Source organism: Amblyomma maculatum, chromosome 3 (genome assembly GCF_055883805.1).
Source record: "Amblyomma maculatum isolate TAMU_Amacu chromosome 3, ASM5588380v1, whole genome shotgun sequence".
Lineage (NCBI taxonomy): Eukaryota > Metazoa > Arthropoda > Arachnida > Ixodida > Ixodidae > Amblyomma > Amblyomma maculatum.
Window position 1 is genome coordinate 213,742,302 of NC_139346.1, and position 129,893 is coordinate 213,872,194.

The 129,893-nt window shown below is 46.8% G+C and overlaps 1 protein-coding gene across 3 annotated transcripts; it reads left to right on the forward strand.

The window, feature by feature from the left end:
- The first annotated feature begins 29,713 nt into the window (after positions 1-29,713).
- On the forward strand, positions 29,714-121,146 carry SERCA (ATPase sarcoplasmic/endoplasmic reticulum Ca2+ transporting SERCA). Of its 3 annotated transcripts, none has more exons than XM_084599562.1 (19): positions 29,714-29,854; positions 91,337-91,569; positions 93,985-94,002; positions 94,464-94,546; positions 95,920-96,024; positions 97,071-97,209; positions 97,548-97,714; positions 99,074-99,140; positions 99,548-99,636; positions 100,030-100,329; positions 100,629-100,829; positions 101,234-101,500; positions 107,137-107,355; positions 109,502-109,837; positions 110,824-111,467; positions 112,986-113,103; positions 113,517-113,634; positions 117,569-117,640; positions 119,203-121,146. In XM_084599562.1, the coding sequence occupies exons 2-19, from the start codon at positions 91,452-91,454 to the stop codon at positions 119,232-119,234; spliced, it is 3,093 nt and encodes a 1,030-aa protein (XP_084455688.1). In that variant the 5' UTR covers positions 29,714-29,854; positions 91,337-91,451; the 3' UTR covers positions 119,235-121,146. The 3 variants fall into 3 exon arrangements, with proteins under 3 accessions (XP_084455688.1, XP_084455687.1, XP_084455689.1); XM_084599561.1 differs by lacking the exon at positions 29,714-29,854 and adding an exon at positions 87,783-87,941; XM_084599563.1 differs by lacking the exons at positions 29,714-29,854; positions 117,569-117,640 and adding an exon at positions 87,783-87,941.
- The last annotated feature ends 8,747 nt before the right edge of the window (positions 121,147-129,893 follow it).

Consider the following 129,893-nt stretch of genomic DNA (forward strand, 5'->3'; position numbering starts at 1 on the left):
GGCAGCTGTCGCACTTGTCTCCCCCCATAAGCGCCCGAGTAGAGTCTACAGGCACACCGAGAAGGGCATGGGGTTGCGAAAGTGCTGGCGGGCTTTGCCACAAAATATTCGTCACGTGGCCAGCCCTACTGGCTCCTCCCCCTTCTTTTGCCCTCAGAGCACAGGTGCTTTGCTTAATCTCTTCGTTGTTTACAAATTTCCGCACTGCTAGTTAGTTCTCGAGAAGCGGCAGAGCAATTCTTCTGGCACTACGGCAGAATGCTATTAATACACGCGCTTTAGCGGTACGAGGCGGTTACTGATTACAACATACCAGGAGAGGGGCATAGAGGAAGGCTTGCAGGATGAGGGGGAATGAGACAACGGTGTTTATTAACATCCTCTTCCTCAGCCCGTTTGTCGCGACCGTGATCGTAAGCGCGGTAATCGCTTTCGTGCTTAAATATTGCGATCCTAGAACAGTACTCACTCTGTCTGCTGTCTCTTTCACGAGGCACTAAGTGAATCTTTGTCTGTGGATTTTTTTCTTATTTGCTAGCGGGCACGATAATTTTGATAACGAAGTACAGATGCCTTTCTTGCCTTTTATTGATATAGATATTTTCCGGAATTAAACCAGCGGTCTCTCTACTCTCGTCAGACGGAGCATCGGCTAGGCGTTTGATCTCGCATATTAAAATTAAAAGCAATTAGCAAATCGAGGACGGGATAAGTAGACAGTACGGGCGCTCACGTTCAACAAAGCTGAGTTGAAAGCTGCGCAGGCTCATTGTACCTTATGCCGAAGGCAAGTAATGGATATGCGATACACTCAGTAAATAGCGTGAAAGTAAAAAGAAAAAGCTTTAACGGAATTACTTTATTTCATTAGCGGTACGGGAGCCTTGATAACAGACTGGTAACCAGTCATCATTTCGGCAGTCGATAGGACGATGCCGAGTGCCTGATAAACCCAATGAGCTGTTAGTGTGCGAAATTACCAAGGTTGCGGAAATTGCTAGCATGCGTGTGATAATCGTGTTAGTGCGACTTACTTCTCGCTGAAGAAAAACAACTCATTAGTTGAAGGCTTTTTTTTTTTTAGCATACCTTGCCCAAAACATGTCACGTAATTGTTATTTTACCTAGCTTCAAGCGTAATGTATAGAAGGCGTGAGTATCATTGAAATAAACGTTAATGGAAGTCAGCTTTTTTCTGTCCTCGTCAAAGCTTGGTGCGTTGTTCTATTCTATCTAGTTGCACCATGCGGTAAACTTGCATGCAAGAGTACAAAGTGCTGTTAGAGCGGTTGTTGTGGAAAAAAGAAAATTCTCAACAACATCTATTTGGCAACTTTTTTATTCCCATTCTCTTTGTAAGCCACCGAAACCTAAAAGGGAGTTTAGAAGAACTTCTTGTTGTTCTAGATAATTTATGTTGCAATAAAAAACCAACAGCGCAAACAAAACATCGTCAAGAAAAGACCAGCACACGACTAACCCTAACTTATCTTTATTCTCTGACAGACCAACGAACTTGCTGGTCAATGAATGAAGTTGGATAAGTTAATACTAGTCTTGTGTTGGTCTTTTCTTGTGATCGCCTTGTTAGGGCTATTAATTTTTTTTTTTTTTTTTTTTACTATAAGTAAAGCAGCCCCAAATGATATTTCCCCTAATGGCGCAATACCTTTTCTTTAATCCTCCAAACTTGATTTCCTACCCGAAGTAACCATAACGAAAAAGAAAATGGCGGATTATTTCACTTGTTCCCTGTCAGAGGGCGCTTTGTCGTTGCTAGTTCACTTACCTTGTGCGTTGTTTCTCGTCTTTCTCATGCCTCGTTTCATGCGCTCGTGAACGCAAGCCTTCCTTCAAGGAACTCACAAAACTTGCTGCTTTACGACTTGTTTTTTCTCGCGGTCCTTGGCGGTTTTCTTTGAGGCCCGTTTATATTCCAACCTTCTCACCCTCTATGCGTTCTAAGCCCAAAGACAACGCGAGTTCAGGTTTTACGCCACGAAAAAGAGAAACAAACTCGTACACAAAATCGTCACTGCATCTCCGCGGCCGCCCGATATTATTGCCGACCTTGCCTGGTTGGTTTCTCTCTCTGTCTTGCCTAGGTTGTGTGGTGTCTGCGCCTCTGCTGGGGCCTTTGCCGCATCGTTTTTCGAAAGTGACGTGCCTGCGCCCAGTGCAGCTGGGTCCCAAACACTCCACCTGCGACGTCTCAACCCCTCCCACATCTTCTTCCCTCTCCCTATCTGACACAGTAGGAGGATGGATCCAGCTTTGCCTCTTCCTGTTGGGCAGATGGCCTGGCTGCCGGAGCGCCCCTAATGCCTGGGCAGGCGGCCAGGAACAGCCTTGGTCCGCTTGCTCAATGCACACCATAGATGGCGCTGCAGAATGCGGAACATATTCGATGGAAAAGAAACGGAGGGTGGAGCTATACCGAAAGTGGAAAAGGCAGATCAGGAAGGAAGCTTCCTTTGATAACTCAAGAGGCAGTACCCTACCTTTTGAAGCTAGATCAGGGTGCCTTAGAATACGCAGCTACAAAAAGAAATTTAACAATGAAGATGACGCATGAGTAGTATGTGGTAACTCCACTGAAACAATTGACCATATTTTATTTGAATGTAATGGTATCCATCCGGAACTCGATGCAGGTGCCGTCACTCTTCCTGAAGCTCTGGGGTTTCGAGATATCAGTGGCCGGTTGAATGAACCTGCGATGGAAGCTAGCAAAAAACGATTGGAAGATTGGTGGCTTAAAAGCAGAAAAATTGCATAATGTTAGTAATGTAGAAACAAAAATTCAATAAATAGAATAATGGTATGGATAACCAATCAAACAATAATTAAGATATAGGGCAGGGGGGGGGGGGGGGGGGGGGGGAATGAGCATGATAGCAGCTGCAACCACTCCGTTTCAAAGGGGACGCTCCTATATTCCATCCATCCGTCCATGTATTAAAACAGGTATAGTCATTACTATTGCGCATCAAGAACACTCGGTGACGCATGCAATGTCAGCGAAAAAATATTAACAAAAAAAAAAGAAAGCGACCATGCACTATTTGAAGTTTCATCTGTATATCTGTGCGAATTCAACAGCGACATCAATTCAATTTTAATGCAAATATGCCTCTATTTTCGCAGTGACCGCATGAAGCTTTTAATGTTCAGCCTCTCATTGCCACCGTACTTAGTGTAAATGTGAAATAACTGTAAAATGGCCTAAACTTGCCGGCAGATAAAATGAAGGGGAAACGAGGGTACTCGTTATAATACATGAAGGAAAGAAGCCAACAGTCGGCGAGGCCAAGGAAAGCATTGGGGATTGTACTTTGTCGTTTTTTTTATTTATTTTCGCTTCGATAATCGCATAAATTAGTTAAGTAATCTGTTTACGGGAAAGATAAATAAACACGACGTAGAATAAAAAAAACAACGTGCCGATGGTGGCAGTCTTGAAGCCATAGGTACTGTGTGCGTGCGCGCGCGCGCGCGCGTGTGTGTGTGTGTGTGTGTGTGTGTGTGTGTGTGTGTGTGTGTGTGTGTGTGTGTGTGTGTGTGTGTGCGTGTGCGTGTGCGTGTGCGTGTGCGCGTGCGCGTGCGCGTGCGCGTGCGCGTGCGCGTGCGCGTGCGCGTGCGCGTGTGCGTGTGCGTGTGTGTGTGCGTGTGTGTGTGTGTGTGTGTGTGTGTGTGTGTGTGTGTGTGTGTGTGTGTGTGTGTGTGTGTGTGTGTGTGTGTGTGTGTGTGTGTGTGTGTGTGTGTGTGTGTGTGTGTGTGTGTGTGTGTGTGTGTGTGTGTGTGTGTGTGTGTGGAATTCAACGTCCCAAATGGATCAGGATATGAGTGACGCCATAGTAGAGGGCTCCGGAGATTTCGACCCCTTAGGCTTCCTTAACTTGCACTGATATCGCATGGCACACGGCCGCCTCGTTTTTCACCTCCATCAAAAGGTTGCCGCCACGGCCGGGATGCGATCCTGCTTCCTTGGGCGCAGCAGTCGAGCACCTAACCACTGGTGGTGGTGGTAAAAACTTTAATTTCCAACAGATACAGGGTAGGCGTCAACCTACCCGCCTACACGACGACCTGGAGCTCTTGGACCCGGGCGGTGTGTTCGGCCAGTCGGATTAAACCTAGCGGAGTCTGAGGGTGCGAGCTCAACAGCAGTCTCCCAAAATTCTTCCGTTTTTGTCTGTTCATTAATATTTTTTTTTTATTTCTGGACATGTTCATATCATATGTATTAGATCCGCCTTATCCTGGCATTGTTTGCACCTATCTGAGAATTGCTCCGGGTACCACTCCGGGTACCTAACCACTGCACCACCACGAGGGTGCTCGGGCTACAGTGCACTTAACTATGTAGGTACTCGTCCGCAATAATGCGTGCGTACCAAGTAAGCTACCAGGCTCAAATGAAAAATTAAAGTGCAGTACATCATCCTATCTGCCGTATTTCCTTTCGTTCGTTTTTACTAGTGTAAATATTTCTCACTCCACCGTCTCACCTTTTTGCGAGAAATACTGCATAAAATCTCCTTTCGTAGAAATTTTGGACAAAAAGCAAGCTGTGCGAGTGCGCATTTTAATCACCCTCTTACGGCGCTTCTTACAACGACCTACACCCGGACGAAAAGCCGAGAAAAGCAAACTTAGCGCGTCTGCAATCACAGCCTTCATAAGCCCGACGTAGTCATACATTTGACTATGTGTCGTTTTTGTTCTACACTGGCCGTCATCTTAGTCTTCTCTTTTGGCCTTGTAATCGCCGTCGGCCAATTATTGTCTGATTCTCCTTTCCGCCCAGTTATTTGCGTAGTTGCCCTTTATTTTTTTTCATGTGGACACTGACTTTTATTCAGGCTTTGCCGAGGTATGAAGGGAATAATAATAATAATAATAATAATAATAATAATAATAATAATAATAATAATAATAATAATAATAATAATAATAATAATAATAATAATAATAATAATAATAATAATAATAATAATAATAATGATGATAATGATAATGATAATGATAATAATAATAATAATATAATAATAATAATAATAATAATAATAATAATAATAATATAATAATAATAATAATAATAATAATAATAATAATAATAATAATAATAATAATAATAATAATAATTGGTTCATAGGAAGGAAAAGGCGCAGTATCTGTCACACTTGTTTCTGTGGACACCTAAATCGTGCTCTAAGGGAAGGGAGGAATGTGGGAGTTAAAGTAGAAACAGAGAAAGAGGAGCCGTAGTGGAGGGCTACAGAGTAAAATTTCAACCGCCTGGGGATCTTTAACGTGCGCTGACATCGAACAGCACACGGACGCATCTTCGTTTCGCCTCCATCGAAACGCAGCTGCCGCGCTCGGGATCGAGACCGAGTAATCCGGCACAAGAGTTGGGCGTCTTACCACTCCACCATCCCGGCGGGGCTGAAAGGAAAACCTTAATGACAAAAATAACAAAATTACTCCTGCGCTTAACTCACCATGAAGTGCAGATAAAAAACAAGCTTCAGTTCAGTTCAGTTCAGTCGTTCAGTCGTGTCCGACTCTTCGTGACCTTATGGACCATATCACGCCACGCTTCCCGGTCTCTCACTATCTTCCTAACATCACACAACTTCATCTGCAGCGCCTCGAGGATGCCATCTAACCATCGCGTTCGCTGCCTACCCCTTCTCCGGCGACCCTCAACCTTTCCCAACATCAAATCTTTCTCCAGCGACTCCTCTCTTCTCATCAGATGACCAAAGTAGCTGAGCTTTAACTTTAAAATTTGACCCTCCAATGAGCAGTCAGAGTTTAGGGTCGACAATATCGACTGATTTGATCTTCTGGAAGTCCAAGGAACTCTCAAGGGCCTTCGCCAGCACCACAATTCAAACGCGTCAATTCTTCGGCGGTCAGCCTTTTTCACAGTCCAACTCTCGTATCCATACATCACAACTGGAAAGACCATAGCACGAGTTATACGGATCTTGGTTGGCAGACTAATGTCTCTGCTCTTTACTAGGCGGTCAAGGCTAACCATTGCTCTCTTTCCCAGAAGCAGGCGTCTCCTAATTTTATGGCTGCAGTCTCCTTCCGGGGTAATCTTGGAGCCCAAGAAGAGAATATCTGTAACAGCTTCCACTTCTTGTCCTTTGAAGCTCCAGGACTTGATAGGGCAAGATGTCATGATCTTTGTCTTTTTAATGTTCAGTTTAAGCCCAAACTTCTCACTCTCTTCTTGTACGCGCATCAGAAGTCTCTTGAGTTCCACTTCACTCTCTGCCATTAAAGTGGTATCATCCGCATATCTAAGGTTGTTGATACGTTTTCGAGCAATCTTCATCCCAGCTGAAGACTCGTCCTGACCGGCCTTCCTCATGATGCACTCAGCATATAGGTTAAATAGGCAGGGCGACAGTATGCGGCCTTGTCTCACTCCTTTCTCAATCGGAAACCAATCAGCAAGACCATGGCCAGTTCTGACTGTGGCCTCTTGCCCTTCATACAGGTTCCTGAGGAGACAGATGAGGTGAATTGCAACTCCCTTCTCTTGGAGAGCTTGCCACAATCTGCTGTGATCTACGCAGTCAAACGCTTTCGCCTAATCAATAAAGCAGAAGTAGATGGCTTTCTGCAACTCTCTTGCTCTTTCCACGATACAGCGAAGATTGGCAATCTGGTCTTTAGTTCCTCTGCCCTTGCGAAACCCAGCTTGCACTTCCGGAAGCTCCCGATTCACATACTGCTGCAGCCTACCTTGGAGGATTTTAAAACACCTTGCTAGCATGCGAAATAAGCGTGATCGTACGGTAGTTGGAACAATCTTTGGCACTGCCTTTCTTTGGAATGGGGATGTAAACTGACCTTCTTCAATCCTGTGGCCACTGCAGGGTTGTCCAAATTTTCTGACATAATGTATACAGAACGTCAACAGCGTCTTCATGGTTGAGGTTTTGAAGCAACTCAGCTGGAATGCCATCAAGTCCACTAGCTTTGTTCTTAGCAAGGCTGGCTAAGGCCCATTCAACTTCACTCTTCAGGATGCCCGGCTCGAGATCAGTACTCACAACCGTCTTATGTTGAGTTTGCACATCCGGGTCCTTCTTGCACAGTTCTTCTGTGTATTCCTGCCACCTCTTCTTTATCTCTGAGGCTTCAATGAGGTCCCTGCCTCGTTTGTCCTTTATCACGCCCAGCTTAGCACAGAAGCTTCCTTTGATATATTTGATTGTCTTATACAGAGCTCTTGTATTCCTCAATTGGCTGTTCTCCTCAACTGCTTGGCACTGTATGTTCAGGAAGGCATTCTTATCTATTCTTGCTATTTTCTGAAAATCTGCATTGAGAACAAGCTTAATTGAGGCTTATGCATAGCCCGCACACTTATTGTTCCTTGGAGCTCTTTCTGTTTCTAAACCTTTTGAAAGTATGAAAAATCTTAACTCGTCGAAAGCCCTCCACTACGATGTCCCTCATATCCTGACTTGCATTGTAACAATAAACCCTATAAACCAAACAAAAACTGCTAAATTACAGAATATCACTTCGTCTTCCTCAAAGCAACACGGTTTTTAATATGTAAAGAAGCATCATTCCGAGTTGAAACTCACTCGCATGTGTCCACAACAGCAGCGATAACGAAGATGACCTGGTGAAATAAATATCGTTACAAAAATAAATATTAAGGCGGTCACGTTCAGACACTCCGTCACCACTAATATTTTGCGCGTTCTTTAGTTGCCCCCGACTTGTTCTTATCGATTTGCTTCTTTGCTAGCAAACCTGCGGTTAGCTATACGGAAAATATAAATTGTAAGTTGTGCCCATGCAGTTTTTCTCAAAGGTTAACGGCCTATGCAAGTAGCACGGGAAATGCAATGGCGATTTTCAATACGACTTTTGTGAACCTGACTGCGTGCTTCACTTTCTAGGCAGCAACAAAGCGCCTCTTCATTGCTATTCTTAATGAACCTGAAAGACGAAAAATGTGCCGGTGCCCGCCTTGGTGACCGCTTCTGCCACAAGGAAGGTGACTCTACGAATTTTTAGCTCCTTTTCAGCATTAAATAAGGATCGCGAAAGCGCCATATCGAAAAGCGGAAGTGCGTGCGGCCTCGTTCCCATCCGGGTGGCGGCCTCGAGGTTGCAGCAGCGGGCGACGTGCAACCCACGCCGCTGTGTCGTCTACTCGCGCACTTCGCTCGGGCCGCGGCCGGGCCGTTCCAGCAGACGACATGTGTGTGTGCTGTGGCTGGGTGAACTTTGTGTGCAGCTGCCAGCGGTGGCGAGTGGCTCGAAGGAGCTTTTTTTGGAGCACGGAGCCCATTTGTGCGGGGCATCGGGGAGGGGCCAAAATAGCCGCCCATTGCCTCTACGGCGGCGCCCTGGCTACCTGCGGGGCTGCCTTCTCGAGTGGCAGGCGCCGCCATCTTAGGACTGTCTTTTGTCCCCCAGGAACAACCCTGGCCATCGTCAATGCTTGCCGGCCGCTGTTACAGAGCAAAATGAGGAAGGTTTATGACGTCACTGTCCAGAGGCCGGTGTAATGTCCTGAGTTGAATGCACCAATTCATGTTGAGGTTTGAAAGCAGCCGGTCAACGCAGCAGGCGAAAGCATAGAATCAAGTGAGGGATTGAAAAATCTAGCGGGTTTATATGTCTAAAGCTCTGCATTTCTTTTCCTAGTCGGGCCTAACCGTCTGAAGACTGTAAACACTGTACTAAGGCAAAAACTGTATCAAACAGTTTATATGTGACGGATTGGTATTGTCTATGAACTAACAGATCGCAACACTGCAAAAAAATCACATCATTGTAGAAAAGGTCTTCCTATTTCTTCCTGCCTATATATTTACATAATGTAAAACCCGAATTCACTCAGTGCTAATTGCAGTATCCGCTTTCTCGTGTACTATGAAAAATATTGCTCTTCTTAAGGATGAAGTTACACATATTTTTTTATTTTTTTTACCACCTTTCTTACGAAAACTATCGAAAATAAATATTATCGAATTTTCTTCTACTCTCAGCCTGCAATGTCCTGCAATGACAATTCAGTGGGAGGGTCTACGCATACGCGATTATTCTAAAGTAGCTTTTTGGCTCTTTTGAGGAAATGGTTTCTAAACTCCTCCTGTCGAGCCAAAATACACGTCGCAGTACAACAAGCAGCGACATATCACTCTTAGTGAGAGAAAGAATGTACAAAGGCCAATTACTAGATAGCTTTCCTTCTGACCGCCAGAAATATTTCCAACTTTAGCTGCTTCGTGTTCTCGGTCCATAATGTCGGCGTTTGGCAGTATTCTATGTGATTAATGTCATGCCGTTAAGTTGGACACATTACTGTAAAGCGTGCTTGCCAGTACGATTGTAGTGTACTGAGACAAAGCCAACATGCAAAAATACAAGCACGCTCGCACAAAAACTCGAAAGGTAGTTTTAAAATAATCTAGAGCATTTCACAAAATCTTCGCTGCTCTTATAGATAGCACAAAAAAAAAAAAGGAAAGTCCAAGGAAAATAGAGAAGGGCAGGCGAGCGTCGGTGATAATTTATATATAGTATAAATTGCTGTGCTTAGTATTACATCAAGGAAACATTTCTGACAGAAAACGTCTCTACAACGGTATATCCACAACTAGACCAGTGGCAGACATGGCAGTAATTGAATTACAGTAATGAAATTAGTGTAATTAATTACTTTTTCCGTCATTTGTAATGTCAATGAATTACTTTTTCAGACGGGTAATTTAGTAATGTAATGAATTACTTTTTGGTAGTAATTTCGCAGCAAAGTAATTAATTCCTTCGAAATTACTTTTACTAAAGTGCGCCATCACTCCTTCAATAGACAACAAAGTAGAGTGCGCGAAAGCAGGAACGACGTGCTGCAATCCGAAGCCAGCGTAACGGATTGGCAAAAGGAGACAGAATTGAGCAGAGCTATAGTCAACTAGAATACTCTGGAGAACAAGTTGTTGTTTTGTTTAATAGCTTTACTTAGTTTTTACATTTATGGAAACTAGAAAGTAATTTCAATGTAATTGAATTACTCAGTAGAAGTAATTGTAATGTAATTTCATTACTTTTGGGGAGCAGTAATGAGTAATGTAATTTAATTACTTTTCTGCGATTTTCAAAAAGTAATTAGTAATGTAATTTAATTCCTTTTCAAAAGTAATTTTGCAATGTATGGCCAGTGGCACTGCATTATTGCCGTGGTCTATTACAGTTGTTAATTTTTTTATAAAGAACTTTGCGTGCGTGTGTGTGTGTGTGTGTGTGTGTGTGTGTGTGTGTGTGTGTGTGTGTGTGTGTGTGTGTGTGTGTGTGTGTGTGTGTGTGTGTGTGTGTGTGTGTGTGTGTGTGTGTGTGTGTGTGTGTGTGTGTGTGTGTGTGTGTGTGTGTGTGTGTGTGTGTGTGTGTGTGTGTGTGTGTGTGTGTGTGTGTGTGTGTGTGTGTGTGTGTGTGTGTGTGTGTGTGTGTGTGTGTGTGTGTGTGTGTGTGTGTGTGTGTGTGTGTGTGTGTGTGTGTGTGTGTGTGTGTGTGTGTGTGTGTGTGTGTGTGTGTGTGTGTGTGTGTGTGTGTGTGTGTGTGTGTGTGTGTGTGTGTGTGTGTGTGTGTGTGTGTGCGTGTGTGTGTGTTAAAACCATGAATCCTCAAGACGTACAAAAGGATAAGAATGTAGGTTTTACAAAAATCTCAACTTAAAGGTGAGCTTCTTTATCCATCATCTTTGTTTCTTTCAAATAATAACTTCTGAAGATGCTGCGAGTAGGAGCAAAATATCTTCCCTACGGGCATCAGCCTATCACCCTTCACTGTTCACCTGTTTTGTACTCGCCGAGTTTTATTTAGTTTTTTGTCAAACCGCCTGTGAATAGAATCGGGTGGTGCACTCCAGGACTGAAGAACAAAAATTAAAGCGACCAAGCGAACCCATTAAATCGGGACACAGAATTTGGGCAGAGGTAGGAAGAAAAAGTGAATATTACCAGCATATTTCCGGGATACTGTCAAAATATCTCAGTGGGACCTCCAACTTTTTTTTGTTTGTCAAGTTCTGGCAGAAACGAACAAAAGATGCTGTTTTAAGTATTAAGAATTTCACAATACTTTCAGTTGGAAGCCAAAGCATACTACGTAAAAGGCACAGGATATGAGCGCCTGTGAAGGTGGGAGGAAAACATTTAATATTTGTACTGTAATTGTAATCTGCGCCGCTTCAATTTATACAGTGCATTCAGTGCCTCTTAAGCCCGGCATCAATGGCAGACTACCAAGGCATTACATCTGTGTCAACAAAACTAGAAACAACACCGAACGCTTTGTAGCCGGACGCTCATACCGAGAAATGCAGAGAAGGCAGTATTCATATGTCAAATAGTTGGATCTTTTTTGTTATTTACTGCCTCTTTCGGGTGAAAAAGAAAGGAAAAAAAAAGCGGAATAACAAACTTCTGAGGTAAAAACGTAATCAAGGCTATTCCAGGCATCCTGAAGGTTTTTTTGCGATGAAAATAAGGAAATTAGCCTTCATAGTTTTATCCTATGGTGGGATGCAATTAGCATAGTCATATGCATGCATTAGCGTAATGACTCGGTGTTCAACGTTGGCCTCGTACTCATCGGCTGGGTTGGAACGATGAGCGGGATCTCCGGCAATTAAAATATATTTTGCATTTTTGCACTGTCTCAAGGCCCTCGCATAATTACGAGCGCTCGAACCCAGAATAACTTTCAATCGGAATTTGATGACGGATCTATAAGTCATCGAGAAGACAAAATATAAGCGCTTTAATGACTGAGGACCAAAATCACGCAATGTAAGTGTACAGTGTACCATAGAGACGCATTTTAATTATGACAAAAGGGGATTTTTCAACCATTTTAACCACTTTGAGTTATATCCTGCAATAGGTTCGAATTAACTTTAGTTTCTTATGTTTTCTAAATACGTTTATTTGAATTTAAAAAAAAAAAAAGAAAAAAGAAAACTGGCCGACGATGACGATACTCACTGTTGCAAAATCTAGGCGCAGGTCGGCATGTGTTTTGATTCTCTGCTGTATCGAGGAAAATAACTTAAGAGTTATGAGCTACACAGCACACTCTATTTTATACATTTGATCGTTCTTCAAGTTACAGTCCTTTCCCAATTGTTGGCTGTCATGAAGGAAACATTGTGGTCGCAAAATAGTGAGAAATATGTTCTACCTTTTGCACTAATGGCCATTTCTGAAAAAGTTGGTCTGTGCAAGTATTAGGCGCAAGTGTTTGGTGAGGTCTAACAGCAGTGTGAAGTCATATATATAGTGGTGTGGCGGGAAATATGATGTCCTTGGTAAGCGCGCTAGACAAGAAACGTTCACAGTCACTCCTAAAACTAAAACTGTCGCTCATCAAACTCTCCAATACGGCAGTGTTTCGTATTGTCACGTAGTGGTGACGAGGTCGACAACACAAATGAGGGGTCGATGACTGCACTAAAGAAACTCTTTATTTGGGCTGACTTGCGCCCGCAAAAGAACTAAGCAACTCGGCGGCGGCGATAGAAACAAACGTGCTCGTCGATCGTCGAACAAAGAACGCTCGTCACACTCGGCAACCCTCAATTTAAAGGCTGCACAGAAGAATCTAGATAACGTCGCAAACAGCTACCAGCACGAGCTGGAACATTGTGGAAAGACAAGCGAGTGGCCGGAACCTTCGAGACAGATCTCGGTGCGTCTTGCGCTACAACAAAACTGATAAAGGTGTGACTCGCGACATCGAGCAGTAACAAACAAAAATTGCGGAACTGATACGCGGTCCGGAATCAGAGTGATAAGCCTGTATGCCGGCGGCTGTTAAAAAACAACAAATACTGTTTTGAAGGTTTCGCGGCATTACTGAATTCCAACCGGTGCTGTAGGCTGGGCCATTGTCAGCGTCGATGCCTTCCGAGATCGAATGGGGTCAGGCAGCAGACCGTGCTCGGGTTGTAGGCCTTGAAGTCGGCGGCTGGCTCGGTGACCTGTAGGCTGGTCTTCCAGGGCGTCAGGAACACGGCTTGGGTCTTCGCTTGAAGGATCAAAGGCAGCACCTCCACCAGATGTCACGTAGTGGTGACGAGGTCGACAACACAAATGAGGGGTCGATGACTGCACTAAAGAAACTCTTTATTTGGGCTGACTTGCGCCCGCAAAAGAACTAAGCAACTCGGCGGCGGCGATAGAAACAAACGTGCTCGTCGATCGTCGAACAAAGAACGCTCGTCACACTCGGCAACCCTCAATTTAAAGGCTGCACAGAAGAATCTAGATAACGTCGCAAACAGCTACCAGCACGAGCTGGAACATTGTGGAAAGACAAGCGAGTGGCCGGAACCTTCGAGACAGATCTCGGTGCGTCTTGCGCTACAACAAAACTGATAAAGGTGTGACTCGCGACATCGAGCAGTAACAAACAAAAATTGCGGAACTGATACGCGGTCCGGAATCAGAGTGATAAGCCTGTATGCCGGCGGCTGTTAAAAAACAACAAATACTGTTTTGAAGGTTTCGCGGCAGTATAATCATCGCAGGCTAGCTGCCAGAGTTCGAGCAGAATATTGCACCCAAGGTTTACCTTTGCCACCAGGGGTGGAGAAGGTAACCAAGGGGTGAAGGTAAAGATAAGGGGTGGCAAGTAGGGTGGCCACCCGGGGCCTCCTATTCCGGGTGCCCCTAAGCTTCATCTTCAAGTGTAGGGCGCGGCAGCGTTAAGGGGTCCCTTAGGATCCCAGCACAGCCATTCACCAGACTGTTCGAGACGTCTTAGTTCCGGATGACTACGACAGGTTGCGGGAAGCCGAGAAGAATCTGGCACCTATGTTTTTATGACTTTTTTATAAGCGATTTTTTTCCCAATCAACTGCAATGCACCCTTTGCTATCGTATCGTCGATTCCGGTACCCATCGTGAGCTATCGCTCCCGAGTCTTCTCGGAGACGCCTTCGATGAGCGCATCATATTTGCCATTGTGCAGCGGTACGGGGCCTCCTCTACGGAGCCCCGTCACCCATGGAGACACACACAAAGCCACTGTCCCCCCTTCTGGCTGTGTGCCCGCCACGGGCATGCTGCGCGAAGGCCAGGCGCCGTGTCGGTGGTCCCCGTTCGTTCAATCTCTCTCCCTTCCTCTCCTGGTTCACTTTTCCTTCCTTAACGTCCTCGAGTAAATGCGGCCTGCTTGACGCCTTGCTCCTCAACTCTTTCATCGCGGCCTGTGAGACCGCGACTCTTCAGTTGATGCGTGTTTGTTCCCTCCTGGCGATCTCCGATTTGTACCGAATTCCGCCTTCGTATACTCTGTAACTGCGGCTGGTTGACACAATAATTGGACTGGTCAAAAATAAAGGGAGAAAAACCACAATTTTTTGCACTAATGGACGCTCCTAGCAGTGCTTTTTCCGTACTGCTTCAGTATTTTTTTTTTCGAATGAGCGCGATACGAGCGAGACATTACTGCTTTGCTTCAATGTCCGATCCACTGAAAGGACGCTCCAGAAAGCAGAAGTGCCAGAGGCAGTGAGAAGGGCCGTACGAGTGGATTTTGTAGGCCACTCAGTTGCGACACGCTACCTAGGAGACATGGCCCCTCTGCACATCACCCCGCCTAAAGAGTGAGAACATACACTGTCGCCGAGGATTCAGTACCCGACCGGACTTGCTCGGACACGAGGCAAAGCGAACCGCTGGAAACGCTGTCCTTCAAGAGCCACGGAGAATTCCGTGGGTTCTTGCAACACCTAGATTGGTCCCTCGAAGTTCTGGATTCTTTATCTCTCTTCCCCTCCGTCTCTTTTTCGAGGCCGTTTGTATGCAGCGGTCGCGAGCTTTTCGGATCGGGAATAGCGCTTCCCTCCGCACTCGCGAGGCATGCGACTTGGACGGGTGCACATTGTTCGCCAGTGGCTAGATTTAAACGCGCTCCCCATCAACCTTCTCTGCTCTCCCCTTTCCTTCGCTGCTTGCCATCCTTTCCGCCTAGCACCCAAACCCGCTTATTTCTTCTGGCACTACGTGTGCGACTCTGTTTCAGCCGCATGCGATGGAGTGGGTTCAGGCCCCGAGACCACTCTACCTACTAAACGAGAGCACAAACGAACCACTTATCTTCTTTTTTTTTTTTTGTATGCGTTAGTGTCGTCGTCTCGCTCTTTTCTTCAGCATCAGCGCTGCCAAGATGCTTTTAAATCGTTCGCTCGAAATTTGTGTCCTATCTAAAACCGTCCCTACCGGTTCTTCCGCGTTCTTAATTTACCCACTGTCTTTATGGACTACTGAGAAGAAACATGGCGTCACCACGAATGTGTACGACTGAATTTTCAGCCGTCTACTTCGTCAGCGAACGTCTCCTGAATCTACCTCTGGTGCAGCACGTACGCAGACGAGCCAGGAGAACAAGAAGTCCGGAGGCAGTAAACAGTGCCTCATCCGAGGATTCCTTGCTTTATGACGGGACGAAAGGAAGGCAGTTCCGCAAGACACATTCTGAATAGAGAGAACTACCTAAGACAATGAACGCATTAAAAAAAAAAACAGCAAAATGGGAAAAGAATCACAACGTCTGTTTATAATAAAGCGAAGCAACTTTGGCAACGAAGAACACCAAGAACAAAGCGTGCAGAATAGGGTCAAATATTTTACTCAATAATCCGAAAATATTAGACTATACAGACAAAAGACTAACGTACACCTGAATTCAGCCGCATTTTATACAACAATTTTGCTTGGCAATACTTCAAGCAATATTATTCCATGTGTGCGTCTACCGAAAAGCATTTTCAAGGCATATATTTCGATCTCATTGGTTAGAGTCTCTGTTAAACGGACAATGACGGTAATTCGAAGTTTGCCTATATTATTAAACTGCGACATTTCACCGACATAGGAGCCACGCTCGTAGATATGAGGTTCCATGCTCGCTTCTCGCGGTGTTTCAGTCAGCTCCAACATATTAGCTTTTCTCTGAAAGTCGGCAGAGACTTCACACAAATATCAGCCGAATCCCTCCTGCTAGCATAGTAGTCGTTTCGCACTTGAAAATCTTTACAGTTTAGTGAATGCACAATCGGGAATATGTGCCCCAAAAATTGCACGTCCTTTCTGAGCCCATTTGCTTAATTTTATCGAACTACACTGTATCGAAACATATTGAACGCTTTTAAGCAGCACACTATCTGTTTGGTGAAGTCAGGCAACAGTTATTTCCTTCCCTGAGCTACTTACGGCTAGGAAGCAGAGCGTATTCGTTTTTCGCGCGTAGCAAAAAAGACATATATGTAAAAACATATATAAAGCGAAAACATACACAATGAGTCCCATCGCCGGGCGGCTTTCGTCCCACGGCCACCCGGAGTATTTATTATTTATTTTGAAAACAAGTAAGGGCAGTGGATGCGAAGTACTTGCTGAAAAGTGCTTGAGCGCACGCATACAGGAATAGAGCTTTATAGGAGGGCACCCAACGGTGCTGACAAGGGCCACAGACCGTGAAGACAGGCTGTTGGGAAAAGGGGGCTCTGAGAGTGTGCGCTCGTTCTCGCCTGCAGTTCCTGGATTGATATGCTGGTTTCCTGAGAAGGGAGAACCGGATAGTAGCGAAGACGACTGTACGGACTTCTACACATTCACAAGCCTCGGAGAAGACATGACGAAAGAGGAATGTGAAAAAAGTGTGATGTAAATGTTAGGCATAAGTGTGGGAAAGCAAGTCATTCGGCTCGTTCTATGCAGTTCATAGTCCCCAGTTCTCTAGCAAGACGCAGTTGAAGCACTGGGGAATCGCTCATTGTAGGAGAAGTTCCGTGACGATGATAACGCGAGTCAACCTTTAACAATCGGTTTGGTTCGGTTTATAGGGGTCTAAGGTCTCAAATCAACTTTGCTTTTGAGGTGCTCCGAGTGGAACACTCTAAATTTGGCCACCAATGGTTCTTTAACGCTCGCTGGCATGCCACAGTACACGGCCGTATTCCATTTCGCCTCCAGTAAGATTGGCCACCACGGTCGGGATTGAACAATCGTCCAATTGGGATCAGCAAACCAGCGCCTTAATCACTGAGCCAACAAGGTGGTACTCCTTATGATGGGGATAAGTACAGAAATCTCCCAACGCCTCCGGAAATGATGGAAATGCTCCAGCAAGAAAAACAGGCACAGCTTTATTTGACTGTTGACCCTGACCAGCCTGAAGCACCGCTTCCTGCATGGCCATCAAGCCCATGGACTCCATGCTCCGTGAGCTCCTTCCTTTTTATCGCCCTTTCTAAGGGAAGCTTGGCTTCCCAATGGCGCAATTAGCCCTTGTGTCTACCCCGCTGTTCTGCGTGCCCTTCCTTTCGCAGATGAAGCAAATATGGGGCTGCTGTCGCCGCGGCTACGCGCCGCTTTTCACTGACGGCCTCGTTAATCGCATGCTGAAGGCACAAAAGGCATCGTGTGGAATTCATCTCTTACACAACGAAGTCTCCGATCCGAACATGGGGGCAACCCGAGTTAGAAAAATTGTCCCCCTCTCCCTCCGCATTACGCCGAGTTGGTGCATGAAATGCGGTGGAGGGCACATGTGCGCATAAAAGAGACATGAAGCTAAAGAATGTATGCAGTGAAGTTGGACTTAAGTGGTGTACAACATAACTGGAGGGCTAGTTGGTCTGACATCTTCAAGTGGTGCAGCGCAATGGCACGAAGCCCAGACAAGAGAATGGGGCAGACACAGACACAGACACAGTGTTGATGTGGTGTTTGCAGTCCCTGTCAGATTAAGTTCCATGTGCTCGCGTGAGAATAGATCTGATAAGAGGATAAAATAAGATGTTAACAATTGCAAGAAAAATCATCTCAGAAAATGTGTCTGGCATGAATAATGTTGTTTACTCGATCCCCCTGTCCTGCGGTTCTTCGTACATCGGCCAAGCAGGCCGTTGTCTGAATGACAGACTTGGGGAACATCGCACTAATGTTATGAATGCTGTTCGCCACATAGGAAATCACTGTCGTGACTGCTCGTGTTATCCATTATTGAACAAAAGCCAGATTGTCACCACCCACAAAGATAAGCTAACAAGAGAGATTATTGAGGCATCGGAAATTAAGCAGCTTGGTGCGAAATGTGTCAGCACACCATTCTTTGCCATACCAGAGAAAGAGCTGAACTATCTGCTATCTTGTAATTGCCGGACTTGATGAAAATATCTGCATGCCAGAGTGATACGGGTTGACTGGGCTGTCACATGTTTCTATCTCATGTTCTCTGCGAGGCCAGGGTATATATAGCGTTGGCACCCTGAATAAACTTATGTTGCCAGTTCAGCGCTATGTCTGTCCCATTCTCTTATCTAGGCTTCGTGCCGTTGCGCTGCACCACTTGAAGATTAAGTGGTGTGTCATTGCCCAATGAACGACAAACCGCACCCCTAAGTAGAGCTGTCCTGTCGCACTTTGTAAGTAATGGAGGCTTGCACCCCCAAGTAGAAGGGTCAAATGATCAGCGCAAGAAATGCTTATAACTGTTTAAAATATTTAGCTGAGACATCCATTTTATTTTCCGACACAATGAGACAGGTGCAAACAATGTGCGTGAGTGCGAGCGTGTGAGCGTGTGAGCGAGTGCGCGAGTGAGAGAGAGAGAGAGAGAGAGAGTGTGAGTGTGAGTGAGAGTGAGAGTGAGAATGAGAGTGAGAGAGTGAGGTGCGTGTGTGTGTGTGTGTGTGTGTTGGTTGGTTGGTTGGTTTGTGGGGTTTAACGTCCCAAAGCAACTCAGGCTATGAGAGACGCCGTAGTGGAGGACTCCGGAAATTTCGACCACCTGGGGTTCTTTAACGTGCACTGACATCGCACAGCACACGGGCGCCTTGCTTTTCGCCTCCATCGAAAAGCTGCCGCCGAGGCCGGGATTCGATCCCGCGTCCTTGGGAACAGTAGTCGAGCGCCGTAACCACTGCGCCACCCCGGCGGGGTGTGTGTGTGTGTGTGTGTGTGTGTGTGTGTGTGTGTGTGTGTGTGTGTGTGTGTGTGTGTGTGTGTGTGTGTGTGTGTGTGTGTGTGTGTGTGTGTGTGTGTGTGTGTGTGTGTGTGTGTGTGTGTGTGTGTGTGTGTGTGTGTGTGTGTGTGTGTGTGTGTGTGTGTGTGTGTGTGTGTGTGTGTGTGTGTGTGTGTGTGTGTGTGTGTGTGTGTGTGTGCGTGCGTGCGTGCGTGCGTGCGTGCGTGCGTGCGTGCGTGCGTGCGTCCAAGTTTGGAGATGTTTCCAGCGATATGACGCAAAACGGTGTATCAGCCTCCCGGAAAGCAGCATGTAGGTGTGTAGTCAGGATTTCTGATTCCAAAAATAAATGGAAGACAGCTCTGGTTGAACCGCATGAAACTGGCCGCTTAACGGTATACGTGCTGCCTACTGAAGGCGACTTCTGCACTATGGTTGAAATGCCATCCTGTCTAATCGGTGTCAGAAGAGAAAATTATATTTATTAGTTCGGTTTTAGCATGTCAACCTGGCTTAGTTAAGTCAAAAGGGTATTATAGCCCTTTCGGTGTAAAAAAAACCAACAATGTAGTCACACAAGACTGGTCTGAGTCTTGTCAAGCTTTTCTCTCGATCTGTGGTGCTCCGATTACCGGACCTGGTGAGAAACTGGTTAACAAACGAGCTCCGCCTGCTCGTCAGTCACTCCTGTGCGCGTTGCAGTTACACACGGTTCAATCTAAACGAGTCGGTGCTCGGGGCCTGTTAAGTGAGGGCCCATCTGGTCGGCCTCTTTTAGCCTCCGACGTTTACACAACGAGGCAGATTGTTTTCCGCGGTTGCTTTTCTCCGCATCCTTAGTTTTAGCTTTTGGCTGTCACTCGACGGCCGTGTTCATCCGCATTTAGCCCTCCAACCGGAGGTATTCTGGGGATCAAAGAGCGGTAAAGAAAGGAACGGAGAGGAAATTGAATGAGGAGCTCGAAGGCATGTGCATACGTTGGCCCTCTCGCCGCTTGATGTGGCCTGTCTACATACTTGGCTAGAGCTTTAAGCCTTGTGCCTGGAAAAGATAGATAATTACTTGCGCGCAATAAGTGCATAACATGTGCCGCGCGGCAAAATTTGCGTGTGCTTGTAACGTCGCCGATCTGTCTTCCGAGAAGACTGAGGCGAGTGGACACAGCATGCCTAGTGTGACATCTACGTATGCTTAGAGCCAGAGATCTCAACTTCACCGAGAGGGCCCGAAAGAGTGGTCAGAGCTCTAGCGTTTGCGTAACACGGTGTGTCAGGAGGAATTCCGCGAAAGATAAATCCCTCTTTCATTTGCATTCTTAGAGCAAAGCAGAAGTGAAATCACAAGCAGCAACTGTAAAGAAAACGAATCGTGCAGTCCACGATTGTCTACATTTAGGCCGTGTAATTTTTATGACAGAATTATTCTAAGTCTTTTTCGTTGAACATCTTACTGAAGTGGAGTGGACGTAACGTAGAGTAGCGCAGTTTCGCTGCGGCACACAATCTAGGGTGGCACAAGTGGGGCGGTTACAAGAGCATCCCTATACTAACACCTGATTAGTGGAACAGCTGCGCACCATCTTAGCACATAGATACAAATACTGACCTGCGCCACTCAAAGAACTTCACTGTGACCTCAGCGACTCACTGCTGGGCTTACAATTCACGATCTCCTGATCTCGTCCAAGCAACAAAGATTAATTGTATCCGGAATACCTCGGTACACTCAGTCTTCCACTTACACGCGCTCTCACAACTCGGCGGTGAACAATGGCGGAAGACTCGCGCTCCGAGCCGAAAGCCGCGCCAGAACAATACGAAAAACAATATAGATGGACAGCTAAAAGTAAACCGAAGCAATGCTCTGTGATGTTTACTTTCTGACGTCCGACTCACCGCGAGGCGCCCGTCTAGCTCTCTTTCCTCCGCTGCTTTTATTTTAAGCTTTAGACGCGGAAACCTGGTTTCAAGCACTTCCGCTGAGGCTTGCTTTGTAACCCCTTCCTCTGTTCTCCGTTGTCCAGAACCACCTCCTTGCCCACCGAAAAGGACCCGCTCAGGATTCAGCGAGCCTCGGTAGGGTTCTCTTTTTTAGCGCCCACTATGCTTCTTTTAACCCTTGATTTTTCATCGCTACTCCTTAAAAGAAGCCAGATGAGAAGCCCCAGCTATGTGGAACTGAAGCCCAGAGGACAGACTCTCGTAAAGCAAGCCGGAAAAACGTGCCGGCGGCGAGGGTAGACGGACGAACGGAGTCCATGCCTGCCCCGCGGCGTCTTTTTATATCCTCGCAATGTTTTGGCGAGTTGCGAATAACCTCATCTTTCTTTCTTTCTTTCTTTTCTTCGTATTTCTAGTCCTCGGCCCGGTTGTTTATGCGTGCGCCGAGATCACTCAGTTTCATCCTTCTTACTTCTCGGGGAGGCTTCTGCTTACATAGTTTTTGCCCCTTGCAGCCACTGCCGTTCGTAATCCTTTTTGTTTGTTTGTTTGTTTGTTTGTTTTTGTTTTGTTTTTTAACAGCGCACGATTCTGATTTAATCTTTCTGTCTTCGCCTTTTTTTGTTCTTTTTTCTTTTCTTTCGTAGAGACTTATGCGTTTTACGCTATCTTTCTTATTTCTCATGTGTTTTTTTTTTTTTTTTCGCTCTTCCGCGTGGGAGCGTCCTTGGCAAAAAACTTTGAGACAGATGCGAGGCTATATATAGATTGCAAAGATTCGCAAAGATACGTGGAGGTGTGTTACAAAAGCAACAATAAATCGGCTAAACACAAAAATGTGACAAGAGTAATCGAATTGCGTAAGAGAATTGACAGGAGACAAGAAGGTGATGGGTTCAGCTCCCACTATAGCTTAAACTCCAGCATATCGAAGGATAAGGGCCGAAGTGGGCTTTGCAGCACAAGGTGGGTTTCGTTGCCTCGAGGGTAGACCGAGGGAGAGGTGAGGTTGGACAAAGGCCCTTTTCCAAGCATTTCACTTCTGATGAGCCGACCACAAGGCAGTGGGGAGATCTTCTACTCCTTAGAATTTCATTAAACACCTGAAGCCTCCCGAATGTGTGGCGAGTGCTCGCTCTACTGCACAGTCACCGCTCTACCACAAGCCTCTTTTTAGTGCCTCATTCGATAAATTTAGACCAACGTCACCGTTCCATTTGTGCGTCATTCTGTCATATCGAGTTTTCGCTCGCGTTCCACTCTGCAGGGCAGAATATTATGTCAGCGTGCTAAAATTCGCTTTCTCTATTTCTCATTTGTGTTACTGAGCAGATTCTAGAGGCAGTCAATCGAATTAGTGAATTACATATTCAAGAAAGACGCGAAAATTATGTCATTTACGCCACGTTTTTTTTTTTTATTGTCGAAAAAGATGGCATGCTAGATTTAAGAATCATTGCTCTTAAAGGCAACATGTCACCTTTAACATTTTCCTTGAAGGCAATGAACGGGGGCTTCGTCAGGTGTCTAAATTGCTTCTTCTGAATGCATTGAACAATATGCGTTACAGCCACAGTCAGTCGGAATTTTCGAGTATTTGAGAAAATGCATTTCCGTTAACTGAAACAATTGCATACTCGAGTTACAACGTTAAGACACTCAATGAAACTTCAATCGCTCTTTTTTCTTTCTCCATTTTTTTTCTTTTATCAGGGCTTAGACGCTTAGCAAAAGACGTCATAAATCCAAGAAAGACTATAATCAAAATCTGCAGGGTTTTCATCTTTTTTCGAATGTAAGAAACGCTAAGTGAGTATTCGGCAGCTATAGTATGTCTCATTATCTTCAAGCGGTATTCTTTACCAATGAAGATCAAGTTGTTTTCTAACCATGTGGATACAACTATATTTGCATACTATATTGCGCCTACTAAATGAACTTTATGGGTGGCTTCTTCCAGCGTCATGTTAGCTCTCAGCAAACCTGGCGGAGCTAAATATGCAAATCCAGTTCGAGCTCAGGTTTTCAATAGCTGCAGAGTTATAGCAGGGCGGCGAACTTGTCCTCTCCAAAAGTCTGTGGTCAGCCGTATAATGCGCCATTAAAAATTTCGCTAAGTACAGTCGTTAAACTTTTCCATCCTTATAATTTGTATCTCCGCGTCCGTGTAAGAAAAAAAAAATAATGTGGTAAAAGATAGTCACCGGCCACGAATAGCTCCTCCTTTCATCACACCGCTCCTTCAATCCTCAGTGCGCTTTTTTTTTCTGTAGTTTTTGCGACTTGGAAAAACGAGGAAAGTGAGACGTCTTTTTCCGACGGACCTCCTCGGTGAAGCGACAGCGCTGTTTTCAAACCGTTCCCTCGCCCACGGCCGGAGCCTCAGCCGAGTGCTCGGCGGGCGAGAGCCGCAATTTACCGCCGTCGCGAGCCATCAAGCGCGGTGGCATCACAGCACGAAGTCCGAAATACATCCCCCCCACTCCCCTCCTTGACCCTTTTCATCGATTCATAAAAGATGATTGCAGGGCGCAGACCGGTTGCGCGCTTCTACAAATCGAAGTTCCCGTGCAGGGACTGTGACTGCGACGCGTGACCCCGCATGCGTCGTCTGACGCATGCGTCAGATGACAAAAAGGCCCACGATGTGGCGTCGTCCCAGAAGAGCGTGAGAAACGCAACTCCTAATCGTGGGCCCATTCTTAAGCATACAGCTCCCGCTGCGAAATTCAAAGTGAAATCGGAGCAGTGAATTTAGAGGGGCGACTTTCGAGTTCTGAGAGGTAAAGCAACTGCCTCTGACTAAGGGTGAAACCCGCTTCGGTGCATGCGGTCGTTTGAATTCGCACAGTCCTCCGGCCAATCAGGGCCCCTCCATGTCCCCTGCCGATGTATACCACCTGCCGAAGGCATTCTGGTCATTGTTCGCAGACAACATGCACCGAAGCTGGGTCTTCTGCAGAACGGCTGTCGTAACGCTGTACAGTTGAAACAGAAAGAGATAATTACAGGGGGCACTTAAGATGCATCTTTAAGGGCATAACGCGTTAGCGTAGGCTATCAGCCCACATATAAAGCGCCGCTTTAACCAAGTCGTATGAAAATACCTGCTTGGTCTAGGGGTAACGTGAATGCAAGGACCCTGGCAGATTGATTCTGATACCACCCTACCATATGATAGGAGAGGCCCGAGTTGGCAGCTCCTGCAAACGTAAAGTCAGGCAGCCATATGTCAAGTTATTGCGCGGCCATGTCAGCTGCCAGAACCATGTTCCATGTTCCGGCGTTGGCGTTGCGAGCGAAAAAATATTTTTTCGCTCGTAACGCCAACGCCGGCGGACGGCCATCGACGCCTGCCGCCGATACCGGATTTTCGGCTAACGGGGCCTTTAACACTATCGCCTTAAAACGTTTAAGATCGCATCGTCTAGAAGTACGTACTACGTTAAAACAGGGCCCGCTTGCACAAAACAATCTTAAGACTGTCTTAGCTAAGTCCAGATTTAACTGGAGTCTAAAGAATAGGCCACTAGCATGGCCGCTTAAGACTGGAGTCAAAACTGGGCTTCAGTCCTGACCTGAATAAGTCGCTTGTATGATTACGACTCTAGTGCTGTCTTGGTTAAGACACAAGAACGCCAGGTGTCTAAGTCAAGAAATTAGGGAAATACAGGGATGCGCTGGCACTGTCCCTGCTGTAAGATGTACACATTCCGTCAATTTTGCGTTGTGTAAAATCCGTGTCATTGCTTTTTGCGGCTTAAGATTGTGTTACGAGGAAAAATGCCCCAAGCGGTTGCCGAGGCCGTTCTGAGAAGCCACTCTGGTGAACATGAACCCGAAGCGTTCGACGTTCGGAACACGAGCCGTCTTAAATAAGCTTGGTCTTTTAAGATCAGAGTTGTTTGTACCCGCGTTTTCGACCGTAACCTCGCTGTGCTCTGGCAACAGGGCGGCTGAGCTCTGAAACTATTTCCGGTTTGAAGCTGAGTGCACCAAGAGAGAATATCGGTGTCCTGCAAGTGAGGCGCTTGCTCTGCAAAAGAAACAGGTCTCTTGTGTGCACTTTTTAGCGCGATAGCATTAAAGTCTCCGTTCGTCGAAAATCCGGTGTCGGCGGCCGGCGTCGACGGCCGTCCACCAGCGTTGGCGTTGTGAGCGAAAAATCACGAGCATGGCACTGGCAGGCAACTGGAATAGCCGAGCACTTAAGTGGCCGTAGAGCTGCCTGACATTACTTTTGACAGGAGCTGCCAACTAGGACCTCTCCTTTCATATGGGAGGGGGTATATCAGAACCAGCCTACCAAAACCCTTGCATTCCCGTTACCCATTTGCCACGCAGGCTGTTTCATAGGCTCGATTAAAGCGGGTCTATATATCTCTGGTATTGTAGGCTACGCTATCTCGTCATATCCGTAAAGGCGGAGCTTAACTGTCCTTAATATTTTTTGCTTACAGGCCAGCTTAGAATATCCAGTGTATTTAGATCTTTCATTTGCTGGATCGGGAATGCGATTCCATACATTTCGCTGTCAGATGCGCAATCACACTAATGCAAATGGTGTGTTCTCCCGTGTGAAAAATAAAAACAGCATGTTACGCTGTTGTTTTTTGTCGCACTTCGTGTGGCCGGTAAGGCGCTGCATTTCCTGGCTACTGGACGCATTACCACTGGTAATCCAGAAGGTAATGCTCATAACGGTGCACGAGGACTAACTATTCGTCGTTCATGTTTACAAAGTAGCTCAAATGTCCCGGGCGAAGACGGAAAAGCACACTCTCGGTCCGGACTCGGCCCACCAACAACAACAAAAAAATAAAAAATAAAGCTGCAGAAAATGACCTCTGCTAGCAGAGCATTGGTGATGAGCAAGGCTGCAGTCGCGCCTTGTCTCCAGGAGAAATCGTGGAACCGGTTCTCCACTGTTATATGCAACTTGTTAACTGAGGTGAATTGTAAATGAAATATTCAGCCGCTGGGCACGCTCGCTCGACGTTTCAAGCAGGTAATGAACGCCGGAAAAACAGCTAGAGGATGCGCAGTCGCGTCTGTACTGACATCAATTCAACCTCCCCCCCCCCCCACCCACCCCCTCCGACGATTACGTTATTCCACAGGAGGCGTTTCGAGGTGCTCCTATCATCAGCATGTGCCAGGTTGGCTCTAAAACGAAAAACAAAATCACCGATGTGACTCAGGAGATGACCAAGCAAGAGGAAGGTCCGGAACACCCAGCGCGGGTGCTTACTGCATGCGAGCAGCAAAAAGGCGATGAACCCGACGGCAGCAGATGCAGACAAGTACGAGCTATAGGGGCACGACGGGGTGTTTTACAGTGTCCGTACTCATGCCTGTCTGAAATTATGTTCCCACATGCAGAAAAATGCACATTCTGTCAGTGTCACGGTAGTAGACTTCAGGGCCACAGTGCAAGTGGCGGTCTCAGTTCTTAAGAGAACAGCCGGTGTTCTGGGCTACAGCATCAATGGGATGACACCGGCACGGATATCGATGATTTTGTTACGTGGCGGCAAGCAAAGAGGACGGCACAACATGGCGACAGGATGAACGATGATTTTAATGACTGGCCTAGCGCGAGGGCTCCTCTCGCGCCACTGCCGATCTTGTTCTTCGTAACACTTCCCGGGGCCACCGAGCGATCGTCCCGATCGGTTCGATTGAAGTTGATGGTGACGTGACGGTGAGGATGTTCAAGGAAAGACAGGAGTGAATGACTTGCTTGCCACCACGATGTCTGATGCGTGGGTGACCCGCCTCCCCTAGAGCTCTTCAACCATCCGCCACCAAAGCATCCATGCGACCGATGCATCGAGGTCCCAGTCGGGCGGCTTGGGCGGGGGTTGCGTGTTCGTGTCCATCGGTTCCTTCGGGTCTTTCGGGTCCTTCGTCTCGGTTCTGGTTGGTCTGTCTGTTCTCCTTGTCTTCAGATCCGGGTTGGGGGCTGAGTGGTGGTAGTTGGTCGGATTCGGGCTGGAAGGACTGGGGCGAAGCTGCTCGGCGATGTCCCTGGGCCCTCGGTCGATGGTCCCGCCTTACAGATGGCGTCGATGCTCCAAGGCGAGGATGGGGATGACGTACGCTACACCTCCAACCAAAATGTTACGTGGCGGCAAGCAAAGAGGACGGCACAACATGGCGACAGGATGAACGATGACTTTAATGAATGGCCTAGCGCGAGGGCTCCTCTCGCGCCACTGCCGATCTTGTTCTTCGTAACAATATAGCACAAACAAGGCAAATCCTACCCCCACTCCCATTACCATTATCAACATCATCAGCTCAATCAAACACCCACTGCAAGACAGAAGCCTCCACCACCTACCTGCAGTTAACCCTGCCCTGCACCAGACAGGGCCACATCTGTATCCCCGCAAACTTCGATGACCGGTCTTTCTAAGCGTTTATCTGCATTTTAAGCCCAAAAAGACCATTACCACAGCCGTAGAAAGCTTAGTCAGCCATCCCAAAAGAAAATAGACGCAAAGCACCTCCAGGTACCCCCAAGGCCTCGCTGCCGCCATCTGTGGGAATGAGATGGCATCCTGCGCGCTGCTGCAACTCTGGTGCTCGACGAAGAGTCCGTCGCTGGAGCTCCGTTGCGCAACGCCACCGCTCTGGCTGGCCGCCGTGCGTCATCTCGAGTGTGCGTGCGTTTGTGCGCGCGCCTGCATCTAAGTATAGTCGAGCCTTCGAGATCCCCGCCGCATCTCGCATCTCCGAGCAGAGGCCCGGCCGCGGAGAAAGAAGGGGTGGGAGCTGGGTACCACAGTCCAATAATTCAAGGGGCCCTCTGGATCGAGCACTTCATCGGCAAAAAGAGCACAGAATATGCACGTGAAAGACCGTCATGAAATCATATAGTAAACACGGCAACAGCGAACCTGACCTTCCAGAAAGCCGGCGGCGTGAATACGGTGCATGCGCCGTACCGACTTCTGCACATGTGCGCATTCCTGGAAGGTGGTTTTGCAGACGGGCAATTCTGCAACACTGGCCGGGAGCTCTACCACAGCCAGGCGGGACTAAGTGACGAGCAGACGCGTAAATTCGCAGCATTTCTGACAATCGATGGCAATACTGAGTTTTAAAATGGGCATTTTGCATTGTTTTCAGTGCTGTAATATATCTTCTCCCTTTAGTTATTTCCTCTAAGTTCTTTCTACGGAAAGTACCTGGCTATGTTATTTCACCGTGAGACTAATTAAATAATATGAAGATGAATTATTAGCGTCTGCTTGGGCCCCAAGTGTTACGCGTCTATCCCGACTAAACAATAAAAGTGGACAGTTGTTAAGGGAAGGCTCACTTCATAGAAACGCAGAGAAAAGAAATAAAAGAAAAATCGTTGATTCTTGAGGCGACCTTGGAAGGAAACGAATGTCTTTTTGTTATCTTTTATCTATTGATATATGTAAAAGGTACTATATTCGTGGTTTACGGGGGATCGAGTCAGAAATCGCAAATCAGATCACTGCGAGCTACATGGTTTTGTGCAAGCGCAGAACTGTTGGAAGGGGATTTCGTCTCTCGTCACGTGGATTCTTCGCTGTCCGCCGACATATGTGCGTTGCCATAACGAGAAATAGCGGAGAAATATTTCACAACTAAGATGTTGATCGGTATGTACGGTGCTACAGCCTTCTTTTCAGCCATTTGAACAGTTTGCAGGCAGATCGCATGCACAACAAAAATAAGAACCTTAAATTTAAAAAACGCATGCTGCTAGCAACTTCGACTAACTTTATTAATTATGTCCTTTCTATCAGCAAATATGTAGTCTGTGCCTGAAAGCGGCAAGTCACAGCAGATGCAACGGTGAGCTCCCACAGAGAATGGCCTCGACAGCGACAGGGTACACTGAACGCTTATAGTTATAGTCCGCTGCAGCCAAGGTGAGCACAGCGGCACTTCTAGACCACGAGGGGTGTCAAAGCTACCGGCGCCCACGGTGCGCAGCGGGAATGCGTTGATTTTGTTTGCTTTGGACATTGCGCGGAGGGGGTTCCCAAATCTCTACTTCGAATCTCGCTCTCGGCGTTCTTAAAATACGACCCACAGTCGAGTTTAAGGAGCATCTACCGCAGCGTTCCCCTCAGCTCTAAAATAAAAACGACCCAGGCGACGGCGGCGTCTACTCCATTGCTGCCTCACCGTAAAGATGGCGCCACCAGTCTCGTCGAACCAGTGTCTAGGTGGATGACAAAGTTGCAAATACCTCCCGCCCCCTTCCCACCCGAGAACCCTCATTGCGCGTTCAGGTGCGACCGTCATTTGACGCATACGAATTTTTCAAACAATGCAATTAGAGCTGTTGTTCTGGAGCCCACCTTCAACCTTGAAAGCCGAAACGCATGAGAGACTGCTGTGTAACTTTGCTCGAACAAAGTGCGCCTACCCGCGGCTGCGCAAATGGGCTTGCCGCTGCCGCCGCCAGATGGCGCCACCACTGCGTCTATATATTGCGCTGGTGGCGGCCTTGCCGTCGCTGTGACCTCCCGCAGCAGGTATCTGAAAGACCTGTGGGGAAAAGGATCTCCGATCCTCGCACGGACAATGTCCCCAGCGTCCTCTCCGAAGTCGACTTCGATCTAGCAGGGCTTTGTGTTAGGTTGTGTGTGCTCATTTCGCAAGGATTTATACGACCCAGTTTTCAACTTTTGATCGTGTGGGGAAGCGAGACGACGGGGTAGATTTTTTTTTTTTTTCTTTTTCACCTGTGGTGCCTGCCCAAGGACCTGTTGCTCATCTTTTGCAATTTTTTGTTTCTTGGTTTGGCCACCACGACAAGATAGCCACCAGCTGTGTTGTGCACCTGAAAGCTCTGAAACGGATACGGAACCGGACTCCGCTGTCGTCTGCTTAAACGGTGAGCTTTCTCTTCAGTGTCGTCTGCTACGCGGCGATGGAGAGCGTTTATTCCGTGCTCTATTTCGCACTACTTTCCATCTGACCGAATCCCTACCGAGCCATAATTCACAGAATTTGAGGTGCGCTTGGAGGCTTCGGAGCTAAAGGAGCTTAAAATGGACAGGGAGGGTTATACAGAAAGTCTATGCAAAAAAGTGATCTGGTTTCTTACCGTTTTCAATAGCATATAGAACATTTTCTCAACACAAATCTATGACGCCCAACTCAGTACAAATTCCTAGCAACAGAACTCCGAGTCACTATGCCACATAATTAGGTGATGTACTCTCAATTTGTTCCTCTTTTCATTGTTTCATGCGCAAGCCTGTAGTTGTGGGAGCATACTGACAAGGCTCTAATGAATGAAGGCTGTGAACGCTGTCTGAAAGCTTTTAAATACTATTACTGACAAGGCTTTAGTGAATGGAGGCTGTGAATGGTGTCTGAAAACTTTTAAATACTATTAAGACGCTTTCTGCATGTACTTTTTAAAAACAATTGCTATTAGCCACGACAAAGCTCCGTTAATGCACGTGCCTGGCGTGAGAAGGAACCACCCCCTTCGAGAAGCGGCGATAGCCGACAGAACGGTGATGGAACGCTCGAAGCTTGCGCACCGTTATCTGCTGCAAAGACCTTCATTCAACGTCCGCGGGGGTAGAGAAGCCGCCAGGACAAGAATCGAATATGAATGCGTTACGCTTCTTGTAGCCGGATAATTGTCTACGGCTTTTGACACCGTTATCTCAGCTCGCATAAGCTCTTCGATGAAGCGAGCATTGCCATTGCCTCAAACCTATGATCGAAGCGCTGATTTAATTGATAAATCTGACCAGGTCTAGATGCAATTTCTGCTGCATTGAAATCGGAACAAACCATCCTTATGTGGGCAGACTAAACATCCAGGACCGAGTCGCTCAATAACGAATCGCTTCGAAAATAGACCATTCAAAGCATCCTGCATAACCTGCGTTAACAACCAAAACGGTTCATATCATACAGGCGTGCGAGTCATCAGATAATCATTACCAAAACTGCGTTAAAGTTTAATTGCCCCGCCACCTTGGGTCACCCTGAAAGTAGTCCCGGCCAGACGACAGCGAACCCTCAAGGTGGGGGCACTCCGCGCATGCGCGGGACCTTAGCGAGCGCCGGGCATTTTCGGGCTGGCCCAATAAAGAGCCTTCTCACAAGGACTGCGCACCTGCTAAATTTAGCCGACAGCCTGCCCAGGCTCCGGACAACGCGGGCCAAGTCTTAAAGACCCTTCCCAATGGCGCGCGCTCTATGGGATCCGGGTGGTGCTGAAAAAAGTCTTCCCTGCTGTGTGGTTTAAGCAATGGCCCCTTTGCGGCGAGACAAAGAGAAACACGAGTAAATACAAGGAGGGTGGTTTTCTAATGGTTTCCTCTTGTACCGGCTTCGTTGACGAAACGGTTATAGTTTGTTGTCACAATTCGCTAGCGGCCGTCTGGGCCCGCTTTGTTATACTACACGAGAGCAAGTTGAGGGCGGAGGAAGGTTTCTATATAGCTCTGCCGGGGTGGGGCCTCGTATCGATATAGCTTCTGCACCGAGTGATTTTACTACCGCGAACCGGAAACAGTTGAACACGAGCCTTTAAAACTATGCGGGCGCGCTGTTCAGTTAGACTAAAGCAGTAGTATATGTACACAAAACAACCAAAAATATATATGAGCGTTCGTTATCACGTCGAGGAAAATACTTACGCATTGAAATGTTCTGCTGACTAGGTACTTTTTTTTCTTTTGTTTGTCTCTTTATTTGCCGTGTTCAAGCCATTCTTCACTTACTATTCGTCTCTCTTGATTTCCCGGCGCTTTCTTTAAAAGATACCCAAGAATCCTCGAACCGTGACTCCGGCGACAAAGATACGCCCCGAATAAACTTGAATTATCGGACCGACTCAAATACCGAGGAACAAGCAACTCTGTGGGGAATCCGCCCATTAAAAGGCGCCTTGCGCATGCAGTTTGCGTCAATGTGTTCGCAGAGCATCCACGGCGAGACTTCTCTTCCGCACTGCAGTTCCGACAAAACGGGCCCGGCATTAGTGGACGCTGTAGACATACATTAGCCCATCCAGCTGGAAAATATCTGCTTCCTTCAGTCTAAGCTTATGATGCATTTTGCTATAACTGTGCAAGTGAGATGCAGATCACGCGGCCTGGTTACTTTTACGTAGTGCTCACACGTAAACTACACGTAATGTTTACACAGTAACTGGTTTTCGATTAACTTTATCCAGTCATGTACCAACAGAAGCCACTGATGGAAGCCGTTCGTGAGCATAATGTGATGCTCAAATCTTTTAATGCAGTTAAGCACTCCTGATCTGTATAAAGTTACCCAACTTAATAAATGTACACACATATATATATATATATATATATATATATACCGGGTTAAGTGGAGAGATATGGGAGAGGCCTTCGCCCTGCAGTGGGTATAATCAGGCTGGTGATGATGATGATGATATATATATATATATATATATATATATATATATATATATATATATATATATATATATATATATATATATATATATAAAAATAAAATCGACGCCACCCCCCACTGGCCTCCGTCCCACACGCACACAAGAATTGTTCCCTGATGTCTGCGTCATTATAAAGAGCCGTTAGGCATAATATGCTGTGCTGTGAGACCATGTCGTCTTAATGTCGTGCAGTTGGTAACTTCACATTAGGGAAGCCTTTGGTTTGCCGGTGATGCTCGCGATTAATTCAACTACAGGAAGGTGAAACTTAGTGCCGTCGCTGTTATAACTCAGCTTCGCCGTTCGGGTGACTCGCTGTTTCTTGAACTGACCTCTATTGCTGAGGTAGTTAAAGTACTGAATGCAAATTACGAACTTCCAGCCTCTTGTTGTAAAACTTTTAAAAATTGTTGCAATCAAGAACAGATATCCTATAATGCTTCCTGGGCATCTGAAAACAAAACGACTGCACACACTCAGGTGCATGCGGCCAATAAATAGCGATATTAAAATTTTCCACCATTTGTAGGTGCAGCTGCACGATCGCTGAACTTTTCGCGTTTTTTGGGAGTGTAACCATCTTTTCTGGAGGGTTATTTCTCCTGCATCGCTTACAGCTTGCACAAACAAAGGCTGTGCAGATTTTTCCAGTTTTTATCATGCTTTCCATGATGAATATTACAGGCTTCAGAGCAAAAACGAGAAAAGGGCGACGCAGCATCTCTCCCGCGTAACGAATTCTAATCCGCGGGAATATTGTAACAGTGGCGACTAGACAATCGAGAACAATACTTCAGACACACGACAGTGCAGTTTATGCAACACACTATGATATAAAATAGAATAAAGAGAAAACAGAGACTTGAAAGCACTAAATAAGGCCAGATTTTTCGTTCGCGGTGCCAAATTCGTCCATCCCCGCCAGCTTGCTTTCGCAATTTTTAAGGGTGAAGGTCGAGTGCAGATGTTATCGTCTGCTTGTGCCACTCAACTACACGCCACGCGAAAGGGTCACGAAGCTTGAGACAAAAGGGTATATGCTCGATAGAAGCGGGCGGTGCAGGAATCAGACGAGAAAAAACAAAGGAAGAAAACCTGCATCAACCTAACTGTTTCAAGATTACAAAACGCGCGTGCCCTCTTCAAGTCTGCTTAAGTGTAATTGCTTCGAAAACTGGCTGCGCCGTGGTCGAAGTTAGCGAGAAAAAGGCGTGGTTCAGCAGAAGACATGTTTTCAGGTTAAAGATAACAGCCATCATAGAAAACGGAAACAGAGTAATCCCATCCTGCAAAATGAGGTCTGTCGATTACCTTCTCAAACAGGGAGCACCAAGCGTCTTAAATAAGTACTGAGGCCCTCATATGTTCTTTCCTCGGGTTTTTCTTATCGAGGGAGTCTACAAGAAATGAGGGGGTGGAGGTGAGTTGTACTTGGTCGCTTTTAGATGGATAGCATCAACTTTTATTTATTTATTTAGACTACCCTCAGAGCCATAAAGCATTACTCAGCATACAACAAAACATAACAGGGGCGTAGTTTTACCAAATGTTGGTTCATACAATTGTAGCTAATGCATTCTTGAAATAAACGGTTGTCATTGATTACTGCTAGTGATGCAGGAAGGGGATTCCGTTCGTCGGATGTACAGGGAAAAATGAATGAAAGTAGGTTTTCGTTCTGCATAATGGTAGTGCAGCTTAGCGCGCATGATCCATCTATGGTGACTCCATCCACACAATTTTGGAATGAAATAAATTCTTCTCGTAGGTGACAATAATGAAAAATGTTTTGGAAGAGGCGAAGGTGGTGTATTCTGCGACGAGATGCGCGAAATGGCAGCATCTGCTGTACTCGAGCGCAACTCAAGAAAGAAGAGGCAAATGTCTCTCAATGGAGGCCTTCCAGCCAATGATGTCGACCGATTTCACATACGTTGGCGGCTAATCCGCGGATGATCCCCTTTCGCGCTACCATGATGCAGGGAATTTCCTTTGAGGGGCATCGGCCACTCCGTTCTCAAGCCTAATAGGACGTACGAACTCAGCAAAGAATATCACACCAGGTGATGCGCCAGGACGATCATCAGGTCACAGCCGGATCTAGAAGCAAGTTTCAAACCTTGCAGCCCTAGCTGCATCCACCGAGTGTCTTGCATGCGTGATTTCCCCTCATCCACAAGTTGACACACAGCCTTGCACTTCCGTCTAATTGCGTTTTATGGATGAGCTATGCTGCGATGGCTGCACATGCAGAAATCTCATGCCGGGGATGGCGGTAGCATATATAGTTTTCAACATGATGGCAAGTCCAAAAAAAAAAAAAAAAAAAACGCTAGAGCTTTACGCATTTATGGGTCCCATAGGATCCAGAAGAAGAAAATGTGTTGAAATATAACTTTTTCCATCCGAAAGAGGTTTTCTTTTTACAAATGCCACGCATGCAGCGTGTCTCTGCGTCGGCCTGCGGTACCTGTGGCAGAAAGCATACTTCGTTTCACAGCTTGTTCGCAACGCGGTATGACTGCTTGGACAGCTGCATATGCAATTGGTTTGCGAGCGCATTAGGAGAGCACACTCTTGGGAGCCATCGCACCGCACTTATATACTCCGCTCCAGTGCGCACAAGTTGCCAGGCGCACGCAGTCCGCGCTCTTCAGTGTGGCGGACTGCCTGTGCAGCGAAGTTCTTCTACCTGCACGTTTAATTTCTGTGTGTAAAAGCATATAGAATATTACAGGGGCGTGGCCACCGTCGTCTCAAGTATACGGCTCTATTAGTTGTAAATCCCAAATGAACCCGATTTTAAGCATAAATGTCTATTTTTTTTATTCAGTATCTCTTGTGGGACAACGCTTGATATTTTTTCCGCACGTATTCGCGACAAGATCAGGTCGGAAAATAAAGTTGTTCGTTCATGCATTCAGTTCATCATCCTTATCGGTCTTTAATCAAAGTGCAGAAAAAAAAAAAAAACGAACGAAGGCACAGCGCTGGGAGACAAAAAAAAATGGATGCCCTATTCGCCATGCGGGCAATTTAACTGGGCATCCGCCGTTTCTAACAAGTTGAAAAGTACAGCAAGAGCCTCTGAAGGCTAGCATTTCAAAAGTTCCATTGCATCAACTGCGCAGCGCTATCTGGCATCGGATGTAATTAACAGGGAAGCATCCCGACAGGTCAGCCCTGAGCCGCCCCGGTGCCCTACATGCACAGGCAGTGCAGGTGTGCGATTTTGCTGGGGAACTCTCGGTTATTCTATAAATACCACATGCCGATCTTCCATGTGGTTTCGTTGACGTCACTGCAGAAAAAACAGGTGGCAAGCGTACGCTAGTGCACGCGTGGAATCGAACGACGCTCTGCTATACCGTGCAGCGAAGGAAGAGAAAAGCCAGGGTAGATGGCTGGTCTAACCAGTTTGCTAAAGGCAGCATGGTGGGTTTTTATCACCTCATAGTCGTCGTAACCCTCCCTGCCCTCTTTAATCCCGTGGCGCATTTCTAACATTTCGCAAGTCGGGCCCATACGCACTGACAGTTTCGAAATTCTTGCAAACGTCACTATGCTGGCGTTCGCGGCATTGATAATCCATTCGGAGAATTCTCCATTCAAGAAAATCTAGAGGCATATTAAGCCAAAATAGTATTTTTATGAAGTTTCCAGCAATAGCCATTTTAGGGTCAAAATTCTCATTTCTTTTGTTTTTAATTCATCGTGTTTTCAAACTAGTGCGGACAGAAATTAACTCGAATATGGATTTCTGGATTTAAAGGAAGAATTGTCGGTTAAGGCATAGAACATTGCTGGTTCGCGCAAATCAGCCCCTTATAAAGGCGAGCGTCGCGGAAATTCAACCTTCCACATTAGTGCCAAAAAGCAGTGAACCTTAGCTGCTAGGCGCCTTGCTGATCAACATTGGGGCTCCTTTATTAGAATCGTTACACGAGGTCCTGAACAGCAGACAACCGCAGCTGCAAGGTCAAAGGGACCTTGAAGTTGAGGTTGTCTGCTGTTCAGCACCTCGTGCAAAGGTTACAGCAATGCAGTACTGAACAGCGCTGGGCCTCAGCTGCTAGGCTTTTTCCACACAGGGCTGAACACCAGTGCACCTCGGCTGCTTGGCCCCTTCCACATAGTGCTGAATAGCAGACATCAGCTACAAGGCCCTTTTTGTACAGCGCTGAACAGCAGTGGACCTCAGCTGTTGGGCTCCTTCCACGTAGTGCTGAATAGCAGATAATCTCAGCCCACATGCCTCTTTCGTGCAATGCTGAACAGCAGTAGACCTCAGCTGCTAGGTCCTTTCCACAAAGTGCTGAACAGCAGTACACCTTAGCTGCTAGGACCCTTCTACGTAGTGCTGAACAACAGCCAACCTCATGCATTTGCTAGGCATTCCAGTGCAGCAGAGCGTTCCGGGTGGCCGTTACCACTTTGCGCAATCTCCGTAACCAAGCTCCTTATTATTGACAACAGCGGCACCTCACAGGACTTCCTTCCCAGCTGATGCTGTAAAGAACGCTCTATGAGGGCAAAGCAGGGATTTTGCGGACTTTTTCGGCGAGTCGCGTGCCACCGGCAAGGTCACGAAGTGCGCTTTATCCAGTCGACGAATGCATCGGTTGCTAGCGTCGGAGATAAGCTCACCTCGAGCAACAGTGGTCCTCGATGCGCCTCCTGACCGACCAGAAGACAGCGCGAGATAAGCCATCTTTGTTTTTCCCGCGCGTATCGCTGCGTCTGGGGTTTCCGAGAAGTTGCAATGGGCTTTGTAGCCGCGTGTTTGCGATTGTGCTGCCCGCCTGTGTGCACTGCATTGGTCACGCCATGTGGACTCCAGCGAAATAGTCGATCTTCTTTCGTTTTGTCTTATGCCATTACAACACACGGCGGCTGAGTCGTTAGTCTGGTAGAATATTTCGCACGTATACAACTTCCGATTAGACATGGAAGCTAGGAAACAGTCGCGAAACACTCGTAAAATTTATCGTAATAATTTAAAATGAGAAGTAAAACTTTTTTCCCATCCCATCAACGTAAATCTCGCGGATATAATGTTGTCACTTTTTTGTGTGTGCAACGATTGTGCCGTAGCGTTAGCATATGGAATGAGCCCCTTTCTACTCGTCTGACATGACCTCTCGCATGGCGGTTTATGCAGCTACTTTTATGCTTTCGGCTTGGAATTTTTTCCTGTATCCAAAGGAATTTTTTCCTGTATCCTGTATCTAGAGAAGCACGTACACTTTGCTTTGACCCAAGCCACTAAAAATACCGAGCATAACAGGTTGAGTACACTCATGCCACTTTTCGATGGATCATACATCAGCATGTTTAAACAGCATCGATCGAGTACTGTTTTGCGCTGATGTAGATCGCGCAAGAAACAGCCCGCGTCTCAAATGTTGGCGCATGCATACGATCCCGTATGAATAGAATAATGCGGGTCTGCACCCTCACTGGTCATACAATGGAACCTGCGCCTCAAGCTTGCCGAAAGCTGCAAACGTTCACAAAACTACAAGATTTTTTCGAGCAGGTCGTGCTCAAATACACGCGGCAAGATGGAGAACGAACACAGTAACAAATTCCGCGAGTTGCTGTCCGCGTGGAAAAACGTCGATAGCGCACACAAACATGTTACTTAAATGATGTGGACATCCAATTCAAGGTAAGCACGGCAAGCACAGGAACACAAAATGCATAATGAGAAACTACGGGACGAACAATTAAAAAAAGACGCGACATCAATACATAAAACAGATGAACACGCCACAAAACTTTACGCAAAACAATGCGCAACAAAACAAGATAGTCCCACTCCATCACTCATTTCTTTCACACTTGTCAAAACTTCACGGAAATTAATATTAGACGTTGTATCAGCGCCAAAAACGGGTACCTGGCGACTGAACAGGGGTGCGAGGTAGGTCGTCTTCATCGACCTCGATCTAAACTTTATTGGTCAAAAATAAGACTGGACGTCTCGCATTAAGTAAATGAATAAGTGAAAAAAATATTAATAAATCCGTTCATGAATGATATCAAGTTATTCGTCTCTCTCTAAAATAAACTTAAGGCAGTGACAAGGTGATAAAAATAATGGTCATATGCACATATGCAGAGGTATCGCATACAATTTTTGTACAAGAACGACGCGGTTTCTTCACACAAACTACACGGCACTTCACAGTTTTCATGCTTTACTCCAACGTTTCGCTCAGTTCGCCTAACATTTTAAATCTAACGCTATATTTATACAGTGCTCGGTAAGCTAGGCAATTAAATCACGTGAAGGCATGATGTCGACCACAGATACATCACATTGCGTGAAAATTTCCTTCTGTTCAACGCGCACTTTAACAGCAGAACTATTTCCCCAGTAATGTTAAATTCATTCTTGTAAACCACATTTTTCGCGAAACTTTAGCCAACCTTCTACTTATAGTAACTTCTGCGTACCGATACGTCTTTCCGTTTCCTTTTCCACACATTTTCTTCCGAAAAGTTTGACCAAACCTGGATATAAAAGCAAATAAATAAATTACCCCTCATATAATGCCTCTCGTGGGACCTTGAGGTACTAATATATAAATAAATTAACTCCGATGAGAATAGCTTGCTGCATGGGCTGACGTTTCCATAAAATTGTCTGCCACAGCGTTTAAGAAGAATCATACTGAAACGTAGAAAAATCGCATTTCGTTCCAAACAAGAGTGAAGAAAGGGTCTTAAATCTCACGAATGTGTCAAGACGACGCGGGCCCACACCAGCATAAGACTCCGTTCCTTGTTCAGTAGCAGTTTGAGCTAATTCGGGCAGTAAACGAAGGCAAGCAGCGGACACGGATATAGCTTTTCTTCTCTGCCGTCGTCAACGCTTCCTTTGGCACCTGCGCGCACTGGAAGCAAGGACGCGACGCGCAACAAGATAGACAAGCGCCGAGCTGAGTAGCGGTAACAAGCACCAGCTCTGCCCGGGAGGCCCGAAAGCTCGGCGCTCTGCGCCACCTGGCAATGACGCGGTGGGGGCACATGACACATTTCAGCTCCAGGAGCGAATACTCGTAAGAGTTGGCGCTTCGTTCGCGCTGTTGTGTTCCTACCACTGCTTAGGTTTCCTCGGGTCTGTTGTTATTGTTACGTTTTATTTGCGCGGGTCGGCTTGCGACACCGCACGTGTCTCATAAGGGACCTAAATTTAGAAGAGTGCGGTGCGTCTTGCTCGCTGAAAAAAGAAAAAGAAAACGAAGTCAGCAGCAATTAGTGAGAAAGCAAGTCGTGAAGAAAATTAAAGCTGCTGCTGTACTGCACTCCCGGGTGAGAAAATTAATCTCTTCCTAACTGAACTTAATTACAGACCACTAGCGGGATCGACTCTTAACTTGAAACGAGATCAAAGGGCCCCTTCTTAGTTTTTAGCGCCAGCCTGCATGGAATATCAAGACGGTTCTTCATTCTAGTCATTAACACGAGTCAGAAGCTTGTGTAACACGAGCCAGAACCTCTAAACAAGGACGCTGCGGACGTCTAAACAGGGGCGCTAGATGCAGGGGCTGTGTTCGTTTGTTTTGCTTTGGTTTAGCTTGGTTTGGTTTGGTTTGGTTTGTGGGGTTTAACCTTCCAAAGAAACTCAGGCTATGAGAGACGCCGTAGTGGGGTTCTATGGAAATTTAGACCACACGAGTTTCTTTACCGTGCACTGACATCGCACAGCACACGAGAGCCTTGTTTTTCGCCATCATTGAAAAGGGGCCGCCGAGGCTGGTGTTCGATCCCGCATCCTTGGGCACAGCTGGTCGAGCGCCGTAACCACTCAGCCACCCCGGCTCAAGCAAAAACTCTGCGTCGACACCAATCTTCGGATCATGGAGCCTATGGTGCACGACCATTCACTTTAAACCGGTGGCAATCAATTCTTGCATGGCTTTCAAAGTCAATTTTATCGCACGTGTTTTGCTTCCGGACATTTGTCAACACTGCGAGAAAAAGCCGCAGGATCGATTTTTACTAAAAAGAATAATTTCCTGGAGCTCTCCTGAGCGCCTCCCTTAAGCAGTTCCTTTTATGCCCTACTGATATAACTTCAATTCTCCTCGTATCAGCAGTAAATCAGTAGTGAAAATAGACTGGCGCAATAAGATAGCAATTCAGGAGCAAATGTGTTTGTAAGAGTTAACGTGGGGAAATGTTCTGGATAGATGACGCACCTTACCTTCCTTGAAGGCACGTATGCAATATGGTCGGCTTCTCCTGCAGAAGCAAAGTGGTACAAAAAAGCGCGCTTTACACAGCAGCGCTTTACACAGCAGGTTACCCCGTGAGTCATGCTGTTCACTGTGCTTGTCCGGCCACGGATGAAATTAGGATCAGGTTTTTTCTGCTCTTACAGATAACACAAGTTGCACAAGTTGCTACTACTATCGTGTGTGTGTGTGTTCATATATTTCAGATTTTTTTTTTCGCAGCCGCTTGTGTCTTCACGGACATATTTACTAGCTGTCGATTTTGGTTAACCATTTGAAATATCTTTTAGCTATTAGTTCGTTCGTTACTAGGTGTGGTTTGCTCATTAAAAGTGGCGATGCAAGCTCAGGGATACGAAATTTAAAGACGATCGCCGGACCACTAGACTACCATGTTACGCATTTGAATAGCCAGTGGACACCCGGCTTGTCGTGGGAATCGGACCTACCACTTCCCGAAGTAGCAATTAGCGCATTCCCGGAACCATTTCTTTAGCTCAAGGCTTAAAATTAGACATTTAGATGTTGTATAGTATTCACCATCTTATATCCTCAGATAATTAATAACCGATGTTTACGCGTGCCAAGTCACATTAGGTGTTACGCAGAGGTAGTGGTCGGAGGCCGGCTTAATTTGGACCGCATGGGGTCTCTTTTCAGTACACGGGCGTTTTAACATTTGGTTTGTTTATTTCAGTACAGCAGCCGCGGCCGGGAATTGAATCCGTGGGCTTGGATTGATGTTCCATTTGAGAAAACTTGCCTATTCAGGAAACTACAGAATAAAATATGGTGAAATAATAGTTTAAGCGAACAAGATTTTCTCCTTTCTGAAAACCGCACCTAAAGAAGCCAAAAATGCGAGTTTTGGCTGCAGTTAAGGAAGTTTTGGGATCTGACACGGAATCGCCTCTTCTACTGTAGGCTCAGCCGAGCATCTTCATTGGGCTCCTGCCACGTCAGCGAGTTAATATGTCCTCAGGGGCACTATTCAACGAACGCGTTCTTTGTGTCGTGTCCTCTTTTGTGGTTGTCCTTTTCCGAACTGTCTTCATTCCAAGTATGAATAATGAACTAACCTAGCACTGTTTTATTGAAGAACAGCCGGGATAAAAAGTGGTACACTCTACGCATGGCGAAGAAACTGCCCGAAAGACTTTTTCGACAGAGAAGCACTTATTTCTGAGATATGCATATACCCTCCTTGATATACTTGCCATCTTGTCAAAGCATTTTTTTCTTGCACATCTTATTATACAAAAAAAAAAAAATGAAATCGTTGCGGTTCGCGTGGTGTATACCACTTTTGCTCGCGGGTGTACTATACCTTACAGTAAACTAGCGCGAAAAGACGGAACTCAGCAGAGAAAACAACGCAACACGTGTAGTGTTGTCTTCTCTGCTGAGTTCCGTCTTTTCGCGCTCATTTACCATGAATACTTACCAACTTGCCTAACTTCTTGTGCTAATACTATGCCTCACACGTGCAGCGTATGTATTTCACCTTGGCCGAAGCATGTCACTACCTCGTGGCAGGCAGGCACGTCCCTATGCGGGCCTTTCCGCTTAACCGCCGACGTGGAATGTGCGGCGCATGTCTGCCGCCATCTTTCGGGTGTAGTGCTCACTGCTCCGCTTATATTCTCACCATACTTTGAGACAGAGAGAAAACAATGGGTGTTCAACCTAGACTAGACTGGACGCAATATTTCACTTTGATAGCACACGTCGGGAAGCTGTAATTGTTTGACTGGCAATTGTGTAATTTTTTTTTTCATTGCAAACACCAAAACATACTGTGCGAATTTCCAAGCAAGCCCTGTACCATTTTTTATTTATTTATTTATTTACAAAGGCTGCGATTCTTAACGTGCATACGATATGCTAAAAAGAAAAGCAATCTCAAGGACTCGAATTTATGCACGATAGGACTTCGTTCTGATATTGTGAGATACAGGAGCCTCTTCGAATAGAATAGTAATTTCGAGAAACTTTACACGGCTACCCGGGAAAAACGTGGCTTGTCACGTTTTCTACGCGAGCCTTTTTCACCGAGCGCATTTAAAGCACACACACAAATAAAGGAAAAACTGAACAACTGCGAACTTCAGTGATGTGCCACTTGCGGCGACGTCACGCAACTGAATGAGGCGGATGCGTGCGTTTTGACAGAGCCGTACAGACAGGCCCATGTTTTCTCCGGGTCGCCCGGCTGACGCCAATGAGGCGAGCGCGCAGAGCTCGCAAAGAGCTTTGATCTTTCTTTTTTTTTTTTTTTTTTCAGCACGGAATTTCCACCCACGGCAGGGAGGAATTCGTGCTATCCGTTTGTAATTTTGTGAAAAACAAAGCTTAACTTCGCGCATCAAGCCTTCGGCATTTAATGAACAATTAAATGAAGAAAGCTCACCCCGTCAGCGCACGCGGCCTTTCATATTGGTTTTGTGACCATCCCTATAGATTCCTCTTTTCCAGCCTCAGGAGTCAAAACCGCCAACCCAGCTGTTCTGCCTTCAGCCGAGCTTCATCCTGCAATTACCATTGTGCTATTCTCTATCTTTTGCAACGTTGCATTTTAACAAATAAATTAGCCTGCGTTACTGTATGCAACATAAAACCTATTTTTAGCAATTTTCTTCCTCGTTCAATATGGAACACCAGTCATTGGTGAGCGACGGCTGTCCACGCGCAGCAGTCTGGAAGGGGAAGGTGTAAATTCTTCTTTAATTTTCTCCTTGCTATAACAACATTCCCTTTTGTATTTTTTTTTTACTTTATTTGATTTTATCCATCCCTCAATGTTTATTCCGCCAAAGGCAAATGTTTCAGCTGTTGCGAGTAACAGTTCAGTGGTCATTTTCTATCAACCGGGTTCATGGGAGATTCGCAAAGATTGCCCCTGTTGTAGCACCGGCAAGTATTCCCTGTAGACGCCCTCTCATTAGACGTAATGTTTCTGAATTGGCTTGATGATGGACTTCTGTGGGACAGTTTACCTGCCATTTCCTTCGTACTCTCGCCAGTGTTCGACGGACGTGACAGTGACTAACAGGTATGTAATGAATTGAGAGGAAGCAGGCGAAGAGGTTCCATTATTGGGCTGGCTGCGACTATCGCAACGTGGGGCTCGTTCTCTCCACCGGCGTCATATGCACGCCCACCTGTGCACAATCGCACGCAACCTGTCGCAGACGTACACAATATGCATCATCAAAAAATATGTATGAATGCAGGAAAAAATATTTTATCATTACCTTGGTTACTGAGAGCCCGGTTACTGAAGGACGGGGGGGGGGGGGGGGGGGGGGGGGGGCTCCGACGACCTCCGGCGCTGCATGGTTATACACAAAAACAATACACACGCGAGAGAATTAAACCAAGACGTTAACACAGATGAGTCGTATAGCCAACTAGCCCGCTCTCAAGTACTACTGGGGATATCGTGCTAGAAAAACTGGCCACCCTGTATACGCAGTGCCTGGTGTCATGGACGGTACCGGAACCATGGAAGAATGCAAACATAATCCTCATTTATAAGAAAGGCGACTCTAAGGACCTGGTTATACACAAAAACAATACACACGCAAGAGAATTAAACCAAGACGTTAACACAGATGAGTCGTATAGCCAACTAGCCCGCTCTCAAGTACTACTGGGGATATAGTGCTGGAAAAACTGGCCACCCTGTATACGCAGTGCCTGGTGTCATGGACGGTACCGGAACCATGGAAGGATCCAAACATTATCTTCATTTATAAGAAAGGGGACTCTAAGGACCTTAAAAATTACAGTTCAATCAGCTTACTGTCTGTTACGTATAAGATATTTACTAAGGTAATCGCTAATAGAATCAGGACAACCTTAGATTGAAATCAAGCAAAGGATCAAGCAAGTTTTCGGAAACGGTACTCTACTATCGATCATATCCATACATCAATCAGGTGATAGAAAAATGCTCGGAATATAACCAGCCCTTATACATAGCATTCATTGATTACGAAAAAGCATTTGACTCAGTTGAAACCTCAGCGGTGATGCAGGCATTGCGAAATCAGGGGGTAGGCGAGCGTTATGTGAAAGTGCTGGAAGATATATATAGTGGCTGCACAGCAACCATAATTCTGCATAAAGAAAGTAACAAAATTCTCATAAAGAAAGGAGTTAGGCCAGGAGACACAATCTCCCCAGTACTATTCACAGCTTGCTTAGATGAAGTATTCAGAGACTTGGAATGGGAGCAGTTAGGGATAAGGGTAGATGGAGAATACCTCAGTAATCTGCGATTTGCTGATGACATTGCCTTGCTTAGCAACTCGGGGGATGAACTGCAAATAATGATTGATGACATAGACAGGAAAAGTAGAAAGGTAGGCTTGAAAATCAATATGCAGAAGACTAAGGTAATGTTCAACAGCCTCGGGAAGGAACAGCAGTTTACATTAGGTAGCGAAATACTGGAAGTAGTAGGCGAATATGTCTACTTAGGATAGGTAGTAACCGCAGATCCGGACCATGAAAAGGAAATAACAAGAAGAATAAGGTTGGGATGGAGCGCATTTGGCAAGCACTCGCAGATTATGACTAGCAGCTTACCGGTATTGCTCAAGAGGAAAGTATACAACAGTTGCATCTTACCTGTACTAACCTATGGGGCTGAAACGTGGAGGCTAACCAAGAGGGTTCTACTTAAGTTGAGGACAACCCAGAGGGCTATGGAACGAAAAATGGTAGGGGTAACATTAAAAGATAAGAAGCGTGCAGAGTGGGTCACAGAAATAACTCAAGTTACCGACATTCTAGCGGAAATTAAGAAGTAGAAATGGACATGGGCAGGACATGTAGTGCGAAGATAGGATAACCGGTGGTCGCTTAGGGTAACAAACTGGATTCCAAGAGAAGGAAAGCGTAGCAGGGGACGGCAGAAAGTTAGGTGGGTGGATGAGGTTAAGAAGTTCGCAGGGGTCAAGTGGATGCAGCTAGCACAGAACCGGGTTAATTGGAGAAATATGGGAGAGGCCTTCGTCCTACATATGGACATATAATATGTTGAGGCGACCAAAAAGAGAATAAAATAATATGCCTCTGCCCGTACCACACTAGGTATAACAGGCTCAATCCAATCGAATATAAAAGATTTGGTCCCGAAGGACAAGCTTGGTCTGTGTTTTTGCACCCGTAGGCGAAAGAACCCGAAGGTTCCAAAAAAATGCGGGAATCCCTACACAGCGGCCCACAGCCGGGAGCGGGCCCGGGGAGATCCCCCGTGATCTCCCCTGGGACATAGAGGGATGGGATGGGACAAGGGAAAGGGAATTGGGATATAGGGAAAGGGTTATGGGACTATAGGAGGGAACGGGGCAGCTTGGGGAATTTCTTTAATGATCCTGATTCGATTCGAGCTCCAATTTCTTGGCCTCAGTTGAGGGCGAGCACTCGCTTTAGCCAATGCACGGCCCTCGGCCTTCAAGCGCATTCACATCCACATCACGTTCGCCGGGTCTCCGCCACATGAGACAGGCTGCTGGGCCACTTTGGGGTTCCCCGTCCCCCAAGTCAGGTTCCCTCGCCCCGACTGTACTAGGGCTACTGGAGGGGCGCATTTCGCCGTACTAGGATTCCTTCAGCCCTACTCCAAGGTACTAAGAGAGGTGCCCAGAGTCACCTTTTGTGGAAAACTCTCCATTCACCGTTTTCTCTCCAACATAGTATGTTGACGGCTAGTTTCTGGTTGGCAAATCCAGGTTCACCGTCTGATAGTGTCCGCAAAGATACTCGTGCACGCACCTACAGAGGTACGGCACTGAGGGGTCGCCACTCCCCTTTTGGCCCTGAGTCAGCGAGCCGCGGTTCCCTTAGTACTTCGCGAGCAGCGCCACCGGGGCCTTGGCAGCGGGCTGGGCTTTCCCTCGGCCAGCACTACCGCCCAGGACCAAGGGTCTCGAACCCCCCGCTTCTTCCGCGGTTAGCAAGCCGCGGTTCCTTGCGTACTACGCGGGCAAAGCCACCTTTAGGTGGCCGGCTGGGCTTGGGCATGGCCCGCCTACTAACCTCGGTTCTGCGGGGCGTTGCCCCCCGGAGGAAGTCCAAGTCAGCGAGCCGCGGTTCCTCTCGTACTACGCGAGCAGCGCCATTGTTCCCTTAATGGCCGGCTGAGCTTTCCCTCGGTCAGCCGTACCGACTCGGTTCCTCGCAAGGGGTCTTTACTTCCCCTTGAATGCAAGCATATGAACCAGCCAGCCGCGGTTCCTCTCGTACTACGCGGCTGAGCTGTTGTTCCCTGAACAGCCGACTGGGCTTTCCCTCGGCCAGCCAACTGACTCATATCATTGCGGGGTCTGACTCCCCTGAGTAGTTCTGCGTGTTCGTTGAAGATACTGACAGTGAGGGACACATGTGCTTTAGCACAATGTGCGACCACCTTCTTTTCCCGAGTTTCTGGCTTACTCGAAACCATGTAGGCTACTTTGACACCGTCTTTTTCGCCTTTTCGAGCCTAAAGGCAAGTTCCCCAGAACCTGGACTTGGTTCGCCCCAGCCGCGGCCCCGCGAGGACCCGCTCCCCCTGGCAGCGGAAACCAACGGTCTGCGGCTGGGAGATGCGCTCTCTCGCACCGAGGGGTAATTTTGATCCAACATACGGATTCAGCTAACTGCATTTTCATTAGTACTCTGCAGCTACGCCACCGTTCCCTAGGCGGCGGGTGGGGCTTTCCCTCGGCCTACCGACCGCCCCGTACATTGTAAATTTTGTTGCTTTTAAAACATACGGAGTCAGCTAACTGCATTTCCATTAGTACTCTGCAACTACGCCACCGTTCCCTAGGCGGCGGGTGGGGCTTTCCCTCGGCCTACCGACCGCTCCGTACATTTGAAATTTTGTTCTGCTTTTAACCGGATTCCACGTGCCCAGTCCGAACCCCTTCAGACTTGCCCCCGTGTTAGGCATCGGGCTACGTGGGCGCGGCACGCTCACAATGCCGCAGGGAGTAAGCTGACAACCTCCCCGGGGATTCGCAACCCCTCAGTATGGGTTCCGGCTGCACCCATACTGACCGCTGGCCGTTGCAACTGGACAAAGCCTAGCAGCCTTAACCGCTCTGGCCCATCCAGCTGGCGGGGGGGACCACGTGCAGGTCGCCAGATCGGATTTGCCCCCCCGCCTTCGTCCTACAGTGGATATAGTCAGGCTGATGATGATGATGATGGTAATGATGATGATGATTACTGAGAATGGCTACCCGCAGACAAGTATTTCATGCGGTTGATGAGAAAGTTCTTTTTTTTTTCTTTCGAAAATGCAAACAAGCAGTGAAGGCAACGGGACGAAACGAGCATATCAGAAAAATAATCAACAAGCAAGTGAAAGGCACCAGCATAATATCGAATAACAATAAGTCCATCTTGTATCTTTAAAAATGTGGCGGAATTCCTTCCCCCACGTGGCCTATACATCACTGCGATGACGGTATATCTGGTTCATTTCTAGTGGGTGGAGATTGGGTTGGTATTCCCGCTGGTACTGAGTGAGAACCGTTACTGGGCTATACGTGACGGGGATATAGGTGGGGCGATAGTCCGGTACTCCAGCGGCTGCCGCTGAAATCCTTGCTCGTGCAATGAAGGCCTTTTATGCCCTCAGTCATGAGCTGGATTGTATATATATATAGGGAAATGCTATAGAAATGCTGTGGGGGTTGCCAACATCTGTCCTCATCGCTTTCATACGCAACTGAGTGTACGTTGGGAGGGATAACGGTGGTGATCGGTAATCGGTGATCACCGATCGGTGATCAGGCTTCACATAATGCCTGAAACACGGCAACGCCTTTATGTGCATTTTCCGGACGATCGGGAGGGGTGCAGCGACTGCTGTTGCCAGAACAGGTTTAGAGGCTCAGAGTGCACTGCTTGCCGAACCAAACTTCCTTCTTAAAAAACGAAGGCTCTTCACTGAATGCTTGCACCAGCTTTGTCTTCGGCGTATAGAGCAAAAATCGGTATTTCAGTAGTGTACAAATGTGGTTCACAAGAATTTATATTTGTGTTACTCTGGCCTCGTTTGCTTGGTATAGGTATAATAACCGAAGGTACAGATTCCCAATAGGCTGGTAGTTTTATGCAGCGTTTATAGCTTCATCGCGCTGCAGTGAGCTCACAGCTTTCATTTCAGCAGCCTGCTATGTCTACAGCCTTGCAGTCTCACCAGCTGCTCTGCGTACTGCGGCCGCAAAACACAGCTGTGACACCGAATGCTGTGCGGAGCTTCGATTGCAGGCCTTTTCAGAAAAATGTGCATAAGTGCATTCTGTATTGCGTTGTGTAATGAATGAATTATTAATTAATGAGTACAAAGCGTGGAATTTGGTTACTAAAGCACTGTAAAAAGTGGCGTTACCGCCGAAGAGACCGCATGGAGTACACAGCCAAGTTTATAACTTGACCGACAAGACATCGGAACGCCGGAAATCGCCCTGCCTAGCTCGGGACAAGTCTCAAGTGCTAGACGTCGTCGCAGCGCATCGATAACTTCGGCGTCGCGAATTACGTGAAACCGCCCGCGCTGTAGACATCCACGCCATCGCGGTGATATGCACTGTGCCCCACCCATCCTTTGCTTCAATTTTCTCACGCCCACCTTCTTCAGTACCACTAGCTAAAGCATTTTAGGAAACGTAGCGCAAAAAAGACAAGGACAAAAAAGAAGGAAACACACACGTCCTTGTCTTCTTTGCGCTACGTTTCCTAAAATGCGAATGCACTAACTCGCCCAATTTAGCATTCTTGTCCACTAGCTAAACTCATGGGTTTGCGTCGCATTTAAGATAGTATACATACCTCCCGTAAACGTGGACGGTCTATGAACGAGCAGCAATGGCGGGTGGAAATAGACAATCCTGTTTGCATAAGGACTCAAAGCACAGAAATGTCCTTTGCCGCCGATCACCGACGGGGTCCTGGCTAAGTCGTATCTGCACAAGCAGCCACTGGAGTGCCGAAAAAAGACCGATTCTTCATATAGCCTCAAAACAAATTGGGCCCGTATTTCGAGTTTGTGTAGGTTCAGGAAGTGTCATTTTCGCCCTCATCTCACTGGCGGGAACGGCAAAACCGCAAGTGGTGGCAACATCCGGCGCCAGTGTTTCCACCAATCGGGCGACTCTAATTGAGGGCAAACAGAGTGCCCGTTGAAGACGCTAGAAAGTCAGCGCCTAAGAAAAAACATGCAGCACCACAATAAAAAAAAAAAAAAAAAAAGAGAAAGGAAATGGGGAGGGCGGAGGAAAGAAGCTAATGAAAAATGCGCAGTTTTTCATTATTTGTTTAGCTCATTATAGAGTAGAGCATTCTCGCTTGCACCGAAGGGCCTCTCCATCAGTCGATCAGTGACTTCTGAAATGCGGCACATTTCGGCCATGGAAGTAGGTGGTCGACTTGAGGTTCCCTGGTGGCAAAATTTTTAATCATTAACTGCGCTGCAGCCAAGCGTCAACTAGGTTCCCAGAAGTCCCTGCGGAGAGACACTGCGTGCGCTCTCTTCACGACTCGTACATAACGCGTAAGCAGAGCAGGGCGCGGGAGGAGAACGTACGGGCCGAGGTATGGAGAAGGGTGGCACGCAGCTTATCCGTGTCACCTCGTCGAGTGCCACTTGAGGCACCCAAGGGAGGACAAAAGGAGAGAAATGTGCTTGGCCCCGCGCCCACGTATCTATTGCGAAGACCGCGCAACTGTCGCTAGCTCCCTGACGTCAATGGGGACGGACGTCCCCATTGTTCGGCGCTTGTAGATTCCGAGTGCACCCTGTCTTTCTTTTGTCTCCGATAGGCTTGCGATCAAAGGTAACGCTGGAAAAGATGAAATCTGTAACTGCGTGATTTGTAGCTTCTGGCCCCTCAGAGCCGCGTGCGCCATTACTAATGCTGGTTTTCCAAAGGTTTTATTCAGTTGCCTCAATGGAATCTGGAACGTGTCTACAAAACTACTCAAGAAGGCGACTAAACTAAACGGCGCCCATTAAATGTATGCATGCGAACCGGTCATCTGCATTGTTTAAGTAAAACTGATTTCGTTTGCATGCTTTTTAATTTATTTATTTTTTTGTTCACTGTCAAATTCACAATGATATTCCTCAGAAACCGACTCAGAAACCAGATGAACGCATTTTCCTCAGGTCATCGCGGTACTCGGGATCAAGGTTCCAATCTCGAAAAGGCGATCGAGCAGCTAGCTATCCGTCGAGCCCGAGTGGCTTTATACGCCATTCATGGACTCTGTTCCGATCCAGCTTGAACTGACGAGGACTTCTATACACGTTCTAGCCGTTCACATTAATCTACTGGCCCGGGCGAGCTCGCTCTCTCTTGCATGGTGTATAAATGCATACTGCGTACAAAGAGGCACGCAGTATGCATCCCACGACAATGTGAATAAAATGACACAAGGCTTCTCTTTTGGTTGGGTGGCTTGAATCTATGACCACTAAAAAACAAACATTTCAAATCAGTTCTTCCCGAGGCTAGTGGCGGGAAAAGGAAGGGCACATTGTACGGAAATATGGTACTTGCAGAAAACAGAAGGGGCGCTTAACGACATAAGGGGGGGGGGGGGGGGGGGGATTTTCTTCACGCGCTTAACCTGTACAAACTGGACTAGAAACAGCTTCAACATCCACCCTGATATCAATTAAGTGTGGCATATATGTACATAATTACGCAATGCGGTCACTGGGAATGGATAAGGCAAGTCAATTAAAGTCCTTCAAAATTACATGGGCAGTATACAGAGGAGGTGGTTAGTGTGTGCGTCTATAGAGTCGAATTTCATCTCTTCACTAGCGGCCATCGTCTCACTTGCGAAAAGCCTTACTTCTAAACAAACAAGCAAAACTCTTCATAGGAGTACGCTGATCAGCGGCGACCTCTCACGCGTCCAGCGACAGTGTTTATCAGTGTGCAGCCTCTGCCTCTCTTGGAGGCAAAATTCTTACAACAGCGTCAACAGAACGATCGGTTCGTGCTGTTTTCTTCCTTGGTGTTGTACAAACGCGCAGCACTTCATGATCAATACAGAACTTCGTGCGCGCACGTCCAAATGGCAGGAGTGGTGTGTCACCTGCGTATCGCATCTCTGGGAGTCCGGTTGCATGTACGCTGCCCTACTGGCATCACAACGCGCTAAAAGAACATGTAACAAAATTGGCTGCACTCTTTAAACACACTTTGGCGCTCACGACTGCAACACTTATAGTGTGCCCCGACGCTTGTCCTGTGGGGCCAGAGAGAGCTAGCCGTTCTAATTGCCTGCCCCGAACAGGCGGAAATGAGAAAAACGAGCGGAATAACCCACTGGCCAACCGGGGAGAAACCGTGCACGAGCCTGCGTCCGAAGTCTGATAAAAATATCCAGGAAAGAGGAGGAGGGTAAAAATAGAGGAGGAGGGTTCAGAGGAGAGTAAACTAACCGCGCTTCGCGCATTTGCTACTGCTCTAGTGTGTACACTATATCGCGGAAGTTCGCAAGATTGCAGTCTTGCACTTGGCTGTCCGCCGCAGCGTGCGTCTTGACTTCTGGAGGAGATACCCTCCGATCGCAGTGTTTGGCCAGGAAGAGAAAACTCGGCGACAACCTTGGCGATAAGCAGTGCTCTTCTTACTCCCTCCGCTGCCTTTTATTCGGGGAAGAAAACGCGCCAGAGTGGATACAACTATTGTTTCGAGGGTGTCCCCGTGCGCCGAAAACAGCAGCGGCTCGATATAACTTCCATAGCTTGCTTGTTAAGCGGAGCATTACCACAGAGCGTGTATTTACGTCACCTGCATCGATATTTCTACTCTAAAACTGGCAGCAGAGTCGGATCTTGCTCGAAGTTCCGCCAAGACGGCAGGGGCGGGAGGAACCATGGGCAGTTACTTTTTGGAACATTGTTGCTGTTTCGGCACCCTACAAAAATGGTTGAATGAACGCACACGGACCCCTGTAAGCTGCAGTTTGAAAGATTGTGCAACATGACATTTCGAATGCCATGAAAGTAAATCAAAACTATCGGACGGTTGCCTTCCAAAAGACATTGGCTTACGGAGTGGTCCGCATTGCTCTGCTGAATAAACGGCTTTGCCGGCAGTAGCACGGCAGTATTTTTAGACCAGACAACGATGCATCTACGAATCTTCTTAGGAGCGCCTTGAGTGTTCGTTGTTCAGCCACCAGCAAGCTCGAGTGCACATCAACCCAACTTTAGAAGCGGCCAACGGGAGCGAGTCGACCCCGCTTCGTAATTACAAATCGATGTGGAGAGGGGGTCGACGTTACTGGTAACTTGATCACCCCCAACCTTGAAATATCTGTATGACATGCATATGTTCGTGGACCTCAGATGGATACCATTCCGATTCAAAGTTTCATGGTGTTAGCGCCTGTTTCATCTTTTCAATGTCCCGCCACAATTTCGTCGCGGTTCCTGGAGATTGATTGATTGATTGATTGATTGATTGATTGATTGATTGATTGATTGATTGATTGATTGATTGATTGATTGATTGATTGATTGATTGATTGATTGATTGATTGATTGATTGAAGGGGAGTGGGGCAATAGACATACATTCGATTACGATTTGTCTTTGTCACTTCCCAGTACCACCGCCTGACACAGCCCAAGCGCTTTCGTGTGGCGCTAAGCGATTACATCGCCGATATATCCGACTGTGCTATGTGTTAACGCGCGAACACCTTGGTCTGCATCGACGGCAAACAAGAAAGTTCCACAATGAGAGGATCTCATGAGAGCATGTAGCCTTTGTCCGTCGATAACTTTGGTATCCTCAGGCAACTGCGGTCGTTCACAACTTCCTTTACATTGTCAGTGATGCTTGTTTTCGCGTGGCGGGGAGGGGGAGAAGGTAGCTCCAACCAAACATGTATCTTTAGCAGCCAGAGCCGGAAGCGACACAGGAACGAATATGAGAAACTAAAGGCAAGACACGCAAGAGCTGGTCCATTATTTCCCGCTATCCCTCCCATCCTCTCTCTGCGCTTGCCAACCAAGTGCAGAAGGCGGTGTTCGCGCCACACGATGTCACCAACGCAGGGGGTAAACGTATGGTATACAAATGCGCGTAAAGACGAGAATTAGAGTCGAGATTGCGGGACCGTGTGGCAGCCGGCTTATTTATTGACACAGATAGGTATAGCGATTGCGTGCAGCGTAATGACGTCCGCCGGGAGCTCGCCAGCTGACGGAGTATCTTCTGCAGAGACACGGGAATAAAAGAAAAATATTGCGCGTGCGATGCATTTTTCATCACAATGGGCAGCGCTGACTGGGCGAAGAAATACAAAAGAGTGCTACTGCCGCGCGTTTTTCGGTACGAAGAGCAGGCCTATGATCTGCGCGCTTTTTCTTCCGGATGGAGTGTCCGCATGGGATCTCTCCCTCGACACTCACGTGATTGATCGCACGGCGCCGCGTTGCACCGCAAGTTCGAAGGATCAGCAGCTCAAGGTACGGGCGCCTTCTGTGTGTGCACGCTCTGTTTACAATCCGCACTCGGAGACGCGCTGTTTCTAGACCGCTGCGCGCGTGTTAGTGGTGCAGAGCTGGGATGGATGTAAAGGATTCATTCGCTGCTCCAGCGACTTAGGCATCGTGTTCGACTAGAGTTTGGTGCGATCATATTCTCGTAAAAAGTGCCCTTCTATATGTTGTACACGGGTTGCTGTTAACATTGTGTTCCCCCGTGTGTTTGCGCTGCACGTCTTACTATGGTTTTTATAGTTTTCATTCTGGCAGTTTTGTTCGTGTCTGCTGCCCCTACACAGCCGTTCAGCGTGATTCTAGGACACTTATACTCTAAGTATTCTACACCACTCGGCGCAGTATTTGCTCCATTAACTGCATCTACCTTAAAATAAATTTAACTAGTTAATATAACTGGTGTACGGTTGCATAAAAAAGTCACACTGGCCACATACACCGCAGTCTTGTCATACATCGCATAACTAAGCCTGCTTTCGCGGAGATCCAGACCATAGGGTAACGCGTGCCCATTGGCCGCGGACCAGTTGCCGAAGAAGCAGCGGAAGCAGTTGACATTGAATACTCAGTAGTACTTGCGTGCGGGCTATAGTTGGTTAGATGACCCTAAAGACCTCTGGAGCTGCATAGTTGCACACACACACACACACAAAAGATTACAGCAAGACGTTCACACCGATGATGGGCTCACAACCAACTGGCTGTTATTTGTGATACGAAGAAAAAGAAAGCATACCAAAAAGACGGAAGGGTACAATAAGAAGAAGAAAACAGAAGATTCTGGAAAAATGCGAAGAAAAAATTCTGAAGGAAACATTTCTGTAATTTGTCCCCAGAAAACTCATCCCTGCACCGCTTTTATTCCTTTCTGGCTCAGCACTTATGAGAACAAATAATTGGCCCAATTTCAGCAAAATACATAAAGGTATGGCTACCTCGCGCAGGTCTCGGACAAAACTGTAACATGTACGAGGAAAAATTTCGGAGCGATAACGATTTCCTGCGCCTAAGGCACCACTAACATCAAATGATGGCGTTATATACCAGCTATAGACCAGAGCCCCGAGATCCTGAAGTCTTTTTGTAATGCTTACTTCTTCTTCGTATCACAAATAACAGCCATTTGGTAGTGAACGCATCATCGGTGTGAACGTCTTGCTGTAATCTCTTGTGCGTGTGTTGTATTTGTGTGTAACTATACAGCGTCAGAGGTCATCAGAGACATTGGATACGCTCTACTCCATGCATATTGTACCTTACAGCAGGCACGCAATATTCCTTGATACAGAGTCTCAATGCAATGAAAATTCGCTTGCGACACCTGCGGCGCTCGTCCCAGCAACACGCAGCCTACTGAGATGTTAAAACGACTTATAGAATCCTTCTGAATAAAGGTACTACAGGATGTAGTACCATAACAGCCCAGAGCCGCCACGTGGTTCACAGTGCATGCAAAGGGGTGCTAACTGACCTTTCGTCGAGAAATGACCCTCCTTTTTTTTTTTTTTTTTTTTCCTCACGTGGTTGTAGAGAGTTGCATGCCGTCTCGCTGCCGTTGTTCTTCCAGCATCAGAGGGATCTCGGGGCTCCAGTGTATAACTGGTATATAACGCCATCATTTGATGTCAGTGGTGCCTTAAGCGCAGGAAATCGTTATCGCTCCAAAATTTCTCTTCGTACATATTACAGTTTTGTACGAGCTCTGCACGAGGTGGCCCTACCTGTATGTCTTTTGTTGATATTGGGCCGATTATTTGTTCTCATAAGTGCTGAGCCAGAAAGGACTAAATGAGGAGGAGGAGGGATGAGTTTTCTGGGGACAAACTGCATTGTCGAAACCAATTTTCCGTCAAAGGGTGACAATTACACCCAACACGTCACGGCATCGAGGGAGTCTCCCCTTTGATAACCGTTTGTCGCTGTGACTAATTATAGCCGCTGGTCCAATTTTACCCAATTTTTGTTTGTTTCACCTCTTCTAAATAATTACGATATCATTAATTGTCTCCTCATCGACCCCGACGTTCACAATACGCACTCAAACAAGAAAGTTTAGTTGATTCTTTGGTGCTTCGTAGTTTTCGCGTTTTTTAAACTCTATCAGTCATTCGGGCCGCCTCCCTGTTGCAGGACTATGTACTGGTTAACGTGTTCAGACAGAGGTAACTTTTTATTTTAATCCCTAAATCTATATCTCACAGGTCGGAGCTGACTAAAATTGGTCTGATTCGAATCCGTTTCAACGAAACTGCCATCCTTCTCAAAAGCTTGGATGCCACCACATTCGCTATTTTGTTGTCTTGCGAAATCCCCATAGCATTCGCGACAATTCAAAATCTTTATAAAAGCTTGATGCGGAAGGTTATTCTCATCCTTGCAAAAATGTGAAAAGCTAATGATGTCATTTCAGATTAATTTTAGAAACAAAACGTGGAAACTTGTGGCCCGATAACCATTAAAGTACAAGACCTGCCTGTAGTTGAGAAAACAGTAGAGAAAGAAGTCAGCCCGATGCGGCGGGCCTCTGGGGCGGCAGGAAGACGCCCAGGGATGTTTGGAGGCTAGGGTTCAAATCCTAACCTCGGCGAGGGTTCCTCTTTCACTCACATCGCTTTGTGTGCTTTATAATGTCACTCACTCGTGCACCTAAAAAAAAAAAACAGGAACCACCAAAAATTAGCACTTGCATCGCGCCAGTAGGTTTTGCTTTAAGTCTTTTATTCACCTCCCCCCTCCCCCTCTCCTTTTTTTTTTTCTAGTTCCTGCGGGCTGTACGCATAGTGCGAGTAGCGGAAAGAGCACGAACGGACAACCGCAGATAGCGCAGAGAGCATTGATCTATTTTTTTCTCTCGTAGCAGCTGTGCGCCCTAATCGGCTCCTATCTCGTTACAATGCCACGTGCTCCGAGTGTTCAGCGCCGGGTCAGTAGGCCGCCGACTGACTTCATTGTTGCTGCAGGTACTAAGGGCCTTGACCGATGAAGATCACTGCTGATGATGGCAGTTTGGCCTTCTATTGGCAAGAAGTCTCAACTCTGGATAATGAGCTTGACACTGGAGTTATTTCGAGCTGGAGTGGTAGCGAGAGAGGCAGCAAAGATCCAGGGGCTGCAGCGTCATGTTCCTAGTTTATTTATACAGCTTGTATACTTTTATGCGCGAGTCACATACTATGTGCTTTTGACCAGATAAACTAATCTTTCCTCAACCAGCGCTGAAACCATCGCTAAACCTCATTTCTAAGGATGGATCATATTCTTACTTTCCACAACCAGTGCAGCAGCTGAAAGGCGGGCCAAGTAGTGAAAAATTTCGAGCATACTTCAACACAAATAAGGTACTTTAAAGTGCGCCAATATTTCAGTTAACGTTTCTGCCTACATTCAAAGTAGGCCGTTGCAGCCGGAATCGAACCCACCACTTCATGTCTGAGCTGAGCCTCTGCTGAGCCTCTGTGCCAGTCTTTTATTTTTATTTTATTTTTCGTCTGAAATTTAGTTTTATACAGCCACAACAGCTTCGGTCGCCGCTTGAACGCTACGAACTTATATAAATTTCTTTTCACCCTCATTGCGAATACGAACCAATCCACTGAAACCGAACCGGGTAGCGGGCCGTCACGGCTCAGTGATCCCAGCGTAGTTAACGACGTTCCTAAATTAGCCTCGTCGCGCATGCGCACGTGACGTAAGCAGATCTAGTGAGAAAAACAAAACGGCGCTCACAGAGCCGGCACGTCGCACGTAAGACGCTGCATTTCACCTCGCGTTCCTTTCGCGCCTCCAATCACGCTATTAATAGACTCGCAGCGTCAAGCATCGTAGCGTGGCCTCGCCGTAGAGATCTCTCAGGACAGTACGTGGCATCGACGTCATTCTCTACGGTCGAGCCACCCGAACGCGTGCTTGCGCAACCGCGTCACGTGAGAACAAAGGCGCGAGACGACTGAGGGGTGCACGCGTCCCGCGGCTAGGCGTCTATCGATCCTTCTTATGGTTGCTCGACAGCGGTGATGCCTGCCGTGACCTGTGAATATTCATTAGCTCTCGAATTGCTCCCCGCTTCTCTAAGGATGACCGAGCAGTGCACATACAGCACAGTCCGCTCCGCCTACACACTGCAAGGTGGCTCGGACCCGTTTTACTTACTTAGTGAGTGCATTTTTCTTGTCGCGAAAATGGCATAGAAGTGCGGTGAGATTAAGTGCGCACTTTAGCAAAGTAATTCCAAGCTAGAGCAGCCAATTACGAAAACGTGCAACGAAAGTAATCTTAACAAAGCTGCAAGGCGGTAATGGTGGAGCACTCTAAATAGAGACGTCCAAATACATTTCTACGACGCGCGCGCTTAGATGTATATGTAGGCATGCAAAGCGTATATTTGAGGATCTCATTTTGCACCCTGAAGACCATATTTACTGTGTTCCACTACATGCCCTCTCTGTAGAAGTTATGTTTGAAAAAAACTTACATGTTTTTCGCTGCTGTCGTCGTGCTCGTTGTCTCTGCAGTAAATCGTCTAACGTATTTACTGCAGAGATGACATATAATAGGCACAGCACCGAGTGATTGCCAATTGCGGCTCTGGAGCCATAGCGCTCACAAACCTGAGATACGGTATTCATACTTTTCATCCTACTTAATCTCAGGTAGCAGCGCTTTCTCTCTAATTATCGAGCAGTTTAGGTGCGTCGCCTGTATAGTACAATTTGGCGGAATTTAAGGATTTATCCCCGAACTTAGTGGCACGTGTAATCTGACGCAGCGTGTGTGCTCGAAGTCTCACTCACAGGACATTACTTTCCTTCAGTGCGCTAGCTCATGCGGCAGACTGAAAGACAGACAGGTCGGCACCCTCATCCTTAAGCAACACATTTCACTGTAAAATGCGTATTTCATTTATTTATTTATTTGTTTGTCTACTGGTTCCCATTGTCGACTGCGATGATTCATGAAATGAATTGTGTAAATACGAAACACCCGAACTGTGGTACTCTGAGGGCCCCACTACCACGGGGCGGTGGCAGCATGCATGTGGTTCTTGGCGGGTGGCAACGAAACCGGGAATATTGCAGTCACATCGTAAAGTTCAATGTTTAATGTGTCCGGTAGAGCTGTATTTTAAAGATTGAACACTTCTTATGATGTTCGGAACAGGATCCGGCTTTGTTAAATGAAACGAGAAACACGATTTAAAAAGTAAATGCTATAAAATGAAGAACTACCATTTCAATTGTATAATCCCTAGCTCTGTGGTGGGAATATGTTGCAGCTCCGTAAGCGAGGCGCGAAAAGCGCGAGAATACGATGTGTCAAGTGCCATCATCGGTTTACGAGTTGCCTGTTGTTGTTTTTTTTTTTTTCTCTGTGGAAGTGAAATCGTAACGAAGCGAGACAGGAAGGCTCTTTTTTCACTGCGCCACCGCAACAGAGGAAGGACTATAGGACCCACTTAGAAAAAAAAAAGGACCGGAAGCCTTGAGAAGACGCAATCTAGGCGGGAAGCGTCCCACATTTAGACGGCGGGAAGTGCGCGAGACAGAAGGGGACAGCGTAGAACAGCACATGTTTACTACCCGTGATCGTCAGAGTGAAACAAACTCTTCTCGCAAGAGCTAGAAACGGGCTCTGCAAGCAAAGAATGATGGCATCTGCCTAGATTATGATTCAGACCAAACTGAAAATTAATCTGGTTCGCCAGCAGCTGAAAATAATGACGACGATGTATTTGATTCCAGAGAAGAACTCCTGTAACAACTGTCGTCGTGAGAAGAAACATCAAAAATACGAACGACAACATAACAGGAGGCGAGTTCTTCAGAAAGTAGTCAACGCGTCTTCGTTGTTCTGCGTGCACGTCTAAGGTTACAATTGGCTCAGGTTTTAGCTCCCAAATAGCGGCGTCACGCACGTTGAGTCGCCGGTAAAGCCCTACCTACCCCGATACCTCCTTGTATGGCACCTGTTGGCACGACTGCGTCTTTCGCCTCTCGGAGCACAAGCGCTATGGCAGTCGAACAGCCTGACCTCGTAATTAGCAGAGCCACCTGACAACACCTTGGAGAAAAACGCCACGAGGGAAGCCTAATCGGATTGAAGAATATTAACGAGATGGAACCTTTTCGCCAGTGAACCGAGAACAGTGCTCGCTGGATGGATGATGCAAGTCATTCACGGCGTATACATTTCGGCGTAATTAATTTCGACTGTTCAGGGTTCATTCTAATGACCGAACGCGGTGGGTGCACTAATTACTACCGGTGACGAACGCTCCCCTTATTTACATGGCCGACGCGCAGCAGTTGACGCCCGCCTGAGCCTGAATTTCGACGGCCACCATTTCGTTCGAGGTGCGCGAAGCTGAACGTCAAACAGCCTAAACTCTAGATCTAGGTCGAGTCAGCGAACAGAAACGCGCGTGAACTCAGATTTCGGGGCTTGCTCAGAGCTCCAGGTGGAAGTAGTTAACCGCAAGCTGTCCCTTACGGCTTACTGCCCGCGATGCTGCGTCGTCGCTCAAAATTCTCTTAACCATGGCCCGTGATAATAATTCATAGCCAATCCGCTCAGCAACTTTCATTCGGTGTTTAGACCTTATATGTATACTTGCAAGAGTCTAGCTCTCTTCTATGCTCGCCAAGACGCTATAGGCGACCCCTCACGAAGGGTGGCGTGACAGCCGCGAACACCGGCTGATCGCATTAGCGAGGACTGCTGTATATTCATGGCCGTCCCGTGCGCCGCTAACGGGCCCCTTGCTGCTTGCGCCAGAAACACTGCTTAGGGTTACGAGGCTAACAAAACAAGCTCCTCCATTTGTTGACATGGTATGCCCTTAAAAAGTTCTGATGCCAATCTTGGGCGGAGTTACTACAGCTAGTAACATTTTCGAAATACGGACTTGGCCTTCTGAGTCTAGATGCAATGAGAAAAGAACATAAGTGTTTTGGGATCAGCGCACGTCAAACGTATTTCAAGTTTTACAGCAGACTCCATCAGTCATCTTACCTCGGTTATAACTGGAGCACAATAACACGCGCCTCAACCTCACCAGCGTATTACAAGCGGTATATCTGTATACAATCGAATGCGCTTTTTATTTTGTACTCTCATCTCAACCTTGTCGGGCCTCTCGGCGTACTTATTATGACGCGAAAGCCTTGTATGGGGTGGAATAAATAAATCCGGGCATGGACACAGCAGCGGAATTACAAAGTGTCACTTGCGGCCGCAGCCATATTCTACTGAGAGTGACTGCAACAGACTTGCTGTAAACAATAATTTGGCACGCGTTGACCAGGAAAACAAAATTATAAAAAGCGAGAGGAAGTTGCAATCACTGCGGTGCCATCCGGTCTGTGGGGGCATCTGCGGCGCTCGCGGCCCGTTGGGCTGTGATTGTCGTCACCGGTTGCGTCAGCGAGTGATGCGGTTCCGGTAGAGGTAAGGCGTGGCGCTGCGATTTCCTGTCCGGCAAGGAGTTAGCTATTGCTGGCGTAAGCGCACGCGCGTTTTCTGTGGTCTCTTTACGTCTATACACATAGCATATGCCAAGCCCGTGACCGCGTTGGTCACCTGGACTCGGAGATATGATTTCTATCGTGCCAATGTTATCTCCACTGCTTATACCTTGTTTCTGCCAAACAAACAAACAAACAAATGAATGAGTGTGATTACTTCTAAGCGCCCATATCAACAAACACTGCTTAGAATAATACATTGGCACTCAAACTGTGTGATGCGACAGATATGTTTAAGCAGTATTATCAGCATACATTTCGATTTCACATTAATTGCCCTCCGATAGCGCCTTTAAATTTGATTTCGCCGCTGATCTCTCTCCTTCAGCCGCTACGTGGTTTTCTTTAGGATGGATGCGTTTTCGACGGGTGGACAACTTGAGTCTTGGAGGGTGGAGACAATTGATGACAGATACCGCTAACGCTGTAAAAAAAATAAAAAAAAAAAGCTAAACGACTCGACAACCAAACTTGTATAGACGCGGTCCATGGCTGACCTCTCGTGCATTCCGAAAGCAGTTTATGTTCCATTAGGTGTCAGTACTGTTCATTATCACTTCGCTTTTTCATTTTCCGCCCCGTACAGTAAAGTAACATACACCGTCCATTGTTGTGCTGCTTTCCACTGTTACGAGGCAGCGCCTTGTTTAGTACTGAATGCTAGCAGAGTACTAAAGGGACGGCGTGTGCTTGTTTAGTTATGGCCCAAGTCTGTCTCCTCGAGGGGCGCTGCTCAAGGTAGTTGAGTGATTATGTTGCGTCATGGTTCTATCGCATACATAAGATTCGTATTCAGCTGCAAATAAGGAGAATACCACCGCCATCAGAGTATAGTAAATGCATGGGCAGAAGAAACTAAAAAATCAGAACCATACACTCACTCCAATTTTGTTACTCTTAAGGACTTTGAGAATACTGTAACTACTATCAGTTTTTTTACAGTAGGCCGAAGTGTCACGAAGAGGGTTTCGAAAACGGCGCCGCGATACCCGTACTGGTCAGCAACCTCGTTGGATCTTGGAAGAAGCTTCTCTGAGGCTTTCCCTTATCGCGCACGTCCCCTCTTGCTAGAAATACTTAACACTTAAATGAATACTTAACAGAATCCCTCCCGATGTGGAAGGAGCCAGAACAATAACGGACTTGCCATCATGTACCTGTATACCTTTACAAACACATTTCTTGCCAGACAAGCCTTGGTTTTTTTTTTTTTTTTTTCGTTTACTTGTAATGTTCAAACTTCCGTTCGCAATTATTTGCCCTACTTTACCTGCTTTAATTTTCTCTGGTGGCTGGAAGACTGGGAGCAGTACTCGTAATGCCTGCGCAGCAGTTACTTTTCATTAGAATGGACGCACAGTATGTTCTCATTCTGCGTGCGCCGGTCATCATGCGACGTGCAGATGCTAGTTGAAGCCAAATACTTGTGTTCGTTTATCGGCCGAATACAGAAAGAAAAAAGCAGGACCCCGCCTCCCCAAAAAGACGTATTGCTATCTGCACCACGCGCTAGTTCCCGTCGCTCTTCCAAACGAGCTGCCCAACTATTTTTGTTTCGAAGGCGCTAAAGTTATGAAAGCCGGTTCCGGCGCTTATGGTGAATCCTTAGCGCTAACTGAAGACCTACTCGTAGGTCGCCTAACTTTCGATGGCCACGAGGCTTAGGCGAACGTTAAGTAACGCGTGAATTCCGATTAATCCCTCGTGTAGTCTGCACAGAGCGCAGCTTCCGCTATGGCCTGACATTCGCGTGGCTTACCATCTCCCTGCCCGAATCTCTTTCCCCCTTTAATAAGCATAACGACTCCCCAGTGAGCCGAGCGCCTGGCGTAGGCGAAAGCCGCTTCAAAAAGCAAATCTTGCTGCTACATTTTCTTCTTCCGAGAGGACCGATCGAAAGCATACTTTTTTTTTTTTTTTCAATCAATAACATCACAGTATAGCTAGAAAGATATAGAAGATATATATATATATATATATATATATATATATATATATATATATATAATGTCCAAAGTCATTTGGCCCAAATGAGCTGTGCTGCCCAGATACTAAATGTATACACAAACGCAGGGGAATGGTGTCTGAGATATGAAACTCGCGACCTGTCGCTGTTTGCTTGCTGGTTTCACAGAGTTATAGTTTTTCTGTTCTTTCTTTTATTTAAGCTTGCAACGCCGCCGTAGTTCCGACAAAATGCACGCGTCGGCTGCAGTTACTATTAATATCACTCTAGCAATGTTTATATATATATATATATATATATATATATATATATATATATATATATATATATATATATATATATATATATAATCCGCGCGTGCCAACCATCATATCTCGTCGTGCGCTTTGATGAAAAAAACTAAGGTAACTTGCCTACCCCTTCCCTTCCTCTTCCTTGCCTCCACGCGCATATCGTCGGGCGTTCGCAACGGCGATCCCATTTGCGCCGCTGCGAGATGGGAGAGATTTGGCCCGGGCCATTTGTTCCATGTCGCTCCAACGGCGGCCGCTGTTCGGCTTCGATCGCATTTCGGAACTGAGGGGAAGGGATCAGGCCACAAAGCCACCGCCGGAATCGGTCGTGATTGTGCCGGCCTGGCATTATTTGTTCGCTGCCGTGCGCTTTGTCTTTTGCGCGGGCCTCTCGCGGCGCCCTCGTGCTCTGAGCACTGCACGGAGTACCACGTTCGATGTCGTCAAGGTCAGGACCAAACGGATGCTGCTGTGATTGAAGACGGTCGTAGGGCGGGCTCCGCGCGAACATAAAGCTATAGAGATAGGGAATCCAAGAATGTGAAGCCAAACCGAAACAACGCAAAAACGAGCCCAACTTTTACTCAGAAACGTATTCATGGGATCGGTAGCAGGGACATGGAAATGGAGGAATTGTTAATCCTCCCTGTCTGCGGCTAGAACTTCAAGGTCACCGGGAGTTGGTCACTGAATAAGAACCAAAGTTCGTTAATGGATTTCTGCGTGCCTAGAGTGTCATTGAGGGCAGCGAGCCACTCCCTATTGTAAGAGATGAGGGGTTTATTTTGACCGCGTTGGGTTCATTAATGTCTCCTAAAGTCTTTGCGCTCGTAGAGAGCCCGAAGGCAAGACTCCTCGCACCTCCGCGCCGTTCGTCGGCCCTTTGAGACGCCTCGCACCTGCTCTCTTGCTGCGCAGTTCACGTTTTCATTTCTTCTCCTTCTTCGCTTATTCGCCCCTCTTCGTTCAACAAAAATTCGTGTAATCTTCCTTCTTCGGGTCTCTTGATTCTCGTCACTACCGTTGCCCCCTCTGGTTGCACTGGTCAGCAGGCCTACCGCTACAAACGATTTTGCCCCTTTCATTTTGAGATGCTTCACCGCAGCACTTTGTAGCTTTCCGCAGTGCGCCCTTGCCAAGCCAAGCCTCAATATCGACGGACCTAAATTATGTAGTCCGTACTAGTTAACTGTTCAAAGTATGAGTATGAGTGAGGCTTTTAAACTGAAAACTAATTTGGTAACCCCACGCTTACGTCAATCTCCATTACGGTGTCCTTATGTCAACAGAATTGAGGTCAAAAATTGTATTAACCCAGCTCATGATGCGTCCTTCCTTTTCTTTCGCTTTGCAACGCCACCTCAGTTGCGAATATATCAAGAGTTTAATTTGCAGAGCCAACTTACCTGCTGTGGCAAGAGGGCATTGCGTGACCGCTGGCCACTAGGACGTATGAAACATTGCAGGGCTCCCGTTTTAGCCGATAAGGACTAGCAGCCTGGACCCATTTTGTTAACTACGGCTTCTGTAGTAGCCAAGACGCACCTACGGAACATGAAAGCCCAGTATCTTCTGTGCTCACGCGATCTAGCTTGTCTAAAAGGCGGATATTTCGTCGCCGTCTCTTCTCTGCTCTGCCCCAGGCGAGGCTGAGAAGGCCAGAGACTCCCTCTCATTTTTGTCCGTCGCCCCTCACAGCAATGTGTCATCCGCATGCAAGGCTGCAGAAGCAAAATGATTTAACAACACAAAAATTAGTGGCGTTCAACACTGCTGAACCGGATGTGGAGCCAAAGCTTTCGGTGCGGGCAGCTCGCTGTTGTCGTTCGTCTCTACCAGGGTGGCAACTACAGAGTTATTATCACCAGCGGTTTCTTTTTTTTTTTTTCTCCTTCTTTCTCTTCTTCTTTTCCTTCTTTTTCTCCTACTTTTTCTTGGCTCAAGGTCATTCGTGGAGTCGGCGCCACGGCCACGCTGAAAGGCGAAGCGGCTGGTGTAGTGTTGCTTTCGCAACAAAAAGTAAGTGAATGCGGACGTCTAGTGTCGTGATTTTTTGCTCCTAATGAACAAACTCGGGCTCTCAATACGCTATACAAAAAAACTTAATAGCACTTGCGCACTAAAATGCTGGCGTCTGCATGAGACGACAACAATGCTAACGAATGAAAACACCGTAAGGGGAATTAAGGGCTTAGCAAATGATCTCATCTGACGGAGAATGAAATTGCGTAAGGAGGAATTTTACGATTTAGTCTACACCAAAGTGAATTAATTTCTTATACTACCCCTTCCGTCTCGCCGCTCGACTGCTGGACTGAAGGAAGGTGGTTCTATTTCAGCCGCTTTCATATGGAGGCGAAAAGCCTGTGAAACTGTGCTATGCCAGTGTACGTTACAAAAAGGCCAAGTGGTAGAAATTTCCGAAAACCTTCACTACTGCGTCACGTATAATTTGAGCCGCTTTTATGAAGGTAACCTCTTGTTCGATGAGGGCTTTCACATTTATTTATTGTACTTTTTTTATGTCGTGAGAGTTTTACAATAAAGGGAAGGTGAGCCCTATATGTAAACCAAACTAAATTTCTGAGCTCGTTATTTGCATTTTGTCAAAACTAAAGAAAGTGTGGTGTTGTGAAGTGTTCTGTTATATAATCTCGCTTATTTCCATCTCTTTCTTCTCCTACACGCGTGCCTGCAGAGAATAAAGTGGGCAAGGAAATCTCGAACTTGTAAATCGTCGCCTGCGGAGAGCGAAGCGAGGCGTGAGCGCAAACGACGTGCGTGCTCGCTTCTCGTCTCCTCCACTTCTTTTTTAACCGAGTCCGTTCGGCGTGCAAGCATAAATAGCGGAGGCAACTGTTTGTGCGAAAGGGACAGGCAGACAAAGAAAAAAGCAGACCTTCGAAATTATGTGGGAGAGAGAGTGCTTCTAAAAAAAAAACGAAAAGAAGAAGCAGGGAAACGAATAGGTCGGCGAGTTTTTTTCGGGAGTAGCAGTAAAACGGGCACAATCTACAGACGCGTTCCTCTCTCTCTCTCTCTCTCTCTCTCTCTCTCTCTCTCTCTCTCTCTCTCTCTCTCTCTCTGCACTGCGTTGGTGCTCTGCTTGCCTATATATGCCGACGAGTCCCGCGACGTTCGAGCGGACTCAAACGTCCAAACAACTTGGCGCGCGAGTCTTTCACAAATGTTGCGCTCCGTTGTTTACAACAGGCGAGAGAAAGAGATAGAAAAAGGGGGGGGGGGGGGGGGGGGGGGTGAGGCTTGCGCTAAACGGCATTTGAAATGCCAAGGCTGTTTCGGTCCAGCGGCGGCCGCTGCCGCCGCCGGACGTTTTTTGAGGCAGGCGTTTGAGCGCTTTCCCTTCATTCTGTGAGCCCGTATCGCTCGTCCCTACAAACATGTCTGCCGAACACAAGTGCGTACAAGGTCGTTATTGATTAGAAAGTCGCCTGAGGAGGGGCACTATAAACCTAAACAAACAGCTTGCTTCCAGCAATTGAACAGTCCCGTTTGGTCGAGATTAGTTGTACTACGATATAGGACTTTTCGCGCGAACTTGAAAAATAAAAAAACGAAACTTTCACGGCACTCCACCGTAATCCCATATATGTCAAGGAGAGTCACAGCGGAAAAAAATGTTACGTCATTTAGATTCAAAGCTTCCGCTGAACTTTGGGCGTTTGGATTTGCAGCTGTTTCTGAAGAATGCGTGGCGTGAATCTCACCTTTGGCGCACTTAGTGGTGTGAGCCGTTCCGGTATAGTGATGGTCCCAAGTTCGAGACCTTAACAAGAAGAATATTTTCCCCCTACTGGGGCATTTGTGACATGTAGATGAGGGTGAATTGTGACACCATTTTTTTTTCCCGGGCACATTCTAACTCGGCCCGCCCACGCGCAGTCGTGCGTGGCGTTCGGCTGGGTGGCAAGAAAAAAAAAAGGTGGGGGAGGGGAGGACCCTCGTGGTAGAGCCTGCGCCGAGTGTTTGGTCCTTTAAAGCCTTGAAGTATAACGAGCTCGCCAGAGGCATTTGCCAAACCCCATTTCCGACTGAGCCGTTCCTTTATGGTTACGAATTCAAGAATCTGAATCATCTATATACCTGGCAACTCGGCGTACGCTTCAGAGAAACCTTCGCGAAACAGATTTCCCACGCACTGTTAAAATTACGCGCACATCTTAGTTGCTTCACACACTATATTTAACGCGCGATTGCGTTAAAGGCCCCCGTTCTCCAGAAAATCCGATGTCGGGGTTGTGAACGAGAAATTACGACCATGGCTCCGGAAAGCGCCAGTTGGCACTGGTGGCCCTTGACTGATTAGTCGTCGGCTTGTATCACGTCACCAGACCGCATACAATGACTTCACCTTTTAGATATGAGATCGCAATCCAGTCCTCCAGGAGCCTAAGATCGCGAGTTAGACAGGCTACCAATATGCCACGCAAGCATGTAAGGACGGCTTCGTTAAGCGGGGATTTATACCTATGTCGGGAGGTCTTTGAGATAATGTGGTATCTTATACCTGTGTAAGTACATCCTGGCGTATAACAGTGACTCAGTTAGGGACAGTACCTTATTATGGACACGGGATATCGTTTCTAGACTTTCGACTGGGGCCCTCACACGTTAACTCTTCTGGCGTTTTTCTTTTAACTTGTCTGGTTGGAGTCACCGACGCTCTAATTGTTTCGCGAAGTGGTAGGGAAAAATTGTCGCCTATATCACCGGCAAAACAATGTGTAAGCGCGAAACGCATTGTCGTAAGGGACTGCGTGAGGGTAGATATAATACGGGCGCTGCGGCCGGGATTCGAGCCCACAACTCCATGCTCAGCCACAGGATGCCACGAACACTGAGCCATCGTAGCAGCTTTTGCGGCGAAAGAATCTGCTGCGCCATATGGTTGTCTCTGTTGTTGTAAAACACAATTCCCAAACGCATACAAGCATCGGGGAAAACTTTAGGATGAAGTCTGTCGATGACACGAAGTTAGTGGTCTCAGCGGACTAGCGCATGACGTGCTTAGACTATTGGTTGTCGAAGGAACTCGAATGCACCTCAAAACACGGAGCACAAACGCTTGTGCACCATCTAAGTCGCCACCTTCTTCTCTTTTGCCTACGTCTGCAGTGCCAGTCGAACCTCAGCTAAACAAATCTCCATTTTCAGGTACGGACCGCACAGTCGAAGTCCGATGCTATTTCGCAAATGAGATCAGCCTCCCGTTGAGCTCTGCAGAGAGTGCAAAAAAAAAAAAATAAAATAAAATAAACGTTGCTGACAGCATACATCCGCGGGAGCACAAAGCACTCGCACCAGGGTGACAACGAAAGCCTTTTTTCCGGAAGGTGTTTTCAGGAAAATAGATGAATAGATATATGCTAGAACAAGTAGAAAACAGCAAACACGCAGTGTGCGTTCTACGACCGCTTCTACTCTGCAGTCACGCGTTTTTCACCTTGACTTCCGGTACACGGCTCAAGCCAGACCAAAGCGCAAAACAGCCGCGGCGTGCGTTCGGCGGTTACTTGTTCTGTCCAACCTTCTCCTCCCTCTCTTCTGCTTACAGTTTCGTTTCCACTTATTTTTTGCCCGTTGCAGCCGCCCCACCAAAGTGCAAAACTTTGTCGCCCAGTTTCACACGGAGCGAAGTGTTCAACCTTGTGCAGCCGTGTCCACAAACTCGAGGAGGCTGTACACATGGGTAGAACATTCTCGTCAGCAGGTGCACGTGTACGCTCGAGCTTTCGGTCACTAGATCCCACGTCAATGCGTTTAAGCCACACAGAAACTCTCATACACGGCTGCCGCTGTAAAATGTTAGCCAGTGGCTTTGATGCGCTCCTGTTTTTTTATAGCTAGGAATTGCATGGCATCCATTATTGGGAGAAAATAAGAGATAAAAGACAGCACGCGGGGAAAAAAGCCAGTTTCGTGCAGATGTATCTAAAGTATACGGTAAATTTCCGAGGGGCACAAGCCCCGGCCGGCCTGTTCCTGCGTCTGAGCCAGCGTGGTTGGGCATGAACCTCAAGCTCAAAATCGGGCGCTGCGGTGGAAGGCGTCATAGCAGTTTGCATGCCGTGGTAATAGACTATAGTTTTATAAACCTATCATTGCTTTCGGACATGGAACCCAAGCCGTGAACGCATCGTCGACTTTTTTTCGGCGTAGACATTAAATATTCGTTTTATTGGCTATCACATAGATTTCTTTTATTTATATACATATACTACTCTCTTGAGGGACAAAGTATTAGAGTAGTGAGTTCATGTAGAAGCATTAAACTTACAAAAATCTCCGAGGTCAATATATGCGCAAAAGTTTACGCATAGTGGACAAGTCTCTGCACGCCATGTCACTGTCGGACCTACTCGAATGAAGGGTGTCTATTACGTGTGTCCGTAGCGTTTATCAATCAATCAATCAATCAGTCATCAAAGCGATCTTTATTTGTATGCAAATAAATACATAAAGAATATTTGGACTGATAGCGCGGGGCTAGTAGACGGTCCAGTACAGAATAAACTTGATCAGGCAGCCGTAATGAGCGCGCGCGCACACACACACACACACACACACACACACACACGCGCGCGCGCGCACGCACGCACGCACGCACGCACGCACACACACACACACACACACAGAAATGATGGAACAAACAAACAAAAAAATCAACACGCACGGAGGAAAATATATTTCAGCAAACAATGAATAGGCGAGTAATACAAAACGCAAGCGCACAACAACAAAAAAAATGGGGGGGGGGGGGGGGGGGGGATCATGACTCTTCTTGGCTGTTAATAAAGAACATTTTGCAATTCATCTTAAAGTTATTTTCAAGTTTCACATTAATAGGCAACGTATTGCAATGTTTTGCTCCAGAAAATTGCACTAAACGTTCTCCGCACACATTGTGGCAGGCAGCAGGTTGAAATTGCCATTTAATGCATGTCTTTAATGCATTGCGAGATGGTAACAAGAAAATACCAAATGGCAGCGGAATACTGGTATTAATGATGTTATTTATCAATACACATTTTTTGTAATTAAGCATGGATTCCAATGAAAGTACTCGATTTTCTAGAAATAAATTATTGTTGCTGCAGTTGGAAGATACGTGATATATTATACGAAATGCTCTCTTCTGCAGTCTCTGCAAGGGAAGTAAATATGTTTTATACCTTTGTCCCCAAGATTCGCAGCAGTAGCTAATGTGGCAGTGAAATAACGAAAAATACAGGGAACGTAGTATGGTGTATGGGAAATACCTTTTCGCCTTGGCAAGCGCGTAGCAACTGAGAGCTAGCTTTTTAGATAGCTTATTTATCTGCTCTTGCCAGTGCAAGTGTTGGTCAAAGATGATGCCAAGGTATTTGAAAGAAGAAATCTGCTGAACGCAATTGTTGCTTAGAGATATGTGAATCGTACTAGGGTCAATGTTTCTTCTCTTGGAGGGGAATACTACACATTTAGTTTTATCTACATTTATTGTCAGTTTATTAACACGAAACCATTCTGAAACATTAAACAGTTCGGACGTTATCGTGTTTTCTAGGCCCAAGAGTGAGTCAGATGTGAACAAAAGAACAGTGTCATCTGCATACATAAAGACCTTTGAAAATTGAAGGCCCTGCGGTAGGTCGTTCACGAAAATAGAAAACAAAACAGGACCCAATACAGATATTTGCGGGACCCCGCAAGTCACGGGTAGTAGTGTGGAGTGTCTGTCACTCAGCACTACTTTTTGTTTTCTGGCGGAAAGGTAGCTATCAAAAAAAACAGGAGAGAGGCATTAATACCACATGCTTTTAATTTTTTCAATAACTCTGAGTGACAGACGCACTGAAATGCCTTTTTTATGTCGAGGAATATTACTATTGCAATTTGATTTTTGTGAAGAGCAGTGCCAATATGGTAAGAAAGTGATGTGACAGCAGTGGTTGTTGATTTGGCTAAGATAAAGCCATGCTTCTCAACCCAGATTACATTATTATCAAGCAGAAACTTGTTAAATTGTAAGGATATTAATTTTTCAAAAACAGTACTGATTACACTAAGCACAGATATGGGTCTGTAACTATTGGGGTCATTGGAATCTCCTGTCTTGTGGACCGGCACAACTTTCGCAATCTTCAAGTTTATTGGATACTGGAAGCTAACCATCGCATGGTTAATTATGCTACATAAGGGGTTTCAAAGAATGTCGATGTTGTCTTTAAGCACATTCAATGGTATTTCGTCATAACCACATGCTTTGTTTTCTCGCAAAATTTTAATTACTGACCTCATTTCTTCTTCAGTTATCTCCCGGAAAGCGAAGGTATTATTTGTTGCTATAGGTCTTCCTAAGCGAGGCGTTGTTGAAAAGGCATTAACCAGTTTTTTTCCACGATCGACGAAATGGTTATTGAAGGTATCAGCCACCTACTCTGAGATTAAGTCCGGAAGGATATGTTCTTTTTTCCTTAATCCAACAACATCGCTCACAATCCCCCATATCTTTTTGGAATTTCCTTCCTGTCTCATAATTAGATTAGTGTAGTATTGTTTCTTTGAGTTCCTAATCATGGCGACCGATTTATTTCTGTAGCATCGAAACTGTTCCCGGTAATACCTATTAGTCCGATTGTTTTTTCACTTATGATAGTATGAATCTTTCTTTTTCAGGACTTCAAGTATAGCTTTTGTCATCCAAGGGCATATACCATGGTCGTAGTTACGCCTAGTGTATGTGTAAATGAATTGATCAATGACGTCTGTGATTTTTTCTTACCAGATACTGATATTCAATATCTATGTCGTCATCATGCACGCCTTCGAAATCGGTACACTGAAGCAGCGATCGCACTTGAGCGTAATCGATTCGGGTCATACGTTTTTTTAAACTGCTTGGAGGACAGCGCAAAGGGTCACAGGGATAAAGAACAAATACGGAATTGTGGTCTGAGATGGCAATATCGCAGACACCCGCAAACACATTTACGTCCTTGTTGCAAAGGACATGGTCAATCAGAGAGGCGGATTGGTTAGTGACTCTAGTTGGCTCATCTATAACATTTGTCAAGGGTAAGAACTGTATCAGCAAGAGGTAATCACGGCAATCATATTTCAACAAATCAATGTTGAAATCACCACAGACAATCAAAGACGATTTACCCGTCGCAAGTGATAATAGCGTAGTTTTCATTACGGAATAGAATTTGTTTAAACAAGCGCTAGGTGGGCGGTAAAAAACACCTATAATGATGCCACACTTCAGTTCAATGAACAGAGTTTCAACTATACCTGCTTCATAACTGGCATTGAATTTACAGCAGTAATCGATCCCTTTTCGAAAAAAAAAAGTGCAAGGCCCCCACCACGTGATACACTATCCCGCGGTCGCAAGAAGAAATTGTACCCAGGAATTTCAACAGTTTCACCTTGCTTGAGCCATGTCTCTGTCAGCGCAATAACATCAAAACGATACGAGTAATGTGACAGATAAGCAACCAAATGATCGAGGTTTTTCCTAGCACTCCGGATGTTGCAGTGTAACACAGATACCCGACCGCGTCCAAGCCATTTGTTTTCGATTTGAGCAGAAGTGTAAGTCATTCGGAGATGTAGCGATTGCAGGGTAGCTGTATTTATCACTGTACATGGGCCAGGTCAGCCATCCGCGTCACCTGCAGTACGTGCGAGTTGTCTGTCTTGCGCATCAAGATTTCACCTTCTATGACCCCAGGCATACTTCCAACCCTTCTCCTTTTTTTTCTTTTTTTTGCCTTCAAAGCGTGGCCCAGCAGAACTTTCTTTGCCGGGCACATATGCTCGTTTACATAGACTGGTGAACTCTTTTCTTTTGAACTGTTGAAACCCAGGTGAAATGTATTTAGTCTTTGTTTTTTGGCAGCTTCCAGCATTTTGTCTCTGGCGCTATGGGAATGAAATTTGACCACCACATTTGACTCTTTTTTTTGTTCATCGATGGCACTCGATGAACGACATCAATGTCACTCTCGCTGATTTCAGTTTCCAAATGGCGTGACATATCCGTCAAAGTAGCGACAAGGTTTTCACCCTAGACTACAGGAAGCCCCTTGATTTCCAGATTACTTCTCCTGCTGTACTGCTGCAAGTCAATCACCTCTTTCTTCATGTCTTCTAGTTCTTTCGAGAGGCGATCGTTGTCCTTCATTTGTACGCTTTCAGCTTTCACATTCTTCAGTTCTATTTTCATTTCAACTATTTCTGCCTTTAGCTCCTAAAAAATTGTGTTAACGAAATCCATGGATTTCCGCAGTGGATCAAGCTCATCTCCAATTACCTTTTTGAGGGCCTCTTTCAGCTCTACCTGATTGGTTTCAAAGTGTGCTGACAAATCAGCAAGTGCTTTCACGACTTCCCTTATAGTCGAAGGTGCCTTGTCTCCCATAATATCATGTACAGACGGACGGAGCAGTCCAAGAGCCGCTATATAGCAAGAAGCACCTTAAGTAAAAAAAAGGCTCACACACGTACCTGCACAGAATGAAGCAGGCAGTTAGTTGCAGCTCAACGTTACGGCGTCCTGGACTGCTCCAGAATGGTGCTGAGGGTGGGCTAGACAGCGGCTTTTATAGCCTTCCTGTGACGTCGATGCCCCTTCCAGCTGCGCAAGCGCAGCTGAATGCCGGACAATAAAGTATCACCGACGGCCTTCCAACAGCCCAGCAGCAAAGCGCAGGCACAGCTGGTATCTGGCAGATGCAGCACGTGGACGCTCGATGTAGGCAATAGGCAGGATTTCAGGCGATGGCTTGAGGATTTATTTTTTTTCGATGACAGGCTGCACAGAATGAAGCAGGCAGTTAGTTGCAGCTCAACGTTATGGCGTCCTAGACTGCTCCGGAATGGTGGACTGCTCCGACAACTTAGAGATTTTGCTAGTTTATGGACAACCATTCCACTGGGGGCTTTTTCTGGCGTTTGGGTATGATTTGTTGACTGCGCCTTTATTCGGGTTGCATTAACTTTAGCCATCTTGGCAGATCACTTCAAACGCAGCTAAGCGACATGGTTACAGAAATTTCTCGTTTTGTGGACGACCACATCTTTGTCATACCTGAAAACTATCTTTGGCAGAATGCTGTCATCGTTCTTAAATTGAGTGCTTTGGTTAAAGTCTGTGCTATTCAAAGTTTTCTGCCTGATCAGCAACTGTAGTACTTAGTCGTTTGCATGGTTTTTATATCTCCGCATATTGCTGGAAATATAGCCCCGTAAATGCTGAGCTACCGCCTCATTATGCACCTGAGACATCAAATTTTCAATCATGCTGCCACCTGTCCTATCTTTCGCTCAGCGCTGCAAAGATAGAATGGCGCAGTGTTTTATTCACTACGTCGATAAGTTAAAGTACTGGCTGGCTATTGCCGAAATATGCTTACGATGTGAAACGCTTGTCCATCGCCCTACTCCCAATTAAAGACGCAACGAGGCAGTATCAGAGTGGTCGCATAATAGTTATCATTGCAAGGCGCTTGTAAATTGTGACAAAGAGAGCACAGTAATGCTGACAAATAAGTGGTTGGGATGTTAAGCCATGCGTTTGAACTTGTGACTTGTGTGACCTCCAATTATTTTTTTTATTCTACATAGTTTGCTGACGACATTAAATTAATTGAAGACTTGTTTTAGATACGAATCCTGTTATGCTACACTTGTAACTAACATTTACAGAAATCAGTTCTTCGCTTTTTCTATGTGCATACCTCCCATGGATTGGGATCCCGCCGGGGGAATGCGCTTTTATATTCTTCCGTGTTCTGGCCTATCTCGCATCTAAAATAATCCATCATTTATTTCCGTCATCATCAAAAGCTTTAGTAAAGACTATACGCACTTATTTATTTTTTATTTTCCATCAAACTAATCATAGTGTCTCAGCTCTCTTTATCTAGGCTGCAGGCACGGTTATCTAGTCATTTTTTTTTTCGCAGTATATTCATTTTATTGAAGGACCACGAGAAGACAAGTGCGGTTAAGAAACGTTTAACAAAATTCGAATTAGGAATTCATGCTTGTCTTCCATCACTTGTTTTGAGCGAGAGAGATTTTTGAACTTGTCCAACACGTGTCACTCTCCGTAAATCATTAACGACTCGTGTCTTGGGGGGCTTGCGTCGTGTGACTCTCTTGTCTTTGTGTAATTAATTTTTCTCTAGTTTAAATAAAATTAGCTGGGGTTTAGGTTTAGTTAAACCTAGTAGGTTGCGTAAGCAAAGCCGACGTAGCTTCTCTTTCTGTGCTTTCTTCTTCTTCATCTTCGTCTTCATCATCTTCATCATCATCTTCTTCTGCAGCGCGGCGTGGCTACCGACCGGGTTAACCCGACGGCTTGAAGAGGGGCCCCATCTGCGGTCGCTCTAAAGGTCAAACGTGGCTACCGCCAGGGTTTACGCGATGGGCTGCAACCTGGAGTTTTTTTTTTTTTCTTTCTTTTTTTTTTTTTTTTATTGTTGTTCTTTCCGTCTCGTGGGACCATTGAGAGTATGTAATGCTTGTTTCTTCCTAGCAGCAATTGCTTTGCTCTGAGTTCAGAGCCGTCCTGAATTACTTGCTATTTCTTCGTCTGACTACTGCGTGCTGCATGCTTCCATAGTGTCAACAATGTCTATAGGAACTCGTAGAAACTTCTGTGCTGGCAATGATTACACATGACACTGTATCACGTGACAACTAGCAGGAGATTTGGGCATGCGCCTTCTGACATCAGGTAGCATATGTGAGAGAGCTTATGCGCCAAAATATAACCGAAGTAGCTGGTATAAGGGTACTTACTCATGATTAGCGCTAACAACATTGACAGTTGGCACTGCTCGATCAATTGGCGCGGTCCGAAATTCTTGCCAACTTCAGCGACACGCGCCTCATTACAATGGGAAAGCACGTGTTACCTTCTTTTACTGAAGACAGCAGTTGTGGGAACGACAGAAGGCGGGGACAGTGGCAGGCGTGGACGTCCGTCAGCAGCTGCAGATGAGAGGTATCACGTCGGAAGCGCTGTGCGTGGAAGGAAAGAAAGGAAGGCACGAACAATGAAAATACAAAAAAAAGAAGTATCTAGACGTAGGAAGAATACTGGCTTGTTGGGCTAGTTGCGGACACGAATACATTGGATATACATGCAGGCAGATGCATAGACACCAGACTAAGAGCACAACAAGAATGTAAAGAACGCTAACCAGGGCCATCTTAGCTTGCACATGCTGTGCATGCGTAAATGAGTCTGCAACTCGTCGAATGAAGACACGCGTGCCTCATTCAAAACAATAATGCGATTGTGGTTCAATACAAACATCAGTGCATTCGAGAGATAATCGAGGAGATCAAGATTGATCGTACAGGAAGGGTCTGTAAACGTGCCGTCACTTACACTGACCAAGAAAGAGCTTAGATTCTTACATGATTGGTTATTAGGAGCCTGTTTCGATCATGCGCCATCTGTGTTGGTTTCTTGCCTCCCCAAGTGTTTTACTTGTTTCGTACTTAAACGGAGCATCTTCAGCAAAATACACAGCTGGAAATCAGCGCTCTTTTCTCTGTCTTTGCCGTCGTCCTTTACGTACTCTGTTCGCGCTGCTACACTACTAAGATAGGCGTATAGGAAGTTGTCATCAGCAAGAAATGCACTGCTTTAAAGACGTGCCGCACATTCACGTGGTGGCCTCGGTCGCTGCACGTGCCGCCGCCTTCGCCCGCATCTGTCCTTCGGCAGCGCGCTTGTTCTCTGAGGCCGCTTTCGCAGCTTGAAGAGCTGGCGTCACCAGACACTTAAATAGCATGAAGGAGCCTGGTTGTAGGTCAGTTTGCCTGTAGTTTTACGGGGCCACTTACAGCTGGACACTGTGCTCGGCAGCCGTTGAACTGAAGAATAAAAGATGATCCACACGACAATTTAAAACACATGACGCGGGAGGCTACTGGTTAGAAACGTTCGGCAAGAGTTTGTGGTGATGGCCGAGTCACCTATTCACACCCTGCCAGTATCCGTCTTCACGCGGACGATTTCAACTGATATTCTAAAATTCAGAAGCGCTGTAGAAAAAGTGGAGGAAGCGTAACGAACCGGCGGAAAATAGTAGCGCGACGTCTGCTATTCGTAAATGCGAACGCGTTTTCAGGCATTTGGAAAAAAGTTATGCTTGTAGTGGACGATATATGTTTGAATCCCGCTCAGGACTGAAGTATTGGCAAGTTCTTTATTTTTTTATCTGTTGTACAGAATTTGCAAAAAATTTCGAAATGTTTCTGAAGCATTCGCCCTCAGATTCCACTTCTGAATCGGCTTCAGGACCACCGCAGACTCTTGATGATATTCGCCCAACTGGCTGGCTTAACTGGTTTACAGGAAAGGAGAGGCGCAATATCATTCACGATTGCTCCGAGAATAGGGTTTTTTTAAAGATCTTCATTGCTTAAAAATTGCGTATCGAAGGGCGCACGCTGAGGGGGTCCCTTCTCGTGCCGCCTGACCTCGTCTTGCGCCACCTTCGGCGTTATTGGCACAAGCCGCATACGATAGGCATCCCCACCGTCGGCGAGTGGAATAAAAGAAAAAAAAAACGAAGAGCTCCTCCGCCACGCTCCTGGCAGGCACACGGTGGAGGCGCATACATAATAGGAGGGATTAGATGTCGCAACTCGGAGGTGCGGTGGAGGTCGCTAGGGGTGAATACGGTCAGGAAAGGTGGGACAAGGAACGCCGGGGGTGTGATAGAATACGTCATAGAAGGTATCATGGGTAGTTGGAGGTTAAGTTGGCCTTTTATATCTCTGAAAGAACACGCTGAGCGACGACCGCTGTATTGATTTTGCCTTCTCTTTCACCGAACATCAACTTTGTGTTGTTGGGAACACTAGGTGCCAAACAATTGACAAAGTCGCATTACTTGCATTAGCCTCGCAAAATATCCTCTTAGAGAGTCGGATGCAACTCAAGTCTGCAGCGACCAGCGCACAGAATTCCTCCGTGACATATATAGTCCGCTGTTAAAACTGTTCCTGCCACCTGAACAAAAAGTCACCACCAGGTGAAATCAGAAGCTCACGAATTTTGATCCATCTGTCTTCTTTGATGTAGTTAAACGCAAAAAAGGCAGGTTTCTTCAACTGCTTTGGATGGCCAACGTGACAGGGCATCGTGAACCATAATTGTTCTTTTTTTTAGTCGTATCCGAATACACAGCGCTAAATCTTAGTTTCTTCACATACTCTTTGCTCCTCCGCCCACTGCCGGCTGACGTTCAGGTGTAAGCCTGAATTATTATGCGGCTTCCTTCCCGTCCAACAGCGAAACATTACAGCAATGTAACTTTCTTCTTTTGGTCAAATAGTAATTTATTGTTCGTAATATTCTATCTTCTTATGTTTCTGTAACATTACAAATAGGATTTGGAACAGCCTTCGTTGAGGTTACCTGTAGATGCACAACTAATCAAAGCTTTGCAAATTGCAACGACCAAGAACGACGGCGACTCTTGAGCTTCACAATGCAGCGCAACATGCGATTCATGCTCACCCTCTAGGATACCGTGGAGTGAGTCAAGCCTATATAGCCATTACTGAGAGGTGTCTCATGAATTATGGATAATAAGCAAAACTTGGGCTGTCTACGGCAGGCACAATCTAGGCGATTTAATTTAAGTGTACCGCGAGTTTAAGAGCTCCGTTACTTTAACAAATTTGGAGAAAGTTTCCAGACCCAGTGACTTTCAAGTCACTGGGTATGTTTGTAATGCCACAATATAGTTATGATTTAAAGGCTTTAATAGCGCGTCGGCGAATACAATAATACAATAATTATTTAGAATCTGATATTAAATTTAAGGATACAGCAATTAAAGCCTTTTTTCTTGTAATTTTAACATTATAACAACTTTAGAAGGTTATTATTAGAATCATGTTTACTTTGAATGTTCGAATGTTTTCCATACAACATATTGCTTTATTTGTTGGATTGTAACTCTAATGTAACGTCCCAATGCAACATGTAATGTAGCTGCAACTTGCATAAAAGAAATTCCTAACATTTATTTTTAGTGTTCAGTGGTACATGCGCTGCTTTCGTTTCTCCTTTATCTCATCATAAACAATACCGCAACCACCACGTGGATAGCGGCCCTCCTTGCCTCTTTCAATGGCGTTATTCATTCTCTGCTTCTACTGTACGGTCTTGTGTCGCTGCCCTTTGATCGCGTCGCTTCCTCTCAACAGACGACGCCGGGTTGCCGAAGTAGAATGAATGCTAGCATGAGAAGGTGGCGGCGTGGGAGTGTTTATACAGCCTGGCTAGCCTGGCTGTATTTCCTTTCCGGCAGCTTATAATTTTCTTCACCTTTTTTGTTTTAATTAACTCCAGTTCGTATTTGATTTGACGCTCGTGATACTACGTGTCGTGAGCACCATGAATGTCCAAGGACGGAGTCCGTTGATGGGCCTATCTCGACATCGTGGAGGGTCGATTAAGCCTTTCGGTGATATCCGGCGACTGGGCGCCAACGCCGGTGTTCCTAATGTCCGTCGGAGATGCATTGCAGCTGCGGAAATTGCGTCGCCATGTACGTCGCGTTCGGGGGCGCAAGCCGCACGCACAACGAAAAGGCGACAGTATTACTGTCTGCATATATACTGACACGATGAAAGTCATCAAGAGTAGCGTGGGAAGGGTGGCAGTTCCTGGCCCTACGGGGCTGGGACGGTAGGTCAGCGCCGCTTGCGGCAGAGGCTAGCCAGCCACCGAATTTTTATCTGTTGTAGGCCGCCATTGGTTGGTTGGTTGGTTGGTTGGTTGGTTGGTTGGTTGGTTGGTTGGTTGGTTGGTTGGTTGGTTGGTTGGTTGGTTGGTTGGTTGGTTGGTTGGTTGGTTGGTTGGTTGGTTGGTTGGTTGGTTGGTTGGTTGGTTGGTTGGTTGGTTGGTTGGTTGGTTGGTTGGTTGGTTGGTTGGTTGGTTGGTTGGTTGGTTGGTTGGTTGGTTGGTTGGTTGGTTGGTTGGTTGGTTGGTTGGTTGGTTGGTTGGTTGGTTGGTTGGTTGGTTGGTTGGTTGGTTGGTTGGTTGGTTGGTTGGTTGGTTGGTTGGTTGGTTGGTTGGTTGGTTGGTTGGTTGGTTGGTTGGTTGGTTGGTTGGTTGGTTGGTTGGTTGGTTGGTTGGTTGGTTGGTTGGTTGGTTGGTTGGTTGGTTGGTTGGTTGGTTGGTTGGTTGGTTGGTTGGTTGGTTGGTTGGTTGGTTGGTTGGTTGGTTGGTTGGTTGGTTGGTTGGTTGGTTGGTTGGTTGGTTGGTTGGTTGGTTGGTTGGTTGGTTGGTTGGTTGGTTGGTTGGTTGGTTGGTTGGTTGGTTGGTTGGTTGGTTGGTTGGTTGGTTGGTTGGTTGGTTGGTTGGTTGGTTGGTTGGTTGGTTGGTTGGTTGGTTGGTTGGTTGGTTGGTTGGTTGGTTGGTTGGTTGGTTGGTTGGTTGGTTGGTTGGTTGGTTGGTTGGTTGGTTGGTTGGTTGGTTGGTTGGTTGGTTGGTTGGTTGGTTGGTTGGTTGGTTGGTTGGTTGGTTGGTTGGTTGGTTGGTTGGTTGGTTGGTTGGTTGGTTGGTTGGTTGGTTGGTTGGTTGGTTGGTTGGTTGGTTGGTTGGTTGGTTGGTTGGTTGGTTGGTTGGTTGGTTGGTTGGTTGGTTGGTTGGTTGGTTGGTTGGTTGGTTGGTTGGTTGGTTGGTTGGTTGGTTGGTTGGTTGGTTGGTTGGTTGGTTGGTTGGTTGGTTGGTTGGTTGACAGGAAGGGAAAGGCGCAGTATCTGTCACACTTGTTTCAGTGGACACCTGAACCGCACCGTAAGGGAAGGGAGGAAGGTGGGAGTGAAAGTGGAAAGAGAGAAAGGGGAGTCGTAGTGGAGGGCTGCGGAGTAATTTCGACCACCTGGGGATCTTTAACGTGCGCTGACATCGCAAAGCACACGGACGCCACTTCGTTACGCCTCCATCGAAACGCAGCCGCCGTGGTCGGGTTCGAACCCGGGAACTCCGACACAGTAGTCGGGCGTCTTACCACTGCGCCAACCCGGCGGGGCTCCGCCGTTGCACCCGCTACCGATTAGGTGGTGGATGACGGCTTTTGCTGCGGCGCGCGTCTTCCTCTCCCGCTTCTTTTTCTTTCTTCTCTATTTTCTCTTCTGTCCGCACGAGGCAGCGGAGGTTGCCCTGCCGGGGTGGTGCAGTGGTAAGACGCCTGACTACTCTCCGGAGTTCCCGGGTTCGAACCCGACCACGGCGGCTGCGTTTCGCCTCCATCGAAACGCAGCCGCCGTTCTCTCTCGTCTCTCCTGTCCGCACGAGGCAGCGGAGGTGGCTCAGCTACAGAGCCAGTAGCAGGCTCATGCATTTTCTTTTCCTTCTTCCTACCGCCACAACAACAACAACGACAACAACAATGACAACAACAATTACAACGACGACGACGACAACGACGACGACGACAACAACGACGACAACAACAACATCGTGAGCGCCTTGTCGAACACACCAGCATTTCATTGAACGCATCAAAGTTCACCGGTGTTCTATAATTCGTTTACAGGAAAGAAAAAGCACAGTATCTGTCGCTCGCAGAATCCCGCTATCATCCTCACGGTAGACAATTAAGGGAAATTGGGAAGAGCGTTTCACGATTCGGGGCATAGCGCAGTTGGTAAAGCGCTGGGATCCAAGGGATCCAAGGGATGGAGGTTCGATTCTCGGTGGAGACAAGGTTTATTAATTTATTTTTAACTCTCGCTCTCGAAAGCCTGACACCTATGCTGACAATCTTCTGTCGACAACGATGAAGCATTAAAGTCTTTCGCCTTAAAAACAGATGATAATAATAATAATAATAATAATAATAATAATAATAATAATAATAATAATAATAATAATAATAATAATAATAATAATAATAATTGGTTCACAGGAAGGCAAAGGCGCAGTATCTGTCACACTTGCTCTGTGGACACCTGACCGCGCCGTAAGGAAAGAGAGGAGGGGGTAGAAAGTGGAAAGAGAGAAAGGGGAGCCGGAGTGTTACGGATTGGATTGGAAAACATTTATTTCGTCAAAATGCAGATGCAGACGGTACTAGCTCCCTAGATGGCCTCCAGTCGTAAAGCTGGCGGCGACCTTAGTGGCCCACTCAGTGGCCAAGGCTTGAATGCTCGGGTCCGAGCTGACTAGAACGGCCTCTCATCGCTCAAGAGAAGGAATTCGTACTAGATCTTCCGGTGGACGTTTACATTGCCATAGTACGTGATCATACGTGGCTGTTTCGCCACAGAGCCTGCACGCGGGGTTAAAGTCATCCGGCTACATTTTTGCTAATAGGTAAGGGCTAAGAAAGGATCTCGTCTGGAGTCTCCTCCAAGCGGTCTCCTGTGCCTTATCCAACGCTTTTTCAGGTGGTGGAAATGTGTGCCGTTCCAATCTGTAATGACTTGTGATATCGTGAAAAGATGCCAGCCCTTCCTTGGAGTAACCCATGGATACGAATGGCCCACTAACTCGGTTGACGAAACCTCGAGCCATGTTGTGGGCCGCCTCATTTCCCGGATTCCCCGAGTGAGCCGGCACCCATATCACCTCAATTTCTCTGCATGGTTGCCTGGTCAGTTTCAGTATTTTCTGCGCTGCAGTTGAGATTCTGCCCCCCGCAAAACTACGGACAGCAAATTTAGAATCGGAGAAGATTGTATCCGCGTCGGTGCTAGCTATGGCTATAGTGCCACAGCTGCCTCTTCCGCTGTTTCCGAAGATTTTGTCACTACCGACCCTGATGCCTGCAGCCGCCCGTGCACGTCCACCACCGCCAGTGCGAACGCTCCTCTTGTTGCGTATTCTGCCGTGTCAACATTGACAGCTCCTTCGCTCGTTGCGTATTTTTCATGTAGAGCTATTGCCCTAGCTTTCCTCCTTCCTTCGTGGTGAGAAGGGTGCATATTCTTTGGTAGTGGTTTGACCGTCAGTCGCTTGCCAAGAAGTTTGGGTAACTGTGTTTTCATGTCTTCGGGTGGAAGTTCCACGCCTATACCTAGGCGCTCCAGTATGGCTCTGCCTGCCTTAGTGCGCTTAAGCCGTTCTTTTTGCATTGTGAGGTGAGCCTCCTTGAGCTCCTTTAGTGTGTTATGTATTCCCAGTCCCATGAGTCTTTCTGTCGATGTGTAGTTCGGCAACCCCAGGGCTGCTTTGTATGATTGCCTAATTATGATCTCTGCTTTGCCTTTCTCCGCAGCATCTATAGTTTTAGGTATGGTAGCGCATACACCATCATGTTCAGGACAAATGCCTGCACTATATCCTACAGAGGTCTTTTTCTTTGACTCCTCTCCTTGGCCATTCTTCTGATTAGCCTAATTGACATATTAACTGATGTTTTCAGCTTTTGCAGGGTTTCTTTGTTTTTCCTGTTAGCTTGTAGATACAGCCCTAAGATCCTTATTGACTGCACCTCCTTGATTGGAAGTCCCCCCACGCACACGTTAAGCGGGGTTGGGGGCGCTTGGCTCCTGGAACCGGGACCCCTGGGTTTGAGTCTGATGGCCAGTAGCTCTGATTTTGGGTGTGAGCATGATAGGCCTGAATGACCTGCGAACTCTGCGATAGTGTCTACTACGCGTTGCAACGTTTCCTCTATCTGACCGTCATTCCCGTTGGTGGTCCAGAGTGTGATGTCATCTGCGTAGAATGTATGTCTCAGCCCAGGAATGGCTTCCAGTCGGGTTGGAAGCTTTATGAGGGAGAGATTGAACAGAAATGGTGACAGTACTGATCCTTGCGGTGTCCCTCTACCCCCTAGCCGAAAAGGTAATGACTCTATTTCGCCTATTTTAATTATCGCGGACCTATGGCTGAGAAATGAGCGAATGTATCGGAAGGTTTTTTCTCCTGGGTTAATGTCTGAGAGGTTCTCGAGAATGGCTTCGTGTGCCACGTTATCGAAGGCCTTGGTGAGGTCTAGCCCTAGCACTGCTTTGGTGCCCGTGCATTTCCCAGTATCTATGACGTCTGCTTGAAGCTGAATCATGGCATCCTGTGTAGATAAATTAGCTCTGAAGCCTAGCATAGTTGTTGGCAAGATCTCTTTATCCTCTGCGTACTCCTGCAGTCTGTTTAGGATCACATGCTCCATGAGCTTGCGTATACGCAGGAAGTGAGCGATATTGGGCGCAAATTGGGCGCAAATTGGCTATCGTGACGGCCAGCTACCCGATTCGGTTTCAGCGGATGGGATCGTATTCGCAATGAGGGTGAAAAGAAATTTATACAATTTCGTAGCGTTCACGCGGTGATCGAAGCTGTTGTGGCTGTATAAAACTAAATTTCAGACGAAAAATAAAATAAAAATAAGACTGGCACACTGGCTCAGCACAGGCCCAGCTCAGACATGAAGTGGTGGGTTCAATTCCGGCTGCAATGGCCTACTTTGAATGGAGGCGGAAACGTTAACTGAAATATCGGCGCACTTTAAAGCACCTTATTTGTGCTGAAGTATGTTCGAAAGTTTTCACTACTTGGCCCGCCTTTCAGGTGCTGCACTGGTTGTGGAAAGTAAGAATATGATCCATCCTTAGAAATGAGGTTTAGCGATGGTTTCAGCGCTGGTTGAGGAAAGATTGGCTTCTCTGGTCAAAAGTACATATGTGACTCGCGCATAAAAGTATACAAGCTGCATAAACAAACTAGGAACAAGACGCTGCTGCCCCTGGATCTTTTTTCTTCTTGAGGTAACAGCGCGGAATGTGGACGGGAGCACACGATTACACAACGAGCGCTACGGAGTAATTTCGACCCCCCGGGGGATCTTTAACGTGCGCTGACATCGCACAGCACACGGACGCCTCTTCGTTTCGCCTCCATCGAAACGCAGCCGCAGTGGTCGGGTTCGAACAGAAAGAATTACATACCAAAAAAAAAAAGTTTGCTACAAAGGTGTCAAAATGCTCAGAATGGCAAGCCAATGTTTGCTGATGCTAAGTATCGGTGTATAAAAAACTAAATATAAAATACTGAAGAAAACATTGTCCCTGTGCGGGCTGCACTACTGCGTCATTGCACCGAATGCAAATACGTTTCGCTGAACGTGCACCGAGACGCCAAGTTTCAAGAAGCGGCATCATTATCATCATCAATTTTTTTTTTTTACTTCCACCGAAATGAAACTCCTTTTTGGAGCCCCCGGAACGTAGGCCTAAGGGAGCCCTACTCAGGAGCCTCGCAAACTAAGATCTGGTGAAGATACATTAGTGCTTCACGGCCTCAGCAGCCAGGCTTGTTGCTGTTGAGTGGGGTTCTCGCTCCGCAGTAATGTCTCCCAGGCTTCTTTATCTTTTATACTTCGCTCGGCGCCCAGGCTGCCAGCACATTCCCAAATTACGTGGTCGAGAGTGTCCCTCTCCCTGCATGTTATGTAATACTGGTCTTTTTCCAGTAGTGGCGTCCAATCTTGCCGGTGACAATAAAAAATTATATAAAAATAAAAATGCAAATATGCATCTTCCATGAGCGCTTGCTATTGCGTCACCTCCAAAGAAAAGTGGCCAGGATTCAAACCCGCACCCTTGGGCACAGCATCAACCACTGCACCAACACGGCGGGTTGGTGCAAGTTCCCAGGTTCCCTGGAAAAAAAAAAAAAAAAAAAAAGAGGAAAATTCCACGAATGGAGCGTCACTGGCAGATAGCCGATATTTTCCCCGAATCGATTATCAGTTAACTCGGCGATGATTATACACACGAGTGCGTTGTCATATGCCTTTGCGGGAGACAGTTTCACGCTCGCAGGAAAGGTCTGGTTCCACAGTCACGTTTCCCGTACGGCATTTGGGTGTTGCAATAAATAACCTCGAACGTATCGCACGCGGGTGGACCACGCACTTCCACAAAGCTGGCCAGTTGTTGTTGTTGTAGTGGTTATTTATTGTATGTACAAAAGGAAAGAAAAGATGTTTGCCAGCCCCGGTATCTGCTATCTGAAGCACCTGAACTGGGGCGGTGGGAATTAAGGGATAGCGAGGAGAAGGTAGAGGAAATCAAAGAGGTGAGTGATAGGGAGAAAGAAAAGGGTAGGTAAAAATAAAAGAAATATATACACTATAGTAATTTTTTTTTTTTTCCGGCAAAAATATCTCGCCAACCATGCATGCAGGCACACGGCTCATAAACTGCCAAGAAAAAAAAAAGATAAAGAGAGAGAGAGATAAGAATTAAGGTGGAAGAAAGGAACGCAGATCTCCCATACCAAGTACTATGTGTGTGGTACCGCACGACACAACAACCGTCACTATTTCAGCCGCTGCATGCTTGCCTCACCAAAGCGGTACGTGCAACAGGCAATCAGTCAACGCGTGACACGCGCTGTAGGTCCGAGCGTCCATCTAGCTGGAAACGTGAGAAAAAGTGCAGCTCAAGGCTTCTCGTGCAGATGGACAGGGCTTTAGGCGCAAAATGTAGCGAAAAACAAAGCTATATTCAGAGAAAGAGAGAGGAGAAAAAGAAACAACGGAACACAACGCTGCCTGTCGCCTAAACAGCTGCGTTTTTTAGCGGATGTCCTCTGGCGTGGAGCACCAGCGGCTCCGATGGTGGAACGAATTATAACATAGGGGAGAATGCAATACCGTAAAGAAGAAAATGCGCAAAACAAAAACTCCAACGCCCTCTCTGTTTTGCTTGAGAGGGTGCTGGCTAGCGCGAGCAACGCAGCGCAGCAGCGCTCGTAGCCAGCGCAACGTGACCACGTGCCATAAATTCCCGGACGTGACGCGTTTTACGTCAGAATCCGCAGAGAGGAAGTTCCGGCGTCCACGTGGTGACGCCACGTCCAATGGCTGTAATCCACATGAACTTTGTTGAGTGTGTTCGCCTGTCATCTGCACCGCACCACGGGAACTTCTGTAGGATCTACCACCGAGTTTAAATGGTACTATGGTATGTACGACGATCCCTGCAACCCGCACGTTCATTTTAAGGGTGCTTTTGACAGTTTCGGGACGGTACGTTACCTCTGTTTGCTGAGCTTCGGTGTCGAAACTAGTCTCCGCGAGCCGGCACTTGCGGATGAATCGCCTAGGCCTAAATGCTCTGCACGAATTCGTCATCGGGAGATATTTTTTATTGCCAGCCCCTATCGCTTCTTGCCGCCCAAGTATCGTGTACCTGGGCGCTAGAAACTTTGTTGCGAGAGCGCCCGGCTGGCGGATATGGAGATAAAGGAAAAGTGACCCAGCGTGCAGTCAAGCTCGCTAGAGACGTCCGATTCCTTCAGGTCGATGTGCGTCGTACTGTAGAAATGTTCCGTTCGACTACGGACGGTCCGTTACCTTGCCTCCTTTTAAAGTGCACCTGACCTGCGTTCAGGCCACGGTGCTCATCGGGGTCTGACCCAGCGTTGTTTTTGGGCATGTTGTGATATCAGGTGGAGACGCGAGGTTTTCGATTGGAGAGTTTCGTTGCTGTTCGTTCGGGAGTGTGTTGCTGCTCATCAATATTTCGTCACTGTGTTCGTCGCGTGACTCGCGGGAAGTTTTTCTTGCCCATTTTCGTTCCGCACGAGCATGCGAGCTAACCGATCGACCTTTCGATTGTCGCGCTATGCCGCCCGCCGATTGCCGTGACAGGCACCGAAGTGCGCCGGCACGCTTTGTCAGCGCAGTGACGGTAGGCTGCGCGAGTGGTTTCGTAGGTCGCCGCGACCAACCGCGTGGTTGGAAATTTCTAGTCATACGTCGCTGGTCCGTCGAGGTAAAGCAGTTCGTTCACCCGAACCTGACCGGTAGGAGAGGCTCACTGGTGGTCGTCGGGTCGGTGTGAGACGATGAAAAAAGAGAAAGATAGTGGGAGAAACTAAAGAATAGATGCCCCTCGCATAACGCGACCTTCGTGACGCAAACGCTGACGTCGTCCGTACGAGGGACTTTTAATTAAAGGCTCTGCGCGTGCTACGCTGGTCATGCGCCAAAGAAACGGGAGAAGAAAAATAATAAATTAGGCGGATATTTTGAGGGGCGCTTTTCCCTCTGGCCCAGGAGGAGGAACCGCGATTGGACAATTGTTTACTTTCCCGAACGTCCTGATCGCGCCACATGGAAGGTAGTAGCGCACGGGAGAAAACAGCTCACGGCCGTTTTTATTTTTGTCGCCGTTTTGCCGCTTGCTGCCGTAGACAATGGTTCCTCGCGACGTCAATGAGGAAGTTGCCTAATGCGATCTGGTGGCCGTCGAGAGCGTAGTGTAGGCCAACGCCAGGCCTGCATTGCCGCATCTCCAATCTGCAGTCCCCCGCTCGTGACTGCCTAGTGAGCGTGCTCACGGATAAAAGTTCGGTAATTTGTGTTAGATTCACATTATACTACGAACATTTTTGGCATGCGTTGTTACTGTTACTTGGTCATTGAATAACCGCCTCAAAAGATTATTCTCATTTTGTCTATTTTTCTTTTTCTGTTTCATTGATTTGTTAATGCTCCTATTACTGCTGAATTTTGCAGTAAGGCAGGATTGTGAACACTCATTCTGTTAACATTTTCTCTCATGGCAAACGGGAATCTAAAGGAATGTTCACATGTACGAAACACATGCCAAAGGATTCATCTCTCATCACCACGATTAGCAAGGAATAGAGCATATACGAGTGGTATAGGTTGATTGCATCAGAGGAGCTGAATTAAGCTGTTTATTAGATCATTGCTTGCAGCTGGTGAAGCTGTACAGCTAATTACATATTACACTTCAACACACTATTGAAATGAGTCATGAGCTTTCGATCAAAATTGGTTCTTTAGTCAAGTATTGAATATGTACAAGACTAGGTGCTTTTAAACTGCACCAGCACTGGGCTGAGCTGCTACCAGCACCACATCTACTGTTGTGTGCTTGCCTCAGAGGGTGAAGTTTTATAATCAGGTATAGGTTCATTCATTGTAGTGATGGCAGCAGTAAATGGAAGCTTAAGCAAGGCTTCTCATAGCAGTTCACAAATTGTGTTATAATTTTCTGCCCCCTCCACCCCCTCTTCTACATTTCTGCCTTTGCTCCTACTACACTTTGTGCACTTGCTGCTATGGGGACATTACAGCCTTTGTCCTTCATGCAGAGCTAATCTGTGAAAGTCAAGGCCATCCACTTAATGTACAAGGGCGTGAACACTGACAAGTTACTGCATTTGGTGACAGTGTGCTATATTCACCCTTTCTAGAGAACGTAATCCTGCTATGGCACCAGCTTGGGCACCTGCAATCATTTACAAATTTGATAATATCGAGCTTAGAACTCTGGTCACTGCATGATTTGTGCAGGAAGTGCCACTCATTGCTACATCCAGCAGCCAGATGCATGCCACTTCATGCTCTTGGTGAAAGGCCTCTTGGTTATAAAATGAGCAGCTTCTGCCAGTACATGGTGCGAGATATATTAAGTCAGTGTCTGCTCAGTTTGCAAACCCATGTTGTGTGTGACGTTAACCCCTTAACCGTTCCGGACGAGCTGCGCTCGTCCTTGCCAAGCCGTCCCCAAACAGTTTTGGACGACTATAGCTCGTCCTTGCTGAATAGGTTCTTCCCTTCAGCGTTTCGGACGAGCAGCGCTCGTTTGTGGCTTAGATGGCATTTTGCTCGACAGATGGCAGCACTGACCTGGTAATTTCTTTTTTTTCTACCACATAAACGTCTTTTTCGTATGGCAACATGGGTTTTTAAAATGGCATCCGGCGGAGGCGACGCGTGCATTGCTGGCCCGTTTTCTCGGAAACTGCGCTTTTCTTCGTCGTCATCTTCTTCGGACGATCACCATAACTCAATGAAAGAGTTGAGAAATTATTGGCTGTGGTCATTTTTTTAATTTTTATTGCTCATTACCAGCAGGAAGTTCGTTTTCCGTATTGTGGGAAATAATAAAGTTCAATATGCTAATTTGACTTCGTGTTTGCTTCAAGTATTTTTTAAAGATCGAATGCATGCTTTTTATTGCAATAATAACCGAAATCAGGAATAAAAAAATAAGCAGTTTTGTTAAGAAATTCGTTGATATAACAAAACGGTGAAGGGGTTAAGGATTCTATCATCCAGCACAGTGTCACTTTTATGCAGACAAAACGAGCCACCTATGCACTTGCTGTGCTCCCAGTCAAATTGAAGAAAGTCTAGATTATTGCCATTCTTTAACACAGTCCGCAGGCAGAATGTGTATTACTCGGAGAAAGTAAATATTTTTTCTGAAGTCATTTCACATAATTACACCGCTGTATTTATACTGCGGTATGTCTTTCTCAAAAATGCATATCTCCCACATGTTGCAAGTCTGATGTGCTTTCCTCTCCTTGGTTGTAGCATTGACAGCAGAGGAAACCGCATTCAGGCGGGCAGCAGCAGCAACAGCAGCAGCAGCCACTAGAGGCCAGTAGCGGCGGCGGCGGGTCGGCCCGGCCGATCAGGAGCGGGCACCATGGAACTAGCTCACACCAAGACCGTCCAGGAGGTACTCGAGTACTTTGGCACAGACCCTGAGAGGGGCCTGAGCGAGTCTCAGGTCAAAAAGCTCCAGGACAAGTATGGTCCCAACGGTGAGCCCAGCTCTCTCTTTTTCTTCTTGGTCAGCCATTTTGTGTTATGGGTTATCAAGTGTGAAGATGTGTGATCAGTGTTAGTTCCTTTTGGTTGGGAGGTCAATGAAATCTTTTCTGGTCGAGTACCATAGTGGAAATGCCAGTCACTGGCCTGGTCAAAGGCAATGAAATTTCCTTTCAGAGCCCATATCAGTTCCTTGCAAACTGATATGAACTCAAGAAAACTGTACTGACTGAAGTGCTAATTTCGTCGTTTTTTACCTGATCAGTTACTTCATTTAGTCTTTTCTGATGGCTCTGCTTGTAGTACCGGTCTTGATAAGGAAGGAGTTAGTGAAATCTTATTTGGTGGTCTTTCGGCAGCTTGAGGTGCCTTACACGTGATTTCCAGTATTTCTCTGCTTTAGCTGGTAGTCTTAGTGGTGTTGGTTCTTCTATAACCCGTGGTTTTGAAGTTGTCTTATTCTTTCAGTAGACCAGCAAGGCATAAAGGCCAGGATGCAGTTCAGTATAAGCATAGCATAGTCTCATATCAGGTTTATCAGCTGTGGCACATCATAACTATTCTAGAGACCACCAGCATACTACTGATTACTGGTGTGTTCTGGCTACCTTGTCGTTTGCCACAGTGAGTGACACCTCTACACAAGGTTTAATGCTTCTAGGAGCCCATCACTACAGCCTTAGTTGCTTTGAGATGTTAAACCCCACATACCATACCATACCACACCGCATTTAAGCACCTTGTGGCTAGAAATGAAGTGGCTCAGTGCACCAGCCATGGCAGCTTGCCGTTTTTTTTTTTTTTAAACTAGAAAGTAAAGATGTCCTCTACCTTGGCAAACGTGTATCAGATCTGTAGTTCTGGTGGCTGCCGCATCACGTGATGGCACCATTTAGATGTTTCCACCTTGAAAGCTCCCTCTCAGACAGGGTACAGTGATGGTTTTTCGGTGCAATGAACCCATGACACCGGCATCGTGTAGAAAACGAGCATACTAGACCATAGGCTGCTTTCAAATATGTTGATGTTCACCACTTCACGCGGGTTTACAGCCAGCAGGTGCCCAAGGTGCCAAAAGTAATTATGAGAGCACTGTTAGAAGCGCCTCTTGCAACAGTTATGCACGTTTCAATATATTCAATGTTGTGTTGAACTGGACCTTGACAAATGCAAACGGTGCTATACTTTTGCATGAGATATTTTAGGGGATATTGTAACAGTTATTGATATGAGAAGTAATTCTATATATTCAGGATTGACTGTACCTGCACACCCTAAACAAAACTCTATTTTTGTCAGTGTAGTAGCAGAGATTGTGAGGGGCACATAATGTTCTAATTTCTTCCAATTGTTGCTGCTCCAGAGTAGAGCAGTATAGTAGTAGCTGTCCTTGTTGAATGAATAGGGGATGCTTGATAGACACTTGTATTCGTGTTTCGTTATGAGTGTAATTGATGGCTGCTGCCACTGGACATATCAATCTGTGGTATAGTTTTTAAACCCCTTCCCTTTCTCACATGAGCAGACTTCGGCATCATGCGGAGGTCGGCCATAGTGAGAGAGGAAACTACGTAAGTGTGACTATGAGCCTGACAGGCTGTGCACTGTTCCTGTGCACACATGCATGTGCACCTCTGACCACTTTGGTTGGGGCCATTATAAAACAAAAGGAAAGGAGAAAGAACACGCTTGTAGGTGGCTGAGGCACGTACACAAACACCTACATTCACTCGCTCATTGTAGAGCTTTGTTTGTATATTCTTCCCCAGGCTGGTATTAGTTTTCTTAATTCTAGGTTGCTGTCAAGTATTGTGTAGTGTGCGTGACGTGAGAAGTAGTCTCTAAAAAGGGTGAAGGCGACTGGCTTTGTTACCTCTTAATTTTAGGCATACTTATGTATTGTTTAAAGTTTGGCTGTACAGCTTTCAGTTTACAGCATTGAGATTTGTTGTGCATCTGCATTGCTATATGCAGATAAGTCACAGTAATGGGTAATTTTCAGCACCTGGCTGAGAGTAACGGGCGGTCCTTTTTCATTTCACTGTTTCAGAGATGTTGATGTTGGTTCTTGCTGTGTCATAGTTTAATGTGAAAATCCCCACTATATAACCCATTTTTTCCAAGAACAGTATGGTTCAGAAGTTACTTCGAGGTCTCTCTGTTTATCTCGCGATGCACGCTTTTCGAGCAGCCTACTTGCTTTAAATCCTTACCTGGGCGGGTCACCTCATTGGCAGATGAGGGCCTGGCGAGGTGCTGTTAGTGCAGCCACTTCACTTTGTGCTTGGCTGGCATAGTTTTGTGCACTTGCATCTCCCAGACCAGTTCTTACAAATCTGACTGCGTTGCCTTGTGTAACCATCTTCATCTGCTTCCCTTTTTTTTTCTCTCCCCTGTTCCTATTGCAGAACTACCTGCAGAAGAGGGTGAGTGCTTTTCTTTTTCCTTCTGCTTTTTTTTTATTTATTTTTATTTTTTTAGTGTAGTTAATGGTGCGGTGTGGGTGTACAGGGAGGGTAGTGAAAGTCAGTGATAGTGATAGTTATGGAATCATGTATGTAGTTGGTGTCATTTGCTCTACACAATGCAGCCATTTGACAGGTGCCACCTGAACCCTCTTTCTAGTGCTGCAGTTTTCAACGGAGTAACTAGGCAATCGCTTTTCAATAGCAATCATTTATTGTTCACTTCATTCAGCCCTTAAAATTATGGTTTTACCTTCTTTCAATTGCAAAATTGTAATGTGCTACAGTTAACTATTTAATGCTGCAGATTTAGTTTGGTGACATGCAGTAGTTTGCTTTTGAACTTATATTTAGTATACAATGTGCACTGACTAGCTATGATTGTTGAAGGAAGCTGTGTTTTTGTTTCCTTTTTCTTGCAGGAAAGCCTTTGTGGCAACTTATACTCGAACAGTTTGACGACCTTCTAGTGAAGATTTTATTATTAGCTGCTGTTATTTCATTTGTAAGTAGAGCATGCTTCTTCCCCAAAGGATGTTCTGCATGAAGACTTGTATGCAATAAGCATCAATGAGGGTTATTGCTAGCCTCATTTTGCAGCCTTATGTGAAGACTGCATTAGAGATAGCTTCGAGGAGCTGTTCTGTCTGCAAGCGAGCGTGTTACTTCACCTAACTTTGCCATATTAACAATAAATAAGAAAACATGAAACCATCACACGTCGCGACTGCTGGTACAGCAATCTATGATGAACATACAAGAGCGAAAATCTCTACAGTGCATGTTACAGTAAATTAAAATTTATTGAAAAGAAGCAGTGATAAAATAAAGGAAGTTATGAAGGGAAAGAAAAAAAAAAAGAATCATGTTAACTGATATGAATGCACAGTATATCATAGGATGTACCAAAACGTCATGCAGTCGGCAGTGCAATCACTTTTCTCTTTTGGATTTTTTTATTTTTACATTGGTACAAGAGGTCATGGATATTTCTGTTTTCATTTGAAACGGCAGTCATTTGATATCTAATCGTTTTAAACCTGTAATTCGTTTTTGCTTTTGATGCTCTTATTTCCATATGCCAAAGGTGATGTGGATTTTGAGGTACTTCTGGCGTTACAAAAAACTGAGGTTCAGAATGAGTTGTATTATACATTTCAAGTGCTAGCTGAAGAGTTTTTAACTGAAAAATGGTTAACAGCCCTAAGCTGTTCCACCACTGCTCTGTGCTTTCTAAGTAAGCTAGGTTAGCAGTTGCTCTAATGGCCTTTTTCTGTAGCAGAAACAAAGCATTTAAATTAGCCTGTGTTGTATCGCCCCATACCAGCAGACAATAGTGAAGATGCGATTGAATTAAACTGAAATAAAGTTGTTGTTTTTTTAATTTGTTTAGAAGGCCCACAGATCGCAAAATCTTTTTTCTTACTTGAATAATATGGTCAGTCCACAGCAGGTATTCATTAAATATAACTGCGAGAAATTTTATTGTCTGTACACGCTGTATAATGTTTGAATTGTATAGTATGGTTGGCTCATCTCCTATGACTTCATTTTTAGCTCTAAGTATTACATACTTCGTCTTTATGATGTTTAATTCTAACCTATTGTTCTTTTTCTTTGAAACTCTAGTTTAGTCTTGCTCTCCAGACATCAGTGATGTTAGTGTAGTGATTGTTGAAGTGTTAAAATATTTTGTTTAAAAATTGTATTAAATTTTTCCTTTGTTAATATCTAGCGGGAAGTGGTGTTTTTTGCTGACTTGTTGCATGACCGTCCATCCCCCCTTTTTTGTTGCAGGGATTCACTAGATGTATTGCAAAGCCTAAGATGTGTTATTTAGTGTAAGCTGCAGCCAATATTTTGTATGTATTTTTGCAGGTTTTGGCGCTATTTGAAGAACATGAAGACTCCATCACAGCCTTTGTTGAACCTTTTGTCATCTTGCTCATTCTGATTGCCAATGCCGTTGTTGGTGTGTGGCAGGTGAGTAAAACAAATATACTGATTCATGAAGACGGTGGGGAAACGAAAGCGAGTGTTCTTGAGTGCTGAAAACTTGTTCAGTTTCGGGCGGTTATACAGCTTGTGTTTCTTCAGTCTCTCACAGTGGAGATTGCCTAAGTATGTGCTGACCATTTCATTGTGCTGTTTGCAGGCTGCTGCAAATTTAAAGTGATTCACTACCTCAGCTAGATGCTGTTCAAGTGTTTGCCTGAGCTAATGATAATAAGAACTTTAAAATCAAAATGGCTTTTTTTTTTGTGTGTGTGTGTGTGTGTGCATTTGTGCACAGTGTGTTTCTTCTTTGCTTGCACGTTTGGATCTTGAAAGGGTAGCTGTGGCTTGACTTTTTGTTTTTAATGGTGGGCACTGTCACATTCGTTACTGGAGTAGTAAAGGAATACAGACCCCAAATTTTGGTTGAATTTTATTCTTGCTAATGTATGCATGAAATAAAGCAGTCATAGGAATTTGAAAAATAGTCACAGCCATTTTCTCATTTAAAGAGCAAGCAACAGTTACCTGATTGTGGAATTTACAGTAAGGCAAGAGGTGTTGAAATTTTTCGAGGCCATTTGGTAATGCAAAAATTTTTCCCGGTCCTGTCGAGCTTTTACTGTATTTTCATTATTACAAGCAATATAAATTTTGCAACCATGAATTAGGTGCCCGTGTTGGGGGCACAGTGGTTAGGACGCTCGACTGCTGTGCACAAGGATGTGGGATTGAATCCTGGCCGCAGTGGCCACTTTTCGGTGGAGGCGAGATGCTAGGCATCAGTACCACTATGTGCCTTCAGTATTCACAGTCTGTGCAATGCTTCGTAAGTACTGCATCGCTCTGCTGATGTAAACATGACACTGATAGCCCCATTTTTTATAACTGCTCTAATGGTTCAGCTTAGAAATGAAACCTGTGTCGTTTTTTTTTTTTTTGTGTGTGTGTGCTCATATTTCTCTTTTCTCTGTTTGGGTTTGTTGTATGCCTTGTACGTTTGTTGAGAGACTATCGTCCACTGTCTCCCACAGGAACGTAATGCAGAGAGTGCGATAGAAGCGCTCAAGGAATACGAGCCCGAGATGGGCAAAGTTATACGAGCCAACAAACAGGGTGTCCAAAAAATTCGTGCCAAGGAAATTGTCCCTGGTGACCTCGTGGAGGTGTCCGGTGAGTTGCTGTTCTTAACATGCTGGTTTCCAGTCTCACTTTTGAAGAAGGCTACTGCTGGGGCCATGGATGATTTTTTTCATATTAGATGTAATAATTTGATAAGCGCAAAATTGCTGCCTCGGCTTCTATAAGACTACAACCAGCAACAATGCTGGCCAGTGCAATTGCATGACCAAAAAACTCCCATTTGGAATTGAAGGTATTCCTTTCAAAGCGCTGGTTTCTTGAGTTGGTCTGCTCACTTCCTTATGTAGTATGAGGTTGTGGATCGAAAACTTCTCACTGCTTAGGCATTTGTGAGATGTTGTATTTATTGCCTTCTCCATGCCACATAGTTGGTGACAAGGTCCCAGCCGACATCCGATTGATGAAGATCCACTCGACAACCCTGCGGGTGGACCAGTCCATCTTGACTGGAGAGTCTGTCTCGGTCATAAAGCACACTGATGCCATCCCGGACCCCCGCGCCGTCAACCAAGACAAAAAGAACATTCTTTTTTCGGTGGGTGTCTTGTGCTGCTTCTTAAGCTACAGCCATTTCAGCTCCTGATAGGTGACAAAGCGATAGGATTTTCTAACTGGCTTCTTCTAGAAAGTTGGGCCCCCACAGGTGTACAGTGCTGCTGTGTATTTTCATTCCCTGACAGTGACTCACCACATACCAAGGAATCGCTGAAAAAATTTTCTTAAACTTAGCAGGCTTCCAGAACAAAAGTTGGCAGTGTATCCTGCGTATGATATACCAGGTATGCCTCAAGCAGCTTAGAAAAGTAAAACAATATGAACTTCATGCTGAGTCAATGTAAACGGAATTATGAGCTAATCAACGAAGTGCCCCTTTGCACCAGGTGTGACCACTGACATACCTGTCATCCCGTGAAGCAGGTACATGAATACTAGTATGCCACGTGTCCAAACACTGCAACATCATGTCACCAGCACATTCTTCTTTTCTGTTCTTTAGTGGTAACATTGAGTCTTAAAGACAACTTTGTGAATAAGGCCCAATGAGACGACAGATTTGTAGAGTGTTAATTGAAAAATGAATGTAAATGGTAACTAACTGTAAGATTCTTACTTAAGCCATTAAATTAGGCATGGATGCATGAATGTGCATAATGTGGCCATCATCACAATCTAGTCTCTTGGGCATGTTTGCCCTTGGTAGGGGAACTGCTGCTTTTGTAAAAGTAAAGTTGCGCTCAGTATGACTTTCAACATGCGTCAGAGGATGCTGCACGCTCTCATTATAGAACAGTCAACTGTGCAGCGGGGCTCACTCATTTGCTATGAAGCGAAAAGCCAGGGTAAGATGGCCACTACAGCGTTGCCAAGTCGGAGCAAGTACAACTGTACATATGTCATGTTCATCAATTTATGTACCCTTGTTTTAACCTTTTGGCGAGTAATACCCTTTGGTGATAATCTGCGTTCTGCACGTTGAGTTACAACTACTTCAGCTGCCTGAAGGTTGTTCTTGAGGGATTATGATTGACTTTTACTTGGCTTACCAGTGCGCTGGTGCAGAAAACATGCTGATGTTGTGGTGGCTTGGGAAAATGCCACTTTAAACAGGCACTCAGGGTTATATCTTCTGTTCCCTGAAAAGATTGATTGCTCTGCTCTTCGCGACTGTTGGTGCTTTTGTGGCTGCAAATGACTTCTACTGGTGGGAAAATCAAATTTAAAAATGCAACTTTTTTTTTTCTTTTTTTTTTTGCCTCTGAGTTGAGCTTGTAAAAAAGTATCCACTTTTGTTGTCACATATATATTCTTGTCACTTGGGCCTCCTTCAGTTTCTCCTTGGTGTCCGGTTACTGATGACGAAATGTTGTGGCTGTTGCGATTTTTTTCTTTGTAGGGTACCAACATTGCATCAGGGAAGGCTGTCGGCATAGTCGTTGGAACTGGTCTTGAAACTGCCATTGGTACGTGTCTAATCATTGCGTACTCACCTGCCTCCGATCCGTTGTGCCAGATTGTATGGACATGGGCCTACAGACATAAACTGCAGAGTATTTTTTTTGTGGGAGAAAAGGACTAACTTTTAAACATAGTTTCGCATTTTAATACAGCCTAATGATTTTTGACGTACTTTTGATAACGTTCTTGCTGAATAGTTCCAGCTAGTGTAAAGATGCAAAAATAATTTCTGTAAATTGTATGTTGGTGAAAGGATCCCAGCCACTCTATACAGGTTGTTAAAATGGAAGAAGTTTTTTTTAATACCATGGGAGAAGGACAGGCCTGACATGTAGTGCCAGTTTGTGCATGTTGCGACATCATGCTAGTAGTACAGTCTGTGTTGACGTTAACTGCAGTTACTGCCTTGCAGGCAAGATCCGGACGGAAATGACAGAAACAGAGGAAGTGAAGACCCCACTGCAGCAGAAGCTGGACGAGTTTGGAGAACAGCTCTCCAAGGTAACGTAGCCTACTGAAGTTTCTGGTGTGCTTTCTGCAGGCATCATTCTGCTTCATGTTATGTATTAGTACCTATGTTTTGTCTTATGCACCTCTTTATGCCCTGCATTTTTTTCTTGCTACTTACTGTGAAAACCCTTGCGTCGGAAAACCTAAATGTGATGTTAAAGTCGGCTTCTTTTGCTGCCTCTCCAGAGGTGGGCATCTTTTGCACCATCTGAAATAATGAACATTGGACACAAAGTGGACTCCACACAGTAGGTGGTCCTACTCTTTCCCCCTTGAAACACCAAGGCCATGCGGGTGTTCACAGTGGGTTGGTCCATCAAAAGGCTTTTGCTTGCAAGAGACCAGCCATGTCCCTTATGACTTCCCATCCTCCTTGCGATGCAGGTGATCTCTGTGATTTGCGTGGCGGTGTGGGCCATCAACATTGGCCACTTCAACGACCCGGCGCATGGTGGTTCATGGATCAAGGGTGCCGTCTACTACTTCAAAATTGCTGTGGCCCTGGCTGTGGCCGCCATCCCCGAGGGTCTGCCGGCTGTCATCACCACCTGCCTGGCCTTGGGTACACGGCGCATGGCCAAGAAAAACGCCATTGTACGCTCCCTGCCCTCCGTGGAGACCCTGGGCTGCACATCGGTCATCTGCTCTGACAAAACTGGCACCCTGACCACCAACCAGATGTCGGTGAGAGTCGCATTTTCTTGGAAGGCCCACGGCTAAATTGGCCCACAGTCCATACTCCAAGTGCTTGGCAGAGTAGAAGGCCGCAGCGCTGAGCCATACCTTTCAGGGCTTCGGTTCTTTGTGTTTGAGCGAGGGATGCTGTAGCGGCGGCTGTAGCATTTTGATGCCGGGGAAATAAAGCAATGTTTGCTGTACAAATTTGGCATACATTAAGCATCCCGGGTGGTCTGTAGAATAGTCCTTCCACTGTCGCATCCCTCACAGCCTTACTCCCACCATTTGCTATGTACCCATGCCAGGTGAGCCGCTTCTTCATCCTGGACAAGGCTGACCCCGGCGACATTTCCTTCCACGAGTTTGAGGTGACTGGCTCCACCTATGAGCCCATTGGTGAAGTCTTCAAGAACGGTGCAAAGGCGAACTGCGCCAACTATGAGGCCCTGCATGAGCTGACCACCATCTGCTGCATGTGCAACGACTCCAGCATTGATTTCAATGAGGTGAGCGCTGGCTCCGTTCTGCACTTGGGGAAGAAAGTTTCTGCTTTTTTTTTTATGGCGATTGTTTATGAAATCTGCTTTCTGCATGCTAATCCTTGAGCCTAGGCGAGCTATTCTTTTCCAAACAGCAATAAGAGTCCTTAGAGGGGATGTCACTAGTTCAAGATTGAAAAATGTTGGTTTGTTAAGGATATTGGCTATAAAGCAGATTCTAACATTGTCTTTCATTGTATATTGGTAGACACTGCAGCACTCCCAGCTGTGCTTTTTTTAGATTCTAAACGGCTGTCAGTAATGGGTGATGCCCTGAATGTTGGAAACGAACAGTGATGGCAATTGATGTCCATGACAGTGGTGGTGCGCTCTGCCATCTGTGCTCACACGGAGTCATTTTCTTGGTGCAGTACAAGCAAGCCTTTGAAAAGGTGGGCGAGGCCACCGAGACTGCCCTGATTGTGCTGGCAGAGAAGATGAACCCCTTTGGATTCGACAAGAGCGGCAAGTCAAGGCGCGACGCAGCCCTCACAGTCAACCACGGCGTGCAGGCCATGTGGAAGAAGGAGTTCACCCTCGAGTTCTCTCGAGACCGCAAGTCCATGAGCTCGTACTGTATTCCCACACGGGCAGCAGCCAACACCAAGCTTGGCACAGGACCCAAAATGTTTATCAAGGTAGGTCATTCTGTGTTTTCCGCAAGATCTGTAAGTTGGATAGACCCAAAAGAAGAAAATGCAGCTAGTGCTGTGCAAGAGCGAAATTTGATTGCTCTAGCTACCAGTCCAACAAGGCTTTTTTATATATATATATGTATATACCGTATTTACTCGTGTATAACCCGCCCCTGCATATAACCCGCACCCCTAGCTTTGAACCCCATGAAATAAAAAAAAATATCCTCGCGTATAACACGCACACTTACATGAAAAAATGAGGACTAGGAAGTTACAACTGAGCAAACAGTCACCATTTTAGTTTTCAAAACAAATATATTTGAAAACGACTGCCGCAACATTGTCAGTGCTGTCGTTCAATTGTCAACCGTCGCCGCTCTCCCTGCTGCCGTCCGAGGCTTCATCGCCGCTCTCAAAGACGTAATCATCTTCGGAATCATCTAGGCTGTTGCTTATGGCACACTTCTTGAAACTCTTGCGTACCATGTCGGCCGGGATCATCCCCCATGCATCTACGATCCACTGGCACGTGAGCTTTGAAAGGCTCATTGATGCACACGTCGAGTGGCTGGAGCATGGAAGTCATGCCGCCAGGTATTACGACAAGGTCTGTGCCGTTGTCAGCGAGGCGAGCTTTCACCGCGTCAGTGCAGTGGCCTCGGAAGGAATCCAGCACCAGCATCGAACGGCGTGCCAACAAGGCACCTGGTCTTTTTTCCGAGATTGCTTGAATCCAGTCAATGACGAGGTCACTGTTCATCCACGAGTTAGGGGAAGTGGTGTACTCGGTAGAGTCTTGCGATTGAATATTACATACGGGCGCAGTTTGGTGCCGTCGGCCAAAGCACACAACATCACTGTGCAACGGAGCTTGGTGTTGCCGTCAGTCAGCACACTAACAGATTTTGGGCCCTTTTTTTCCAGGGTCGTGTCCATGGGCATCTCGAAATATACTGGCGTTTGGTCATCATTTCCCAGCTGAGATAGCAAATAGTTGCGCTCTTTCCTCAGTCCGATGACGTAACGTAGAAAGTTGAGCAGCTTCTCCTCGTAAGCATCGGGAAGCCGCTGGCACATGGTAGTTCGCCGCCGCATCGAAAATCCATGCCTGGCCATAAAGCGCTGCAGCCATCCGCGGCTCGCATGAAACTCGCGTAGAATATTCATTTCCCGGGCCAGCTTCAGTGCTTGCATCTGCGCCATCTCTGTAGACACAGCATGGCCACTACTCCTCTGCTCCTCAATGAATTTGGCAAGCTGCGTCTCGAGGTGAGGGTACGCGCCAGTCTTCGGGCCGCGAAACGCTCGCCTGTCCTTGTTCGCAGCTTCAAAAGAGTTTTTTTTTCTTCCTCCAGTCGCGAATGCAAGATTCGTCGACATCGTTCTTTCTCGCAGCAGCTCTGTTGCCGATTTGTTCAGCAGCGGCGACGATCCTGAGTTTCTCCTTCGCCGTGAATGATTGCCGCCGAGACACACTCATGATGCCTAAACAAGGCTGGCCAACTGTGCAAACTGGGTGTACAAGAAACGGCACCTTACTCAAGGTCCATCAACGTCTGAACAAAGCATATGCAATGCGTGCGAAAAGCGTGGCTGGCGTGGCGCTATAGACTAAACAAGCTATGGATGGGGATCTGGCTATGACCTAAGTTGACCTCTTGTTGGCTGAATGGATGGATGGATGATAGTAGCTTAGCCCTTTGTAACGGACGGTAGCTTGCGCGAACCCCCCCTTCTCCGGATTATTCGCGTATTACCCGCACCCCCACTTTTTAAACACATTTTTTCAATTTTTGGTGCGGGTTATATGAGAGTAAATACGGTGATATAATCACCAATTTTATGACTGTGGTTCTGTTCAAAGCTTAGTGTGACAGGTCGAGAGCATCGCTCGGATACCTCCAAACCACATTTCAGTCAGTCATGTCAAGGTCAAATTTCGGGTAGCCTGGGTCAGACTTGGATGTGACTATGTTAAAGGGACTATGAAATGACTAAAATGAGGTAAAGCAAATCAATTGAGAGATAGGTAATCGCTCACAAATCAATTCATCGCAAGAAGTTTTCAGCCAACTTCATTAACACAGACGATTTAAAACGACTCTCCTCCTCTCTCCCCCTCAATTCAACACTTCGAGACACCGGAAAAAAAAAAAAAAAAAAAAAAACAGCTTGAGAACTCCGCCTTGGCCGTGAAACGTTATCGGGAGACACTAGGTTCGCAGACTTCCGGGCTGTTTTCCCGAGCGTCGCCCGCACATTCATTGGCCTCTGCTCTGCCTTTCCCTTCCCATCTGCGCTTGTATAGCTTTCAACCTTGTCTCGTGTCTTCCTCGGCCGCTGGCTTCTTGTGTGCAACATCAGCCCGAACGACCCAGGTTGTTAGCGACCGCATGCCTGCAGGTGGGCAAACTGCTGTCCACACCAGCGGCCGTTGGGAGAATCACTTCCCTCATATCCCTGTCCCATTGAGCCCAAATTAGTGTGGCGCTCCTGCCAAGTACTGCTTTCTACAAGACCCCTTTCTTCTCTTGCATTGCCGATCAGTCTCCAGTGTCTAGCTTTGAGACTGTCTTCTGCGGTTTGACCAACGACGGCCGGTCTCCTCGCGGAGTTGACGCGATAGCAATGACTTTGCACGGATACTGGCAGACGAGCGTGTGAGTTGTATGCGTGCAAATATGCAATCGTTTTTAGCCAGAACGAGCAGTTTCATGATGGCCGGCGAGAGGCATATCTTGCGGTGCATGACAAATGTATGCGTGTCATGCGTGAGCACAGACGGATCATTTCAAGTTTGGATATTAAATTACAGGTGAGCACGAATTACTTGTCGACGAATCTTAAGAGTTGAGATTAACAAAAGGTAGTGTAGTGGGTTTTTTGGTAAGTTCTTTCGCACTTCGTTTAGGAAGTACCAATACGTAACGTGCACGCATGTTTTAACTCGTGTGTATGCATTGTTCGAGCCAGAATCGACGCACAAAGCATCAGCAAAGCAGCTCAGCATGTGCAGTTCGGCAGCTCAGGTTGTCACCGATTTCCGCAGCTACACACAAAAATCGCGCACATGAGCACAACGAGCAGCTACGTTAGAGAGGCAGCGGAGCAGCCAATTCCAAAACACCGTCTGCCGTGGCTTTGATGCCAAACAAGCAAGGCCTAGCGACGACCAGGGAGAAGCACACGACCGGAGTGCCGTCAGCCGCTGCACTTGCAGACGGCATCTATGCAGTAACCTGGCGGCGTCCAGGGCTCAACTTAACCGGTGCAAATTTGTGCACTTTTGCGGTGCTGCTGAGGGCAAACCTTTTTTGATGCATATTTCATTTATTAAGTGCCGCACAAAGTATCGATGGTGCAAAGATGAGACAGGACTGCAGTACACTGTTGCTGCACCATCGGTTGGTACACGAAAGTTGACACCACCTATTTGGTCTGAAGCAGAAGTGTACAATTGGTACGGTGTTGAATCTGACCAGCTCGTGCTCTTTTGGCACTCCGGCGCCAGCACGCACTTTCAGTAGACACCACCACATTCTCGGTTACCATCGCAAACCGAAGCGTCAAGCTCAGGAGTTCACGCATGCAGTGCATGCAACACTCTAGCAGGTGACTTTTGCAGCTACCGGAAGTGTGTCCGTGACGTAGTGGCCATCGCGGCTACAGCCAACATCAGCCTGTCACTATCGGTAGTTGTGACGTATGTTCTCACGGCAAAATAGTCCCAAATCGCACCGCCGTGCGAGAACCGAGCAGCCCGTGAATTTCAAGAAACGTTGTTTTAAAAAAATTAATAAATCCCTGCCTTTGTTCTAAGGAGTTGTACTTTTGGAGAATGCTCGGAAGCAATTGTAGTACACATTCAAAACGTGGCCTTTCTAGCCATTTCATAGTCCCTTTAAAACACTCGAAGTGTTGCCCAATTTTGATAGGACTGCGTCTCCATCTTGTCACGCATGTGGTGTTTCCATGACAGCATACACTTTCTCTATCACTTTGCCACCTTCATATATATCACAAAATTGTCTTTTTATCACATATGGAAATGCACTGAACAAGGGTAAAGGGAGGGGGGGCTCAGTTCGCAAGTCAAGCCTACGTTTCCACAAGTGGACTCGTCTTCGTCTGGGCCTTCACTCACTAACACACGCAAACTAGGTTCACCTTTAATTTTCAAGTAAGATGGGGCTCTTTTTCCCACAAGAAATTTTTGGATTTGAATGTGCTCCGGTGGAGTCCCCCTTTTTTTCTTGAATTTTTTCTGCTTCTTTTACCACTTAGACTGCATGCACACAGCTGGAATCACTCAACGCAGCCAGTAATGCCAGTGGATTGAAATGCGTCCCTTCTAGCCCACAGGGGCTATTCTTATGACATGTGGCAAAGAACAACATGCCTTCACTGGCACATTGGCTGTTTCTAGTAGTTTATGACCGGTTCCGTGCCTTTGGACACTCGAGGTATGGCGTGGTCTCCAGCTTATTCTTGTATTGTTGCCTTCCGACGACAGCTGGTGGTGCAGGACGGAAAATACTGTCCGAAAGCTGCCCCGATTAATCTATTAGCGTGTTGTCACATCGACCTGGAATCTGCGGCGATTCAGCAGTTTTCGGCAGGTTTCGCAGGCATCGAGGGTTCGCATTGCTTTGTTTGGTAGCAGCTGTTTGGCATCCATGACTGAAGTCGAAATGAGTTTGAAATGAGCTGTCACAGCTTGAACTTCAAGCACACCACTTAAATCATGTTTGTGGAACATGATTGCGAAGAAGTTTGACACGAAAACAAGGGGTGGGGGATATTTTAGACTTCTTGATTCTAACCCCCTCCCCCCCCCCCCCATTTTGAGCCTCGCTGTCGTGAAAAAAGGGGGTGCTTAGAATCTAGTAAATACGGTAAATCTTTGAGTCTGGATTTGATTCAGGAGCTTCATAATAGTGTGTGATGCCGGTTGTTTGATTTGATAGACCTTTCCACAACATTGACAAAATAGCTACAGTACATCACCATTTTCACACATTGCTTTTAACAGGTTAGCCAAAGGAGCGCACCATTCAAGTGCATCTTTAATAATAGCAAAGAATAAATATCATATCCGAACCTATTTGTTCCTACATTGAATGAAAGGAAAGATATTCTTCTCAGCAGTGTTGATATGTACTATTAAGAAGTGTGAAAAAGGACTTCCAGTGGGTATCCACTCCCTGGTCAGTTTCTGTACAGCACTGTGTACAGTGCTGAAATGAATTTTTTATTGAATATTGCAGATCAAGATCCAACTTTGAGAACTCTCGTCCTAGGTAGTCTTCTTTTTTGTGTGTGTGTCAGAAATAGGAACTTTTCTTTCGCATTCTCGGTTAAGGAGATCAGTTGCCTCTCACTTGGACTCCACTAGGGTCTAGAGCTCATAACGTGTCATACACCTTCGGAACATTATCTCATGTTGAATTAGTTGACGCTCTTCAAAAGTAAATAAAGGGTTTTCATTAAAACAAATAGTAGTATGGGTACAAATGAGCATGGCTGTTGTACGTATTTCGTGCCTGTTAATCAACTACAACATCATTCGCTGTTAGTTGCAGAAAGTGCAATTTCCTTAGTACTTTCACTGTAGTTCACGATGCGTGTTGCTGCAGGGGGCACCTGAAGGTGTGCTGGACCGCTGCAGCCACTGCCGAGTGGGGGACAAGAAGATGGCCATGTCAGGAGCTGTGAAGCAACGCATCCTGGACCTTACTCGTACTTACGGCACTGGCCGAGACACACTCCGCTGCCTGGCCCTGGCCACCCTGGACACCCCACCCAAGCCAGAGGACATGGACCTTGGAGACTCCACCAAGTTTGCCACCTACGAGGTATGCCAACGTTGGCCACGTCTCGAGGCTTTACTCTGTGAGCGTGTGTTGACATAACACTCTGGCAGCACTCCTGTAATGCATGGCAGCTGGTAATGTTGTGCCCACCCAGACAGCAAGGCCTGTCATGGTTTGTGCTGTTAGAAAGTAGAAGTGAAGTTCCCATGCCAGCTGCACAGGCAGTCATGAAAGGTTCTGCAAGCCTGCAGTACAAAGTGCATTTTTGCATATGTGATTAAAATATTAAAAAGCGACCTTTAAATTCCACTTTAGGGTATTAGTCAGTCTCCTACCAGGATCACACTGGCATTGTGCAAACATGAAGCATTTAAATGTGTACTTCATGTAGTGCACGCCTTGTTACAGTTGAACCCCTCAATAAAGAAAGCCCTCAAGAACAAAACTCTTGCAGCAACGAAGAAATCTGGCGTCACTAGCTGAAGGTCCACAGAGTTCAGTGGATTTTCCTACCTTTGACAGCAGAGAGTTCTTGAAAATAAGTTCTGTGCTAACGAAAGCTTGAAGTAGTAATCTGAAACATTTTTTTCACCACATGAGCTAGGTGGGAGCACGCAAGTACCAGAATTGTAGCTATACACTCATCGCCAGCTTGGGCTCACACGTTTCTGCCAACAAGGACGGTGCAGCCATTGCTCTTTACATTTGGGCAGTTAGAATGCTACAGCGGCACTTGAAAATGCTGCCAGCCGCCAACCATAGAGTTAATACCATTGACATAAGACACTTCTCAACTGCTCGTGTGCATGCAGCAAACGGCATGGTGAAACAGAGCAAAAGATGGAAGTTTTTATTTAAATCTTTGTTCTGAAATGCGACAGTGAAATTCTCACAAGGACAAAAAAATTTCCTTCCTTGCTGATTTTTTATCAGGGTTCAGCTGTTTTACGTTTTTCCTGAACGCCTCCCCATTGAAGCGTGTGTATTTGGTAACTCCCATGTGATGGCTTTAAACGTTTGCTGGGCAACTTCATACGCTTTAATTCCAGTACAGTGAACGCCGCTGCGACAAAATTTTTGCCACAACGAAGTATTTTGCATTCCCCGTGAAACCCCCATAGGACTTGATGTATTAAAATTGCCTCAAAAACGTAGTGTTTGCAAACATACGTTCGCTTCTACGGATTTTTTTTTTTTTTTTGAACTTTTGCGATTGAGTGGCCCCTCCGTCTTGTCTTTCTTCAGAAGGTGGGTGAGCGAATTTTCGTTCGGCGCACCTATACCGCACATTCTCCTTGCATGCACCGCTCGTTTGCGTTTTATTTTTTTTTCTCTTCAGATGCCCACGGGATCTATGACATGACCTCACGCCCCGCTCATTGGCTAACTCCGTTCTCCGTGTAAAAAGACGAGTCCACCCTTGCCTTTGCTGGGCTTCTTCGATTGATGCAACTCGCGGTCATCGCGGTCATTGGTGCTCGTGGTCACCGTGCTCGCGGTTTCCTGCCAAGCAGAAAAGCACGTCATGATCGCATGCGAGCGGTGTTGGCTGGCAAGCGTTCACGGCCTTCAAGCGAAGAGGAGCTGCTCGAAAGCGCGTGTACAATGCTCCAGCGTGTAAATATGTAGTCATCTGCTAGTGTCTTCGGCGGCATTATCTGCTAGGAACAGAGCGCATTTCAGGCAGGCTGAGGACTGATGGGCGGAGCTTCGTGCCCTATCGGAGAAAAAAAAAAAAAAAAAAAGGAAAACATCAGGCAGGCTGAAAAGTGCTGCAGGAAGAAGCCCACACCATATCACCATTTTTCTTCTTTTTGTGTCCTTGTCGTTCGTGAGTGTATCATTCAGCGCGGTCTCGTCTCGTCTCTGCTAGTCGCTGCTAATTAGCTTTGGTGTTGCAGGGACACAGCCGATGTTGTAAATATTGCGCTTCTCCACTTTATTTTTCTTGTTTTATTTATTTATTTTTTCACTTCATTGTAAGGGGGACTACCTATTCCCATTCGACCTATAATGCGGCTTATACGGTACTACTACCCTGTGGATTCTGCTCACATTGCTAATATGGCAGCTCATACAATGTAACGGGCCAGGAATTGATCCATTTATTTATGCGAGCACAAACATTGTGCATTTAAACTCGATTGAGCTGTTGACTTGCTCCACCGTCTCTCCCTCTTCCTGCCAGGTGGGCCTAACCTTTGTTGGCGTGGTAGGCATGCTGGACCCACCCCGGAAAGAAGTGTACGACTCCATCATGCGCTGCCGGGCAGCTGGCATTCGGGTCATCGTCATCACAGGTGACAACAAGGGCACGGCTGAGGCCATCTGCCGGCGTATTGGCATTTTTGAAGAGGACGAGGACCCCACCGGCATGTCCTACTCGGGCCGCGAGTTTGACGACTTGCCCCTGGAAGAGCAGAGAAGAGCTGTGCAGAGGGCTCGGCTCTTCTCACGGGTAGAGCCTGCACACAAAAGCAAGATTGTGGAGTTCCTCCAGGCGGACGGTGAAATCTCTGCCATGGTATGGGCACTGTTCTGAGGTTACTCCCCGTGTCGCCCACTTCACTGCTTGAAGCATTTTGTGTATATGAGCAGGCGCCTTTAATGAGGCTTTTTCCGTTTTTTTCATGAGCCAGGTGTTTGCCACCATGTTTTTACACATGTATCTTACGCCCTGAATTTTGAACCATATAAAATGAAAAATGAAAAAGAATCTTTGAAACTTTCACACTTTATTATGACAAGGCAGCTATAACTGTGAAGGCTGTTGGCATTTTGCTTTCAAACCCAGATTATTGCAAAAAGATTGCCGCAACGCTGCCACTGCTGTCTCATCATGACATTCAGTCATCGCTATATGGAGGTGCTGATTTCATTCTTGTTCTGTTCACGGATCTCTACAAGATACACATCCTAGAACTGTAGGCCTCAGCCGCTGAGGTGGCTCAGTGGTTAAGACGCTCTGCTACTGAACTGGAGTACCCGAATTTAAACCCGACCACGATGGCCACATTTCAGTGGAGGCAAAAAGCAAAGGCAAACGTTTTCTGTGCGCTGTTGGGGCGCATTAAAGATCCTCAGGTGGTCAAAACTGAATTATTCTATAGTCTTCTACTATACCTCCGGCGGCACCTCCTCTCTCACTGACTCTTCTTTCACGTAATCTTCCCTCCCTTATGGTGCCATTCAGGTGTTCAGTGAAGTGTGACAGAACCAATGCACTAACCAGTTTACTGTGGGCCTTGGTTTACCAATGCTTCCGCTAACAACCCAGCTTGGCATTGAGATGTGATTCATTCTATCAGCCTTCAGTTAATGCTTTCAAGTTGAACACCAAATGAAGGCTTTAGCATGGGCTTCACTGTGCTGCCTCATGACAATAACAGGCTTTAGCCTGCAAAATTGGTAGAATTTTTATCTGCTACAACAGGGTGGCTTTAGAATGGAGCTGAGGGCAGCTTTCGGCTTCTTCCATCAGTCCTTTTCCATTTTTTCTTCATTTTGCAGACTGGTGATGGTGTGAACGATGCACCCGCCCTGAAGAAAGCTGAAATTGGCATCGCCATGGGCTCGGGCACAGCAGTAGCTAAGTCGGCCTCGGAAATGGTGTTGGCTGACGACAACTTCTCTTCCATTGTGTCTGCTGTGGAGGAAGGGCGTGCCATCTACAACAACATGAAGCAGTTCATCAGATACCTCATCTCATCCAACATTGGCGAGGTGGTGAGCATCTTCCTGACTGCGGCGCTGGGCTTGCCCGAGGCCCTGATCCCCGTCCAGCTGCTCTGGGTGAACCTGGTGACAGACGGCCTGCCAGCCACTGCGCTGGGCTTCAACCCGCCCGACCTGGACATTATGGAGCGGCCACCGCGCAAGGCGGACGAGTCACTCATCTCGGGATGGCTGTTCTTCCGGTACATGGCCATTGGGGGCTATGTGGGCGCTGCCACAGTGGGTGCAGCAGCTTGGTGGTACATGGTGAGCCCCACAGGGCCCCACCTCAACTACTACCAGCTGACCCACCACCTGTCCTGCCTGACGGATAAGGAAAACTTCCGCGGCATCGATTGCGCGGTCTTTCACGACCCGCACCCGATGACCATGGCCCTGTCCGTGCTGGTCACCATCGAGATGCTCAATGCCCTCAACAGGTACACTGAACTTCACTGCATTGCGCTTTTCAGTAGCAGTGTGGAGAATTGTGGCTCAGGTAATTTTAGCTGCAACCTCATTTTAACAAGGGCTGCAGAAGCTTCATGAACAGCCAATAACTTTGGCATACGTAGCCACCATTGGATTATTCAGTCCCATTCGCATTCAGTGCATTGTACATTCATTGGCAAGTAGCATTAGATTTGCCATTGCATTAAAACCTTCTTAATTTGATTCTCATTAATTTGGAAATATGGGTCGTCCGGACTGTCGACATGGTCTCAGCCAGTGGTCATGTGAATCTATGGCATCGTATGGTCATTAAATAAAACGTAGGAAAGCTCAAACTTGACTAAATATTGTGGATGAGCTCTCAACAGGGGCATGTGTATTGGTATGACCAGCAGAGATTGTCTAGATAACCCTCGTCAAGGCTGCATTGCATGGTGCAGACTTGCCCATGTATGTCTCTCGTGCACGCGACAGTCAGTGCAACTGTGTTTGCAGACCGTTGCTGTAAAATAGTGCAACCACTCGGCCATCTGCCATGCATTGGCCGTCTTGCAGAGTACAACTGCATATCACTTCAGATGCCGATTGCATGTTGCTGGTCTTTATTTTTAAAAGGTGTCTCGAAGTTAGTGAACTTCCCTCACTTCTCCAGTATGCTGAAACTGCACTCACCTTGTAGTGTTTGCTGTTTGGAAACTCCTTGCATATATCGACGCTGCTTGTGGGGAGGCTTACTGTGACAGTGTGGCTCTGGGATGTAGACCTTATAGACTGTTATAAGAGTGGCTCTGCTTTGACACTCCCAATGGTGTGCGTGCAGTAAAAGCATTTGGTAGAACTGCAAAAAAGTGTGGTTCCTATGCTGTTCTGAATTTAAAAGCAGACAGCTGTCCCCCAAGCGTTAACTTGCTTGATCTGCAGTGATACAAATGATTTCTGGCACTTTCTTGAAGGGGCATTGGATAATTCGATACTTTTCTCGAATCCCTTTTATAGTCTGAGTTGACAAGCATTTCTTGCATCAATTCTGCAAACAGATTGAAATTTTGAGCTGTCTGGTCAATCCCGCAAGTGATTGCTTCCCACTGTTTTCACCTGCAATTGTGGCAAGAAAAGTTGATGTAGGCCACGCTGCTCTTAAGATTTTTTCTTTTTTCTTTCTTCGATGCCTGGCATTGGTGGGCGAGTGTTCTTTCTTGAGCACTTTGTTGGAGCCATGATCACATCAAATGCTGTCAAGCGCAGTGGCGGTGACCGGCCAGTCTTCTTGCTTAGGCCTCTGGCAACTGCAGGTCGCCGAAACCACTGCAGGAGTTGGGCATCTTCCTCTCAGCGCTTGGAGCACTGCTGGCTGCATTGTCGCCCTGTTCAAGCTCATGAATCATGCTTGTTCCATTTGTACTTCAAGTGTATGTCTTACACAGGCAGGCTTGCTCTCGTGTGGATGTTGTTCCTGTGGTGCCATTTCCTCCACTTGTGACAGCCCTCTTTTTGTGTGTATGCAGCTTGTCTGAAAACCAGTCTCTCTTGGTGATGCCTCCCTGGACCAACTTCTGGCTGGTGGCAGCCATGACCCTTTCCATGACGCTCCACTTTGTCGTGCTCTACTGCGACATCCTCAATGTGAGTTTCCTCTCCGTTGCAACCTCATTCTGGCATTGAGCCACTCTCACTGCCCTTTCCAACTTAGTTGCAAAACTAGATTGGGCCAATTACTGATTCTAGGAGGATAATTTCTGTTTGTGTTAATCTCTTTATTTATTTTAACTACAGAAAAGAACGTGGAAAGCAAAAGGCGCTCATCCTACATTGAGACAAGGCTTAGAAGTGGTTACAGGGAAAAAATGCTTGCCAGATCTTTTCTTTTTCTCTCTCTCTCTCTCTCTCTCTCTGTGCATGGTCTAAACTCTAGAACATTTTCCATTCAAGATGTCTTATGGATATACGACTGTCAGAGCAGTTAATTACGTCTAGATGGAGACAGTGTCATTGTTTGACAGATGCTGCACCCTCTCTTCTCCCCCCAACTGTTGCAGACGGTGTTCTCGGTGTGCCCACTGTCCGTGCTCGAGTGGTTTGCAGTCCTCAAGATGTCCATTCCGGTTATCATCCTCGACGAGACGATGAAGTTCATCGCCCGCAAGTTCATCGATGGTACACAGTATTACTTTGAACTCTCCCTCCTCATGGGCACCTGGGTGGGATTCCTGGCCATTGTCCTCTGCAGCCCCATCTGAGAGGGAAGAAGAGCCTGCCCTCTTTCTCTCTAACTGCAACTGCCCTTCTCCAGCTGGATTGTGTTATGGTTTTGTTCATCCTTCCCCCTCTCCTCCTAATCTTCCTCCGAGACACACTGCTGCTGCACTGATTGGGACTGTGCCCGCTCCTCCTCCTAGGCCAGACTACCACTGAAACTGACCTCTCTCTTCCCCTCGCGCTCTGGTTTTTCTCCTCTCCTCACTACTTGAGCGCTGAGCCCTGTGCAGCGGCAGCTGCAGTTTAGTGATGGCGTTTGTGTACCTCACGACACCTGGGTTGCCTGTGTGCATTTTTCTGCTGTGGCACAGGTTGCCTGGCGGCGGTTGTTGTCGTTGTTGTTGTTGTTAGTGGCCTCCAGATGCGCGCGATTCCGCACGAAAGGGAAGAAGGCTGAGGAGGTTCAGAACCTGACACTTTGGTGTGGATGTTTGCATTGCCACGAGTGAAACTTGCACGCAGGCAAGAGTAGTGGGTGCGCACTGGCGTCTCCAGCAGCATTCCTGTGCTGCCCAGCTGCTGCTTGGAAACATCTAGCGGGTTTAAGGGGCTCCCTGCTGTTTCCATGAGTCTCAGCCAAGCAGTTTTGTGCAGATTTTATGTGAGAGCTAGCTTTTTGAAGAGGAGGAGGTGCTTGTGGTGTGTGCAGTCTTTCGTTGTCTCTCTTTCCGGCGCGGTCTCTCGGTGTCCTAGTGGCTAGCCTTAACACAGTCTTCATGCTATCTAGGCAGCGCAGAGCTTCATTTCTAGCTTGAATGGATTGACTGCCTTGGGGTCGTGACTGGACCAACGCATGGTCCTTTGTCCAGCTCGCCTTGTAAATACAACTGAACGAGGGCCGGTGGTTGTTCGTTTCAAGTTTCAGTGATGTTTGCCATCTTGCTTTTCCTACAAAGCTACATGTCATAGGCTGTAGAACTGGCTTTTCGCTCCATTCGCCTTCAGTTTCCTTTGACTGTTGTGTGGTATAGCTTTCAATTGTGAAGTGGAAGAATATTTGGTTGTTTAGGCTGGCAAGGTGATATGATCTCGTCGCTTCTGTCGGCCAAATTGTTTGCTGTCCATTGAGCTTTCGTGATTCTGTTGCGTGCATATTTTCTTTGAGCTTGACCGCTTTTGGGGAGTTGCATCAAATGTGCATCGGCAGCTTTATATCGTTTCATTGCTGTTTCTGCCGGTGCTGCTGCCGCCGCTGCTGCTGTTGTGATGGAGAGAAGAAAGCCAGCAGCTTATGTACAGAAAGCATTTGTTGCGTGTGCAGTGTTTTGTGAGGCAGCAGTCACTTTTTGTTTGGTCTCCCATTTCCACAGTCTGTGTTTCCCCGCTTCACAGTGTTCACATGTTGGATTTCCATTCAGTTTCGTTCCATCACTCTTGTGGGTGGCTGTCAGATACGTTCAGTACTTGTGTCTTTCTTTTTTATCTTCAGGCCTTTCTTTATTCTTTTTTTTTTTAATTTTTTTTTTTATTGTGGAAGTGCTACAGTACAGACCTATAGAGAGACACTGTGTGGAGTGCTTTGATTTTTTTTTTATGACACATCGAGTGAAAGAAAAGAAAACTGAGCAGAGGAGGGCTGGGAAGGAGACACACAAGTGGCGTCAATAAAGCCGGGATTGAAGAAAAGAAAAATGCTTTTTTTGACTCCCTTTGTTGTTGTCTCGTTTCTTCTCGCCCAAGCTGTGTGTGAAAGGTGTGGGCAAAAAAAACTTGTGCTGTTCGAGCGTCGGAACTGGTGGTGCTGTGCCGTTTGTTGTGCAGGTTAGCTGGCTTAGCTGTGCAGGGGTCGCTGCGGGCAGCTGCTCCGTCGCCTTGTTTGTGCATTTCTCTTGTTGGCAAACAGTATGCAGCCTGTGCTACAAGCTTAGCTGGTTGTCATTGGGGGTTGTTGCCACTGTTTGACTGCATGCTTCAGCATGTCTACTAGACTATTGTCACCTTCTTACTTTGCTTGGGGTTTCCTTGTTGTTGTTTTTTTTTCCCAGTGTGTGCTGATGTGGGAGTGTATGTGCATGCAGCATTGTATACAAGTTAGTGTCTGCAACCACCACCACATGAGGTATTGCAAGTACACTGCTAAGGGTGTCTTATCTGTTGGACCTGGGGAACATTGTTTTGCTGCATATTCACAATAATGCCTGTGCACCTCCGCTATATGCGTTTGCAGTAATTATCATACATTGTCTTGGATAACTTGACCCCCCAGCTCACAGCCATCATTGACTGGAAAAAAGCGTAAAAGTGACTGCAGATTTAACGTAGTTGAGCCAAATGTGGAATCGGGGAAAGTGACTGCCAGTGCTAGTGAGCCGGATAAATGGCACACTTCAAATTTCCATTGCAGAACAAATATGTGCGTGAAATAACAATTTTTATTAGTTGATGATTTTCTCCTGGAGCTATCATGCCACGAGCAAGCATGACATGAGGCACATACTATATGAGGCTCAGCCAAACCTACCGCCTTGCAGGCACTCATTATGCAGACTGTATGCATAGGTCTCCCTCTCCCAATTTTTCATTTCTGAGGGTTTTTTTTTTACCCCCCCAAAAAAGTGGCATGTATGCGGCTGTTTAAGGTCATGACGAGTGGTGAAGTTTACATCTTGGAGAAATAGCTGAGCATGGGTATGCGTACCATTTGAGCCAACCACAGTGGAGCAAAATATCTGCCACTCATTGTGTCTACTAAACTTGTGCCCTCTTGGAACTAGTAACTGTGCTACCAGAAGTGAGAAATGGCACTCAACACTGTTGCACTTAAAAAGTTTTCTTCTATCGATGCAAAGTTGAAAAGGTCTGCTAATGAAGGCTGATAGTGGCATCTTAAAAACCTGTGACTTGCATCATAGCAGTTTGAACTCTGAATGACACCAGTTCAGAAGTTTGCCAGGAGTATCACCCGCTTGTGTCATATTTTAGTTTTGTGTGGCTGGTAGACCCTGCTTGTTTATCTTGGGCTTTTAGTGTGGGTGTTTGACCACACCTTGTGTGTAGGTTGCACTCATTTTTGCAGTGTTGTTGCCTGGTGTGCTGTTTGTTGGTGTGTGTTCCAGCACTAGAGCAGAAAAGGCAGTTTCGAAGCCAGGGGTGTATTGCGCATGTAGGGTTAACTTGAGAATGTCTTCCAAACAGCATGTGGTGGCAGCAGCTTTTTGACCAAACAGTGTTAGGGATACAGGGCTTGCATTATAGGGTAGACTGGAACATGCTTATGCATACTGTACTTAAAGTAATCATTTGGCCAAAGTAATGATGCAATAGTTGTACATTACTAAAGCTCTTCTTTAAAGCACTGCACAGGTTAACACCTATCTACTATTCCCCTTAGAGCCAGGAAAATGGAAGGTGTACGTGGAAAAGCAGAGGTTTGTACATCTCTGGCCTGAACTGGACCTAAAGGCCTGGCATATGCCATTATATGTCTGCATAAGGAGTATATAGGCCACTTAATGGGGCTCTCATTCATGTAGTTGGGTCATTTAGGTTTTTTCTTTTACCTTTGCCTCACCATTTATGAGCCAGTGAATTGACTTTCTGGAGCTTAGTTGAAGCAAGGCTTCATCATATTCAAGCGCAAGGAAAGGCAACCTCAATTCATTCTTTAACAAGCTTTCAGCAGATTTACACTGTGAATGTTTTAATATCCTAGAACCAGCCACATCACTGAGTCACGGCTGGCACTTCATTCTGCAAGTCTGTGCCCTGTTCTTAGCAAGGTTGGTCAAGAAGAGGTGGCTGCCAGGCATGCCTTGATGATGTACTCACAGCGATTTGTATAGAGAATGGGTGGTTTGGTTTATTACTATTTTTTGCCCATTTGTTCTAACAGCTTCGGATCAGAGTGCATACCGCACGCGTCCCTCGATGTCCCCTCCAAGGATGAAATGCATGGCTGGCAAAGGTACTGCCCAGGGTTTAGCCCGGTTTGACATTGGCTTATGGCACTCATACCTGTGCTTTTCCTCCTCCATCGCCAATGTTGGTTGCTTGCGGTCAGCTCCATTGACCGTACACTCGCACACCTTTTCATTTCAGTCTCTTGCTTTGCAACTCTGTGCACTCTGAATCTGTGGGCCACCCATCATGACCAGCTGTGAAACACTATTTGATGACTTCTAATTTCTGTGCACTGTCATAATATGCTCTTGTTAAGGTGCTGCCTCTACAGCCTAATGTTGAAGTAGAAAGGACATAGCATTCTGCACTTGGAGTTTCCAGAAATTCTGGTCCTTTATTATTTTTTTTTTAGATAATAGTCGCGCTGAAGAGGTGTTGGGTGCGAATTTTGCCACATTTTTCTCACCTTTCCGTATTGACCAATCTCTAAATGCCAGTAAGCTGAGCATCATTGGTGGCCCTCTCTTATCTTACGTTGCTGTTGAAGGTGGCAAGCTGGTGAAATCTGGACGGTGAATACCCGTCATCTCGCAGCTAGTAAGCGTAGAAACAGTGCCTCTTGCTGGCATAATAATCATGAAGCTGTTGTGTCAACGAAAGGTAAGATGACATCAGGATCGAAAGACGGGCGCCAAAGAGTTGCGCTCTAAAAAAGAAAACACTGCGCCGATGTGCTGTGACGTGACGCGACATCTTGCACGGGCGATCATGCGCATCGTGAGAACGGTGGCGTAGGCTTCCTACGTGTTGTGAACGGTCCTAGCGTGGTAGCGCGCAGCGGCGGCAACATCTGCCCTCCGCGCTGCGACCGCAGCGCTATGTCGAGTTAGGTGTAATAACTGTGATACGGATTCCTCGAATCTCGGGCAATCTGGCCGGGTCATAAGCACGGCAAACAAAAGGACCGAGCGAACGAAAGTCTGTTTGGAAGGCTGTATGCAGGCGCATGTCGTGACGTAGCATCGGCCTAGAAGCTTGTGCGAGCGGTGAAAGAACCTCAGTTCTCTTCCTCAATGAAAAGATGTTTTTCGAACAGCGAGCCCTTTTTCCATTCGCATTGTCTTCTTTGGGAAGGCAACTACAGCCTATTTCACTGCACTGATGGGCATATCGTAAACTAAACACAATTTCGGTTACCACCTCATTCAGTATACAACGCCGCAGTTTCGGTTTCAGTTCCCCGTTCTTTAACTCTCCCATGACGCACTATAAATAGGTGCCTTGGTAGAGAGAGCAAGTATTGACCTTGTAGATGCCGCAAAAATGGGGTGGCAGAAGCATACGCATGTCCTGCGCGGATGGTGTGTATTGTGAGGACAGGCGTACATTTGAAAGGCAGAAAAAGCACTGACGCGCTTGTAGGGTCGTAAAAATGCTGTCGAGTACCGTAGCATAGCTCTGACCTTTGTTTCTTACTCTGCACTTCTGCTTTTGCCCACTTTATTTTCCTTTTGATTCTTTGAGCATGCCGGTGTGTGTAAGCTTTAGCTTCGTTATTTCAATCGGTTCTGTTTTGGTTCATTGCTTGTGTTTTGTTTTTGTTTTCTTCTTCCCGCCACCCTACAGTGGCCCCCGAGTCCTTTAAGAAGAAGAACTAAATGGGGGAAAAAAGCATCCAACGAAACGAAAAAGAGAATGTGCGCACCGCCCGTTGCACGAACTTTCGGGGTGACTACGAGAAGACTCTGGCGCCGCCGAGCGGGAGAAAAAATGTGAACAACTCTGCATTAGTGAATTGTGTGTGAAGAAACTTGTAGTGCATGTTCTCTCTGTTAGCAGTGAATTCACCTCTCCCTCAACCTACTTTATTTTTTTCTTTCACCTTCCTGATCGCTTTCTCCATTTTTGCTTTATGTTCCTTTTTTATTATTTTTTTTTTTTTCTTTTTGCGTCCCAAGATGAGGCCTTTCTTTTTCTTTGGTTTGAACGCTCCCAGAGCTTTCTCACATCCTGACATTGCAGCGTCAGACACGTTTTACGTATGTGGAAAAAAAAAAAAAAACAAATACGCACGTAGCAGACGTACGACATGTTTGCCGTACGGCTATAATCAATCCAAGTAACGCGCACACACATACACACATCCCTTGTTTAATTTCGTTTGTGTGGCCTCCGAGTTTTAATGTTTCCGTTGCCGACTGCGAGCGCGCGCCCGTGTTCCACTGACGACGTTCTTTCCCGGATAAATGTAATGACTATATGGAAGTGAAACTCTGACTGAAATACGAAACTGGCCGATCGCGGTGGTGCGGCCGTTCCTCAGCGGGCCTGGCTCCGTCTGCTCCCTGTGGGCGGCGTCTGCTACAGCAGCTCCCACGCCGGCCGCACCAGCCATTCCAACAAACAAAGATAAACAAAGATGACGAACAAGGAAAGGGTAAACACGAATCGCTGCCAGGAGCTCCGGGCGTGGGCTCGCGAAAGCCCTTCGCCCGTGCTTCACCGGGAAGAATGGCGCTCATCGGAACACGAAGCCATTACGTGTATGCCATCTCATTCCCAGTTCCTGTGTTTTATTTTTGTTCTTCGTTTATTCTGTCTCCTTCGTGTACCCGCCACTTACGTTAATTTAAAGCAGAGAACGGCATTTTTCGAGGGGAAGAGAAGGAGTATACTGTTCGTGCTGTAGTACAGCACACGCTGTGTGTGTGTTCTCACCGTAGGGATGTTTGAACTTTCGTTATTTTTTTTTTTTTCGCTCACTTCGGTTGTATAGTTGAGACCTGTTTCCGCGGTCGTCATGATATAAAGTGTTTTTCCCTCTGCTTGATCGGGTGTACATGACAGATCTGCCGCATACTCTTTCGTGTCGATGTGCTTCTGCGCGTGACAAAATTAAGATCTAGCTATTATCTTGAAGTGCATGGCGGAAGAAGTGTATCGCTAAAGCAAAGGCAAGAACAGTCGGCCTAGTCTGGGAATCGAGGAAGTCGGGAAAGCGAAAGAAAGGAACAGCCCGCATAGATGACCTATATATGTATGTAATGTGCGGTTTTGAGCTCGAACACGTCGGCGCGCGGTTCGTAGGATTTTGTGGCAGGAAATTTGAACGCGCTAATGTGAGTCGCATTCTGTGGACATTGCGCGGCTGTGAACGACGCCACCAAAAGCACAAAATTTTATGAATTGCGTCGCTCCAACTGCGGCAGATGTCGCTCGCTGGCATTTTTGTGCAGTGCCTTAATGCGCTCTCGTTTGGCGGTAAACATTTAGTATGCTGGTTATCAATATGAGCAATGGCCCGAGGGGGGAGGAGGTGCTGGACGCGCTGTTACATTCTACGTTCCCGCCGACTTATTCTCGTCTCTTGACCACTTGTGATATATGTTAGCGCTGTGTGTCACCCCGTTCTTCACACGTCCCACCACCACACATTTTCCTCTACCCCCGCCCCCTCCTCCTCAATCGGAATGGGAAAGAGACCGTTTTGTACAGACCGGTGTGGACGGAGGTCAACCGTGTACCATACTAGAAAGATAATAAAATGAAACACGACTCCTCTGAACGGGCCATGTGGTGTAAGGCTCCTCTATTTAATGTGGTGTGCTTCACTGCGCCCCCTGTCTATGGCAGGTGAAGTCTGCTTTCAGTGGGCCCGCGCGCTGACTGCTGCCGCTACATGCACATGCAAAGTATGCGGCATTTAAAAAACCGATATTCTGACGACGGGTAGACTGATCAGTTGCGAACACACTTTGCGCTGACGCAATCTGCGACGCAGTATGTAATATGAAATCCGTATATAGTGCTCGCAGCCGGTTTCTGATCATTATTACATGTAACTTAAACACATATATATGTATTTGAAAAACTGCGAAATTAATCGCACAAGTCAAAATATTCGGACAGAAGGCGAAAGTTTTGGTATGTTCGCAGGAATATGTGCGCATACTGGGAACTAGCGGATACAAGAGCAACGCAAGACTGATAGCAAAGTCTTCCTGGAACCTTGCCAGCTCTTCTGCGGGAAACGTCATCTGCTTTGCTATGGAAATCGCATACGAAGTCCAAGGCTTCCGCCCCATTTTACTACTGCACGAAACGTAGGCACTAAGTTATTGGAGCGAGATATCTGTTACGCGTTTGACGCCGCGTTACGTCAAGGTCATCGGGTGGGGAAGCTTGACCTTGAAGCCAGGAGCTTTCATTTTGGTTTAAAGTTAAGTAGGTCGCTAACATTGCGTTGACCAATTACCCCAGCGACTGTGACCTTCAGCCATGGTATGGGGCTTCAGCTCTCGCTGTGTAGGTTTGAGTCAAACCGCCTTAATGTTTTATCACGCTCGTCCCCGGGAATCGCGCCAGAAATAACGGATAATCTTTCGCCTAATCAGAGAAAAAAAATTTTGTTGAGGTTTAACTCTTCTAACCCTAGTTATAAAAAGCGAGAGTTTTCGGTAGTCTTGCCTGTTGGCTCTTGTGCATATCAAGGACGAAACGTGTTAGGGGCGGCGATGCTATACGCAGATTAAACTGTATTTCTACCCCGCCGGTGTGGCGCGGTGGTTACGGCGCTCGACTACTGTTCCCAAAGATGCGGGCTCGAATCCCGTCTCGGCGGCAGCCTTTCAATGGAGGTGAAAAGCAAGACGCCCCTGTGCTGTGCGATGTCAGTGCACGTTAAAGAACCCCAGGTGGTCGAAATTTCCGGAGTCCTCCACTACGGCGTCTCTCATAGCCTGAGTCGCTTTTGGACGTTAAACCCCACAAACCAAACCACACCTAAACTGATATCTAATAGCTGAAAAGATTGGCTTGTGGTCGTTGCAAAGTGATCTGCGTAACGTTGTGAGATCGCTTTGATCTGCGGCGAAGCGCGCACTGAATAGCTTTCTGTAAAAGCGTCTGGCAGCTCCAGCTGCGGCAGTGAGGAAAAAGCATTTGAACCCAATATTTGGACACTGATGGTCGAGTCCTCTTCAGGCGGCTTCCAGGATGCCGGCAGCCGCTGCTATCCCGCGCGCCCCCTCGATCAGCCGTTGCTGATCTTGCAGGTGTGAGCTGGACAGAGCAGCTTCCCAAGAGGAGAGAGAGAAACAACTTTTGTTGCCAAAAGAGTAATGATGTCGGCCTGGCGTGGCCCCCAGGTTGGGGCGACGCTCTGGGCGAGACAAGCGCCAGCTGCGTCTTCTTGTCTGAGCACATAAGAAGTTGGTCTCAGCTCTCGTCGGAGGGAGCTGGCAGTAAAGTACCAATGTGGCCGTTACTGCGTAGTCGCAATTGGGGCAAATAGGGTCGTAGTCCCCGTCTATAATCAGTGCCAATCTCGAATAGCTGAGAATAGAATTTGTTTGAAGTTTACGTAGCAGCAGCATATAGTGGGCTGCGTTCTGTCAAGGTCAGGATGTGGAGGCGGGAAGCGTCGTCTTGTCTCTCTGTGTAGGTTAGTGATGGTTAGTGATTTCGGCAAAAGTCAAGGGGGCCTCGGCAAAGGCCTCTGGATCCGCGGAGCCGCCCGCCCGGTTTGTTAGACCTCGGGCTAGTCGATCGACCACTTCGTTCCCAGAGTTCCCCGCGTGGGCGGGTACCCAGACTAAGTGGATTTTGTGATCGGGAGTGCGGCCGCAGAGTATGCGTGCGACGGTTGGGCAGATAAGGCCTTTCGAATATTTTTGAATCGCAAGTTTAGAGTCGCTAAGGGCTGTGTGTGTACGCGGGTCGGCGATGGCCAACGCGATCGCAGTTTCCTTCGCCGCGATGGGAGAGGGAGCGCTAACCGTGGCAGCAGTAACAAGTGTGGAGTGCGACATAGAGATTGCCACTTTGTCTCGCTACATCCACGTAGCATGCGTGGTCTTCTGTAAGGTAAGTGGTGTCAAGTGTCTCGGCCTTGATTCGACGGTGTGCGTCATGGCGCCCAGCCAGCATATTCTTGGGAATGGATTTAACCGTGCGGCGGCTGTAGACCCCTTAGGAAGGGGAGCTGCGTCTTATGTATCCCCGATGGGAGTTACGTGAGGCGGTCAAGTATAAGCTTCGCGACCATACCTGGAGCGTGAGGCGCGGTGAATTTGGGCGATTTTATGTGTTTCGATGAGTTCTGCAAGATTGTTGTAGACACCCAGGTGAAGCAGTCGCTGTGTACTAGCATAGTGGGGCAGTCCTAGCGCTGCCTTATACGCGGAACGGATTACGCTGTCCACTGCGTCCACATCCTTCCGGCGTAGATGGTAGTAAGGGAAGGCATAAACAATGCGGCTAATTAGAAAAGCCTGGAATGATCCTACAAACTCCCTCCTCTTCCATGCCTCGGCGGCTAGTGGCAATGCGCCGAATGAGGCCGTTATCTGATGGGCTGTAGCCCGGAGACGTTTTGGGTATTATTCTTCACCATCATTTTCCCCGTGCTTTTTTTTACCTAATAAAGTTGATTTCATCCATCCATGAACCGCGCGCGTGCGCGCTCAACCGCCGAAGAACCCCGAGCGAGTTGCGACCGACGCGCTTCTCGACTTGGACCGGGGAGCGGAGGTCTCCGCGGGTACGCCAGGAGGAAAGAGGGAAGCCCGCAGCAGCGTCGCCGTGGGAGACTGTGGGGGGTGGCCCAATCTCCTTAACACCGCGCGTAACTTGCGTTATAGTTACGCGCTGCCGTTATAATGGGGGCAGGGGATTGTGAATCCCCACAAGTGCGACGAGGCGAAAGCCGTTATAGCGCGGTGGATCGCAGCCCTCCACTCAGTTCAGTTCAGTCATTCAGTCGTGTCCGACTCTTCGTGACCCTATGGACCATGTTACGCCACGCTTTCCGGTCTCTCACTATCTTTCTAACATCACATAACTTCATCTGCAGCGCCTCTAGGATGCCATCTAACCATCGCGTTCGCTGCCTACCCTTCTCCGGCGATCCTCAACCTTTCCCAATATCAAATCTTTCTCCAGCGACTCCACCCTTCTCATCAGATGACCAAAGTAGCTGAGCTTTAACTTTAGAATTTGACCCTCCAATGAGCAGTCAGGGTTTATGGTCGACAATATCGACTGATTTGATCTCCTGGCAGTCCAAGGAACTCTCAAGAGTCTCCGCCAGCACCACAATTCAAACGCGTCAATTCTTCGGCGGTCAGCCTTCTTCACAGTCCAACTCTCGCATCCATTCATCACAACGGGAAAGACCATAGCACGAGTTATACGGATCTTGGTTGGCAGACTAATGTATCTGCTCTTTACTAGGCGGTCAAGGCTAACCATGGCTCTCTTTCCTAGAAGCAGGCGTCTCCTAATTTCATGGCTGCAGACTCCTTCCGGGGTAATCTTGGAGCACAAGAAGAGAAAATCTGTCACAGCTTCCACTTCTTGTCCCTTGATGCTCCAGGACTTGATAGGGCAAGGCGCTATGATCTTTGTCTTTTTAATGTTCAGTTTAAGCTCAAACTTCTCACTCTCTTCTTGTACGCGCATCAGAAGTCTCTTGAGTTCTATTTCACTTTCTGCCATTAAAGTGGTACCATCCGCATATCTAAGGTTGTTGATACGTTTTCCAGCAGTCTTCACTGCAGCTGAAGACTCGTCCAGACCGGCCTTCCTCATGATGCGCTTTGCATATAGGTTAAATAGGCAGGGCGACAGTGTGCAGCCTTGTCTCACTCCTTTCTCAATCGGAAACCAATCTGTAAGACCATGCCCAGTTCTGACTGTGGCCTCTTGCCCTTCATACAGGTTCCTGAGGAGACAGATGAGGTGAATTGGAACTCCCATCTCTTGGAAAGCTTGCCACAATCTGCTGTGATCTACGCAGTCAAACGCTTTCGCACAATCAATAAATCAGAAGTAGATGGGTTTCTGGAACTCTCTTGCCTTTTCCATGATCCAGCGAAGGTTGGCAATCTGGTCTCTGGTTCCTCTGCCCTTGCGAAACCCAGCTTGCACGTCCGGAAGCTCCCTGTCCACATACTGCTGCAGCCTACATTGAAGGATTTTCAACATTACCTTGCTAGCATGCGAAATAAGCGCGATCGTGCGGTAGTTGGAACAAACTTTGGCAGCGCCTTTCTTTGGAATGGGGATGTAAACTGACCTCCTCCAATCTTGTGGCCACTGCAGGGTTGTCCTCCACTACGGCACCTCTATCTCCCTCCCTTCTGTCACTCCCATCTTCTTCCCTTCATTTACAGCGCGGTACATATGTCCGCGGAGAATTGTGACAGATACTACGCCTTCTCTTTCCTGTAAATCAGTTTGAAACGCGGCTGATGTCTGCTGTACTAACGCCTCCAAGACATCTGGGTCTGTTTCTTTTGCTCTGGTGCGGTGTTCGAGGAAGCACCAAATGAAAGGCGCCGCAGTGACGTCATGCGCGCGCGCCAATCAAGAGGCGCACACCTGCGCTTTGCGACAGTGACGTCATGACACGGAGGAGACCAATCAGGAGGCCGAAAAGCTGTGACAGTTTCTGCTAATGGCAGATGACTTCGACAATGAGCCATTAAAGGCTTCCGCCTTAAAATATTTGCATATTCTGGTAGGTCTTGCAACTTGATGGCAGTATATACAGGGAAAACTCGTGGTTTAATCACGCAGAAATTTATACTTTAAATTGTCCAAGGAAATCAGGTTTTGGAAGATGATGGCGCCATATAATTTGTCATTTCGTTACTACTAAATGGTATCTGTTTAGATCGCCTCAAGAGAATATACTACATTTTATGACTATGCCACAGCGTCATACACAGGCATAATGGTAGCATATAGCCAAGGCTAGAGCAAACGCGCCCATGTAAACCACTCCTTTTCTCATCGTGTTCGCACTTTCCACGCGGCTGCTGGACCAAAATTAGCGCAAATTACCAACCCGGCAACGCTTAATGGCCGCGCATGCATCGCGGTTCGTATACTACGTGCAGTGCGTTTAAAGGTTCTGCGTTGCAGTTTATATTGAATATTTCATTGTGCGAATTCGAAGATTAGTCAAGGTGAAAATCACTGCACATATAGCAGGAGAAAATTGAAGAAACGCACATGGCGAAATATGCCCTTTTGAAATGAAAAGAATGGCACTCTCTCATGAAACAAAACACCTTCTTGTCTTGCACACGATGATGGCATTGTGCTGAAACTGCGTGCATGAGACAGCGGTAGATCGCGTGTCGCGAAGCTGCAGCGCGCTGCGTGCTTACTGCACATGCGCCTTGTGAAAGTAAACGGTTGTTTTTATCGTGCTCTCTGTGCTATTTTGATTTTGAGCGAAGGTTAGCTCATTCTCGCACGGCCAACTGACTCTGGCACGAGCGTTGGCTTCTCTGGCGGTTTCGGGTGCACGCCAAGAACGCACGGCTAAACTGCCAACGACTCCGAGAATCGAGTTTCTCGTGCGCGATCGGCCGAAGCGCGCATAAGAAATACTATCAACCATAGTGCGCACACGACTCGCGCAGTACATGCTGCGAGTAGTAAAACACGGTAACGTAGGTCGTAGAACTGACGAAACGATACGAAACTATCTCAACCCTACTCTTATATCAGTTAAATTTTACAAGTGTATTAAAATACAATGCCAAACTTACGGTGGACATTCAAGCTCGCGCGATCGCATGGGCTATAGCAGCCCACATAAAAGCCCCACTTTAACCAAGCCGTATGAACTTGATATTCTGATATCATCCTCCCATATGAAAATTGCCCCAATTTGCAGCTCCCGCTAAACGTAATGTCAGGCAATCCTACGTCCAGTTAGTGCTTGGCCATGTTAGCTGCAAGCTGCTGTCTGTCGGTAGCCATGATCTCGATTTTTCGCTCACAACGCCTATATGCTATGGTGCCGGATTTTTATAGGCCCCGTTCACTGAAAGTCTGTTTTCTCCCTGCGACACCATATCCGGCTTCTACAAGCTTCGTAATGCATTTTCGTGACACACCAACAGATCCAGCAATGTTAAATATCAGCCTAGGATCACTTCACAAGTTCCATGTGCTACAGGCGGCGCCACTGATAATCCAACGTGTCTGCTCGAGAGGTGATTAGGCTAGATGGTATTTTGCTGTGTTGCACTGTGGTGTCTTAACTGTATACATTACCCTGGGATATGCACCATACCCCCCATTAATATGTACAACTGAGACGATTGCATGCTGGCTTGATACACACGCGAAATGGCTCTCGATGCAGCTTATTGAGTTTGATGCGGCCTGAAATTATGTCGTCGTTGACTACAAAACATGGAGGAAGGAAAAAGTTTTGTAGCGAAAAGCTACACTACGCGGGTCAGAGCCGAGTTCGCGTGTGCGGGAGCGCTAGTTCTACGCATGCGCGAGAACCAAGTGACGTCACGAGAGGCGCAGGTGCGTCGCCTCCTCGCCGCAGCCGACTCCGCCGCCTGACCCACAGAATGCGCCGTGCGCTACAGTACATGCACTGAATAAATGCACTCGCAGAATGTGAAGGAGTAGTCGCTCGCTTTACTCTTAGCAGCATTCATCGCAAAAAGCGCAACAGTCGCGTAGCAGAATGCAGCACTCAGGCTTTCGCCTTTCATCACTTAAGTAGCCAAAGTGTCCTCAAATTCTTTTTGCCATCCTCCATGCCACAAAAGTATTCTGCTCCAGAAAGCGTGGCCCCTGCTACTTGTGCTCTTCCAACTGAGCTACATCGGCCGCTGTCCCCCCTGCTACTTTAGCAGCAGCGAAAGTAGCAGCGAAAGCAGCAGGGGAGACAGCGGCCGATGTAGCTGAGTTGGAAGAGCACCGGACGCGATATTCGGAGGTCGTGGGTTCGGTTCCCACCATCGGCACGGTGTTTTTTCTTCTACTTTGTGTTTAATTATCTTTCCCCTAAACAGATTACATTACTAATTTCTGTGATTATCCAATAAACATTAAAAAAAAGACATAAAGTACCATCCCCAACACTTTCCTTGGCCTCGCCAACTGTTGGCTTCTTTCCTTCATGTATTATAACGAGCACCCTCATTTCCCCTTAATTGATCTGTTGATCTGCTTATATGTGTATATATATATATATATATATATATATATATATATATATATATATATATATATATATATATATATATATATATATTGTAAGGGTGCGTTGAAGCTCAGGTCGGTGTTCAGGTCGACCGTTTACCTAGCGCGTCAGTCTCTTGCGTCTTCGTCTTTTGTCTGCCGTCTTCTTTCTTTAGCACGCGCCTTTCGACGTACGCTCGTCGTCTTTGTCATCGTCGACAATCACCGAGCGTTGGTGTGACACTACAATTATCCCCGGGAGAAAAAAGAGGCATCCTGCCGACTCATGGTGTGGACACAACAGGCGGGTCGTAACAGGGCTTGAGGCGGTCAACGTGCACTGTTTCACGCCCGCGGCGACGCATATCCGGTGTCGGTACAAGCGGTTCTATAACGTAGTTCACCGGAGAGGTCTGGCAAATAATCCGATATGGGCCATGGTATTTTGAAGCAAGTTTGGTAGAGAGGCCGGAAGGGGTGGCAGGAACCCAAAGCCACACGAGGGAGTCTGCGGTGTATGAAGGAGCTGGACAAGACGGTGCGCGAAGGAACTGCTGGTGACCTTGGTTCTGGGTTGTAAATGAGCGGGCCAACTGGCGACATTCTTCTGCATATGCTGCTGCTTGAGAGACGGTGGTCGCTTCGGAGGTGTCAGGGCGATAAGGAAGTATCGTGTCCATAGTTGAGGTGGGTTCACGGCCGTATAGAAGAAAAAAGGGGGAGAAGCCGGTCGTGCTTTGTATGGCAGTATTATAAGCGTACGTGACGAATGGGAGAAGCCGGTCCCAGTTTGAGTGGTCGGACGCGACATACATGGCCAGCATGTCACTTAAGGTGCGGTTAAAACGTTCTGTCATGCCATTTGTCTGCGGATGGTAGGCCGATGTAGAACGGTGGACAATGCGGCACTGCTGAAGAAGGGCTTCAATGGTCTCAGAAAGAAAAACACGGCCACGGTCACTGAGCAATTCTTTAGGTGAACCATGGCGCAGGACGAGATGGTGCAGGACGAAAGACGCAACGTCTGGCGCCGACGCAGAAGGTAAGGAAGATGTTTCTGCGTAGCGGGTAAGGTGGTCAACAGCCACGATGACCCAACGGTTACCAGCTGGAGTGACTGGTAGTGGCCCGTAAAGATCAATACCAACACGATCGAATGGTCGGCTGGGGCAGGGCAAGGGCTGCATCGGAACGGTGGAGTGGTGTGGAGGGTTTTTGCGGCGTTGGCATTCCTGGCATGCGCGAACGTAATGACGCACGAAGCGGTACATACCCTGCCAGTAATAGCGGAGGCGAAGACGAGTGTAAGTTTT

Bases quoted from the DNA above. Each gene is read 5' to 3' on its own strand.
- SERCA (XM_084599562.1), top strand. From the start codon at position 91,452: ATGGAACTAGCTCACACCAAGACCGTCCAGGAGGTACTCGAGTACTTT. The intron at 97,210-97,547 runs GTGAGTTGCTGT...CATGCCACATAG, and splicing joins TGACCTCGTGGAGGTGTCCG to TTGGTGACAAGGTCCCAGCC. The intron at 113,635-117,568 runs GTACACAGTATT...TTGTTCTAACAG, and splicing joins CGCCCGCAAGTTCATCGATG to CTTCGGATCAGAGTGCATAC.